This window comes from Aedes aegypti, chromosome 2 (genome assembly GCF_002204515.2).
Source record: "Aedes aegypti strain LVP_AGWG chromosome 2, AaegL5.0 Primary Assembly, whole genome shotgun sequence".
Classification (NCBI taxonomy): Eukaryota; Metazoa; Arthropoda; class Insecta; order Diptera; family Culicidae; genus Aedes; species Aedes aegypti.
In genome coordinates this window covers 393,068,227-393,212,405 of record NC_035108.1, presented here as the reverse complement: position 1 = coordinate 393,212,405, position 144,179 = coordinate 393,068,227, and the positions used below count along the sequence as shown (strand labels likewise).

The following is a 144,179-nucleotide window of genomic DNA, read 5'->3' as shown; positions in this document are numbered from 1 at the left end:
CGTGCATGTGCATGCATGTCATAAGGCCGGTAGTCCTCTACGGGCATGAAATGTGGACAATGCTCGAGGAGGACTTGCAAGCACTTGGAGTCTTCGATCGTTGGGTGCTTAGGACGATCTTTGGCGGTGTGCAGGAAAACGGTGTGATGCGGCGAAGCATGAACCGCGAGCTCGCCCAACTATACGGCGAAAGGATACGATGGGCAGGGCATGTTGCAACAATGCCGGACAGCAACCCTGCAAATATGGTGTTCGCGTCTGATCCGGTTGGTACAAGAAGGCGTGGAGCGCAGCGAGCTAGGGCGGATCAAGTGCGTATCGATTTGGCGAGCGTGGGGCCGAACCGAGGATGGAGAGATGCGGCCACGAACCGAGTATTGTTGCGTGAAATTGTTGATTCAGTGTTATCTGTTTAGATGTTAACTAAATAAATAATAATAAATACAGAAGAGTTATAATAAATCTTCGAGCTGTTTAGTAGAATACCTATAAGTAGATGAAAAACCGAATTAAATGGCATAGTACTAAATTCGGTTTTTCATCTACAGAAGAGTTACTGGACAACATATGAGTCGAATCTGAGTGTTCGAAGATTACCGAATATTCTGAGATAATTCATATAAGTTGTGAATTTACAAAAGCTATTGAAAATTATAAAAACATCTTAGATTATTTTTGAATAGTTTGTGAATACAAGATGTATTTGAGAATATTTTTGTCATATGAGAAATTATTTCTGAACAATTTATGAATACACATAGGATATGGGAGAATATTTATGTTGAACCTAAATGTGTGAAGATTCCTAAAAATCAGCGATTATCTTTAAATTATTTACGAATACAACGAAGTTGTTAGAGAATAGTCGTGACGAATTGGAATGTTTTATGATAATGGAAAATTATGAAACTATTAAAAAAAAAAATAATGCACAGAAATTATGGAGGAATATTTATTTCTAATAGAAATGTTGAAGATTCTAAAAATCAGAAAATATTTCTAAAGAATCAAAGGAGTTAGGGTGCAGAGCTATTTGGTCACTTGCATGATTTGCTTTGGCATGGGTGTCTTTCTCAGCCGAATTGTTTGAAACTACGACGGATATTGTGGCCAAATATAAGCTTAGAACAGGCCTGCCCAACATTTTTGACTCATTTTTTGACATAAATGGTTGGTGCGACCGCAGTAATAGTTCGATCTGAGAATTGTTTACCTCAAATGAAAGTTCTTCTTTTATCTAATACACGAGGAAAAGTAGAAAGTTTATCTTAGGCTACCGATGCGATTTGGTCAAAAATTACGTCTGGGCCGTGGGCCGGACTGATTTTTGATTTTATTTGCCTTGCTAGCAAAATAGTTGATACAAATTTTTTTTTTTGTGCATGGATTAGTTAGATATAGTGTTAAGCTTTCGTTTGCGGTATAAATGTCAATTATTGGACTATTTTGGGAACGCGCCAACCATTTACATAAAAAAAGAGTGAAAAAGGTCGAGTTTTCAGAAAACCCCAATGCCGAAGTGAATCAAAAGCGCCAAAAATAAAATCCGGATCCCTATTGGAAAATATTTGTTTCGAATTTGAATGTTTGGCCTGTATGAAGTGCTCAAGGAAAACTTATTCAGAAGAAATTCCTGGATGAACTTTTTAAGGAATCCCGGAACAAGTTTGATAAATCCTGGAGGAATTTTATTACTTATATATTAAAGGAAAATCTTCTGGTAAATAAGTGGTGTAAATATATCAAAGGGATTTACGGTGTTATTAGTAGCTACTCCAAAAAAATAATTAGACATCAATTTAAGTATTTGACTAAAGATTTCTTCAGATATTATTCCGAAGATTTCTTCAAGAGTTGGTTTAGTGATTGTTCCAAGAACTTTGTGAGGAAATTCCCCAAGAGTTTTGTTCAAGATACCTTCAAGAATTCGACCTGCATTTTTAAGGACTGCCCGAGAAATTCCTCCAAAGATTTTATTCACAAATGTCTCAAGTCCTCAATGAAAACAGCCAGAGATTCTTCTGAAGATTTCGCTATGATTTCGTCCTATAAACGGAGTATTCAGGCCATCTCTAAAAATTCAAGCAGCCGTTTCTGATTTCTCCAATATTGTCGTTCGCGATTTCAATCAGATGTTTTAGGCTGCATGACAACTCATTTGTTAGCACTGAATCAATTTGTTGATCTCTACTTTTGCCAACACCAAGACGGAATGTGCTATTTTCTCCTTTTGAACATATGAGTGAACACTTTTATCTATAACTCATTTTTGCAAACTCTTCATTTTCAAAAATTTGACTATCAAAAGTCGTTTTTAAAAAGTTGTTGCAAATAGGTTAAATTATTCAAAAACACTTTACTTATTTGCTTGGAAATCAATACAGTCAACTCTCCACAACTAGATAAATTTTATAACTCGATGGATTTTTCAAATTTCCATACACCGTTCTTTCCATAAGTCGATATTTCTTCCAATACTCGATGTCTAGTCGATGTCACGTGGGAGTTAAATTTCTTTCCACAACTCGATATCTCGTTAAAAATATTTTTATTCGCGGAAACTTAGAGTAATTCTTGTTTGGAGGTGAATAAATACTTGCAAGTTGTAATGAAAGTTGAAGCACATGGAAATTAAAAAATATTGACTGTCAGTAAAAGTTACATAATTTTTCTAGAAACAAAATTCAAACTAGTATTCGAAATAACATCAAAAAAAATATTCCTTTCTTACAGATAATTCTATAGGTCGAAGATCTTTTGAATATCGAATGGCGAGTCGACTGTAATTAGCGTAAACAATAATTTTAATCTTATTTGTTGATCAGAAGTTGCATAAACTTCAGATAAATGGCAAAGTTTTCAGTACAATAATCAGGTTTTTATGTACTGATCTAGCGATTTTATTTAAACTATTGCATTATACGGCAACAATTCGTTGAAATTATTTATACTCCAGAAACATGTAGTTTCAAGCTAATGAGAAGATTTTGAACTGAGTATGGGTTATAAGCACAACCAGACCCTTAAAATATTCTAGAATGTCAGCCGGAGAAATCTGTGGAAAAATAAATAATTGAAGGAAATCATGGGATAGTCTCTGGATTTTTTTAAAATTAATCCCTGTTCAGATTACAGAAAGTAATAATGTTGGAGTGCTGAAGAATTTCCTCGAGTAAATTTTTGAAAAATTCCTCTACACACCCTTGAAGATTGTTGGAGGTATTGACAATTCGAGTAACAATTAGTAGTTCGGCAGTCAAAACTTCGGCGTCGGCATCCTAATTTAGTGATTCGCCGACGCATAAGGAATGCCTTTGACGGCATAGCACTTCGTTAGAGTGCTGACACCGAACTTCGGCGAACTTTTTTTGGTGATATTTCATTTTCCTTATGAACTTCGGTCTTAAGTTAATCTGAATACACAATATTTCTAGACGAATTCCTGGAAGAATAGATGAAAAAATCTCAACAGATGTACCTGGAGAGAGCTCTGAAGGAGTTTCTGAAAGCACTTCAGAAGAAGCCTCAAGAAATCATCAGCAAACTCTTAAAGCTTCTGCTTTATGGAACTAAGAAGAAGTACCTGAATAAACCTGTGTAATAGTCTCGTAAGAATCTGTGGAGCAGAATTTTTCACTATGATTCGTTCACAAGGCGAAAAAAAAACTTTAGAGGCCTTGCATTGAATTTAAAGATTGAGATTGAAATAGTTACCAAGTGTCAAACGAGACCTGCTATTGCTCTGACCGTCAATCGCATTCCATTTCATATTCATATGGTTTTCGGGTGAAATTAAAGTTCAATAATCTTTCCAGGATTAAGAAGGCATCCAGCTGCCTAAACGTTTCGTGCACTTCGTCGAATTTTCACTTCTTTCCAAAGACAAATTTTGATCATGAGAATGGGAGGTTTAATATTTCTAATCGAAATAATATTTACCTATGTACCGGAAAGAATCAAGTCGCTCCTCTGTGATTTGAACTGCCGCAGCAGTTCGCCCTGGACGCTCTCGAGCAGCCGCTTGCACCCGTCCAGTACAAAACACAAAATGTTTGATCTTGATTTTCGGCTCGCCGCTTTCCTTGGCTCCGTAGTTAAGCGTGTTGGTGATCACGTGCACCAGGACGTCCTTCAGGAAGCCTAGAGACCGCCTAGAGGAAGCCATTCACGAAACGTGCTTATACATCCCTCACGGTAAACAGATCGGATTTCAGCTTGCGGAACTTGGTGACTTCTTGGAGAATGTTGACGGTGATTCTGTTGAGAGCAGTTTGAATCTACATGATGTATATCTCAACCAGCGAATACTTCGAAGATTTCGTGAGTCTGGTTGACCTGCACGTAGAGCTGTTTCTGGCTGTTGAAATTGGGGGACGGTGGCAAGAGATTGCCTTCCTTGAAGGGGTGTAGTTGTTGTGCAGACATGAGGGCAATAGGAAGAATTCCAGGAACTAAGTGAGGGCGATATTCTTTTCGCTGAGTTTCTCGATGATATGCATCGATGTGGAGAATCCGCGGGTGTATTTGTGGTAAATTCCCAGCAAGGATCAGTTGCTGGAATGTCTTCTGCCAGATCCTGCACTATGTTAGCTCGGTTTTATTAAGCAAGCTGGCCAAGGGAAGGTTTGCTGAAATCGATCCGAATTGGGAGCCAAAAAGATGCGAACCTGCAGCTCCCCATTTGCTTTTCCAAATCCTTTGCATGAGCGGCCGGCACGTAATTTTGCACTCCCGATAACTTTTTTTTTGATATTTTCGCGACGAAACTTCGAGAACGCGGACTGCAACAACTTTGTCGACTGAATTAAAATGGCAAAGCATGGTGGCAGTGTTGCGAGGCGTATTATCGCATCAAATAGAGGTGCCAAATAACATTCTAATCTGTGTAATATGACAACGTTCGTCGGATTAGCTTGATTGTAGCGATTTCTGTGTAATATTTCTATATTTTTGATGTTAATATTATACAATGTAATGGGAAATGGTGATCTTGTTTCCGTGTAATCTCAGGGCGATATATGTGTTAAAATATGCTGTAATGCATCTGATTTTTGCTGTTACATCTGATTTTCATTGCATCGGCTAAATTACGTCGATACAAATTACATTTTTTGCTGTGTATATACGTTGTTTATAAACTTTCGACAGATCACTAGTTAAGTTTATAGTTCTGAAGGCCTGGTTCCTATTAAGTCGACAAATTGAATCAAAGAAGAATTGATCATACTGTTCGAAGTATGAATCATGTTCGGAATTTGAAACAAAACGGTATCAAAACTTCCATCAGCAGAAAGAATTTCCGTACGCACGGCACAATATTGCAAACTGTTTCATAATCATTGAACAACTCATAATTACAAACATTCTTCCTCTACCGTAAAGCAAACTGGAATCTGCCTGAATTGGCGTCACCTCCAGGAAAACTTCCAAGGAATGGATCAACTCAAGGATCAGCTTAATGGTTACTACCCACACCGCTACCGTTTGCCACTGAAAAGGCAGTATTCTGTGCGCTGAGTGGCCTCAGAGTGAGCTCAACTATTGTGCCCTGTGGATGGTACCGTGGTTACACGCCGGAAAGTTTCCGTTTGGCATGAAGCACTCTCCGTTTAACCGCAGCTGCCTAGACTTTGCTCGGTGCACTAATGGTGTTTCCAGAATTAGAAAAGTACACGGTTTCGGTGCAGTTCCGTACTCCGGACTCGTTCATGATTGGTTTCGTCACAGAAATTTTACTGCAATGATGCAAAGCGGAACGCGATATAGATTAAAGCTTGTGGTCGCATTGGTTCGGGGTATTGAGACTTGAATGTAGTCGAAGGAAAAGTTGGTATCCACTCGTGGAGGCACAACTTTACTAAATCCACCCCAAAATTTCGGTTTTCGATTGTACACTTCCCGGCACTTATCACCAAATTCTGCCGGTGGTCAAAAAGTGTGCTGGATGAAGCCATGCCGGGATTTTAATATGTTCTGGTGCTATTTTCATGAACGATGTGATTTGCTTTTTTGAAGAACCACCGGAACGTACACTCAAATAAAGACCTTATCAAAAATTCAAAAGTGCTGCTCATATATGTGGGTGGTTCGTACTCAAGTGCATGCAAGTATGTAGCTACGCTTCCACAAAGGGTTCCGCTTCGAGCCCAGGGTGCTTGCAGAACGTATGCATCATCAGAACAAAGTGTTCTGCAACCGACGAGAAACGAGAGAGAGAGTACCACACAAAGCGAAATGAAAAGCTTTTAATTTATATCCAGCCTTTAATTTGCAAGTAGTTTGTATCACAATATGTGCGACTTCTCTATCGGGTGCTGCTGTTGCTGTTGTTTTCCCCTTCGCACGGAGGAATACACATATGAAAGCGCCGGAGTCGGTATGCTACGAGAAAATCTCCACACTCTGGAAGTAAGCGTATTGTTTATGAACATATGCGAAGGGTCCACAAGTCCATTCAGCGTTGACCAGAAGGAATGCTCTTGACGTAATATAATCAGAACAAAAACGAGTATGCTTCACAGCTTACGGGAAAAGTTACATTGAGTTTAGATTTCTGAGTCCGGTTCTAATGGAAAAGATGGAGAGGAATTCATATCAAAATCAGGGGAAAACCTTTTTCCAAATTTTCTATTCTTAATTTATTTTTAGCATTACAATTATAAAAGGAATTAAACGAAAATGTCAGTTGGTTTATTTCAAAAATTTGTAAATTATCAGAACTGTACTACTACTTGGCAAGCAATTCAAAACTGGAGTTATCGTACAATTGTCTAGAACTATTTAGATTTTTTTTCAGAATATTTATCCCGAAGCTTGTTGGATAATATATTTAATATTGAGAAGAACTGTAATTCTGTAATTGCTTTGCTGTAATTCTCCCAAAATGTCTCTGAGATGCCGTTTCAAAAGTTCGTTCCTTAAGCTATAAGTATACGGTACTGAAGTTTATCAAAAACTATACATTTTACATTTTCGTCATTTGAAACTAAAGTTTATGAAACTTTAGATGTTGCAGTTGAAACACAGTCTGAAAAATATACTTTCATAGCTGCCTATTTGCCTTTTCAATGCTCTGGACAGCAAGTAAATTTGTTCCAAACTGACTTGCAAAGATTGACTAGCAATAAGTCAAAATTGTTTGTCATTGGTGACTTTAATGCCAAACATCGGTCATGGAATAGTTCTCAAAGTATTATTCCAACGGCAGAATTTTATTTGATGAGTGCTCTTCAGGATAGTTCTCAATTCGATACCCTGATAGCCCTACATCTTCTTCTTTCTGGCGTTTACGTCCCCACTGGGACAGAGCCTGCTTCTCAGCTTAGTGTTCTTATGAGCACTTCCACAGTTATTAACTGAGAGCTTACTATGCCGATGACCATTTTTGCATGTGTATATCGTGTGGCAGGTACGAAGATACTCTATGCCCTGGGAAGTCGAGAAAATTTCCAACCCGAAAAGATCCTCGACCGGTGGGATTCGAACCCACGACCCTCAGCTTGGTCTTGCTGAATAGCTGCGCGTTTACCGCTACGGCTATCTGGGTCCCAGAAGAGGAAAAACATGTAGGGCTTGATAGCCCTACATGTTTTTCCTCTTTTAGAAACCCATCTACGATTGACTTGGTCTTAACCGACTCTAGTCATCTTTGTAGGCAATTAGTTACTCATGCTGATTTTGATTCTGAGCATGTCCCTGTTACGTTTCAAATATCCTATGAAGCGATTCTCAATCCTATCAGCTCCACTTTCAATTTATGAAACGTATATTGACTCTTATCTTGATGTTAATATTTCTTTACAAACAAAACTTGATATTGACAATGCTCATGAAACTTTAACAAATTCCATTGTTGAAGCCAGGAGCATTGCAATTCCAAAATGTGAAGTAAAATTTGAATCCGTGATTATAGACGATGATCTTAAACTTTTCATCCGTCTTAGAAACGTGACGAGAAGGCAATTTCAACGCACTCGCGATCCTGCTATGAAAATTATATGGCAAAATTTGCAGAAAGAAATCAAAAAACGTTTTCCATAACTAAATTTTGAAAACGTAATTTCTCAATTGGACTCTGGTTCTTAGCCCTTTTGGAAATTATCTAAAATTTTGAAAACAAAGCAAAGGAGCCAATACCGACATTGAAAGGGGAAAACAAATTATAACTAACTAGGTAATTGCGAAAAGCTCAAAAACTTGCTATGCAGTTTAAAAGCACGCAAAATTTTAATTCAGGACTTACTAGTCCAATTGAAAATCAAGTTACTCAGGACTTCGAAAATATTCTCAATCAAGAGAACGTTTTCGAAAATTTCTGGGAGACTGATTTGGAATAAGAGAGAACTATTATTCATAAATTCAAAAATATGAAAGCTCCGGGCGATGATGGAATATTCTACATCCTCATCAAGAAACTTCCAGAAAGTAGCTTATCATTCTTAGTTGATATATTTAACAAATGTTTTCAAGTTGCATATTTTCCTGACAAATGGAAAAATGCTAAGGTTGTTCCAATTTAAAAACCAGACAAAAATCCTGCATAAGCTTCTAGCTATCGTCCAATCAGTTTGCTTTCCTCCATCAGTAAACTTTTTGAAAAGGTTATTTTGAACAGAATGATGGCCCACATCAACGAAAATTCAATTTTTGCCAATGAACATTCCGCCATGGACATTCGACCACTCATCAACTTTTACGTGTAACAAATTTGATCCGTTCACATAAATCTGAAGACTATTATACTGGTCTTGCTCTTCTAGACATAGAAGAAGCATTCGACAGTGTTTGGCATGAAAATTTGACCGTAAATTTAAAAAAAAAACTTTAATTTTCCAACATACATTAGAATATTTCAAAGTTATCTTTCAAATCGTACACTTCAGGTTATTTATCAGAACTCCAGATCTGAAAGACTTCCTCTAAGAGATGGTGTACCTCAAGGCAGCAATTTTGGGACCAATATTATACAATATTTTCACATCTGACTTACCTGAGTTATTTCAGGGATGTCAAAAATCCTTGTTTGTGGATGACACAGACCTCTCCGCCAGAGGACGAAGTCTGCGTGTCATCTGTAGTCGATTGCAAAAAAGTTTGGATATTTTTTCTTCATTCTCTTGCAAAAATGGAAGATTTCTCTTAATGCTTCCAAAACTCAACTAATAATATTCCCACATAAACCAAAAGCTCTTTATTTGAAACATTCAAGTAGACATGTTGTCACGATGAGAGGGGTTCCAATAAATTGGTCAGATGAAGTTAAGTATCTAGTGCGCTAGATAAGAATTTAATTTTCAAAAATCAAATTGAGGGCATTCAAGCCAAATGTAACAAATATGTAAAATGTCTCTATTCCCTCATTAATAGAAAATCAAAACTTTGTCTCAAGAACAAGATTTTGACACTCAAACAAATGTTCAGGCAAGCCATGTTGTATGCTGTACCAATATGGACTAGCTGTTGTAATTCCAGGAAGAAAGCTCTGCAGAGAATTCAAAATAAAATTTTGAAAATGATTCTGAAGCTTCCTCCCTGGTATAGTACCAATGAGTAACATAGAATATCCAATGTTGAAACATTGGAACAAATGTCAAATAAAATAATTAATAATTGAAATCAACTCACCTGTGAAAGATCTGAACTGCTACGGCAAATGAAATGTAATATGTTGTTATCAAAATGTTAATAAAATCTTAAATTTGTTTTACCAAAATAGGATGATAGTGTTGTCCAATAGCACAGAACTCCTAGATATAAGAGATGAATATAATGTATGGAATAATGCTTAAAAATAAATTTAAAAAAAGTCATAAGTATAATCGAAATGAATTATAAAATGCGAAACTCGGCAATTTATGAGTATTTCAAAACTATCTTTTCACGGTGTCAAACATTTGACTGGCATCTGACGGCAGTCTTATCATTTTTGGGCATAAAAATGTCCAATGTGACGCCCAAAAGCTCTGCTCAAGTACAGTCGCAGACAAAGCCTATGCGTGACCAATACCAAATCATGCTTCCCGTTTACGCCAAACACAAACTGGACTGAAATGTACTATCAAACGTTGCACCTAGCTCAATAGATGTCAACGACTAGAAAGTTATCTACCTCAATGAGACAATGCTACATGCAATGTTACGGTTCTCAACCGTAACGCTTTTGATCAATCCACAATCTTCAGATCCCTCGCAATAGCCGTATAGCCTAAGTACAGCAAACGCACCGACTGCGCGGCTGCCGATGTCTTTTTGGATGTTCGCTTGTTGCGTTCAACGGTTCATGAAACGGAAAAATCACTACTGCACGGCGACGCGGCATTTCAAGCTTCACAGCACTAGCACAGTCAGCGAAAGGAAGCAGTAAACCGTGGCATCAAAGATGGTTAAAATTTTCCTTCCATCGCCACGTCACGGAGGTCCAGTTTTTTTGAAGAAGCTGGCGAAACTCAATTTCGCCAACATGGTTTCAAACATTTATCTCTAATATCAAAAAGTAAAGAACACAGTGTTTTATTTAAAAAAAATGTCAATTAAATTGTTTTTCTTCGTGTTTGGACCCAAAAGGTCTTCATCCTGGCGTTACGTCCCAACTGTGATAGAGATCTACAGTTATTAACTGATCCTCAGCTTGGTCTAGATGAATAGCTGCGCGTTTACCGCTATGATAATTTGGGCCCAAAAAAGGGATATACGTTCAAAAACTATTTTTTCTTTCAAAAGTTTACTTTTTCATTTTCACCAAACACCATACATATTTTGGTTTTACCTCTGACAGTGGACCACTGTACACCGCCGACAACGATGAGTATGACCGTCGTCTGCCCCGCTGTTTATGGGTTGTAGAGGTACCTAACTGTCTGCTGTCTAGCGGCTACCATCTACTAATATCGTCGGTGGGGCTGTGGCATCATTGCAGTTCAGAAACTGAAACTCTCTGCAATTCAGAAGCCATTACCTACCATGGAGAAAGAAATCTCCATGCAAAGTGTTACCGAAGATGTCATTTTCGTCGGTGGTCTGAGAAACAACTCGGGAACGTCGTCGATTGATAAGTGAGGTAAGACAGGAAACAGAAGATGCGGTGGCCCAAAGTGGTCTTCATTGCAAACGTCGGTGGAGATGACGGTGAATTTCGCAATTATAATCGCTATTTAGCTTCTTCGACAACCGAAACTAAAATTTCGTCGCGTGTCGTAGATATATTATGAACAACGATGTAAATCCATAATCATCATGTAAGTTTTCATACTTTTATTTTAGCAATAAGTTTAATGACAATTTTTTTTTATAAATATGCTTCAGTAATTAGTTCAGTTCCAAAAATCTGTACTCAATTTCCTAATAAAGACTCGTTAAATAATTGCAACGCAAATTTAATAAAAAAAAATTACTCTTGCAGTGAACAAAATTAATTCCAGAAACATAATAGTAGAATGTAATGAAGTATAAAATTCGAGGAAAAAAAAAATTTCAAATTTCGCTAGACATTATTCTTCAAAGTTTATGGAAGTATCTTGCAAGAATAGTTATTGGAATTTCACCTGGATCCCACTGTGTACATGTTATCATACATTCTTACAAGAGGTTTCTTCCCTCAGGTTTCTTCTCTCGAGTCTTTTCTGAAAAACTTCTACAAGTTTCTAAATGTTTGTATTTCAACTTACGAGCAATTGCGGAATATTCTAAGACATTCTTCCAAAGATTTCACAATGAACTTCAACTAGTTTTTTTTACTGTTCAAAGAATTTTACTATTGACTCCTTCATTATTTTTTTCTCTAAACATTATTCAAAAATTTAACCAGAGATTGAGCCGCAAATTTCTTCTAGAAATACATCCTGGTATTGTGATAGGAATTCTGCCAAAATTTAAGTAAAAGATTATCATTACAATGCATTTAAACAGTCCTACAAATCGTACATAGATACCACACGATATCGTTCACGTTCCTCGGATAATTGTTTGAAAATGTTCATTACATTAGTTTACAGAATTTTTGAACTCGATGAGCTGACTTCCATTTTTTATGTAAAATCGTGCACAGAATCCGAACATATTCGTCGAAAAATTTTCTTGAGATATATTCAAATTTTGAATGCTGTAATTTTTTAAATTAATGCTTCTAGTTAAACGCCAATATCATCGGAACAAGTGCACCGATTTACAATATCTTCTCTCCAAATGAGAACGTATTGAATCTAGCTTGAAATAAAAAAAAAATTTCAAACCAGATTTTATGTGAGAAACAAAATATTAAGATATTTTACTTTTATCTACTCGAAAAGATGTGAGAAAATGAAAGAAATTGATCCTTGGTTCTTGAAAACAGTTAAAATTATATCTTTTAATTTTGTAAATTCTTTGTAATTCGAGATTGACTGATGTTGAAAAATTGAACATTATATGGTCGGTGTACAAACAAACTGAGCTATGTGTTTTAATGGCTTCAGAAAAGCGTACTCCATCCATTCGAAATATTAAAATATTTGAATTATTAGTAGTAATAACGAAATTTATCTATCTGATGATACATCTGTATTTATATAATATCGAAAAAATCAGAATCAATGAAGACCTTAACAAATTTCAGAACGATAAGTCTGAACACCGACCATATAACTAACAAAAAATATGATAACCGTCATACAATAGCCAGTGATGACTGCGAAGTGACCGTTCTTCCAATTGTTGTTCCATGAGGGGTCATCCACAAATTACGTGAGACGATTTTCAAGGATTGTAATTGTTTGTAATTGAACCTGATATTGGGTCAATAATATTTCAACGTATCCATGTAGTATTTGGAGGATCATATTTTAGCAAAATTGTTAAGGACGTTTATGGTCTCAAAATAGTGATCATGGAATTCTGCCGCACAGAAGAGTTATCAGACCAGATTATTAGGCGAAATTGTGAATACATTTTAACTCATAAATTCAATTCCTCAATTTTTCATCCGATTGTTTGAGTTTTCATTGAAAGGAAATAGTTGTACCAGATTTAAGCGTTGGCGCCATTCTTCTTAAAATCTTCCGCGTTTTATGAGAGGTAAATATGTTTCTTTTTTACTTTTTCGCACAAAGCTAATCAAATAGCTCTGGTTTTCGGTCTGGTTTTAAGAAGCGATCCAAATCTTATCAGAAAGGTGCCGGTCAGTGAAAAGATAGCCTCACACATGTTGGGGACTGCTTGGCTTCAATGGTAAACCTGGATCACTGGAAAATCCGCAATATCCATAAAAAATATCAATTTATAAAATCATCCTATCGGGGCTACCCATGAGCCACTACAACTTCCCTTGGAAGATCCGCAAAATTGGTGGTAAAAATCATCCTAGACCACTGTGCATTTTTTTAATACGTAAAAAATCATAATTATAGAACATATAAAATTCGTAATACACGTATAATTTGTATTAAAATTGAAGACCACCTTGATCACCGAAGTTCAATGCAAAATTGATCAAATTCATTATTATGCAACGTAAAGGATGAATGTCAACATAGACGAATGTCATGACAAGACATCTAGAAGATTTGAAAAAAAAACCTAAGTTTTTACGAGATGACCATTTTTTACGGTTGCTGCAGATCCCTTTAAGGGCTTTATAGTGGCCACCTATATCCAAGAACAATCCCAATCATCCGTTATGTTTAGTAATTGATTTCTGATATGTTTGGAAAAAAAACCGCAGTGATCTAGGATGATTTTCACGAAGTGACCATTTTTTCGGATGTTCCGGATCCATGAACAATACATATAATCTATTACATTCTATTATAAGAAATTCTGATGAGTATGCAAAAAAAAAACTGTCTTGGATTGTTTTCATGAATTGACCATTTTTACGGATAAGGTACCCCGGGGCAAGTGAGAATCAGTGATGGAAAGTGGCGAACGCTTCATCTGAACTGGAACAAAAACAAAACCAAACGCTCCCGAGCGTCAGAGCGCTGGCTTACTCGCATCTGTCGACTCCCGAGTAACTGAAGCTAAAAGTGATTCGCGAACGTGTTCGGAGCTGCTCAGAGTCATATTGTGCTTTTGGGAAAAAAGCTGCTTACCCTCCGAGATTTATGGTTTTCAAGGGCTTTTGACTACAAACTTGTAGTTTACTGTCGATATGGTGGTTATACAATTAATTTGTCTGTCAAAACCATAATAAATCACACCTTGCTCGGTTACTCGCGAGTAAACGCTCGCGAGCTTGTTGCTACTTCTTTTGACATGTTCTCCCGAGCAGACGGGTGCGGGCTTACTCACACCTAGCTAGTTCCCGAGTCTGTGATGTTTGTTATGCGTTGGTATACACTCGTGAGCTGCTTCGTGATGCGAACTTTTCCAGCACTGGTGAGAATACGGGGTAAGTGGCGCGTTTCGTCATAGCTCACTTAGGAAAAGTTTTTCATGGGGGTATTCTTCTAGAAAGTTGAAGATACAATGACAAGGAATGTATTTAGTACTAAACATATTACTATTTTATTCCATCTGTAAGCTACAATTTTAAGTATTATTACAAGCTGCTAACGATAAACCAGTATTTTGTTTTAATTTCATATGAAATTTTTGATGGTCTATCTTACCCCAATATATGCTTGTACCCGGGGTAAGTGGGACCTATCAAAATAAAAACCAGAATCAAAACTTTTCGTACACGTTTCATACATTTTCCTTGAGAGTACCACAAAAACATTCGAACAAATGATTTTTATCAAAAAAGAACAATCTCAAATTACGTAATTGCATAAGAGGGAGAAGAAAAGTGTAATTATACTCTATTTTATTTTTAAGTTTTGAAATACGACTTCAAAATTGAACGAACACGGAGATGAAATTTGAAATGCATCATGAGAACGATTATTTTTCTATTTTATTTGAACTTTATTTGTTATTTCTACCAAATTAAGTAGTGATGGAAAACAATTCCACCCCATTAAGTGGTTTTCTGCCATGCATATAAATAATAACAAAACATATTTATAATTTCGTCAATTATTGGTTGTTTATGTGTTACATTTTAATTTACAACTTATAAATGATATATTATGAACATGTTTAATTCCTTTTAACGTTTTCATTGAGGAATTTTCAGTTAATATTAAATGTGAGGTGACATGCTATTAAATAAAGGTTTTCTTCCTAAAACGTTGCGTATTTTATGGTTGATTCCTCATGTACATCAAATATGTACTTAAATTAAAAATCTATGATTTGTCAATCATATTATTGTAATGGTTGACTTACTGATGTGGATTGACGCATGAAACTGGATGTGCCCCACTTGCCCCGTTTAGCAAAGTAATTGCGTCCAATGGCTCGTTCTAAAACTTTCTTCCAAGGTTTTCACAATTTCGAAATTATTCGATCAGTTTCATGCACACACCAGCAAATATGTTGCCAAAATGTGACCGTGTTGTTGGATTTGCAAAATATTGACATTTGAAAATTTTATTGAACAATTTGTTGGAACTATCGTTTTTTTTCGTTCCCACTTGCCCCGCGGTACCTTATTCCGAATTATCCGCCGGAGAACTACATTGTTTACCATCGAAGCCAAGTATTCCACAACATGTAAGGGACTATTCCTGCACTAAACGGCACCTGTCTGATAAGATTTGGGTCACTAGCCAATGAGTTCATTCAAAAACCAGAGTTACCTGATCAGATTTGAGTGAAAAACAGACATACTCACATCTCACAAAACGGGGAGGGTTTTGGCGGGGTGGAACCAACGCTGAAAGCTAGTATAACTATTTCCTTCTACTCAAAAACAAAAATTTCGAATATCAGTTGTAGTATTGCTGAGAACGAGCATTATGAAATTTGTAGTTTCATCCTGAAAATTTCCGGTTAAAACTAACGTAACGCGACACCATAATTTCGCACCTAGTGTAACTTTTCGAAGAATGGTCCGATTTTAAATCTTTTTTTTTATGGAAACACGTATCTTGACGAGTAGGAAGAGAATCCAAAATATAAGAGTTCTATAACAAATGTATGCAATGTAATGCTTTATATAATGCTATTATATAATGCTTTATACAATGCTTATATAATGTTTGCGTAGAATAACACATCCTGCATCATGCAAACTAAATAAAACTGAAATTGTTCTTGTAAACTTTACAAACGCATTAGAATGGCTGTGTGGGGGCCTTCCTAAGCCGAGTGGTTAGTGTCCGCGACTATAAAGCAAAGTCATGCTGAAGGTGTCTGGGTTCGATTCCCGGTCGGTCCAGGATTTTTTTCGTTATGGAAATTTCCTGGACTTCCCTGGGCATAAAGTATCATCGTACCTGCCACACGATATACGAATGCGAAAATGGCAATCTAGGCAAAGAAAGCTCTCAGCTAATAACTGTGGAAGTGCTCATAATAACTCTAAGCTGAAATGCAGGCTCTGTCCCAGTGAGGACGTTAATGCCAAAAAGAAGTAGAATGGCTGTGAATATTATTTCTGGAATAAAAATATTCGATGATGCCAAATTTACAGAAATCGAGCCATTTTCAGATTGTGTCTAGTTGGGTGCGACCACTTGATAATGGTCCATTTGGTACTAAAATACATAATCGAAATGTTTAATATTTAAAATGTTCATTTTAAAATTTTCAAGCTTATTTTTGTATGCTACAAAAATGGTAATGATAACAGGATGACATAAAACCAATATTTTTAGAATTATGAATTCAGTGTTTGGTACGGCGGGATCTACCCCTATAATAAAAAATGGGCCGTAAAACCGTACTTTAAATAAAAATTGTTACTTCGATAGGAAACAAATCCATTCCGTAATGAATGCCTCTCGTCCGGCTGGATCATTGACCTAAGTATGGACGGAGCAAAGTTGGATTGTTCCGCCATTTGAGATTGAATTTTGCATCATCAATTCCGAGCAGGAGGAATAAAATTTGTAATGTAAATGAGCTTTTCTCTTCACACAGCGCAATGAATTCGAGTCGCACAATTTCCCTTTAGAGCTGGGATTCGTTTTGTTTCGAAATTCTTCCCTCCAGCTTGAGCTCGGATCCTTTGTGAAAAACATCAATCAACTTCTCAAACGTAGTACAAAACAAGCCCATTTACCGAGTCGGTAGCCAACCAATTTCCCAATCTGAAGACCGTGCACGCTTTTTTTTTCGGTCTAATGAAGCCATCCGAGTTCGCAGATCTCAAAAAAAAAAATAGAATCCTCCGTCTTTGACATTTATTTAACCCTTTCACTTTTCTGACTGTTTCCTGTTCTCCGTCACTTTAGAACCTGAGGCCGTATCGCGTATCTTGGAGCCTTCTCCACTTCCAGTGCAGCTTTCATCTGCTGGGGGGAGATGTAGGCTTCCGGAGAAGGATGAGCAAACCACGGGTGACTCGAATAATGGTTTATTTTCCTGTTTTTTATTTTGTTCGCCGCTTGATCTCTCAGTTTCGGTCCCGGTCGGTTGGACACCATTGTTTATTCTAATTATCTCGAACGACCTCTGATTACTATTATTATTTTTATTGCGCATAGATCTTCCGTTTCTTTGCGGTTTGGGCAGATTTGAATGGATTTTTTTGATGTTGTGTTTGCAGTTAGGTCGGTTTTGCATAATATTTAATCGAAAGAATAAAAAAGGTTTTTTCAAACATGATTGAATTTCAATGTAAAAGTTTTGACGTTTTGCTCTTAAATATTCGAATTGAATGAATGCGCTAGTTAGAAAATTCATCAGAAGCGTTTATTCCGGTACCTCCGGTTGTCATGAGTTCCTTACTACCGTGAGGATCTCTTTTTTTTTATTTGTTTATTAGTGTCATTCTAAACATTACATTCATTTCTTATGTCTAGGTGTTCTGTGTTATTAGAAAACACTATCATCCTAATTTGTTTAAACAAATTTAAACCGTAAGGATCTTTGATACCTTGATGCCTATAACGTACCGTCACGACCGCCGGGCGTATTGTAGAGCTCCATATTTGTCGGTCTTGGGTGATCTTCTCTAGTTGCCCCAAACCGTATAGCCAGCATATTCGTGGACTTCCACGAAGTCGTCTACCTCTATCTGGTTCCTTGTTGATTGTAATTCTTTCGTCTGACATTCACACTAAGTGACCAGCCCACTAAAATCTGCCGGATTTCATACGATCAATAATATTCGCATCTTAATACACTTGATACAACTAGTGATTCATGTGTATGCGCCGCATCCCATTTTCTAGTTTACAACTGAGTATTGTCCGCAGCACATTACGTTCATAAACACCATAGGTTTTCCTCCTTTACCGTCCACGCTTCGTGCCTGAAGAGAGCCAATGAAAGAAGCCATCCCAAGTAGTGGAATTTGGGGTAAGTGTGCCATAGGGGCAAGTGTGCCACCCCTGATTTTTGTAAAAACTACAAACTATATTTTTTATTTGAGCTTAACAATATGTTCCCTTATAGTCCATAATACAATGGTCAAAATATGACGCAAATTGCTCTATTTTTCACGTATTTACATCGACTTTTGTGAAAACCATAAAATTTCAGTGATTTTTCATAAGATTTCGTTGTTTCTAAATAGCATGGTGAGAAGTAAATTAATAACGAATTTTTCAAACGTACTGTACATTGTGAAGCTATACAAATGTGTAAGTAATTGTCATTGGCGTAGGAACAGGGGGGGCCAGGGGGGCCTGGCCCCCTCCAGAACCATCCAGGCACCCCCCCAGAATTTTTGATGATAATAAAATTAAAAAATTAAAAAACAAACAATCAATTTAACTTGCAGCAAAATCTTCTGAATCAATCTAGGACTCTTGTTATTGACAAAAATTTCTTCAGTAGTTACGTTATTTTATGTTGTAGAACACTATAGCGAGAAAACCGTCTTATACAGCATCAGCGTGATAGTTCTGACTTTGGTGAATCACGCGACAACCGAAAGCTTATCCGTCCGGCTGCCGATCGATTGGTTACTGTTAGAACTAGCTTCATGTTGCATGCGGTAAGCACAATTTTTCTGACATATCCATTACCAAAAATATCGTGGTATGAAAAAGTGGAAGTTTGATCCCAAAAATTAGTTTTTTTTTCTGAACAATCCAATTAATTCTGTTTCAGCAAAGAGCAGCACTGCAGTCTGATTTCTCATGTTTTTGGAGGATACCATGCTCTAGGAGTGTGGTGATGATGATTACCCTTATGAGAATCCACTAAAGAAATCCATTTAACTTCAACTCGTATGATGTCCGAAAAAAATAATTGAAAAAATAGACAAAGTTACTATAGGAATTTCTCAGACAATACTTAGCGGGAATTCTTGTCGAAAAATAAGAATTTTTCAAGGAATTTCGGCATGGTCAAGTTTTCTTCAAATGAATGGTAGAAATTCAACATGGCGTGAAAAAAAATGTAACAAAATCGTTCATAGTGACCTTAGCTCTCTTTGATTTTGATTGAATTGTATAAATAGTTTTGCATGAATAAATTTATTGCTTGAACAATATTTTTTCAATAATGATTATTAATTCCAAAATTATTTGATTAATATTCAACAAATTTGTAGCACAATTTTTCAAAAAGCTTTTCGATATGCATTATAAAATTGTAGTTTAATCAAATACCTCAAGGAATATTTAAGGAGGGCTTCAGAACTTTTGCAAATCTTTTCGAAATAAGTCAAATAATATTGTTGGACTTGTTCATACTTTCAAAGCGAATTCATCCTGGTGGACATCCACTCCTATGTCAAATTTTATTATCAAATTGGTTTCGGAAAATGTTCCCAGATTTACCTTAAAAATGTTACTTTATCTTTCAAAAAGTTTTCGCTCGCAATTCCTCCAAAAGATCATTAATTCTGTTAAATCTAATTCAGAGGTATTTCGCTGAAAGTCCTATTAGAAATTTTTCTTTGAATTGCTTATAATAGTTTTCCCAAAAAATTATTACAAATTCTTCCGCAAATTTCATCAAAAGTCGTTAAGAAAAAATAAAAAAATATTTCACAAATTGCGTCAAAAAGTTTTCTATGTTTTCTTTTTTAGAAATTTTGGTTCAAATCCCCGGATCATTCAAGAATTGTAAAAAAAAATGTTTTCAAAATGTCTCTTACCCTCGAATCTTTAGAGGAAATTTGTTGAAAACCCCCAGGAAAATTTTGCTTTCGAAATAAGCATAGCGGTAGAGGAGTCTGTAGCAAAATAACTGGGAAGGAGAAAATTCATCAAGATATTCATAAAGAAATTTTTATTGATTTTCCTTAAAACACTTCGTTAGAAATTGGTTCTTGGTTTGAATTTTTGTGCGATACGAAAGCGTAATTTCTTGAGGCTTTATGGCAGAAATCTGGAAAACCAGAAATCAAGGAAGGATAGCTTTTAAGGATAAAAAAGATTCTGATGGACCTTGAGAAATTTGTTTTATTTGTTAATTCATTAGAGAATATTTTACTATCCTGTAATTTACCTGTAGAGAAGATATTATAAATTATCTTTCATTGTACCATTGCCCACCTATTGTTCGACTTGCTTCAACATTTTAATGTTTCTTCTTCCTTCGCAAACCGCTTTGAAGAACCTCGTACAAATCTTTCCATACTCCAAAAAGCATCTTTTTAAAGAATCTAAATCTAATTATACAAATTGTGAAAAATTACAGAATTCTTATGCGTATGGTTTCTAATTCATGAAAATCCATCAGGAATTCCTCAACAAAATTTCAAAGTAATGCAGAAGTTTTCACTAAGATTTAACCCTCTCTTTCCCATGGTAGCACAGGTGCCACCGATTTTCAACGAACGGTAGCTAAACCGAATTGGTACGAGTAGCTCAATAATGATTGGAATAAATTTATTCGCTCATTTGTCTTATCAAACATCGAAATAAGTGACCTTAGGGTCAAACTATTGGAAAACAATCAACTAACTATTGAAAAACAATAAAAAATGTGATTTTGAATAATATAGCGTATTTGTAAAAACCTTTTGTTTTTTGAAACGCCATTTTGAGCTGTGGGAAAGAAAGGGTTTAATTAGAATCTTACATTTTCACGTTAAACTTCTACAGTACTACAAAATAGTCGATAATAAAACCTTCAAAAAAGTTTGTTTGGAATTTCTAGAGGTAAGAAAAAATGGGTTCTACATCAATATGTTCACCATAGTATCATGAATTTTCAGAGTTCATACTAAATATTATATAAGACTCTAGTTACAAATACTTTCAGTAAAAATTTCATACGTTTCAACATGGATCATTTTCTATTGTAAAAGACGTCGAAAAAGTTTATGTAGTAAATCCTACAAGAACCACTTAAGCTTTTCTGTGAAGTTCTGTGTTCAGAAATTTTTAAATTTTACGACAGGAATTCAGTGATATTTTCCGAAGTATGTTTAAGCTGCAATTATTCAATAACTTATCAACAAGGTTATTTCAAACCTTTCGTTACTTTAGAAATCTGATATGGAGTGATTCATAGAGGAATTTATAAAGTAATCCCTGAAAAATATTAAGTTTTTCCAGGAGTAGTTTTAGACCCAAAAAATGGAGAGTGTTTAAATTTTTATATGTCTTTTTTTATGGAAGATTCCTCAGATTTATATTCGCAAAAAAATGAGTTATTTCTTGAACCTGAAAGAATACTTGATGGAACTTCTGGAGATTTTTTTTTTAAGATTAAGAATGAATTGCAAGTGTTTAGTGAATCTGGTGAAAAAAATGTTCAATTAAAATCCCAAAAGAATCGTTAGTGCGATTTTATGAAAAAAGCTCTGGAAAATGCTAAGATGAATCTTTGGTAATTTTTCAGAAGAATCTACAAGAAACAATAATATAATTATCTAATAAATCTCTGTACAAATTACTCGGTAATCTTTGATTATTTTCACGGAAGAGATGTTGCACCTTGATTTTAGATGAATCAAAAAAATAATTATCTGTGAAAAAATACAGATTTCTTGCGGAGAGCTTTTCTGAGCAATCATGAATAAAATTTCCCAATTGAATTCTTTTAAATTGCTCAGGAAATTTTTGTGGAATATTGCTAGGAATCCTTAAAGTAATACCTGGAAGAGCCAATTAATATTTTTGCAGGATGTCTGGATAATTTTGCTACGATTTCTTCAAACAATTCTATAGAGAAACCTTAGAAAGAAATTCCCATCCCCGACATAGTCACCTATGACGTAAAAAGTTATAGTGACGACTTCCTTCGGAAGGGAAGTAAAGCCGTTGGTCCCGAGATGAACTAGCCCAGGGCTAAAAATCTCGTTAATAAAGTCAAATCAATCAATCAATCAAAAGCAAAGTTGGAAAAACTGTTGGTGAACTCTCTGAAGAATTCGTGGAACGAATCCTTGCTTGTTGATTGTGAAGTCATTTTTGGTGAGAATCCTATATATTTTTGTTCTATATTTTGGAGAAATCCTTAGAAATCCTAAACAAATTATTTATGAACACAGGGGGATACTTTAAACTAACAATTGGAATTTATATGTAATGTGTACCTAGAGGACCTTCGAGGAGAAAGTATTAAAAGAATTTGTAATGCGGAATTCTTCAAACGATTTTTTAAACAGTTCGATAGAGATTCTTCGAGAAATTTTCTGATGAGATCAAAAAGTCTGAGAATGATTCTCTTGGGGAATCCCAGGACGAACTCAATGAAAACTAGTAAAGGAGTTCTTGAAAAAAGCACTGAAAAGTGCGAACATAATTCATGAATAAATTCCCGTAGGGATTCTCAGAGGAAAATCTTCAAAGCACATGATTCAATTCCTGAAATAATCAAAGGAGAAACACAAAAGACAATATTTATGAGCTTTTTGCTAGAATTCTTTAAATATTTTTGACTGGTTACAACATAAATGAATCTGTTTCATAGCGATGATTGAAATTTACAAATATCACTGATATGCCACGAAATGAGACAAAATTATAAATGAATGAAATCGATACAAATCTGTAAAAACTATAAAATTTGTGAAAATCGTGATTATTGCGACCGACATTACTTCTGTAAAACAAGTATTTGCTAGGCCCCCCCTAGGCCCCCTCCAGAAAAAAATCCTAGCTACGCCAATGGTAATTGTGGCATTTGAACGAAAAAAATATTTAGTTTTACATACAAAATCCATTTTGGTTGAAATCTATACTTTTTGGGGCAAGTGTGCCACCTATTTGGTAAACAAAAATGGTTGGAGTGAAATTCATAAAAATGTAAACATCATCAACAAAATCATGATAATGAACCAAAATGAGGCACCAGTAGTGGTTTTTGAAGTGTAGAAGAGGAATAGCGAACATTTTTGCTCCCACAATGATTTTTTCTCCAAATATTCGATAATAACATGGTTTTAGGCGTTTTAAGAACTATTTTACTTATTTTCATCAATATTTTACCTTTATTTAGTGCTGATCTAGATTGATATTATACAGATATTCTATAATGAACGAGTAATTCATATATCGCATTGAATGGAGACAAAAATAACGATTGTAGTTATTCGAATTGACTAGTAGAGAGTTCCGCATGTGATGAACCTTGTTATAAAGCATCCCCTCATGACGGTAAACCTAAAAATATTTTTAAAATTGTCAATTAGGTTCTGCTTTGTTAGCAATATTAACAGGAAATAATGAAAATTTCATTACAAGTAGAATTACATGAATGTTCATTCGATGGCCTTCTTGCCCCATAAGGGTGGCACACTTGCCCCATAGTGTTGAAAATCAGGGTATTTTGGATGATATTTGAGGAGCTCCAAAACTAATACTTTTTGAAATTATTTTCTTTTTAAATGGCACAGTGCTTATGAAAAGATGTGAAACTAACATCGTGAGGCTGAATTGGCGGGTTTTTTAAGCTTTAGACAAAGTTAGAGAACAATTTGCTTAAGGTGGCACACTTGCCCCAAATCCCGCTAGCACGTGAAACATCTTCCAAGGAGATGCACTCCAAAAATGGTTTTAAGCACGTAAATATGGTCTAGCAACAGTTTGATTGTTTAAAAGGTGGTTCTCATGTGTTGCGTGGAAGTTTTTGCGAAAAGTTAAGATTATTTCAGGCGTGGCCTAAATTCGCCAACTTGTATTCCGAAGGGTGCAGTAAAGTTATAAGCAACAAGCTCTGATTAATGGGCCATGTGGTCGCTTGTGTTGTGCATTGGCAAAGCAATTGTTCGAGTAGTGAGTAGAGGAGAAAATTGGTGAAGTTCGGTGGTCAGAAGTTCAATTCTCGTTCATATTTTTGTTTCCATTTTTTTTCTTTTTAGTATTTTGCAACAAATAAGCAATTTCGATATAACTTAAATAAGTTGCAAACAGACTACACCTCTTGCGCTTTTTGCGTTGCTATTCAGTGTAATTTTAAGTCATATTTTCAACGATTGACAACTCTGATTGAAGAATAATTTTTTTTTTTAATGAATTATTCTAAAAAATAATGAATATTTGTGCGATACGATAAACTTCGAACATTAAGCGTTTTTTTTCTCAATGCCCATATCCATATGTATGCCTTTTTGGGCACCATAGCTTTCAAGTGATTTTCACAAACCGGAAGTTACCATTTTCGATTTTGAAATGGCGTTAGACATCGACTTCTGCCATTCACTCATAGGTCACTTTTTATAAATACTCATATAACATAGGCTACAAATGATATCCACTAAACGAAAGTCGCCATATTGGATTCCAAAATGGCGTCACACATCAATTTCCGTCATCTAGTCATCGGTCTCGTCCCAAGAATACTAAAATTGCATGGGAAATCGCCATCTTGGATTTCAAAATGGCGTCAGACATCGATTCCCGGCATCTCCTCATCTTTCCCATTCCAAAAATAACCATATTTCATGGGTTTAAAGTGAATTTCACAAATCTGAAGTCGCCATCTTGAATTCCAAAATGGCGTCACACATCAATTTCCGGCATATCCACATCCGTCCTGTTCCAGATATCCATATTACATTGGTTCACGTGGGTCGTCATCATGTAGGAGCGTAACTTGAAATTTTTAAAGCGTAAAAAGAGGGAGCGTAAGTTGCAATTTGGAGCGTTTGAAGAATGGGCGTAAAATGAGATTTGGCTGTACCTATGAATTTACCGAAGGTTTACTGCTGTTCGGAACATGCTATAATGGAAGACATTTAACGGTACTGAAAGATTCGTTAGCTGTTGCGAAATCATTTTTATTGCCAAGCGATAAGGTAATAATTGTTTTTTTCTTCGGGTTCTTCGTTCAAAACTAACTCAAAAACCAAATCTATATAAATAAAAATGGAATTGAGTTTGTATGTCACAATAAGACTTGAGAACGGACTATTGGATTTTGATTTTTTTTTTTTTTCAAAATCATGTTCCGACATATTTGTTTACATAGAAAGCACAGAATATTGAACGGAAAAGTCGAAAAAACGGGAGGTAACGAAACTGGCAAGACAAAGTTTGCCGGAGCCAGTAGTTTTCAATACATATTCAGCCTCGGAATTAGTTCAAAAAAATACTTGAAAATGTTGAACTACAAAATGGATTGAAAAGTTCATCCATGTTTGTTTTGACAACCTGTGGTCATTCCTCGACATCCTTTGCAATGGACGGATGCACGAGTCTACTATTTGACGTTTGAGCGGTACCGTAATATTTACGTGGCCATGGCAACCAATGCACGAGTTCATTATTTTGACTTTTGAGCGGTGCCGAATTAACTCGTTTCCATGGTCACGTAGAAAATACGGCACCACTCAAACGTCAAATTAATGAACTCGTGCATTGGTCTATTTGTAAACAATCAGTACACGATAAACAGAGACCACTTCAATTTTTGGTAAAAAGCGAGCTGTCGCTACGTTACCCTCCTTTCAATGAGCGACATTAGAACTTTAGGATTTTTAATTAATTCTCGCAATTTTGACTTGTGAGAAATGTGCTTAGAAAATGTTAAAATTTGACAACTTTTAAAAGATTTTAAAAACCAAATAATGTGACTTCAAAGCACCTACTTTCAAGTATCCTTTGAAACCGATTTCCATAGATAAAAAAAACTGTTTTATTATTGTCATAAAAAAGGTTGTTCTAGCGGCATTCGTTGGCATAAAAGCTTATTTTAAACCATATGCCGCTCACATACCGTCTGACACAGCACTCGATTAATATCTTTTAAATCAGTTCTTTGTTGAAATCACAGTTCTCATCGTAAATACGGAAAGTAATAAGCTAACACCAAATAAAAAAACAGGAAAAATTTATCTTATCAATTATTTTTTCGAAACTTCTTCCCTAAAAATCACGCAAAAAATGACAGATTCAAATGCTGTTTTTTTTCGACGAATTCAGCATTTTTTTTATTAAAAAAAAAACATAATGTTTATTCTTAAAAAAAACATCAATGAATATTGGAGAACACGTAACTTAGTTGCGATGCTCTCATAAGAGCGCTGGACGGCACTGACGTCCATCTTCCGGATACAATTCCAGATCCTCGTGGTTAACTGCTTCGTATTTTTGGCTCACCATTTTTCTTACTCTGGGGCACTGAGGGTGCCGAAAAGATCCTCAATGGCACGGCAAGTGGGTTGGCTTCCTTTCCTTCGGCACGTACGTTAAGGCTAAGTAGCCCGTCATTCGTTTTGGCAGCCTTGATGACTTTGCAACTTGCAATTTCAAAGTGAAGAAACTCAGTCTTGATAGTTTATATTGACTTGAAAAAGTATCACTGTACGCGCTAACATGCATAAAATATGCTGATACTTTTTCAGCTGTGTCAGTGCAAAACCAACAGATTATATTTGATTCGAAATCGTGAGATGAATTAGCAACAATCATCAACAACGCGTACAAATTGCAATGACGGCCTACTTTGCCTTAAAGCCGTAAAATCGTATAAAACGGTCGTGGAGTGCTTGCTGTTTCGACGCCATCTTCGATTAAACTGACATAACCCGAGCGAAAAGAAACATGCCACTCATTTTAGGGAGTCCATTCTTAGTCTTGGAGAGAAAATCAAATTGCGCTCTTGACTTTAGTTACAGGAGAGTATTCTCATAATTTTCATTGTTTACTGAACACCCGTTAAGAATTGCTGTTCGATTCAAATGAATAAGAGATAGGACTTTTCGCGATGAGGGCAGGATCAAACATGTCGCGCATCGGTCGAGTAAAGTAAAATAAGTGCCGCATTCGATTAGTTCTTTTCGATCTTTCGACGTTGACGCTTGCTCCTGGGCAGTGCGTCAAGAAAGCCCGAGCAGTCGTCAGTTGTTTTCCCTCTCGGATCGCGCGCCTATTTTCTCTGAGTGCTTTTATATAGCCGAGCAAACGAGCGAAGCTGAAAGTGGATTGTTGCTGCTCAAGGATGACGGATCAATTGGTGAGCTCGTTTCATGCTACTATTTCTAATCTATAAAATATGACTGCAGCTTTAATCGTTACAACGGTGAGACGTAAATATGATTTTTCAACAAACTATGGAAAGTTCTTTACTGTGAGTGTCGACATAAACTCTGATTCAGAAATTATTTATGTTTAAATTTTTTTTTCAAAACACCTTTTTCCTTTTACTTTTATTTTTGTAATTAAAAAAAAAAAAAAACTTTGAATGGTTCGACACTACGAGTGTAGACTTGCGAAAGGGTTCACTTTATTCAACAAACTTTGAAAGGTTCGTCACGTCAAGTGTCGGCATAATTTTTCTCTACATAGATATTGTTCATATCAAATGAAAATATTATATTTACATATAAGCATGTTTATATCTCACCAATAATTATTTATCATGGTCTAATCGCTTATCAATGTGAATCCTGTGACCCAACGATCATCCCTATTAACAAACATCCCTCCAAGTAACCTTTGTGGAGATGCAGAGGGAAACACGGTCTCCAAATAACAAAGGTTACACACTAACATTCCTTCCCCCAATCCCACCTGACTGCAAGGACGTGGCCGGCGTCGTTATTGACCATGTATAAATGGAGGCACTGAATTATGCACATTGAAGAAGATTATGGCCAATCCCAGCCGATCTTCTAGTTGATTCTTTGTGCATTTTCACTGACTTCGGTCAATCACGGAATAGCAACCATTGATATGTGGTGTCCGGCCATTTGGCCGAACGCCGTTTGGCCGAATGCCGTTTGGCCGAACGCCATTTGGCCGAATGCCATTTGGCCGAACGGGTCATTTGGCCGAATGCCGTTTGGCCGAATAACGAACAAAAATATCTCTTTTTTTTCAACACTGATGTGTACACGCAAAAAAATTGTGCGGTAAAAACTACCATTTTAGGGGGTTAACTTAAGCGCTCGCACCGGCAATTTTCAGCAGACCAGATATGCGCTTGATTTTACCATGTCTGTAGTCGGAATCAGATTGTTGTAAATTATTTCTGTCAAATGTACCAGTAATGCGGTGAGGTGTACCGTAAACATAGTAAATTGGTCTGAATTTCCATGGTAATTTCAAGAATGGGCGTAGTCAGCTAAAATAGTTATTTTTACCACAGAATTTTGTTCCGTGTAGCATTATCATAAGTGTGGCCCAATAATTGAGCAACTAATTAATTTGTTGATCTTAACGATGAGGCGGGATATCATGTTTGTCGATATATAAGTGCTCTAAGAGCATAATCAATACGATCCGTTCATTCCGGACGAAGTTGTGAGCTCGCGTCAAGACTCTAAGCTGTAGATTACCAACGGTGTGCTAGGGTTTGAATTTTTTTTTTATATTTTCATCAGAATTTTTTCCTTCTTTCAAACATAGGCTTTTCTTTCGATTTGTACTGGTTTCATTATTATTGGAAATAATTTAGCTTATATTTTCAAAGGGAATTTTACCTTCTTTAAATCATCGGCAGTTCTTTGTAGTTATACTGATATAACAATTATTTGCGTTACACTTGCTTAAAATTTATTAGAGATTTTTCCTTCTTTTGATCATATGCTGTTCTTTCATATTTGAATATTTTTCATAGTTATTGGAATTCAGTCTGAGTAAAGAGTTTTATTAAAAACATATAATTTTTAACACAAGGGATGATGTGATGTCATTCTCGACCAAGATTAATATTACAAAGTGTTAACTGAACTCTGCACCGTTGATTGCGTATATCAGTAAACCCGACGAGTTGGAAAATACTAACATCAAATAAGCTCAATGTTTCACGGTTGTGGAGAAGAAACCAAACTTGTGGTTGCTAAAAATTAATTAATTTACTAAGTACGATCAGAATGATTGAAGCAAACTGATGCTACAGAAGGACGAATAAGTCGTATATCGTTTTAGTAACCGTCAAAAGCTGACTGACTACAAATGCAATGCGAAAACCTATGCTGGCAGCTATGAACCTTGATCCAATCATGAACAAGAATACCAATAGCATGAATATCGCTATTGCCGGCCACGCCCATCTTAACCGTAAAGAGGAAAGAGGAAGGAAATGTGGATGTAGCACTTACTTAATGAGAGGCCACCGACTCAGCAACGCCCTCATAAATGCTACGGAGTTGCGGTTTGGGTGGGGTATAATGTCAGCATTCGCCTGAAAAGCTGGCAATAGAACCAGGGCATTTATTGTTAAGGTGCTTGAATGCCGGCATTCAAAAGAGAAGATATTTGAGTATTAACTGTGTGAATAATTATGTTTCGCGTATTACTGATAGATCAACCGTTGTTTTCTGCTCAATCATATAAAAAAACAGAACCTATCCCTCTTTGTTTGATACATTTGAATAACCATAACATTAATGACATTTGGTTTTAATAGAACTAGAAATATTCATTGGCGTAGCTAAAAACATTTTTTCTGGAGGGGGCCCAGCCAATTATTGTTTTACAAAGCAACGTTTGTTGCAATAATCACAATTTTCCGAAATTTCGTCGTTTGCATAAATTTTGTATTGAATTTATTTCTTTGTAATTTCATATCACTGATGTTTATGAATTTCAATTTTCACTTCGGAAAATATACATTATTTGTCTAATTAGGTAGGAAAGTCCTTGAAGGATTCTTTCAAACAATTCACGAGGAAAATCCTTTGTGACTCTTCCTCGGACCTTTCAGGTATTCAACTATGTACATTTAATATATTCCTCTGAGAACTTCAACGAGGAATTCTTCATGATTTATTTCCGTACTTACTTTAGTGATTTCTGCTAGAACTCCTTTACCAGTTACCGTAAAATCGGGTGTAATTGATCATCGTATCACACGATTTTATTTATTCGTAATGGAGCACAAATATCTATGTAAGCTGCAGTAAATGAACGTTGCTTGTGGTAACTATTGTCGAATTGTGTGTTGTGAAGTTTTTTTTGCGTAAAAGAATGTTTATTACTATGAAAATAACGTAAAATTTCAAAATCATGCACGGTGCAGTATTGACAAACAGCTATGAACTTCTATTTATAAGCAAGGATTTGAACATGGTATAAACCTGAAATTTTGTGAGGATGCTTGAGATATATCCCTAAACCAGATTTCATCACCAAAACTCGTACCAATTAGCTCATATGGTTGAAATAATTGAATTTCTGTTTGGTATCATTGATTTCCTTAGGAAATTGCATACATTTAGGCGTTTTCCGCGTAATTCTTGAAATTTAACTATTTATATAAATATTGCATTGTTAAGAATTTTACAAGCATATTCGGATTCAGGGAGCTCAAATTTATCATATAGAGTTGTTCTGGAAACTAACAATAATGGAATTGACAAGTGATCAATTTCACCCCGAAATGAGATCCTCTGATTTTTTATTTTAGAGGTATTTGTTAACACTAAAATGACATTTGTTAGAAAATTTCGGTACATAAGTCGATGAGGCTCACCTTCGTACTTGTTTTCCTGCATTTAGTTGTTTGGCATTGTTAATATTATAGAAAACAGACTAGAAAAACCGTGAAAAATGATCAATTTCACCCGAAATTACGGTATCATTGAGTTTCTCCTGGGATTCCCGCAAAAATCATTCCCGGCATTAGTAATTGTAATTGTAATATTATTGTTAATTGTTAGTAGTTATTATTGAACAGATTTTTCCTTGAGTTAATGAATAATGATCTTTATCTAGTATTATGATCAGTTAATTCTGTTTGATCCTTCGACCTTGACGCGGGCGATGAGGGCAGGATCAAACATGTCGCGCGTCATTCGCGTAGCACGGTGGAATAGTATCGGATCGCGTTAGTAGTGTTTGATCCTTTGATCTTGTTTTCTAAAGAAACTTGTTGAATAATTTCAGCTGAAATTGAATTCCAAAAAAATGGTCAAATTCCTGTAGAAAATTCTAAGAATTCGCTATAGAATTCTTATACTTTCTGTCGACATTCCTGAATCATGACGATATAGGGTGCAGATTTTCTTGGACACTTCCATGTTTGACATGGGCGGTGTTGAGTAGCAAGCTAGATTATAATTAAATCTGCAAAAAAAAATCATAACTACCGATATCCCACTCTCGGAAAATCTGATAATTTGTTCCACCCTATTATGGACCAGGTTGATCAGGTTTGTACAGCTTTATATACCTATACTGAGCCAGGGCTCGGACAATAGATCTTTGTTTTAGATCCACAACAGCACCGGCTTTACCGGCTGGTGTCTAGACAGCCAAGATAAGTAGCAGTAGAAATAGTTGGCAATAGTTCAGTTTATCTCCACCCGTTCACCGATCTGGACGTACCGAACGTCGCTATCGGTCGAATTAAAGATTCTCTCAAATTCTTAAAAAGTCGAATAGGGGGTTTTTCTCGGCCGAATTGTCTGAACCATTGCAATAAGAAGCACTTCCATACGACGCATGTTGTGACCAAAAATGAGCTCTGTAGCTTTTCAAAAACCTCACTGCCAAAGCGAATCAGAAGTGCCACGAATCGGATTCGGCTCCCTATCTAACAGAAATGTTTAAGTGTGTTTTCTGAGAGATAATTATTGGCATTAGAACGGATATTTTTTTTTACTGAATAGTTCCAAAAATTTTGCTTCATTTCTGTTGGATATTAGTCAGATAGCTTTAGAAATTAAGCAGACATTTAAAACGAAAAACATATTTATAGAAAAATGTAGTTTAGAGCTTAAACAGAAGTAGCCATCACGAATTGTACGATCATCAATGCTTATGCTTTTGCTAAAAAAATAAGGTAAAATGCGAAAAAATTTGTACAATTTGTCTATTCTATATATTTGCTATTTTATTACATATCTAATTTTGTATATCTATTTTATGTAATGTCATAATTTCCTTGTTCAAAGATTTTCTTAAAACAAATTTTCAGGCTGTCCATGTTGTATCGAGAAACAAGTAACGAATGTTATATTTGAACTTAAAATCATAACGAACTTGTTTATTTTAAAAAAAAATGCCAACTCTTAGGCGCATAAAGCGGATTTTCAAAGATTATTTTAGCAAGTGGTAGGAATTGTAACAGCTTCGACACTTTTTTTTAGATTCGTGGGACCGACACTTAACACTTCAGTAGTCGCGCTGTTGTATTTTGTACGACACTGCTGAGAAAACCTCGCTTTTCATTCACAACTGCAGCGGTAACAAACCGCGCGACCATTGAATGGTTAATGAATAAAGTAATTATGTTATGTTTGCACATGTTGTTTTTATAAAGTGATCAATTTCTCTCCGAAATATGAATTCCAATTTAAGAATTGATAAAACTCAATGCATTCATTTACGTTGGAATAAAGCTTAGCAATGTATTTCAAGGCGTTATAATTATGTGAGATTTGATTCTTTTGCAATTGCGAATTGTGTTGACTTAAATTTAGGTAGATTACTTTAGTTGTGTTCACCTCTTCACTCTTATTCTTTCTGATGGAACTCGAATTCATCGGCAATCGCGCCTAAAAGTATACTCTGAATACTGTTGCCATATGTTCGCGATCGTGATACATCGACAATGTCGACTTACCTTCGCCGTCGATATCTTCTTTGCTTCAACTTGTGCTACTTTTCGGTTTGTTTTGATCTGCTTGTTCCGTCCAAACAGGTTTGCGGTTAATGATCTCATAATGCTTAGTTCCACTTACCGCTGTGATCATTCATGTTTACGACCATTTGTTGTTTGAATTGACAAATGAGACATAAATCTGGCCGTTTAGCTGCTGCCGTTAATCCATTTAGCCCATCAATGCGTAGTTTCGGTTCTAGGGCAGATTAGAAAAATCCAACCTACTCAAATGATGGATATCGTTTTACGCCGTCATATTTTGACGGCTTAGTTGTCCAATATCAAACGCTAGTCACCGCGTCGCCACTTCACTCGCCGTACAAACAAACTCTTATCGCAATCCTGGTATTGCTCCAGTTCTCGTTTCACACACACCCCGTCTTCAATCGGGCAGCGAGTCGTCCATCCACCAGATCCATTACGGAATGTGTTTACCTGTCGTTGTTGTCTAAGAAGTGCCACTTATTGGAAATGGCATAATCCGGAACAATATCGTATTACGGGAAAACAGTTTGTAATTCACTTTCCACGAGGCAAACGCTGCACACAATGTTGTCCTGGTTCGATGTCCGACTAGAGTGCGGCCTCCATCTCTGTTGTCTGCCTCCCCTTTGCCAATAGGCCTAGGGTTACCAGATATACTCTTTCTAGAGTATGTCAGAGGTACCTTTCAAAAGGATCTACCAAAAATTTAGATACTATTTTTGTTTACTTTCTCTTCAAAACAATTCCGTCTTCCGATCTATAATGAAAAACTTCCCAAAAGCTTCAATATTGCACTATTATAATTGAAAAAGAGCGAGAGAGAATAGGCTTTTATTAAAGATCAGCGAGACATGTACTATTTTGCCCTAAAAATGTGTACTACCCTTTTTCTCACTTAATAGTGTACTAATTTTTAGATAGTTCATAAGATTATTTATAATTTGTTGATGACATGAGGTTTGATTTTGACATAAAGTTTCGAACCGAAATTGAACCTTTTTTTGTTATTGGAGTGCTTTAGTTTGCTTGTTTTCTTGGTGAATGCTTGAAGTTGGTTATATTAGTCTATTTTTATGAATCAAAATTGTTTACTCAAATTGATTGGCGTTTATTCAAATCATAATAAATGTGAAGAATAATCATTATCAAAAACAAAAACGGTTGCGTAAATAGATTCTTCTAGATTAAATTTTTTTTCTGAGAAACATGATTTATCGATCTTTTGATTTGGTAGTCTGGGCAACTATAGTAACCCTACCCAGGGCTTTTCTTCGGTTGACAAACACAGCAGACCGTAAACATAAGCAGCGATCGATGGGTATTGATTACCGAGACTGCCTTAGGTTAGGATTCATTGTTTTTTATTTACAAAGATATGCAATTCGATACCCATCAGGGTCGCTGTTTTCTTTCTCGGTCGACCGAAATGACGTCGCCACAAGATGAGTAACGATGCGTGGCGGAAGCTTCGGAAAGAGAGGACGCTAACAAAACGGTCGGTTTATGGGAAATCACGTTTGTGGTAGCAAAATGAAGGTCGACAAATCATAGGAAGTGGCGAGAAGGGCGTAGCAGAACTGCACGCAAGAAATGATAGAGTTTTACAGTTCATATGTAAGATATAACGTACTGTCGACGCAGGTTTGTGTCATTGATCCGAAGATATGTTGCTATTTTGTCAGACAAAACTCATTAACGGGTTTGAAGCTTCTGGGTTTGTCAAAAATTCAGAAGAAACATTTTTTCAATTCCCTCAGGATTTATAGTTGGTTAATAACATTTACATATTTCGGAAAAAAATAAAGAATTCATGCTTATTTGATGGCAAGATTTGTGTTGCTCAGATCTCCTGTTCTTAGGCAGATTGTGAGTGACCCTTAGGTTTATCGATGACCAATTTAAATTGGGAGAAGTCAGTCTGGATTGAGCGTCGAACGGGTCGGTCGTTGTACCGTGATTTTAATTTGTTAATTTTAAGACAATATGTGTTAGTGATAAGTAATAAATTGTGTGTATAAAGATTGTGTTTCCCTCCAACCGCGCGTGTGTTTTGTGTTCAGAGTGAGAAGATATACCAACCCCAGAAATCACCGGATTATCAGGATCTTCAGGACACTGGGATTGGTATCCAATCCGTCCTATTCCACGATACTGAGCCACCAGGCCGTCAACTCAGTCGCCCATCACTCGCACCATTCCTCCAGGCGATACATCGTGTTGAAGTTGGTCACCAAGAGCTATCGACCAAAGGGTGAGGACCAACTACGCAACAATTTGGTTTAGTTGTATTTCGGAATTTAGAAGTTTTAATGGACATTTATTACATATGGAATCATTTAAAATATTTGTTTCAATTTATCTTACAAATCGATCTTGGTTTTTGTTACAGATAACTTTATTTTCTCTTCCCCAATTTCATGGATTTTCTAAAATTGATAGCTAAGCCGAATTTGTACGATTAACTCAATAATGATGGGAATACATTTGTCTCATAAGACATCAAAATAAGTAACCTTAGGGGCAGTGGTTAGAGTCCACGGCTACACAGCAAAGCCATGCTGAAGGTGTCTGGGTTCGATTCCCGGTCGGTCCAGGATCTTTCGTAATGGAAATTTCCTAGACTTCCCTGGGCATAGAGTATCATCGTACTTGCCACACGATATACAAATGCGGAAATAGCAACTTTGGCAAAGAAATTCTGGACCGAAAAGGTTTTGCTTTGTAGCCGCAGACTCCACTCGGCTAAGGAAGGTCCCATTTAATGAATATACTGTTTGCAAATCAGACATTATTTTAGAAGAGAAAAGGTCACGTTCAACAAAGTACGATAACCGGGGTAAAACTGATATTTTTGAAATCGAAAATACTCATTCGTAGACAATTTGGTTTAAAGTTTTTAAATTGACATATTTTGCAAAACTGTATTACTGTATAGCGCTTTTATTGCTCAAATTGTTTCAGATTGAAACAACACTGAATTTAGCTTAAAATCGAAGTAAATGTCACCGGTAGTGTAGGTCATGGTCACTCAATTACCTAATACCGTCGGCAGTCAACCTCAGTACCAATGTACGTTTCATCACTGTAGTGTCTCGCTGTCATAGGGTTGAATGGAATGAATCGTTAAAATTTTATCGATTTGCCACCGGACAAACGAAGAACGTTCAATAGATTTGTTTGAGGAGATATAGTGCCCACTTGCGTTGGTTTGTTGCTTCAGCTTGTCCTCAGTTTGGGAGTTTAACATGTACCTATTGCATCATATGGCTGCAACCTTAAAAGACGTCAGGAACCTTAACCTGCTTTCGGATTCACGATGAAAAGCAATTCCGCTGAAACTACATGTTAAGGCTTTTCTAAACGATGTCTATTAAACTTCATCCAGACAACAAACTTTCACATGCTGAAAAACACACTAAAACACATACACACATTAATGGTTGCTACTCCATGATTGATCGAAACTGGTAACAATTGCACAACGATCCAAATCAACAAGGGATGGGAGTTTCCACTTACTCTCGGGGTGCAATTTTAGCAGATCTCATGTTATTGATCAATAACGGCGCCAGCCAAGCCCTTACAGGCAGTTGGGATGAGGAAGGAATGTTAGTGTGTAATGATTGTTGCTTCTAGAGGCCGAGAACACCTCTGCATCTCCACAATCACCACGGAGAGGGTGTTTATTAGTAAGGAAGTAGACAGATCTTAAAGTCACCTTTGGTCGGTGTTGCGATCCACGGATAAGAATGAAAAATATAATTTATACTCAAAGCTAATTTTAATTTTTTTTCCTCGAGATGTTTTTGGTGGCTTTAGGACATTTCGTCGAATGACATTTTGTCGAATGACGTTTGGTCGAATGACATTTGGTCGAAAGTACATTTGGTCGAAAGGACATTTGGTCGAATTGCTTTGGAACTTTTTTTGCTGGAATGACGTTTAGTTGAACGGAAATTTGGTTGAAAGCTTATTTTTAAATGGTTGGTGGAATTATTTGTTGTTTTCTTAGTTTTGAAAAGTTGGTGAGATAATGTATTTTTTTGAGTAATCTGAATCATTACCTGTTGTTGAATAAAAAATGGGACATTTTATGTAGTCTTATTTTCAAATTCCATACATCTTTTGATTTTATGAATTTTTTTAAATATTTTTTTAAAATAGATTTAGACATCGACTGAAATATTTAGCATCATCAATTTCTTATTCTTTGAAAATATCATCATTCTTTGAAAAACTGCTCAACAAGTTTTTATTTTATTACTCAACGCTGTGAACATAATACTTGCATTATTTATTATTCTTTTGAAAAGTCATCGTTCTTTGTAATGAACTGCTGATCTTCATCTGATGAAAGAATTTGGAGAGAGTTTTTGGGATCTTTCTTTGAATTCTGGGTCTTGCAGCTTACGGTAATGGGTAAGATTTTTGAATGCGGAAATCATAATTAAAACGGCAGGAATAAATTGCTTTAGGGAAAACCTTTATGGCGAAGAGAATGTTAGGTGTCCGTAACTCTGCTTATGGCCAATTGGCTCATGTTACTTCCAGCTTAATAAAATTCCTCAAGCAAATATATGGCTTTGATGACCTCGGGTGAATAACATAGTTTGCAGTAGAAGCTTTGAATTATTAAAAATGAAAATTGTGCTGATTCTATATATCGGGTAAGGGAAGACGAGTTGACTGAAGAGACAAAAGTTAGCTTGCTTCCATTCAAGATCAACTTATCTCGAATTACAGAACATGTCTGAACGAAAAAGCAGCATAAAACATTGAAAACGCGAGGTTGAGCTATATGTTGGGAGAGCGTCTATCAAATTGAATAACAAAATTTTACTAATCGTATCTAATAATCTAGCTTATTAGTAAAATGGCTGATACTTATTCAATTATTCAATTTCTCTTGTATTAGCGACAAAATGCTATCTCGACTATAGTCAGACTAAACGTAAAACTATGTTTCCATACGATTTAGATTCGGCTTTAGGACATTTCGTCGAATGACATTTGGTCGAATGACATTTGGTCGAAAGTACATTTGGTCGAAAGGACATTTGGTCGAATGGACATTTGGTCGAAAACTTATTTTGGAATGGTTCATTGAAAGATCATTTGGTAAAATTGATTGTTGTTCTCTAAGTTTTGCAAATTTGGTAAGATAACGTATTCTTTTGAATAATTTGAATTATTACCTGTTGTTGAATGAAAATACGGGATATTTACTTGTAGTCATATTTTCAATTCCATACATCTATGTATTCTTTAGTGAGTTATAACCCGATATCTAGGATTTCGATGATTATAGTGATGATCTTTTTGGAATTAGTTTTTTTGTACATTGACTGCAATATTTAGATCTAGTGAATTTATTATTCTTTTAAAATATCATCATTCTTTGTCAAACTGCTCAACGATGTGAACATCTTCTTCTTCTATCTGGCGTTACGTCCCCACTGGGACAAAGCTTGCTTCTCAGCTTAGTGATCTTATGAGCACTCCCACAGTTATTAACTGAGAGCTTACTTGGCCAATGACCATTTTTGCATGTGTATATCGTGTGGCAGGTACGAAGATACTGTATGCCCTGGGAAGTCGAGAAAATCTCCAACCCAAAAAGATCCTCGACTAGCGGGATTCGAACCCACGACCCTCAGCTTGGTCATGCTGAATAGCTGCTCGTTTACCGCTACGGCTATCTGGGCCCATATGTGAACATGATGATTTGTTAAATTAATTATTCTTTTAAAACGTCATCGTTCTTCGTTATAAACTACTGATAATAAACTTCATCTGATGTACCAAATTTCGGGTTTTGCAGTTTACGGACGTGGGTATAATTTTTTGATGCGTAAATCGGACTTTAAACGGCAGAAAAAAATTGCTTCAAGGAAAATCTTTATGGAAAAGAGTGTTATATATCAGTTACTCGCCTACGACCAATTGGCTTATTGTGACTTCCAGCTTAATAACATTCCTCAAGCAAATATATGATTTTGCTGACGGTGTTGATTACATTGGGTGCATTACAGGGTTTACAGTAGGAGCTTTGAATAACTGAATAAGAAAATTGTGTTTATTCTATATATATCGGGTAAGGAAAGACGAGTTGGCTGAGGTAACAAAAGTTGGCATGTCTTCATTTAAGATCAGCTTATCCCAACTTGCAGATTATGCCTAAATGGAAAAGCAGCAGTAAAATGGCTGATACTTGTTTCAATTATTCAATAACTCTGCATATTAGCGAAAAAATGCTACTCTCGACGATAATAAGACTAAACGTAAAAATTTGCTTCCATACTGTTTAGATTCGAACACATGTTCTTTCCCCGAAATGTCGGTTCGATCAAATGTCTTATGGTTTCTGTTACAATTAAACCTTTTCGACCAAATGTCCATTCGACGAAATGTCCTTTCGACCAAACGTCATTCGACTAAATGTCATTCGACCAAATGTCATAGATTCGTTTTTGGTAGAATGTTTAAAAAATTCCTTAACCTCCATAACGTCGAACAATTCAAAAGATGTATTTAGTAATGGTGAAAAGAATAAAATATATTTACATATTTTATATCATATGAAACTGGAATAATGCGGACACTTGTAGTAACAAACCATACATAGTTTGTTTGAAATTTACATAAAAGTAACAGTTATGACAAAACAGCTGTAACAAGTAATTTTTTCGTTATTTCTAGTAAAAAACAGAGTGTTATTAAAATGTTGGGTTTCTACGCTACTTGAATAGTATAGTCCCAACAACATTTTCATCATGGATAAAACAGGTCTATTTTTCAAATGTGTGCTGTTGTTGTTGTTACGAACATGGATGGATCTGAAAAATTATTGCTTATAATAGGCAAGAGCGCTAAGCCTATATGCTTAAAAAATGTTAAAAATCTACCTGTGACTTACAGAAGTAACTCGAAATCTTGGATAGTGAGTTCAATTTTTGAGGAGTGGGCATTAGCATTGGACTCAAAAATGAGAAATGAAAATCGTGAGATAATTTTGTTTGTCGACAATTGCCCAAGTCATCCAAAAATGCAAACTGAATTAAGAAACATTGATTTTTTCCTCCTAATATGACCTCGGTACTCCAACCCCTCGATCTTGGTATAATCAAATTCCTCACGGTGCATTACCGTAATAAATTAGATAAAAAAAAACAACTTGATGCCATGGAAAAACAAGAAGACTATCAAGTAAACTTATTGCAATGCATCAATATGCTAAGCGATGTATGGCACAACAATGTAAAGCAGTCTACTATAGTCAACTGCTTTGTCAAAGCTAGTATTACAAAACCCTATGATTATTCACATAGACGAGAATGATCTCAATGACGAACATATAGATGGTCATAGCAGCTTTGAACTGTAGGAGTCTGGACTCGAATCTTTTGATGGTATGGTAATTTTAATAATCAAATAATAATAATAATAATAATCTAAACATTTAATTTAAACATAAAATATTATATTTACAGACTTCGTTACTTTCGATGACGATATATGTTCACGTGAACTATTGTCAGATGATGACATAATTCAAATAGTTCGTGGGGAATCATCAACAAGTTTCGCAAACAGCACAGACGAGGTAGCAGGAAGGAGCAACATTGAGTTAACCACTCCATCTGATGCCGACTTATCAGAAGCATTCGAAGTTATTTATTCAGGACTGATGACCAAGGAAGGCATTGAAAAAAAATAGCTTCAAAAGATTTGTTGACTTGAAGAAACAACTGTTGATAAATGAATGAGTGAAACAAATTGGCATTTGAAATCCATTATGTAGTATTGTTATTATTTTTGTAACAACGAACTTATGTAATTCTGAGTAAAATACTATGAAATTGAACAATGGTATTCAAATTTCTACCATTGCTCTTAATAACGACATCGATGTTCTTTACAACGACACATGTTTATAGCGACATCTCCCTATAACGACGGTCCCTTGCGATGTCGTTATAACAAGCTTCAACTGTACCTGTAAAAGATTTAAAAAATAAAAGTTACCATAAAACGGGGTAACTTTGATAATGCGGGTAACTTTGATAGTGCAAACCCACAACATATTAAACGAAATAACATAATTTCTGTTAATCAGTTAAGCAAAACGAATGCAAAAGTAAGGAGTATTAGTATGGCACTTCATGTCAAAGCTATTTTCATTGGAATCAAGTGCATTTGAGGCTTTTTATACGAATATTGAAAATTGACACAATTTTAGCATTTTCGAAACGTTTACAAACAATCTGTTCTAAGGTCACTATTTGATGTAGTTTTGAATAGTTGGCCACTTATCTTTGACAGCCTGGTTATCATAGAACTTGAATACGGTCTCAAATCTCTTAGCGAATAGCATTTTCACAAACTGGGACCATTTTTGTAATCTAAGTCAGAAATTTCCATATAACGTTAAACGCCTTGAGGTATGCAATGCCCTACAAATGTTCGTTATTCATTCAATTTTGTTCGATTCATATTCCATTTTTAAAGCTACCCCAAAACAGAAAACCAACTTTCGATTATATGAAAAATTATATATCCATTCATAATAAATCTTTTGCAAATCTATCGACTGTAATCGATAGCTAGGATGCCAGTACTTGTTTTAAAAATATAAAAATATAAGTTTGTTTCATAGGCATACAGGTTTGAAATATTGGATTTTAGTAAAGCGAACATTGGCTTTAATCTAAGAATTTGTTTATTATTCCAAACTTGTTCATTACATTTGCAAAACTATCAACAAATATCATGCAATACTTGGAATGGCGTTGCATTGTTGAATTTGGGCAAAAAGCGTACCAGATAAAACTAGGAAGTGCTTTTAGCTCAATAACTTTATAACTTATTCTGTCTATTTTGAGTTTGCGTTGATTTTTAATAGGTTTGGTTTCATTGCTGGAGGAATTATAAAAGTTAGAAATTGATTTTTTTTAATCGAATAAACGATCAATGTTTGAATTAGCAGGTAATAATAGCAGATTTCTTAGTTGTTTTTAGACGTTGAAAATTTGAGCTCAATTAAAAATGTCTATTTTATCTTTAACAAGTTCACAAGATGTCTACTAGAAATTGATGCTGAGAAAACTATATTTTGTCGATGCCAGTTCTGATTTATAGTCTAACAAGTTCCAGGCTTTTGTATTTTTTTAAGTAAAAGAAGTTCTAAATGTGTTCCATATTTTCTCTTTCTGGTTAAACATAAGTACTAGTCTTGTACAATCAAATTTATATCGTAAAACTATATCGCTTTGAAACTCGTTTGAAAGGCACGAAATTAAAACAAATAAGTTTATTCGTAATTTTTCAATAAAATAAATTTTAAGTGCAATCAAGAATTACTATTTCTGCCCAAATATATTTACCTTATTTCAACAAAAGAGTTCATGCAACAAAAACTACATGTCATTGCTTTGAACATTGCTCTACAGGCGAACGGGGTGAATTTTTTTCTCGGTTTCTCGTAGGTTTTTCAGTACAAGAAAGTTTGAGTTTAATCCAAAATTTCAATTCCTGCTCAAACATGTTTACTGAACACGTACAATTCAGTTTATGCTGAAAAAACTACATGTCATTGCTATGAATTTTGATTTGTTGGTAAACAGGTTTAAAAGAAGGATTGATGGTTGTTTCTGTTTTCTGGATTACTGCGATCTAAAAATCTACATATTATTGCTTTGACATTCGGTTTCAAACAAACAGTTAAGAAAAAAGGCAAGTAACATAAATGTTGAGTGTTATAAAATGTATATTCCTGCTCAAACATGTTCAATGCACTTATACAAGCAAATTCATATCGATAAAATGTCAAAAATATCTCATTGATCAAGATTGCAGAAATAAGCTTTGAACTAGGACGTTCATAATAGAAAATTTAACAGATCTAGATTAGTTACAAAAATATAGATAAGAGAAAAACAAAATGTAGTGCAACTAATTCCAAAATACATTGTCAAAGACACCAAACCTCTAGCATCCATATCCAAAGAAAAAGGGGTTTTCACAGACGAATTCAGCGACCTACATAAATTTGCCTCGTTAGGGGTACTCAAAATATTTGTATTCAAATACAATTATTATGTATCTGATTACAGGTCGGACTCGATTATCCGGAGTCTCGATTATCCGGGGACTCGATTATCTATGATTCGATTATCCGGAATTTTAGACTCGATTATCCGGAATTTGTTTTTTGTTTTGCAATTTTGATGCTTAAATCTGAGATAATTTGGTATTGCAATAAACAATATGAATGGTTTTGCAGTTTAGCATGTATTTAAGAAAAGGAGGGGTTTGGAAAAGTGTTTTTTTTTTGTGTATGCCGGTCAAATTTGTCATTGTAAGAGATAGAACGTTTCCGTCTTTGACAAAGTTTCATGAAATTATGTCACCTACAATGTTTTTTTAGACAGTTTTCAATTTTGGCAATAAATAAACAAGTTTATTTTTTTCTCAGTGTATTAAATTTTTTTCAGTGTCCAAATGAAGCACTCAAAAATAATGAATCTTTGTAAAAAATGTCGAAATGCTAAACCCGATAGCTTCAGCACAAACACACATGTCCCACTTTTTATATTCCGTCCTAGTAGTTATTTCGGATTGTCTTGGGGTTCTAGTTCAAATCTTGGGCCATAACACATATTATTAAAATTTGAATTGCAATATTCAAAAATAAAAATTAGGAAGATCGAAACCCAAAATTCATAAATTGGCAAATATAGCTGAATAAATAACAAAAAATGATACTCAGATCTAAAATAAAAATTTGGGCGCTAGAGAAGAGAAAAAAAACATTAGCGTAACTTGAACTCAAATCTAGAGGGGGCTTGACTCTTCTGATCGAAAAAATCCCTTAAGTAAGGTGTAAACTTAGCATGAGAGTCAAAATTTTCTAGGGGGGGCTTGAACTTTTCTAGGGGGGTCTAAGCTCCCCCTAGCCCCCCCGTATTTACGCCAATGAAAAAAACATCAGAGTTAATATATAACTTCAATCATACAAAGCCATTTTCATGTATTAATCAATGATAAAACCTACAAACACATCTGTTATATCCAACATTGTTACCAAAATCCTTAGTATTGAACGCAAAACGTCTTCTCTCAAAGAATGTTGCACGCAAAACGGATTGGTTTACATGATTTTCACGCTGAATATTATGTCAAAAATAATGCACATGGATGAATCGACGGCTTGTCAATTCATATGCATTATTTATGATTGAATTTTCAGCGTGGAAATCATGTAAACCAATCCGTTTTGCATGCAACATTCTTTGAGAGAAGACGTTTTGCGTTCAATACTAAGGATTTTGGTAACAATTTTGGATATAATAGATGTGTTTGTAGGTTTTATCATTGAATAATACATGAAAAATGGCTTTGTATGATTGAAGCTAAAATTACGTTACGTGTAAATCTAAGATTTTTTTGGTGTGTAGAGTTTGTATCCTTTGACAGATACGCGTATTTCGACCTCAAATGTAAGGCCGTCTTCAGTGTTGTATACTAGTCGAGTCTAGTACACGACATTGAAGACGGCCTTACAGTTGAGGTCGAAATACGCGTATCTATCAAAGGATACAAACTCTAGTGGAATTAAATGGTATAGTACTAAATTTTGTTTTTTTTTCTCTATTTATGGGTATTCTTCTAAACAGCTCGAAGATTTATTAACCCCTGGTCTAAGATACCAGGCTCATCAAGGTCTCAATATACAGTAGATTGAAGAAAATTGTGCTACTAGAACCACCTAATTATTGATTCTGTTTTTTTCAAAATGATGTTTCACTGCCAAATCGCCCTTAATCTGTTGAAAAACTTTGCCGAAGACAGCTGCCTTCTAGATTATCTGAATCTCGACATATCAAAAAGTTAATGAAAAATTGATACTATCTAGCGGATGAATTTTATAAAATGTCAATTTGTTACTGCCGAATAATATATTATTATATGCTGGGGCCTTCCTTAGCCGTGTGGTTAGAGTCTGCAGCTACAAAACAAAGCCATGCTGAAGGCGTCTGGGTTCGATTCCTGGTCGATCCAGGATCTTTTCGTTATGGAAATTTCCTTGACTTCCCTGGGCAAAGAGTATCATCATACCTGCCATGATATACGTATGGCAAAGAAAGCTCTCAGTTAATAACTGTGGAAGTGCTCATAAGAACTCTAAGATGAGAAGCAAGCTAGTGAGGATGTAATGCCAAGAAGAAGAAGAAGAAGATATGCTGAATAGCTTTGTCGAAAACACTAATATTCTAGCTTTTCAGGATCTTAGATACTGAAGATCGAGGAAAATTTGTTAAAAGTGGGACAGAGCCTGCTTCTCAGCTTAGTGTTCTTATGAGCACTTCTACAGTTATTAACTGAGAGCTTACTATGCCATGACCATTTTTGCATGCGTATATCGTGTGGCAGATACGAAGATACTCTATGCCCTGGGAATTCGAGAAAATTTCCAACCCGAAAAGATCCTCGACCGGTGGGATTCGAACCCACGACCCTCAGCTTGGTCTTGCTCAATAGCTGCGCGTTTACCGCTACGGCTATCTGGGCCCCTATCATGAGAGCCTGTTTGTCGTATAGTGCTACAGCTCTGATTAGACCGGGAAACATGGATTTTATAATCGTTCTCTATTTGGGGCCCTCGTTCGTTGCTGTTTTTTATCAAGCTTGTTACAACTTTCGAAATATTGCCGATCATGGAGCGATACAGATGGGATGTTTTTCTTTACTTGCTTTCAAGGATGGAAATCTAGTGATCATGATAAAACAAATGATGCATCGTGGTTGTTCTTAATCATGCAATCTTAGCAACAACGATAAACCCTTAGTCGTCAAGCCATCACAACAATCTCCGCTCCGGGAAAAAAGAATCGCTCAGCCTGTGAGCTGGCGATCAACTGTTCGCGAGTCAAAGTCATAATTATGAAGGATTTTCCTGATTGCACTTAACGATTCGTCTCCTACCTTGTCGTTTTTAATCAGAAAGTCAATCGTGCATGGTATGTGAGAAAGTTTATCCATGAATTTTGAATTGATTCGCATTGATCGCAACATGTTACAATATCCGACAAATCCTTTGTCCTACGACAAACAGTTCACCGGATGCTTCATATATCTATGATTAGCGCGCGTGGTGAGGTGTTGAAATCATGTTGCTGCAAGAGCGACGGCCCTCTTGGACCATTCAAATACCGTGTTGTTTGTCGTTAGAGCTGACTTTTTTCCATCCATCGCTTGCTTTGATCGCGCTTTTAAACCAAATGGGAATTAATTCTTCAATGTCTATGGCTGACTATTGCGGGATCTGTATATACAATTCAAAGCTTCAATAGTCATGTTTCTATTTTGTTACATTATAAAGTAGTATTCATACATCTATTCATTCAAATAAAAGATTTTTTTTATCCTAACTCTGTATTTTCGCTAATTCATAAATATATTTAAAAACATGAACAAATTTTACCAATAAATAATGAAAACTGAGTGGTTATCGGTTATCGGAACACATGCCAAAAATGCGTTGAAAAATAAGAAACAGAATGATCGTAGTGGAATATCCTCAGAAAAATGCATTGGATTTGTGGAAAATCTAACAACAAGGCACCGAAAATGAAGGGTATACTGAATTCAACAAATTAATTTCTTATTTAACGAATAGAGGTATCAGATGGAGAACACTTGTCTATTTACATTTACATTGTCAGAATAAGATGCAAGAGAAGATGAAATCGGCAAATTATTAATTTTCTTTTTAGATACGTCCAATATCACACAAACTCACAGTATCGTGTAGTGTCATCCATATGGAGGATGCAGAGTTTCAATGTTCAAACATTGTGTGACATTGAAAGTAAACATATATATGTTTTTGGTGTGTCGCAGTAATAGGAATGCCCTACCGCTATACTTGGACAAAGAGAGAGTTTCATATTTATGTTAAAAATGTTAGTTTAGTTCAAAATTAACTTTCTTACTTCACTATAATCCAGATATACCATGCCCACACAGTTACGGATCACCCACAGTGACGGATCACTTTGACGTTCAACAACGGATAACTCGCTCAAAACATAAAATTTGACGTAAAGCATATTTTTCCCATGTTATACTATTTGTCTTCTAGCATTTGTAAAGTTAAGCACAACATTCAACCGCTTAATAACGGTGTATTTGACAAATGTTTAGTTGGTACCACACAGCTATCATTATATGGTCGTTTTCTGTAAGAAGTGCCGTCAGCATTAATAAGCGCCCACAAGTGGTAAAATTCATATGTTATAGCATAAAACATGCTCGTTCGCTTCAATTTAGTGTGAATTCATCTTTAGAAAACAGTTTTCTTGATTGTTGATTCTAAATACCGAATATTAGCACTTCTAACTAGTGATCCATAATATGGACCAAGAAATGATTGTTTACCACGGTTATGAATCACTACCAAAGAATGTAGATTTCTACCATTTTAAGCATTGGAGTCGACATTTTCAGACAATAGCACTAAGGATAAAACTAATACAACATCAAGATTGGTAAATTTCATTGTTTAGCAGACAAAAATGGTGGAATACTTGGTGTGGATCGAAAAAAGTTCATGCCTCAGTTACTACAATGCAGTATATCACAAAAAAGGACATTTTACCCTTGTTTCCAGCTCTAACAATGCTATTTTTGGCAGTAATATGTGACACATTGTTAACTTTCACCAAATCATGCAATACAGATGCATTGAGTTTAAAATCTCTTGATTTTGCGCACTGATCCGTAATATGTCACAATTTGATCCATAATATGAAAATTGATCCATAATATGGTTTTCAGAAACCGATGCAATTTTTAATTTTTATGCAATCCTATGTAAATATTACACTCAAAACAGTTTATTAACCGAAGTTCCAATTCGAAACGATTCAAGTCGTGCTTTTCAATTATAATTTTACTTTTTCCATGTCGTTTTATTGAATTTCATAGGTTGGACTCCACACTATTTGATCCATAACTGTGGGGTCATGGTAGGACAGTTTCAACACTTAGCATTGCAAAATTCGAAACTGTCATAGGTTTTTGATCCAATCGAAATTTCGACGGATACCCTACTAACATTTTTATGTGCGGGAAGGCATAATTTTCTAAACATATTTGTATCGACTTTAATAGGAAAGCTATAAAACAGGCTAATAAATCAACCTAAACAGATTCGATACACTTTAGAGGCATATAATAACCCGCGCGACGACATCACCAGCAGCTCAGTTTGCATATAAAATCTGCAAGAGGTGTTAACGACTCGATAATCTCTATAATTATCGCCAATGGTAATAAAAATCGTCTGAAGACTTTATAGTTTATGCTGATAACGATGGCAGTTATTGTTTTCATCAATGATGCCGGTGATTTATCGATTCACAACTTTGGTCTAAACAAACAAGCTACTAATCACATGGAGGAAATGTTTGTCTCTCCATCGACCATTTTTTTTATCAATGATTCCAAGATTTACACATCTCTCCATGGAAGTGCAGACGCTCTCGGTGTCTAGATATATGTTTCTTAGCATTCAACATGGAAACAAAAACTCATAAACGATTGAAAATTGAGTTTGTTTGATCCAAGCTTACCGTCAGACCTTGACGTGGGGAGGATTGCATTTTGGTCAAACAATTTGTGCGAAATACGCGTTTTGTGAGTTTTGTGGTGGTTATTATTTATTTAATTCATTTTTCGTCAGTTTACTACGAAACAACATCATGCGACAAATGGTAAAGGAAACGCAATTTGGCTATTGCCGCTGTCGTGTCATACAAACTTTGCTTTCGCAATTATCACCAGCAACACAAGGTCTACGATAGACCAGGGCTGACTACCCCTCCATTCACGCAATCAACCCCACGCGCTGGAAGTGTGATGCTAATATTTTAGTAAACATAAGTATATTTGGGCGTTTTCCTTTACATTGGCATCTCGTCCATTTGACCTTGATTCCACCGAGCTGCAGCTTCACCCGAGCAAGTGAAAATTAAAAACTTATACCAATACTTGACGTTAAATTAGAATACTAGTATACTATCATACTGCCGTTAGACGCATAACTGTCCCATGTTACTTTTTGATTTTTTTTTTTTAGTTTTTGCAGCCAAAAAGACTCTTTTAACCCACTAATTGTACGAAACGCTCTTTTTATTAAGGTGAAAATGAATCGAAGCCAAACCTCAAATTTTCAAGAGCACGAATCTGGAGAACAAAACATCCGTTTAAGCTGAAAACTTAATGGATTGGTCTCTAGCTAGTGGTGACCAATCGATTAAGTTTTCAGCTAAAATGGGTGTTTGCTTCTCCAGATTTGTGCTCTTGAAAATGTGATGTTTGGCTTTAAGTTTTGGGTTTTAAGTTACTTCATGTCCAATTGGAATGATAGCAGATTATGATTTTCATCAGATCTCCATACTTATTCATATCAAAACAAAAAGTAGCAATTAGCATTTGCCACATGCCTATTATTTTCTTCTGATCAGGCAGCTGTGGCTAGTTTGTGTAGATTAATATAATTGAATTTCGTTCGTTGCTCCATCTGAAAAAGGGCAACGAATTGATCGAGTACTTAATCATCCTACCGAGTCCACCTTAAGCAGAAAAATATGCAGCCCTTCGAAGTCAAACATGTTTTTTGGAGAAGTTGAAACCTGCTAGCTTACCCTTCGTGGTGATGTCTCGAAGGGAATCCAATCTGGGTGATGGAGACTAGCGCTCTCAACTGCTGCTAATCCACAATGTTGCCATTGGTTGAGAGGCAGAGCACCCTGCGCGGAAGGGAACGTTTGAAATCTGTTGTCTAGCTCAAGGCTAGGCCCTACGGTGAGATCGCTTGGACAAAACTCGATTGTCGATTGGGACTAACTGCTGTTAACTACTATTTGTATGTTCTCGAAAGGCAGTGTGGCTGCTCGAATGTTTTTGAAGTTGTTCAGTATGCTTTTTGATAGAATACCTATAGGTTAACCCGTATGACCCAATAACTCAGAACTCCATTTCGTGTATATAGACGCGCGCAAAGCGAGTGCGATTTATTCAGTGTTGAAACTCTTGAAACATCGGTTCCACAATAACTATGTTAAAGATGTGTATAGATTGCGGAAGACTATCAACATGTATTTCGCATTCAAATGGCGACATGGTAACTACAGAGAGGCAATGCGCACTTATAAGATTTTCAGAGTTTTTTAAGGACAAGTTTCACCATACTTTCGAAGATCCTGCAAAACGCGCTATTACACATTTTTTTGAGAACCTTCAACTGACAGTTACTGTAAACTAACTCGGGAAATATCCGATTAACTCAAAAAATTTCTTATTTTGTGTGACAAATTAGAGCATAATAATTGAACAAATCCACATTACGCGATTCAGATACCAAGAGGAGAAAGAATCTTCTCTGATCGAAGGGCCCAGTACGAATTCGATCCTGCTGTAGACGGTTATGGTAAAGTACACATATCTGTCGAAGGATTCTATTTTTAAGTAATAATTTAACTGTACAGTACTCAATTTTGTGTCTCATTCAAAAAGAATGTTAACGCCAGTTTCTGCTAGATGAGTTCCCAACTGAACTATCAAACAGGAAAGATCTAAAAATATCAATACTCAGTAGGTTCTCCTTCTTCTTCCTGGCTCAACGCCCAACATGGACAGAGCCTGTTTCTCAGTTATTAACTGAGAGCTTTCTGCCAATTGACCATTTTAACATGTGTGTATCGCGTGGCGAGGATGTTCTTCTTTGCCTTGTAATGTTTGGAAAATTTCCAGCCTGAAAAGATTCTTAACCAGTGCGATTTGAACCCATACCCTCAACTTGGTTTTGCTGAATAGCTGCGCGTTCACCGTTACAGTTATTTGGGTATTTATGTACTATAAATATGTTTGCCTACGTTTACAATATCATTGGGGCTCTTAAAAGGCCAGTTTTTTTTTTTTTTTTCAATTTGAAGCACGAAAATCGTTTGGATATAAATTGGATGGTACTTGCGTACTCATAAAACAGTTTCTATGCAATGTCAAAAATAGAATGTTAAAAAAGTGAGAAAACTCAATACGAAATTTTCATAACAGTCCATAATTATTCATATTCTTAGCCGGTACTGTAGTTTATTTCATTAATTTAGCAAAACATTTTTTCAGGAAACAATTAACTTAAATATAACATCCTGTTTGGTGGAATAATATAAGTTATATAATTATATAAAATCATGAAAGAAGAGCTGTCACACGGTGTACTTAGGATCGAAAACAAAAACGTTTCCTACTACAGAATTCGATGGAAACCCTTAGGAGTTTCTGGATATGTCCAACATATCAATGACAATTTTCATACGACAGGTGACCTACATATTTGAAGAGAGCTGTAGCATTATGCTATTTTGAATACAAAGGAATTGACCCCCACCACATGATTCGGCGGTATACACCAGGGGTTCCGAGAGTGATGAAAATGGCCATGTAAAGAGTAGCTCACTTGTGAGAAATCATACAGATATTGCTGGAAAACTGCATTTTAGAGCAAAACCGGGATTGTCCCCTACTACAGGTTCCGCCGGGGTACCCCAGGGGTTCCAGAAGTGGCCAAAGTGGCCAATAACTGTTTTTATGCCGATTGATAGCCTATGCAAGAGAAATCATGAAAAATGAGCAGTCGCATGATGCACTTTTGAGCAAAACCGGGATTGTCCACTACTACAGGTTCCGCCGGGGTACCCCAGGGGTTTCAGAAGCGGCCAAAGTGGCCAATGACCATTTTTCAGTAACAGGGCATTTGGTTTTGAAAAATCATAAAGAATGAGCTGTCACACGATGTGGTTTGGAATAAAATTGACAATGTCCTCTATGACGGGTTCGTTCCGCTGGGGCACCCCGGATGTTCCGGAAGTGGCCAAACTGGTCCAAGACCCTTTTAGCAGTAACGGGACATCTAGTTATGAGAAATCATGAAGAATGAGCTGTCGCAAGGCATGTCTCTAGGTAAAAATGCAAGTGTCCATATTTCTGGTTCCCCCGGGGCACTCCAGAGGTCCTCGGAACATCCGGAGGTTCTCTAGAAATTCAGAATATTCTCTGTTAGAATCACTATTGATAACGCTTCGATTTATAATAATGGTTCCATGTGATTCCATAGAGAAAAAAATAGTTTTGATTGAAATACCCCAAATGGCTTAAGCTAGGTACCCCAAGGGAATCTGGAATAAATCCGGAACCATCCGCATTTCGGTCCATACCATCCGTTTGATCAAAACTAGAATAAAAACTGGACCTTGTCTCCAATTTTCATAAAGATCGGTTGAAATTCACCTGAGTTATGAATTTTTCAATTTGAAAATTTGGTACCGAAATTACCTTGGCCTTTTGGGTGTTAAAGTTTTTCGTTTTTTTTTTTCATTTGAATAGACAAAGCGGAAGCAAATGGGGAAAAAACTTTCCATCCCCGCACAGCCGCAGGTCAACACGTCGGCAACTCACAGAATAGGCCAGGAGAAGTGGATGAACTTGTCATTCATTTTTCTGTCAATTCTCATACAAAATCTACTTTTTCTTTGACATAAATTCACTCTAGGTGAACCACTTCCCCTGGCCTATGAGTGCGACCTACGCAGAATTTTCATTCAGTCAGCCAGTTCTGCATTGGTTGTCTCATTCTATGAAATTTTAACACATGCGCTGCGTGGAGCTGGCTTAGCGTGAAGTGTTTGCTTGACTTTATGAGAAGAAGCAACCTTGCAATGAATCACGAGAATGAACAGCGCGTGGATAAATGAATCCTACGAGTGGAAAGGCTTCACGAACCACTTATCGGTGTGTTCATTTTGCTTCTTCAGCGTTGCATCCGTTCGCTTTTTGCGATACTCTTCATGACGCAAAAATGAAAAATGAAGCTTGGTGAATGTTGGATCGCGAAGATGCGTCGATCATTGTTCACGAAGAAGATCCATCGCAACACTGGATATAACTCCGTCAAACGTCAAACATCTATTTTCAAATGTCAGTTTTGTTTATTTTTCAACAATATTGGTGATAAAAAGTCGCGCATTTGTGCGATCTTGTGTTTTATCTATTTTTAATGCAGTTTGCCGCTGTTTGAATCATCTAGAAATGGTCTTCAACCTCATCCGTTGCGCCAGGAAATTAGCATTATCATTAGCATTAAACAATTCGCACAAATTCGTAGGTGGTACAGTCCTAGACCACTGTATGAGGGTTGCCCCTATCCCGTCCGATACCATAACCAGAGATTTGGGATTAATCTCAGGCTCTTAGACGAGATTGGCGCATCCTCCAACTGTCGAGAGCTACCCTACGTACTAGCGAATGCTGAGGGATGGTTAGGGATGGTTTGTTGAACACCTACTTATGAAAGATGCAGAGAACTCTACGACCTCTCGTAGGTAGTTCTTCTTATGATCCCGTGTTTGCTATAGCTGTTTGAATGTCAGCTTGTAGCATTTTTTCCAGGTCTTCACAGTCGAAACTATTATTGTTGCGTCTTTATTTGTATGTTAACGCACAGCAACCTAATTCAGAACTCAATATTCCGATCTAATTTACCTGCAAAATCATAAGTATAGCATTCAATTGGCACGTAAAAGATGATAATCCAAAACATATACATTCTTAGAGTGTAAAAAACTGTCTTGAACCTGCAGACGTTAGGGATTTTATGAAGACATTTTTATAATAAGCAGTCATCATGATTGTCATTAATTTATTACGATTCATTTTTGTTTTGAAATAAGTTATTTTTGAATCTTGTATAAATTTCATGTTCAAAACATTATTATAACATGAATTTTATACACATCAATGAATAAATTGTGAGTTTTAATAAAGATATATTTACGTTTGTAGAGCAATAAATTAACTAAGACACTTTCACTTTCCAATTATTTTTTTAATCGTTATATGTTTTTTAAAGCCATTTTGCAACTTTAATAATACAAGAGATGTTACGAAATTCTCGTATAATACATTTATATGAAAAGATTTGAAACATGCTATTTAAAAAGATGTTTTCGGTATTACTTGGGATGCAATATAGATTGAAGATGGGAACGGATCCGACCCAAATATCTCATTTTAGTGAACCAGACCTTCCGAACGGTTCAGTGGCTCAGCGGTTCAGCGGCTCTCCAAGAACAAGCGAACTGAACCGAGCGAACGGAAAAAAGCGGTCCACTCTTGTTGCGCAACATGCGTCAAACACTTCGTATCTTTCGCTCTTTCATTCTTCCCCAGAAACTCACGATACACTCCGCCGATTTCCCCTACCCGAACCAAAGAGAAGAATTGAAATATGATTTGCTATTCAAGTGTGCACTTTTTCTCTCTATCTTTCATCTGCCATCTATCATGCAAACTGTCTTCGTATCTGTGCCGTGGCGCGCAAAGCAAGGCACGTGTCAAGCTTTATAATAGAGTCGAATATTCGGCAAAGTTGCCGCATGAATTAAGAACTTTCAAAAAAGGCCGTTCAAGTTTTCTAATTTCTGATATCGAATTTCTTCGTGATTGTTACCCAAAGAATCAGGGATTGAATCCTGAGAAAATTGAGAGAATCTCTCACGTATCGCTCTCTGTAACTATCATAACATGCTGCACATTATGAGAGACTGTTTATCGTATACTGCTACAAGTTTGATCAGATTTGGGGGATAGTAGTGCATGATAAAACCCCTCTAAACATGCTCCAAGCCTGGGGGACACTGTTGTTATTGGAAGTTCGTGGATTGTTTACCGTGCCAGTAAAGAAAAACACCTATCCCCAACGGTAAACAAACGAGAAAAATGGATTTTATCATCGCTCTCTCGTTGGGGCTCTCGCTCGCTGCTTCCATTTATCAGACTTGTTACACCTTGCGATACAATGACGATCGTGGACCGCAACAGATGGGATGTTTTTCTTTGCTTGCTTTGATCGTGCTTCATTCTCAAATGAGAGCGAATTCTGCAACGCCTGCAAAGAATAAATTATATGGGGGTGTTCTATGCAGATACCATTATATTTAAAGATAACTATATTCGATGTTCCCCAAAGATAAGGGAAGTGTTGTATGCAATACATTCTGCCGAAGCACAAACGTTTGTGTAGCTGGCAACACTGTTCAAAAAGAATTAAATAAATTACAAAATCACAAAATTTCAGTTGGCTAGAAATATAGAATATTCAGGTAGGATGGAATAAATTTCCACTGTAATCCAATATTTGTTGTAGGGTCCATTATTCTCTAATAGGTTTAACTGCTTTAATAGCAACACTGCTGTTAAATCGATAAAAATCAAAATACCAAACTTTCTTCAGGTTATTTAAATCTAATCTTAAGCAAACTTGAAATATGCATTCTGAGGCATTCATTGCGTTCTAAATGGTGAAAAACAATCATTTATAACACTTGCAACGATGGAAATATGAAACAAATAAGCTAAATACAGTCAAATTTCATTTAAAACACATTGTCCCTAAGAGGGAAGTAAGAGGGAGTATGGAGAAGAAAGCAATGAATACTAGATGAATAGGTATCGTAAGGGAACGACGAGAGAAATTGGATTAAATGTTGAAGAGGGCATTCCATATAAAACAGTATTACTTGAAACGTCTTTCTTCCTGGCTAACGTTCGCTATGGAAACGGCTTGGCGTGCTGTTCGAATAACACTACCAAGACAGCTTTCTCCATGCTCCCTCTTAGTTCGAGCAAAATAGACCGATATGTTGGTAAACAAATTAAACATAATTATCACGATCCATACCTTTGCATATAAGAGTTAACGATAACACTTTAATTTGAGAACTTGTCCGGTAGGGTCACTTCTAACGCTTTTCAAGCTAAGATTATGTAAAGCTTGTGCAATTTGCAAGCAACCTTTATAACGTATATCCTGATGATTTAGAAAGTTGGCGTCTTCGGAAAATTTGTTCAGTAGCTTAAATGCCAGTAGGTTTGAAATCTTGCCACCAGATGACGCTAGTAAGCATCAAACTCTTAATTTGCAGATATGTCAGGATCTTGACCACTAATAACGATGGCGTCATAGGTAACGTTGTTCAGTAGGTTGAGGTCTGTCATTTTGCCAAGCCAATAGATTTAAAAAATTGTCACCAATCAGCACTAGTGAGCATAAGGCTCTTGTTTGCACATATAAATTGTCAAGTTCAAGGCAAATCCAGCCTAAATAATTTTGCTGTTGTAAGGTTTTGAAGTTCACGTGTTCACGATGAACACATGTCAAATATAAAAATTGAAAATGAAACTGCGAAAAGACACCGCGTGCTCCGGTGTAGATCGAACACTCGACTCCCTATTGACTGTTCAACGACAAACTTGCGACGATCGACGCGCCACCATATTTCATATAACGGAGGTTATTAGAACTAACTTGGAGGTGATGATTTGGAAGTTATTTGGCAATTTGGAGGTTAAAATCCCCTCCAAACACTAGCGATTTTGCGGTGGGATGTTGACGTTTGATGACGAATTGGCTAAATAAACGCTTTAACCTACAGGCTGCGGAATCCCTTGAGAGACCCTGACGCTCGGAGGCGAGTTGAATTCAATTACCCTAATGCGCATGGTATCATTGTTTGGTAGTCTTAACCTCCTTCGGATGTATGAGATGTACATTTGACTCTTACATCGTTGTGTACACGTAGACATCAAAGCGAGAGAGATGTTATTTTTAGATACCAACATCGTGACAACGCTACCTAGCGATCACTTACCGGTCAGGGAATTCAGTGCGTGGTCGACGTCCGACGAGCATGGGTCATGGGATTGGAAATTGTACCATCAAATGGAGCTAGACAGAATATAATTTCCCGGAAATTGGTGATGTTTTCTTCGACAAAATTTTTCAGTAGGGGAAATCCTGTGATTACTTAATCCAGTAGATATGAAATTTTGTATCCAGCTGGCGCCAGTGACCATGAAAATTTCAATTTGCGTCTAGTTCTAACCATGGTCCGCCATTATTTTGTTCAGTTGTTTTGAAATTTTGCCACCTGGTGACGAAATTCTGAATCTCATTTCTCAAATATGTATAGCTCTTGGCCTATTAAACATCTTCGCTGAAGACGCTCTCCAAAAAGTCATTATCCTGAGATACTAAAATAAACAAAAGTTCCGTGCTCACCTGGTAACCAAATTCCAAATCTCTAAACTCAAACAATAATAGCTTTGGAGCTACTGAGCAACTTTGACGAAGACGCCATCTCTCTGAGTGATCGAGATTCGGAGATATCTGCAAAACAAAAGTTTCATGCTTACTAGTGCCACCGGTGGTGGTAGGTCATTTGGCATAAAGTCGTTTGGCATAAAGACGTTTGGCATAAAGTCGTTTAGCATAATGGTCATTAGGCATAAAGTCGTTTGGCATAATAGTCGTTTGGCATAATGAGTCTGAAACCAAGAATTTCTCAATTTTCGTTTTTATGTTTCTATTGAATCTTTCGGATGACACAAGGCTTGTTTTGGAGTCAATTGATACAAAATGGCACTCTATTTAACAATCATTCGCTCTTGAATAAATTTAAGCATATTAGGAAAGTTATTGCCAATAGTATTTTATTATTTATCCAGAAATTAGCCTTCTTTCATATATTAATTCTTCTTTTGAGTTTCGCTATTGGAACAAATTTTTGCACTGAAGATTTTTATATACAGTCGACTCTCCACATCTCGATGTTCTACATCTCGATATCTCTCCCTATGTCGATGGTTTCATAAGTCCCTCTAGTCTGCATACATTTTCACTCTCCATATCTCGATATCCTCCTTATCTCGATATCTCCATATCTCGATGTGTTTCTGTTGATTTTTCGTTCTCAATTTTCTCTCCGTATGTCGATATGACCATTATCGAAGGTTACTAGACCAAAGTTTTGGGATTCCAAACAAATTAGGAGCGCAAAATGACGTTTGTTTGTGTATTACTTTCTTGGCAACGGAGTGTTTTTCAATCTAGTATTCATCAAAAATTGTTTCTTTGTCTCGATCTCTCCCTATCTCGATGGTCCCTTCGATATCGAGATGTGGAGAGGCGACTGTATTTAGCACAAATTTACCCTTCTATTAATTGTTCTATTTTTTTTTCCTAAATATGATGTAACCATTATTATAGGTATGAAAACTGTTGATTTTAAATTTCAATAAATTTCTCCTTCTTTTATGCATAGGCTGTTCTTTGGAGCTATATATTTTAAGAATTTTTGTATACAACTGACAAAAGGGTGGCAATCGATAACATTACTTTGATGGGTTGTGCTACTTTTCCCCGAAAGTCGTTTCCCCGAATGTCATTTCCCGAATATCCCGTTTCCTCGACTAGCCCACTCCCCCGGAAAAATTTTAGCACCCATAATTGTCGTAGCTATATACATATCAGGGGGGTGAACGAACAGACCATCTAATATGCACCCTTCTTTATTTAATAGGCGGTTCTTTCGAGTTTTACCGTCTTCAGCATTTTTGTCAACATGTGTATAGCCGAGAATAACAGAATACTTCCTTCTTTTGACTGTTTATCGTTCTTTCTCGTCACCACTTTTCGGGGGAACCAGTCATTACCGCAATAGTTTTTGGCGTCAATTCTTGTATTGGTTTAATTTTAAATTTTGCCTTCTTTTAAAAATAGGCTGTTCTTTATGTTTATACTGTTATAAATTTTATTGTATAGTAAAGCTAATTGTGAACCATTTTTTTTTGTTTTTTGTTGTTAGAATTAAAATTATTTCAGAACCTGCTTATATTCAATATATACTTTTTTGGGACAAACGCGTGATCTCCTTACGAGATATGCTGGAAAATATATTATTTCAATCGCAAATTTTCCCTTCTCTCGATAATAGACGGTGTTTTTGATGTACACTTCCAAAATTAGAATTTATATTGAACCGTTGAAAAGTTTTGCCACAAATATTTTCTTTTAAAGATGTGTTGTTCATTTGAGCTGTGCTGTGAACAGATTTTTTTTGCGTTGAAGTCTGAAACATTTTAAACGAAAAATAATCTGCTCTCGTATAAAGGCTATTTTTGCATTAAGTCGCATTAATAGATCTTTTGATTGAAGCTTTTGAAATTTTGCAAAAAAAAATCATTCTTTTATCAAGTAATTTTCAGCGAGTGTTACGTCCAAACTGGGACAGAGCTTGATATGCAGCGAAATATTCTATGAGCGTTCCCTTGATGAATAACTGCGAAATTTCCTTGCCAATTTACTGTTTTCAAATATGTATATCGCAACAAGCACAAGGGTACTCTATGTTCTGAGATGTAGAGACCCGTCACGAGTTTTATTTAGTAATGCTCTATAATGTCACAACAATTTTTGAAATTCTTAGCTCGGATAATCTCTGAACGAACACCACGCTTGTTTAGAACCTACCAAAATTTTTTGCTGTGGGCTCAGTAGTGTTGATCTCGGTAAAAGCTTAAAAAATGCCGATATTTATTTCAACTCAATCATTATGCCAAACGGCCATTATGCCAAACGACCATTATGCCAAACGACTTTATGCCAAACGGCTTTATGCCAAACGACCTTATGCCAAACGACTTTATGCCAATCGGGGTACAATCAGTGCCACCTGGTGGTGAGCCACTGAACAACTGAAAAGCCGTTCAAAATTGTTAAAGATTTGACAAGGATTTATGTTAGATTCTGTTTCAGTTGATTTGATGGTCTTAAGAGTTTATATAAAAGACAAGACACAATTATTCCAACCGACCCACAATTGAAAAACAATTATATTGAATGCCTTTAGCGCTTAGTGTCAAGGTTCTTTGACAATTCATCAACGAGACAAAAACACCATTTTTTGCGACATATTCCATAAAGCTACAAATGAGCAGAGAAAATAATAATAGAAATATCCACCAAATAAACGAGCTTGGACGTTGTATGCTATTCCTCTGACCCTGGCCTAGTGCTTCGCTTGGGTTTTACAGCTAACTCAAAGAAAAAGAGTAATGTTTGCATGCCATCAAGGAGCGACTACAGCGGGCGTAAAGCGATGAACCCGATCAGTTCCGACTCGTTGCATTCAGCGACATACGCTTTGACCTTGCCGAAGATGAGTGAAACGCAATTTGGCTATTACCGCTGGCTGACTTGTTAGAAATTTGCATTCACAATTGCCACTTGTGGCTCACAATGGACCAGTCGTATCTACGGAACGGGTATGAATATCTGCAAATAATTCCTACATACATTTTTGCTGCGTTGTTGGTACTTGTGTAAACATACATATTTGGACGAGTATCGTTTACGCTTTACATTTCGTTCGTTTAGCTTTGATTAAGAACCAAAGACGGTTGGTGCACACCGTAAAAGGAGGTTTCTTAGCTCCGGTACTATTCACCTGACGCGAAGCAATAATGTTGTACAAAGCCTATTTTTAATCATAGGTAAACCATAGTTTACCATAAATAGTTCTGTGCAGACTTTCAGTTCAAATTTATAGAACTCCAATTTGAATTGATGGAAAGGTCAACTTGACATTAGTTAACGGTAGTGTGCTCCGCCCAACAACGTGTTTGTCTAGAAAAAATAGGACTTCGATTGTTTTTGTACTGCTTCATACCGGTATCCGTGTGAGCCGACGATGACTTTCACGTTTGAACTGTATGTACCGTCAACCCTGTGTTTGCATTGTAACGACTCAAAAATAGGTGTATAGAATGTTTGATGGAAAGTTTTTTCTATATTTCCATATAAAAAACTATTATAACTAAGAGGGTTGATTAAACATAGTTTCAGTTTAGTCTACACTTAAAAAAATGTTCAAAACGAAATATCAAGCTGAAGTTAAAATATTTGGCTGAACCAGGATTGCGCGTGCTGAATATGATTGAGGATTATATTTGAACCGACGAACAGACAAAGGGTTGAGAATTTATCTGAAGAGCACAAATTGTCTCGATGAGTTCTTATTGAGACCACTTGACAGTTAAGAACACTTGATACCCTAGAGCAGTACAAGTAGCCTCATCGATTTTTGTCTTTCTTTTGCTGCTTCATTTGTCCGTTACTTTTTACATCTAATGTAAGCGTTGTGTTTTGACCAAAAAAGTAATTTACTGCTTATCAGACTTAAAATATATATATATATATGAGATAACATTCCAGTGATTTGTGTCCCATTATGTAAATGTAATAGAATCCTAAAGATTGTACTCGAATTACCGTAGGCATAGAAATATACCTGTTAGTTTTGACTGTGTGCGGCTGAAGTTAATTGAAACTTTAGGCAATTTATATTTCGCTTATGGTGATGATGCATCGAAGCCAAACCTCACATTTTCAAGATTACAAATCTAGAGACCCAGACATCGGTTTGATCTGGTTCTACCCCATTTGGGATGAAGCCAATCGGCATAATTCCGGTTGGCATAATGTCATTGGGCCATTTTGAATCATATCCATTTGATATAACGGCCATTTTCCATATTTTTAAAAAGATCAAAGTTCTGGATAAACATTGGAAAAGGGCTCAAGAGGGTCCTTTTGGCAAATGTTCAATAGGTCTGGATAGGATGAGGATAGGGGCCTTCCTTCGCCGAGTGGTTAGAGTGCGCGGCTACAAAGCAAAGACATGCTGAAAGTGTCTGGGTCCGATTCCCTGTCGGTCCAGGAACTTTTCGTAATGGAAGTGCTCGTAAGAACACTAAGCTGAGAAGCAGGCTCTGTCCCAGTGAGGACGTTAATACCAAGAAGAAGAAAACAGATCACTAATTGTCACATCCTTGGATGAAAATATTGCTGGAAACATGCTATCGAAGCCTTTTGACGATTTACAGTGCTGTTAATGCAGCTAAGCCTTAATGTTGGAGGTTGACTGGTATCGTGTAGATGGAAAACCCGTATTATTGGGAATAACATAAATTTCAATACAACTTTTCAGTTGAAGTGTGGTGAAACACAAACACTGAACTGGATAGTTGCACACAATTTGAATAAAATAAATAATATGCCTAAATTCCATATGCTGCGGATTTGCATGAACGCCTTTCGACTGTGTACATAATTGATATTTACGTAGACTAACGTATACGTTATACAGTGTTGGACAAAACATTTGCAACATTTGCACGATTTTCTATACAAAATTACCAACTGTGATAAGCTAGATCTAAGTTATTTATGGACCGATTCGAATGAAATTTTCACAGAACATAAGACAATTTTAACGTATATTTTTGAACAATTTTTCCAACCATGAGTTTAAATGTGATAACGATTTAACTAATGTGACATTTTCGATGAAAAAATGCAAAACTAAAAATCGGATAGCCCTACACAAAAACTGTCTTCAGCAAACTTATTTATCTCGTCAAAATCTACAACTTTGCGGAAGATACCATGTTTCTTCAATGTGCTTAGTTATGTAAATTATAAAAAATCGTCAAAATATTGACATTAGTCTATATTGTATGGTCATTTTTTATTGAAAATAAAAAAATGGCATATGTTTTGTCCAATACTTTATATCCATAGTAGCAGAAATAAGTCTCCGGTATCCAACATATCCAAAAATATCCAAAAATCAAAATTTGCCTTGTAATATTCGGGTTCAGTAGGGCAATCAAAGTGTTTTGGACAGACCGTTACGCGTATATAATTTGGCCATATACGGCAAAATAAAATGGGAGAGGCCAAATTATATACGCGTAACGCTCTGTCCAAAATACATAAAACACCCTATGTGATTCAGTTTAATAAATTTCAACTTCTTTTTGGCATGAGCATTTATTTGAGTTTTTAGTTAAGTGAATAATAACGTCTATACAAAGGCAGTCCGATGTAAATGGACATCGATCTTAGCGGCCTTTAATACACTGCACTAGAAACTCAAAAGAGCAGCTTATGTTCGCAAAAATGCTAAATTATTATCCGCGTGTGAATTGATTATTGCAACATTTAAAGCAAAACTTTCCCCTTGGAATTTTCCTTCTTTTGAACATAGGCCTTTTTTTTTCTTAGAATATGAGTTTTCTTTCCTCATCTTTGAGTGCGCAGATATTAACCTCAATGTTTAGGAATGAAAAACTCAGATTTTAAGTAAATTAAAAAAAAAAACGAAAGTCATGGGTTTGAGTCCAAACCTGAGTACGTGGATTTTGTTTTTTCATGATTTCTCTTATATTTACCACGCGTAATAAGTTAATTGATTTCAAAGCCATGTGGATTTGATTACCGAACAACTCAATATATTTGTCAATATGCATTTTGAAGCTGGATTATTTCATTCACGGCCATCTTGGATTTTGACGCATTTTAAGTAGTAGAATGAGTTTTCCACCTTATTAGCACTCAACATGTTGAATTATGAGGCTATCACTAAAACAGGTTACGTATTCTCTTCTTCTTGTTTTTTTTCTTTTCCTGGTATTACGTCCTTACTAGAACCGAGCCTGCTAGTCAGTTCAATCCCTATACCGGCAACTTATTTTTTCCAACTCAAAAAATATTTAAATATTATATATTATATAAATAATTATTTTCTCACAAGTTCTCAAAAAACTCTTCTTTTTTAGAATCTGTAGGTATACATTTTAATCGTTGGGTATCTGGATCCGGTGATATTCCAAACTTCTTTGGGAAACCGATGCATAGCCATTCATTTAGTAAGTTAACATCTTAACAGATAACACTGAATCATCAATTTCACGCCATAATTCTCGGTTCGTGGTCGCATCTCTCCATCCTCGGTTCTGCCCCACGCTCGCCAAGTCGATACGCACTTGATTCGCCCACCTAGGTCGCTGCGCTCCACGCCTTCTTGTACCAACCGGATCCGAAGCGAACACAATCTTTGCAGGGTTGCTGCCCGGCATTCTTACAACATGTTCTGCCCATCGTAGCCTTCCAGCATTGGCCACCTTCTGGATACTGGGTTCGCCGTAGAGTTGGGCGAGCTCATGGTTCATCCTTCGCCAAAAAGTTGTTTAATTTCAGAAGTCACCCAAATTTGCAGAACACACCAACTTCCCACGACCTACCGTTTTTGAATTAAATTAAAAAGTCTCTCGGTTACTTACTTTTGTCTTTGAACAACCCTCTGAAACTCTATGTAAAATGATTGCAATGTAATAATTCCCTTACAGGCAAAATTTCAAGTTATTTGTAGTTCGTCATTCGAATTTCAGCCAACTCGGACTACCAGAAGCTGAGATACAGCACCCTTTCTAATATGATAGGATTTTTTGGCAATGTGTATTAAATCTAAAATGACTAAACACCTTCTTCTTTTGATTGCTTATCGTTCTTTCTAGCTCATCACCCAGTTTCTGGAGACTATTAATGCAACAGCATCACCTTTCAGGGAACTGGCGTTCGGGGAAACGACATTCGGGGAAATGTAGCACTATATTCAAAATACATTACGTTTAACTATGTGTAACTGCCATTCTACACCTATTTGTCCCATGTTCTATGTAGAGCTTATGGAACGCGGGACGAATATGTGTAGAAGGGTAGTGCATGTGTATAAGTTTTTTTTTTAATTTCACAATTTAAATAAGAAAATATTACAAAATTACTATTCAAATTCCATTCAAACCATCCATTCAAATCATAAAACATACTGTATGTAACAAACAGTATGTTTTATGAATTAAATGGATGGTTTGAATGGAATTTGAATAGTAATTTTGTAATATTTTCCAATAATCTGTAATCTGTAATCTTTTCAAGATTGTGTACCACTATTTTGACTCAAATTTCGAACTTGTCTCAGAGATTCCAAATATAAATATAATACCGTTTTGATTCATATTACGGACACTTAAGGCCTCAGTGAAGTGTAACTCATCAAAAACCATGTAAATAAATCATTCCGTATGATTCCTTCACGTTATCGAACCTTCAAACCCCTTAACTTTCAAATGCTGAGCAAAGATTTCGATTATGAAACATGACTAATTGTTAATAAATAGAAATGTATGGATTTTTCATGATTCTTAATCCGGACGCTTCCTTACTTTTGCCTCATATTTCGGACACTTCGATTCGAATTCCGGACAGGTCAAATAAATCAATAATAAAAAAGTCAAATCATCAAGTGCAATCGTCCAACAACTAGAGAGATGTCTAGGGTAGTTGAGCATTATCAATTTCCATAGATATGTATGGAAAATGTTTTTTTAAACGTGCCTCGAAGATGAGAACTTTTGAACGCTAAAATTGGAAACATTTCGTGTGAAATGTTTCCCATACAAAGTGGAGAGTCCGGAATTTGAAGCTGTCTGTAATATGAATCAAAACGGTATTCCTCGATGGCTCGTTGGATCGCAGTTGCACTGGTTTTGTGTTCTGTAACTCGATACCTCCCCTACTTGATAGTCCCTTCAATAGAGAGATCATCATTCAAAAAGTACGGTATTCTAGACAACACTGTATATTGTAAGATTTTTTGTTTTGATTCTCATAGCAAGCGGCATAAGAAAATTCGAACAAAAGAAGAAAAAGAATATATTTTTCTTAAGGAAATATTACAGACAATCCCAATATATCGACGATAAGCACAACATATCACTCTGGTCGATAGCTCTTCATATGCGGCATGGCTTCGAGGTGCTTCGTACTTATCCGCCCTCATTAGCACCTCGCTGTTCAGAGAGCAATGCGAGAGATTTCGGTTGCTTGAGATGGATTTGTAGTGGCAAAAAAACGACCCGCATGATCGACAGCTACAGTTTGTGACAGAAAAAAAGGCAATAACATCTCATATTTTGAAGGTCAGCATGAAGACAGAACAAAATGTTTAGTTTGGTGTGTTCGCTGGAAAAAAAATCGTGATTTCCTTTTTCATTGCACAGATTTTTTTTCACAGCACACTGTACTCATTGATACTTATCAATTTTTGGAGGCAACTGATTCGAAGATAGACGAGGCTAACACTCGCCTCCACTCAATATATAACATAATCTCCAACCGGATGGACCTTTGAGTTTGCAATTGTTCGCGGTCGGTGTGTGGCAAAATGTTGGCCAAGCAGATTCCAGGATGCTTTGTGCTGTTAGTGCTAGTGGCGATGGCCAGAGTCAGTGATGGCGCTAGGATACTGGCAATATTTCCTGCCCCGGCTAAAAGCCATCAGATAGTGTTTCAAGCATTGGTGAGAGGACTGCTTGAGAGGGGCCATTCAATTTTGATGATGACACCGGATCCTTTCGAAACGGATAATCCCAACATAACGCAAATCAACTGGAACTACGCGCACAAGATAATGGAAGAAATGTTTGATGTGGCAAAGTTAAGACAACAGAATTGCAATTCCTTTGACGTTGCAAAGGGTCTTTTAGATGTGACAAAAGTATTCATCGAGGCGGAACTAGCTCATCCGGAAGTGCAAGCATTGATCCGGAATGCCAACGATGAACGTTTTGATGTGTTGATAGTAGAATACTTCCAAATGACCCCGTTCTTTGCATTCGCCGAATTGTTCAATGTGCCTATGATTGGGGTCACTTCAATCGATTCTATTACGCTGGCCCATCAAGTTATCGGAAACGTTATGAATGTAGTTGCCCATCCGGAAATGAACCACAAGTTCTCATTGAATCCAAACTTTTTCCAACGAATTGAAGCAGTTGTGACTAGGTTGATTACTGATTATTACTTAATGCCTCGAGAGTTTGAAAAGTATGATAGAATAATAGAGCGGAATTTCGGCAGCAACATGTCCAAGTCGATGGAGTTGATGCATCGAATAGACTTCTTGATGACCAACGTTGATCCAACAATGGGATTCATTCGACCAATCGTACCACAAGCAATTCAACTGGGATTTCTGCACGTGAAACCACCGAAACCGTTACCGAATGAGCTGCAGCAATACATGGATAAATCCCGCCATGGAGTGATTTACTTCAGTCTTGGCACGCTGATTCGTAGTGATTCAATAAATCAGAAGAATTTAAAGATTTTCGTCGACACATTCAAATCGCTGAAATATGACATTCTGTGGAAGTGCGACAGTGAAGTGGATTTGAACGGAACAATTAACATAAGAATTTCGAAGTGGTTCCCGCAACAGGATGTGCTCGGTAAGATAATTTGTTCGTTTACTCATCAAATAGCAGGTTGTCTAGGCGGTGGTGATTTGTTCAACGAATTTATTTAAACAAGTGATTTACACTTTGCCGCTTGGATTTTAGAAAATATCACTCGTGCAACGGATGACGTTGAGAATTGGTTGACTCGTTACCGAAGCTATCGATAGTTTAAATACTTGAATTTGTATTATAATGTTCATACCTTAAAATTATGGCGCTGTTCTGAATGTTAAGAAATCTGCACTTATTCGTCTGACCAAATAAAGGCATTTTTCCTTACTTCGCTGTTTGATGATAGAATTTAATAATGAACATTAAGGTAAAACAGTTTGGAATCAACTTCTAAGATTGCACTTAAACTTCAAAGGCACAAATCTTGCGAATAACAACATTCAACAACAGTCTACTTTTTATTTTAGCTTTGTTCACTAGCAGAAAGCTAAAAATAAGAAGATCAGAAACGTTGCCAACGTTGCGATTTAGTACCTTTAAAAACATGACTAGGGGCACAAGTCGGCCATTGTGGTGGCCATCTTTGGATTCCGAGATGTTTCACCTTAGGTGACATGTTATTCCGTGATCAAGCGAGGTGCGTCCTTCCCTCAAAAGCATTAATGTGGTAATGGTAAAACAAGTAAAACATCAACTGGAAGAATATGGCTAAAATATAGTTAAAGATTAGAAATGCTGGCTTCCAATAAATCATATTCATTGGAATAAATAAACCTACATATTATTAAAACTTAAGATCAAAGTTCACGCAATACATTGCGTAGAATCAGATAACATCATTCACTTAAAATCACAGTGTTTCAAGATGTCTAAAAAGTACAATGCAATGATAGGTTTGCTTGAACATTGCTTCAAAATAAACTACATTTTTGCGTAGAGGGTTCAAACCTCTGAGCACAACAAAGAGAATAAAAAAAGGAGGGGAACTGGGTGTAAAATGCGCCGTTGGGGTAAAACGCGCCACCCTTGTTTTGAACGAACGGCGTGCTTTGGGACGCTGTTTTTTACCCGAAATAATGGAAAATGTATTAAAATGCTTCTCTATATATATTTTTAAGTGTATCCTGGCAAAAATCGTGAAAAACTCGAAAAAACGTTTTTCGCTGTTTTCATTGTAATTTTGTATTATTTTCTAGGTCATTTTTCAGGCCGATAAACAACAAAGCTCTTGAAACTATTACCGAGAATCGACTTGTGCACTCCCATAGTTCGTATCCCATGCGAAAACAATGTTGAATTTATCCTTAAAAAGCGTATTGAGGGACTTAAACTTTAATCAACTCCTGGGGCAAAATGGCCACTCCTATTTCATATCACCAAAACAGCCGTTTGAATTCAAATTCCAGCAAACGTAATGCCAAGCTGTAGTTACGTGCCAATTTGAACCTTACAAATGCACATTTTTCGAATCAGCATGTATACTATAATCGAACAATGACATCTGATCAAACGCCCTTATGTATGCAACGTATTTGCAAACATGATTGCGCATGCGTGCGCGCGAACGACTAACGCCGAGATCAGGTGGCGCGTTTTACCCCGCAAAAAGTGTTTGAAAAAAGATATTTTGAAAGTTCAGTGACTCCACTATTGTTGAATATGCTGGAAATATACATTTATCGGTGCGTTAAAAGACTGTCCGGGATTACGAGCCAGTGTTTTCAAATCCGGACATCGTCTTAACAACCCTCGTTTGACTAGTGTAAGTGAGCTTTCTGAAAGAAAACATAAATGAAAACTTGAAAAACAACTGTGGATAGCGTAGTGAGTTATCAGAATTCAATTGATTGATCAATAAATAGTCTATGTCTTCAATAATAACAGTTCAAGCCGCATCTGATGTAGTGTAAGCCACATATTCATCAGCTCAGGTAGGTAATCAAACTAATATTAACTAACCAATACAAATATGCTATTATTTTTGCCATTGTAGGGCAAACGCAGATATAAAGTTTATTAGTGATTATTATTCATTTGCGTGTCTATATTATTTCCTTTCGAATCAAACGGATATTGCAGCTGTAACACAATTGTCCGGATTTCGTACCAAAAGTGTCCGGATTTAAAGACATTATTTGCATGAGGTGTCCGGATTTAAAGACAAGACATGCTTCAATATTTGACTGATTTTTATGTTAAAATCACGGTTTTTACTAGAAAGTTAATCATTATCGTGAAGATCTGTCTTGAGGCAATCTTTGCAACAATATTTAATTGAGGACTTCCTAACAAAGCACACTCATATTAGTTGACGGGGTTGGTGGTCTGATGGCTACCGCTTCTGCTTCATATGTAGAAGGTCATGGGTTCAATCCCAGGCCCGTCCCTTTCCTCGTACTTTGTAGTTGTATATCTCTCACTTGCTCCTATCTTCCATTCTAAATATTTCACCATTTTTGCATGCGTATATCGTGTGGCAGGTACGATGATACTCTATGCCCTGGGAAGTCGAGAAAATTTCCAACCCAAAAAGATCCTCGACCGGTGGGATTCGAACCCACGACCCTCAACTTGATCTTGCTGAATAGCTGCGCGTTTAACTACGGCTATCTGGGCCCCGAATTCCAACTTACGCTCACCCAATTATGGGCGTAAAAAGAGGTTTGGCTGTACACGTATTTCGACTACCACTTTTAGTCTTTTTCGGTATCGTTGGATGCGAGTAATTGACACTGAAGAAGCCCACAAGTGGTAGTCTTAATACGCGTACTGTCGAAAGATAAGTAATTAGGGTAGAATCGAAGAATGCAATACTCAAATCTATTTTTTTGATTCTCCTTAAAGTAACTGGTTTTGAACATTTGTAAAACGATGCGAGTTAATTTCCTCTGAATGTCATTGTCTCAAATACGAAACACCCTTTTTGTTCAGTGACCGGAAGTTTATGGGAAAGAACGATGACATTCCTTGTTATTGTTATTTTGTTAGTTGGGCTCAGTCAGTAATGTAAAATACAGGTTTAGAGTTTTTTTTTATCCCTGTACTCATTTGAAGAGACATATGATTACGTCCAACATTTCCGCATATCACCTACGTTGCAATTACGTTTGGCTCAATGATATGTTTTAACCGTTCTCTCAACAAGTTTAAGTCACAAGTGACACATTACACTGCAGATCAATTGTTTTTTGTTTGGTTTTTATAGCCCTCACGCATGTGATTACATTCTTAATGGGGTACTCTAACGACTAACATTCTGTGTCAGACATAAAAGGCAAAAAATAAATTTCTCCATTGAAAATAATATAAACGTTTGATAGTTACCTATATCTTTTATTTGTTCTTATTTGAACTCCGGGCACTCGAATTTGTAAGAGAAACATATCCCTCGAAATATTACAATATTTTCTGGTCAAAAGCTAGCTGTTTAGAAGGGTTGTAGGACAAAAGGTCGAAGGACAGAAGGTCGAATGACAAAAGGTCGAAGGACAAAATGTCGAATGGACAAAAGGTCGAAGGGACAAAAGGTCGAATGGACAAAAGGTCGAATGGACAAAAGGTCGAATGGGCAAAAGGTCGACTGGACAAAAGGTCGAATGGACGAAAGGTCCAAATTGTACCGTTGAAAGGATTATCGTACACTCAGTTGCTAAAATTTTAATCACAAATTCCTCCCTTCTCATGTGAAGTTTTTCCTTCTTTTAAATGAGAGCTGTTCTTCAGAACTATCGTTTGAAGCAATAATTTGAATCAATGCTATTATTTCCAAACAAAAGATTCATTTTCTAAATGTCGGTTGTTATTATTTTGATACTCCAAAGCATAAAGTAATTATGATTAGCTTTTTATTTTAAACATTTTCAACAGAGATTTGTCCTTCTTTGAAACATTGGCTGTTCTTTTGGAGTTATACATTATAGTGATTTTTTACTGTTTTAGACACTTGTATCGACGATTATTCCTTCTTTTATACATCGACTGTTCTTCATAGATTTCACTTTTACATCTTGCCTGTTTTTTTCAAATGAAATGTTGCCTTCTTATAAATATCGGCTGTTCTTCATGCTTTACAGTGTTTATGAGCATTTCAATTGCATTTCTAACAAAGGGGTTTCCTTCTTTTGAAGTTTTGCTGTTTTAGGGCTATGCATTAGAGTTTTATCTGACTGTTGGTTTCGACTGATTTAAATTAGCATCAGGGAAAAATAATCATCCTTTTTCTGGAATTAGGTCCCAACTAGGGTAGAGTTTGCTTCTCAGCTACACTAGCATTTACTGAGAGCTTTTCTGATAATTTGATCTGCAACCCGAATCGTTAGAAGATACCGTTTTGTCTCAAATTCCGAACAGACTCATATTCCGAACACTTCGTTTTTGTATGGCGATTTGGTTGAAATGTTTCGCTGAAATATGTCATCAAATAACAAGGAAATGGCAGTCAATTGCAATTCAATTTTAACGTCTCTAATATAATTCATACCGTGGGAGTAGTGATGATTCTCTAGTTTGAGACCAGTAGAACAAGCTCACATTTATTTATTTGCCAAATTATTCATTTGAATACGATTTATTCCTGCTGTTCGGAATTTGAATCAAGGTGTTCGGAATATGAGACAGAATGAACAAGGTGTTCGGCATTTGAGTCAAAATGTTGTTCCATACTTTTACGTAAAAACGATACTAAAACTAATAAAATCAACATTATTATTGGTACACCCAACAGGTAACCGTTAGACTTTGCGAAGGAATTAAAATTTACACAAATATCAGCCAATTTATACCAATCAGATCCATTTGAAGTCTCTGTTGACCTTAAGTGTTCGGAATATGAGTCAAAACGGTAATTCAAGGAATGCAGGTGTGATGTCGTACCACCGACGATCTGAAATCTACACATGCTCCGAATGGAGGTTTAACAAAAAAAAACACATTCCTCTTGGACTCTATTTCAGAGGGCACTTTACCATATGCAGCAGAAAAAGCCTAGCCAAACTGCTTCTCCTAGCCGCCTTGAACAATGTTACAGGGAACCAGCCTCCGCAGAGCGAACCCTCTGCTCTACAGTCAACTCATGGCGGCACGCCATAGATGCTATAATTCCAGTATAATCTGAATGACAGACGCAGTGCATTCCAGCACTCGGCATCCTATGTGCACATAGAGTAATTACCAGGAGAACATAATTGAACTAACGAGTCTCCAACCAAACCGCTTTTCAACGCATCAAAATCGTAGTGTGCTGCGCTAGGTTCACAAACATTCTGGAAGCGCGCGCTAGGGGAGATTCAACACATGCGCTGCTCGGTGCTACGCTCGCCATCAGTATCCAAGTTGTAAAACAACTGCTCAGTAACGAAGAGTCTCTACAGCTATTTTTACCTTATTATGCAGGTGTCTAGATGGTCTACATGATACGGTCGAAGACGCGCGATCCGGAAGCTTCAATCTCGATTCTCGTTTCAAAATTTTGTCTTCACATCTATTGTGTTTTTGAACAACGCGAGTGACGGTGCGCATGAGACGCATTGAGAAATTACCCTAAAAAAAGCGAGGAACACCAACATAGGTCTCAAAATGTACAGTGCACGAGTGAGCATGAAAGGAATGTGGCTCTTGCACATGAGGCTACAGCACGTACACAGTAACTCTGGATGCACTACGCCCTGAAAAGTCTAACACAATTTGATCCCGAAAAGATCGTTGACCAGCTGAAATTGAACCTCCCTCAGTATGGTCTTTCTGAAAATATGCTAGTTTTCTTCGCGTCTATTTTAGCTGTAGCGCTTGTGATAACTTGCTTCTTTTATCTAAAGAGTATAGCTTTATAGGTTCTTCCTAAATTGTTGTCTATTCGACCTTTTGTCCATTTGACCTTTTTTGTCATTCGACCTTTTGTCCATTCGACCTTTTGTCCATTCGACGTTTTGTCCATTCGACCTTTTGCCCATTCGACCTTCTGTCATTCGACCTTTTGTCATTCGACCTTTTGTCCTTCGACCTTTTGTCATAGATTCGTTTAGAAGCTCGTTTGAATAATAAAATATCCTACACTCAGGCAAATTAATTAACGAATTTCATAAATTTTCCCTTATGAAGCATTGAAAAATCTTTAAAAACCTATTTCAGAAGGCTAATATGGATTTCATATCGTTAAAATGGTAATCATAATTGAGAAAATAGTTAAATATAATGAACATTTACAAATTTCATTGCACGCTTTATGATTTCCATTGCCGTCATTAGTCATTTCCTCAATGATACCATCTTTCATAAGGCTATTATGGATTTCATATTAGTTCGATGAAAAGCATAATTACGAAGCATGATGACCTCATTAAAGAGTATCAATTTCATTAGGCCACCTTATGATTCACATAGCTGTGACTAGTGTGAAAAACTCATAAGGATGTTATTATGAAAAATTGCAATTGGAAGCATTGTATTGGACGCTGATTGCGGATTTATGTACGGCAGCACCATCAATTTGTTCGGATGTTTTCAAAGTTAATAAGTTGTCTAGTTACGGGGGAAGGAAGTACGGCAATGAACAAAGGTGGAAATTGTCTTGGAAATTGTAAAAAAAACATAGAAAAAGGATATTTTAATAAAATCTGATCTGGGATCTGATGTATTGCATATTTCATTATTATCTGTTTTGCTTTAGAAAATGGCTGTAAAAACGTGTATAAATTTAATTCTTATCCTTCGTCGCGAGGCAGATCAATATGCATTAGTACTTTACTACATATTTTTGTAAATCGAGTAGCAACACGACAAAGTAGGTGGAAATTCGATTTCCACACATTAGAAAATCAGTTACCTAATATTAAGTAAATGAACACACAGGAAATTCTGTAAATATTCAGAATGAAATGTATTGTCCACGAGGTATAAAAAACAAACTGTGGAATAATAATTAGTGTCATAAAAACTAATGTGATTTGTACTGCTAATAGAAGAAATTCTTAAATTATTATTTCAATTTTCATAATGCTGTTTTATGAAAAAAGCAAGACACCCCATTGGCATGATTCAGATCAATTCATAAGGTGTATCAATGAAATACATACCGATTTCTTGTGGCAAATAAACATAAGGGAAAATAATGGATATTCATAGTATTTTTGCCTGAGTGTATGGATAAATACATTCGACTCTCCACATCTCGATATCAAAGGAATCTCGATGAGGGAGATAGAGACAAAGAACAAAATTTTAATGAATACTAGATTGGAAATCATTTTATTACCAGAAAAATTAAAAACAAACAGACGTCATTTCGTCTTCGCAAATTGTATTGAATCCCTAAAATCTTGTCTAGTAACCTTTGATATTGGGCACATCAACATACAGAGACAAAATCAGGAATGAAAATCACATCGAGATAAGGAGGATATCGGGATATGGATTTTGAAAATGTATGCAGAATGATGAGACCGAAGAAATCATCAACAAAGGGAGAGATGTCGAAATGTAGAATGTAGAAATTAAGAATACCCAACCGCCTTATTGTCTTCTCAATTTTAAATTGTAAATCTGTTCGAAATTTGAATCAATGTTTCCGGAATATGAGGAAAAAATGTGGAAACGTTCGAAATAAGAATCATTAGGAGACCTAACTTCTTCTTCTTCTTCTTGGCATTAACGTCCCCACTGGGACAGAGCCTGCTCCTCAGCTTAGTATTCTTATGAGCACTTCCACAGTTATTAACTGAGAGCTTTCATTGCCAAACTTGCCATTTTCACATTCGTATATCGTGTGGCAGGTACGATGATACTCTATGCCCAGGAAGGTCAAGGAAATTTCCATTACGAAAAGATCCTGGACCGACTGGGAATCGAATCCAGACACCTCCAGCATGGCTTTGCTTCGTAGCCGTGGACTCTAACCACTCGGCTAAGGAAGGCCCCAAGGAGACCTAACATTTACATTATTTTTTTTACAAACAGACGCCTGAGAAGATAACTCAGGGAGTTTGGGGATGCAGCACCAACGACAACCCACTGAAACCAGCCCATGAATAGTACTAGCCACGTCTATCGCCACTGGCAAGTAGATTTGTGGGAAGTTATCAAGCCGGTTTTGTGGACGAGCGATCGACGACAGACCAAATCTTTATGTTGCGGCAGATCCTCCAAAATTGTCGCGAATAGCAAGTCCCTACGCACCAGCCATCGATTTCAAAGCGGCCTAGCTCAAAGCTCAAAGCTAGCTATGGAAAATTATGGACGAGAATGGTTTTCCCGGGAAACTGACTAGATTGATCAAGGCAACGATGGATACCCGAGGAGGAAAGAATAACTCGCAATAACTTATGCATACCATATTTTAGTATCATACCATAATTAGGTATTATTCAGTTGTCAATAACTCATTTTGGTATTATAATGGTATTTAAAAATAAGGGTTAAAACAATTAAAAATACTTCATTTTGGTGTTCGATAGCTATTGAGGACTGCTGGAGGTATTGAAAAATTTCACTTTTATATGAAAATCCTTCAAGTGTTATTTAGGTATTACAATACCTGATCTAGTTATCAGCTTGGTATTTGTAGAATATGCCTAAGGTATTATTTGAGGTATTTTACCTCTTATGCAGGCGTTCTGCTTGCACGACTGTTACCACCCGCATACAAATTCTGAACGGGTTTTTTTCTTTTTGTTTTTTCGTTTTTTCTTTTTTTCTCTTTTTTCAGAAATAACCGATGACCCTAGAGAGATCGGTTCTGCTTTGTATGTTATTGAACAGAAAACTTATTATCACTACAGTTAATTAAGCACTGTTTTCTCTTTTGGTTGCCGGCTTTCAAAAGATTAAATTAAAAAAAAAAACATAAACAACAAATGCTCTGGGTCATCGCCAGCTTTTCAGGCGAACCATGACCTAATACCTTTCCCAACCTCCTCCTCCATAGCAAATATGAGGGCGTCGCTGAGTCGGTGACCTCTCATTAAGTAAGTGCTACATCAACATTTCCTTCCCCTATCCCAAGTTACGGTAAAGATGGGCGTGGCCAGGAATAGCAATGTTCATGAGTTTGGTAATATTGTCCAAGATTGGGTCAAGGCTTTTTCCCCAGCCTTGTCTCTGAAAGCGGTCTGGATGAAATTATCAAACGAAACATTACTGTTGCTAGTATCCAATCTACGAAGTATACCGTAACTACGCTAACGCTGACGCTAACGCTATTTTACCTCTTATGCAGGGCTCATTCAGGTTGTAAGTATTGGAAATTATCTGGTATGGAATACCTCAATTTGGTATTCAGCAGTTATTTTCTTCTGCTCGGGTAGTGTACAGTGCTGTGTGAAGATATCGGATGCATTACACTGCGGAACACGTTTTTGTCTCAAGCATCAAAATACCGTTTTCTACTTAATTAAGGGTTGCTGAATCCATTGCCGTTTTCAAGAATACCACAGCACGTCTAGTTTTTGAGATATTGGCAGTTTAAAATGCAAAAATTGACTATTTCAGTCAACTTGCATGCAAGTTTGCCAGCTTGTAAGGAAATTTATTCGCTTAATTTGCCACAGAATTCAAACTTTATGTGTATAACATAATACTATCGATGCTCAAAAGTTGTTTTAGAAAAGTATTGCATTTTGCCATATAAGAGAAACAAAGAGTTTTGTATGGAGACTGCAAGCATGTTGAAAAAATCGATTTAAACTTAATTTTATCGTGCAATTTCAACCAAATTATATCTAAAATAAAAGTTGAAGTCCTATTTTGCATGTTTACTGTTTTGGATCACAAACAAGTTTGAATAATCATACTTTAAATTTCATGTAAACATCACTTAAACTAGTGTTTTATACTACTTTGGCGACCTCTAGCTAAAAATTGTGACGTGCTGGAACATTTCTGAGAACGACAACAGATTCAGCGGCCCCAAATCTACTAGAGACACATAATTTGGTTCTTGAGACACGCAAAAATGTCATTTTTGTTACGCTGTGTTATCTGACCCGTATGAAACACGCAAAGGACTTCAACAAGGCGTTGGTCTTTCCTGCCTCCTGTTTAATATTACGCTAGAAGGTGTTATGAAACGGGCGGGCTTCAACATGCGGGGCACGATCTTCAATAAATCCAGCCAGTTCATCTGTTTTGCTGACGACGTGGTTATTGTCGGTAGAACGTTCCAGGTGGTTTCTGAACTGTATACCAGGCAGAAACGTGAAGCAGAACAGGTTGGATTGAAGGTAAATACGTCGAAGACGAAATATCTGCTAGCTGGAGGAACCGAGCGCGAAAGAGCTCGCATTGGCAGACGCGTGGTGATTGACGGGGATGAGTTCGGGACAGTCTTTCCATGAACCGAACCGATGTGCAACTTTGGTTTGAACATTGCAACTTGTGTTGAACCACAAACGCGCTTCGTCTCTGTACCAGTGTATCAAACCGAGCCCGGTACATGTGTACTTCGGTTCAAACTTGGGTTCAAATAATGGCACAAAGCAGGCAGACAGAGAACGGATGAAATCCACGCGGATACATTTCTACGATCATATATGGAATTTCGTGGTTCAAATCGCAAGACCCTTGAGGCTTGAACAAATATTTCATTTAAGCAGATCAATTGAGATCTATACTTTGAGTAACATTCAGTGATAACTTTATGAAAAAACCAACGATTTTACTATATCAAACAACAAGACACGATAAGTAGAAATTGATAAATGTGGATACCAACAATTTTCTGTCTCTCCGTTTGTGTCATCATTCTGAAGCATGAATGCAACCAAAGATTTACACCAAAATTTGAACCACGGTTGCAATCGAGGTACAAATGGACCGGTTTTCGAACCGGCGTTTACACCGATGTTCACTTTACACATGTTTGGGTTTAGGTTCAGTTTCGAGCGTTTCGGTTTGCACACGAAAACAGAGTACAAAGAGAGTACCGAAACCGCCCGAACCAACGTGTTTGGTGTTCGTTTGGGAAGACTGGTTCGAGGTGGTGGACGAATTTGTCTACCTCGGATCATTGATAACGTCGGATAACAACTGCAGCAGAGAAATTCGAAGACGTATCATTGCCGGAAGTCGTGCTTACTACGGACTCCACAAGACCATGCAATCCGTACTAAGTGTACCATGTACAAGACGCTGATAAGACCGGTAGTCCTCTACGGGCATGAGACGTGGACAATGCTCGGAGAGGACCTGCAAGCGCTAGGAGTTTTTGAACGACGTGTGCTTAGGACGATCTTTGGCGGAGTATGTGAGTACGGCATATGAAGGAGAAAAAATAAATAACGAACTTGCGCAACTCTACGGTGAACCCAGTATCCAGAAAGTCGCCAAAGCTGGAAGGGTACGATGAACGGGACACGTTGTGAGAATTCCGGACAATCCCGCAAAAATGGTGTTCACCTCGAATCCGGCCAGTACAAGACGAAGAGGAGCGCAACGAGCTAGGTGGTTTGACCAACTAGAGCAGGATCCCGGAAGTGGATCGAGAAACTGGAGGTTAGCAGCCATGAATTGAAGGATGTAGCGCCATCAAAAGTAAAGTAAGTAATTGTACTAGCAGTTCTTGTTGAATTGCCCAAGTGGTGTTTAGAGTGCAACGACATTACTCTTGGCCTTAGACTCTTATCTTTCCGGATCCACCTTATGGTATTCCTTCGGGGAGGAGTTAATCCATATAACACTTAACACATGTAGCAGAAGTAGCCTAGGTAAACTGCTTCTCCTAGGCAACCTCAGCAATGGTTACAGGGGACCAGCCTCGGCAGGGCTAATCCTCCGCAGTCAACTCTTGGTCAGCGCGCCATAAGCGCTGTAATTCTAACATAATGTGAGTGACAGCCGTAATTACCGCATTTCAATTCTGAATATCTGCACACATTATCTGGATTATATTGTCAGGAGACGTGTTCCCTCCGCAAGTACCGCTATAGCCCTTTTACAGGCATATTCAACGTGGCTAGCGAAGCTGAGCTTGTCATCGATCATTACCCCAAAATGCCTAAAGGATCGCTTGGACTCTATGGTGCAATCACCTACCGAGATAAGCGCCCGTTGCTCGGATTTGCGACCACCACCACCTCAGTCTTGTGACGGACCAGTTCTAGTTTCCTAGACTTCATCCATTCCTCAACTATGGAAATAGAGTGCGCTGCTGTCAACTTTACTTCCTCCATCGTTTCACTATAGACCACTAGGATGATATCGTTGGCGAAACCAACAATCTTAACACCCGTCGGAAGGGGCAGCCTCAGTACGTCATCGTACATCGCATTCCATAACAGCGGGCCCTGGATTGAAACTTGAGGTACTCCCGCGGTAATTCGAACGCTTTTCTGCTCCTCCTCTGTATCATACAGTAGAATCCTACCATCAAAATAACTTTCTAGAAGCTTACACAACTGCACCGGTACCTTGTGGGCTATCGTTTTCCAGCTTGCGCTGTTGAATGCGTTCTTAACATCCAGAGTGACAGCCGCGCAGTAACGAATGCCTCTCCTTTTATGCTCGATTGCCACCTCAGCTGTCTGAACGACCGACTGGGTAGCGTCCTTTCCTGCATCCAAAACGGTTATTGGACAGGCCATCCGCACTTTCCGTACACGCTACTAACGTGTTAGTACAACTTTTCAACAACTTGCCCGTCGTATCTAGTAGACAAATTGGTCTATACGTCACCTGGTGGTTTCCACGCCTTTGGTAGTAGCACAAATTTCTTTCGCTACCATACATCCGGAAAGATTCCATCATCAATTCAGCGTTGCATCGCAGCTCTAAACATGTCCGTATCCGCATTGACTGCTGATTTTAGGGCAACATTCAGGATACCATCGGTTCCGGGGGCCTTCTTTTTATTTATTTAGTTAACATCTTATCAGATAACACTGAATCAACCATTTCACGCTTCTATACTCGGTTCGTGTCCCCATCTCTCCATCCTCGGTTCTGCCCCACGCTCGCTAAATCGATACGCACTTGATCCGCCCACCTAGCTCGCTGCGCTATACGCCTTCTTGTACCAACCGAATCCAAAGCGAACACCATCTTGACAGGGTTACTGACCGGTATTCTTGCAACATGCCCTGCCCATCGTATCCTTCCAGCTTTGGCCAGCTTCTGGATACCGGGTTCGCCGTAAAGTTGGGCGAGCTCGTGGTTCATCCTTCGTCGCCACACACCGCTTTCCTGCACACAGCCAAAGATCGTCCTAAGCACCCGACTTTAGAAGTCTCCTAGCGCTTGGAAGTCCTCCTCGAGTATCGTTCACGTTTCATACCCGTAGAGGACTACCGGCTTTATGAGCGTTTTGTACATGGTACATTTGGTACGGGTGTGAATCTTTTTTGACCGCAGCTTCTTATGAAGGCCATAGTAGGCCCAAATTCCACTGATGATGCACCTCCGTATTTCACGGCTAACGTTATTGTCAGCTGTCAGCAAGGATCCAAGGTAGACGAACTCGTCGATCACTTCGAATGTATCCCCGTCGATCGTAACACTGCCAACTAGGCGAGTCCTGTCCCGCTTGGTCCCACCAGCTAGCATGTACTTTGCCTTGGTCGCATTCACCACCAGTCCAACTTTAGCTGCCTCGCGTTCCAGGCGTGTGTACAGGTCTGCCACCATTTCAAATGTTCGACCGACAATGTCCATATCATCCGCGAAGCAAACAAATTGACTGGATCTCGTAAAAACCGTACCCCGACTATTAAGCCCGGCTCTCCGCATATCACATTCTAGCAACAGGCACGAAAGTCCATCACTTTGTCGAAGTCCCCGGCGGGATCCAAATAAACTGGAATGTTCGCCTGAACCCTTCACACAATTTAGCACACTTTCCATCGTCGCTCTTATTAGTCTCGTGAGCTTTACGATGTCTTATTGGGCGCGAATGATTTCACCGCTTCTTCCAGCTCTTCGTTCATCACTCTCGCCACTTCTTCTCCTTCATCTGCTGCATACGGCGCTGGGGGCCATGGGCTTGTGGGATGGTTCGGGAAGGGTACATCGATTATCGATCGCAGCAACTCGGGCGACTTCTCTTGGGTCGCTATGGCACCTTTGGTCTTAGCCATTACCACTCTGTAGGCGTCACCCAATGAACTCGAATTGGCACTCTCGCATAGACTATCAAAGCATGCCTGTTTTCGACTCTTGATTTCCTTTTGAGAGCCAAATTTGCCTCTCTGAATGCTGCACCACGTTCTTCTCTTTGTGCTTCTGTGCGTGCGCGTTGCATTTCCGTCTTGCCCGAAGGCAGATTGCTCGAAGAATTGCCATTGATTCACACCACCATTACACCGACAATACCTTGTATTAGGCGCCTCATATGGTCGTCATAGCGTTACGTAGAGTATTTTCTAAGGCAATTTCATTTTATAATGGTCATCACAAATTATTATTGGATACCTAAATTCTTGGTTGTCGGCTATCTCAGTCTTAAAAATGATTGACCATTTTTCCCTTGAAAAAGGCCACAACATATGGCCGAAATGTCGGGCAAAATAAATTAAAACGTTCGCTGATTAAGACTGAGATAGCCGACAACCATGAATTTAGGTATCCAATAATAATTTGTGATGACCATTATAAAATGAAATTGCCTGAGTTGGTGGTCTGTAGGGATTTGAATTCTAAACTTGTAATCAACTCAGTTATTGGTTCACCAAGTGGCTCGGTAGCTTAGTTGGTAAAGCACTCGTCTAGCATACAAGAGTCCTGGGTTCAAATACCAGCTGAGCACGTGGATTTTTTTCATAATTTCACCCATAATTTGTCCATCTTTACCACGCGTAATGAGTTAATTAATTCAAGAATTTACGTTTTCAACTTCCAGTCCCCCCCAATAAATTATTGGATACCTTCTATAGAAAAGGGTACATTGAACCCATTGTAGTTCCATAAATGTCTCAAAGAGAAGCGGTATGTATGATAAAGATATTTCCTGCTAAATTACTCCTTGCTTCAATGCATTTTAAATAAGCCTGCTTTTCTGTAAAATTCTATCAAAATTGTTTCAATACATTTCTTAAATCGGAGATGTATGTAGACCACAAAATGATCCAACACTAGTAAAAAAGGTGTATAATCTTACAATGTGTAAAATAAAATGATACTGCATTGCCCGGATTCAGAAACTTTTGCAGTTCAAATTACATTTTTTGCTAACTTTTCGAGTTTCTAACAGAATCAGAAGTTAAGAAATCCGCACCCTACCAAAATTTACCAGTCACCGTTAGCGTTGCGTGCGATGTAAAGTTTATTGCTTCAACCGACTGCCTAATTAGTTGCGTGCGAACTAATATGGACTGTTTGAAAAATTGAGAAAAACTGTAACACTCAAACGGGTCAAGGTTCGCTCGAATAGTGTTTGATCAGTTCAGTTCACACTATCTCGTGGTGGAGTCTTAGTGTTAATCATCAACATAGATAGGATCGCTTTGGGGCCCAGATAGCCGTAGCGGTAAACGCGCAGCTATTCAGCATGACCATGCTGAGGGTCGTGGGTTCGAATCCCGCTGGTCGAGGATCTTTTCGCAAAGGAAATTTTCTCGATTCCCAGGGCATAGAGTATCTTCGTACCTGCCACACGATATACACATGCAAAAATGGTCAATCGGCAAAGAAAGCTCTCAGTTAATAACTGTGGAAGTGCTCATAAGAACACTAATCTGAGAAGCAGGCTTTGTCCCAGTTGGGACGTAATGCCAGAAAGAAGAAGAAGAAGAAGGATCGCTTTATTCGGGTCATCTTTTATATACAATCCACGTATAAAACGTGACTTTGAATTTTTCGGAAGCAAGTCAGTGAAGTTATTCTTCGATTGTTAGGTGTTCCAATTACATAACCATCCGTACAGTTTTTTGTAAATACAGCTATCTAAAACATGAAGTATATGTTTGATTAAGCATGTAGTAAGTTTTTTTAAGGCTCGGACACGTTAATGCTTCCAGTGGACGGCTATGTCCTTTGAAGGAAGCACCACACTAGACAATGGACTAGCATGCAACGCCCAGTGGCACAGTGGAAATACGCTCCTGACGAAAAGTTTTTTTTGTCTATCTTTATTAACGAGATTTTTAGCCCTGGGCTAGTTCATCTCGGGACCAACGGCTTTACTTCCCTTCCGAAGGAAGTCGTCACTGAAATTTGGGTGACTATCTTGGGGATGGGATTCGATCCCAGGTCCTCGGCGTGAGAGGCGAGTGTTCTAACCACTACACCAGGTCCATCCTCTTTGACGAAAAGTTTTCCGGACTGAAGCGGGACTCGAACCCACACTCCTTGTCTCGCTAAATGCTTGGTAACACTAACCGCACGGCCACGAAGCCCGTGAATTTTAAGACATTGTTTGAAGTGTTTTATATTGATGTACACAGGTTACATATACAGAAATGATAGAGAAACAGATAGAGGAAGCTTTTTCTTCATGGTGGCATTATTGAATAACGTGTAAATCCATTGGTTTGCTCAGCAACAACAAGTTTCACACCTAGATAACAATGACTTTTATGATTAGATAAGAAATTAAGCGAGATTTGAAAGTAATCCATAGTTCGACATTTATTCTTTATAATGGCTCAATCGAATGGAACAATTTCTCTTAATCGTTGCTCTTTTTGTAATTTTGCAGAAAGCTGATTCACTTTGGCGTAGCCAAGATTTTTTCTGTAGGGGACCTAGCAAATTCTTGTTTTACAAAATTAATATCGATCGCACTAAGCATGATTTCCAAAATTGCATAATTTCCAAGATGGCATATATTTGATTTTGTCGCATATCGCTGCATATCGGTGATATTTGTAAATTTAAGTTTTCACTCGAAATATATTCATTCCTGTCTAATCCAGTAAAACAATCATTCAAGAATTCTTCCAAAGAACTCACGAGAAATCTTCTTCTTCTTCTTGGCATTACGTCCCCACTAGGCCCGACAGAGCCTGCTTCTCAGCTTAGTGTTCTTATGAGCACTTCCACAGTTGTTAACTGAGAGCTTTCTTTGCCAAAGTTGCCATTTTCGCATTCATATATCGTATGGCAGATACGGTGATGAGTCGTGAGGCCTTCCTTAGCCGAGTGGTTAGAGTCCACGGCTACGAAGCAAAGACATGCTGAAGGGGTCTGGGTTTGATTCCTGGTCGGTCCTGGAACTTTTCGTAATGGAAACGTCCCTGACTTCCCTGGGCCCACTCGGCTTAGGAAGGCCCCCACGACTCACGAGAAATATCCCTTGTGATTCTTCCACTAAACTTTCTGGTATTCAACCATGTGCTTTTAACAGAATTCTCTCTACTTTCCGTACTTTTTCAATGCTTACACTCATGAGCTCCTCTACCAGTGTTTGCAGAATTCCTTCTGGAATTCCCACGGAAAATAACTCGTGTGTTAAGTAATTATTATTAAACAGATTTTTTTCCTGGCTTTCTGTTCTTATCATAAAATTTCTCGAAGAATCTCTTTTTAATTAATTAAATTCTCTTGGATAAATCCGTCTGAGAATGGTTCAGAAATTCTTTTTAACATTTCTACAGGAAAATCCTCTAGGCAATTGTTACATAATAATTTGAAAAGCATTTTCTGCGGTAACTCCAAGCAATAGTACAAGAAATTCTGGGAGTCTTTACAAAATTGTCTTCAAGATCACCAAGCAAGGCTTCTCCTTTTCACAAATTCTTTAAAGAGTTCACCAACAATGTTTCCAACTTTTTCTTTGAGGTTCCTTCTAAAGTTTCTCTCACGAAATGTCATCAAGGATTTCTTGAAAGTCTCACAGTAAAAATTATCCAGATTTTCTTGCACATAAACATTAAATAATTCTTCCAGGTGTTGCTCTAAGAATATCTCCTGAGGTGCTACAAGACTATCATAAGCAGATAAACAGGATTCATTTAGGAAAATGTTCTTAGCGATTTCTCAGAGAAGTTCTCCACAGATCTCTTTGGATTTTTTCACACAAAATTTTCTTAGCGTTTCTTTAGATTTCTCTTAAAAATCAGTTCAATGTTGTTCCGCGTACTTCTTCAAAACTCACTAGAAAAAAATATTTTATTTTTTTTTCAAAATGACTACCTAAGAAAATTTTTAAAAATTCAAGCGTTCCTGAAGGAACAGTAGTCTGTAGTGGCAAACAATCAATGTGAGTATGGTCAATATTAAGGATCACTAATTGGAAGTGCTAATATTCAGTATTTAGAAAAATGTTGTTCAATGACGAATTCGTACTTAATCAAAGCGAATGAAAATTTTTTAACATGATACCATGCCCACACAGTTACGGATCACCCACAGTGACGGATCACTTTGGCGTTCAACATCGGATAACTCGCTCAAAACATAAACGTTGACGTAAAACATATTTTTCCCATGTTATACTATTTGTCTTCTACCATTTGCAATGTTAAGCACAAAATTCAACCGCTAAATAACGGTGTTTTTGACAAATGTTTAGTTGGTACCACACAGCTATCATTATATGGTTGTTTTCTGTAAGAAGTGCCGTCAGCATTCATAAGCTCCCACAGGTGGTAAAATTCAAATGTTATAGCATGTTTTATACTCGTTCGCTTCGATTTAGTATGAATTCATCTTTGGAAAACATTTTACAAGAATTTTTATTCAAAACACCGAATATTAGCACTTCTAACTAGTGATCCATAATATGGACCAGGAAATGATTGTTTACCACGGTTATGGATCACTTCCAAAGAATGTAGATTACTGCTATTTTATGCATTGGATTCGACATTTTCAGACAATAGCACTAAGGATAAAACTAATAAAACTTCAAGGTTTGTAAATTTCATATTTTAGCAGACAAAAATGGGTGGAAAACTTGGTGTGGAGCGGAAACAGTTCATGTCTCACTTACTACAATGCAGTATCACAATAAAAAGGGCATTTTACCCTTGTTTCCAGCTCTAACACTGCTATTTTTTGCAGTAATATATGTCACATTGTTAACTTTCGCCATACCATGCAATAAAGATGCATTGAGTTGAAAATCTCTTGATTTTGCGCACTGATCCGTAATATGTCACAATTTGATCCATAATATGAAAATTGATCCATAATATGGTTTTCAGGAACCGACACAATTTTTAATTTTTATGCAATCCTATGTAAATATTACACTCAAAACAGTTTACTAACCGAAGCTCCAATTTGAAACGATTCGATTCGTGCTTTTAAATTACAATTTAACGTTTTCCATGTCGTTTTATTGAATTTTATATGTTGAACTCCACACTATTTGATCCATAACTGTGGGGTCATGGTATACTATTTTGATTCATATTACAGACAGGCCATAGGGAGATTTAACTCCTTCGAGAGCATATAAAATAACTTTGAAAACACTTATCTTTCGAATGGTGGGTGAAGATTTAGCTTCAACAACATGAATAATCTATCTATACAAATAAAAATGAAATGAAGTTTGTATGTCACGAGTTGGCTTGATAAAGGGTCAACAGATTTGAATGAATATTTATCTGTTCCTTTGGAGTATCGGCTTTAAGTTTTATCGATTGCGATGACTAGCTTTAGATCATCGATGACGATAATCCAAAATTAGTCAACGCAATTAATAAGTCTGAAAGCTTAAACTCCGACGAAATCTACCATCTATCCACTGCCCATAACTGCATATTTGTAACATTTGACAAAAGTAGGCATTGAGTAAATAGAATACCAAGTGTGCATTTTATGGCAGCATGGGAGGAAACTAAAATTTCTAAAAATTACCAGGAATTCAAAAGTGCTTATTTGAGGTTGATATTTTGTACAACTCATATCGCATACTAGGTGAATAGTCAGAAAACAATTTTGATAAAAATTTCATTGCTATTACATTGCGAGGCTCATAATCTCAATGTGACTGTTATGCGATTATAATTACCAATGTGACAAAATAACTTGGTATTTTTTTTCGAATTTTCTAGAACAATCTCACAGATTTTAACAAGTTGGACGAAAGTATTTATCATTTGATGACTCTCCATGGTATTAACTCCAATTTGACAAAAATGTCGAATTTGACTGTTATGCAGTTATGGGCACTACGATTTTCTCTGCTGCGATTTTCAAAGCCGTCACTTTGTATGAGATTGTTCAATAAACAATGTTCATAGCATTATAATACGGCCTACTGAGTGGCAATACAACGTTTGCAGGTCAACTTTATTTTTTGACACTTCGATTCGAATTTCGGACATCTCATGAAAATCCTAATTAGAAAACTCAATTCATTGAAAGACATCTCCCACCAATTAGAGAGGCGTGTAAGACAGTTGAACATCAATCACCAGTACCGCAGCACCATTTTAAGAACCCACATTTGAAGAGCTTTGACCATCGAACAAAAACTCAACTCAAGAACAGTTGCACCTATCACCAGCAGCAGAGGGTACGGTTTTAGAGTACTCGGTACTCTTTGCGACTGACCTCGGGTCAATAGTCGTGAACACCAAATCCACTACAGCGCAGCTCCAAATCGCGCAGTTCATTCATAAATCACTTGGTCATATATGGGAGAAGAGATGAGTGGCTCTATCCGAAGACCACACGGTCCATACCAGTTTTAAAACTGGTGTATGGTTAAAAGACCACGAGGAGGAGGAGAGTGGTCTGAGAATCCAAAAAATGACCACTTGTTTTGTAGACAGCCGGTTAGGGCTCAGTAGGGCGCCCCCAAGCACTTCCACGGGTACCTTTCACGCTTAGTTGTTATTTAGCCCTCTGACCGTGTCTAACAGTCTTAGACACGGTAACGCATACAGTTGCATTGCACCTTGGTTTGGGGGTCACCGTGTGATAGATTTTTTTTCCATCTGAAGAGGCAGCCCGAAGAATCATTCTTAGGCAGATGAATTGATTGCTACCGGTTGTACATAATAGAGTATGCGAGCCAACAAATTTCATACTGATTTCTAATTCCTTGAGTATTGATTAGTATACTTGAAGTGCACAGTAAGTCATAAATTAACCCAAGATCGGTGGCGTGCGTGTACTGAGTAAACACACCTTGAAAAAAGCTCGCTTTTCATACAAAGATCGAACGAGGCGGTAGTGGCGATGGCTGAATACGCGACCGATCTTGAGTTCATAACAATTATGATGCAATTATGAATTCTTTTCGGTGTTTAAACACTTGTTCATCATTCGATAATCACCCACAATCAATATGATCCATTAATGTATAGCATCTTCAGAAGATGTCATTAGCGTCATTTTACCTACAGTCATGACTGACTTCTGTCAAGCTTCCCGTGCCGTCAACATATAACAAAGTGTTCTAAAGACAATATACATATAACACTGGAAGTTCGGAAGCCTTCTCGGGTTCTGTATAAGTCGATTCAGATATTACTGAAGATATTCTGGAGAAGGTTTAGTAAAAACTTCTAAAGATATTAATTTTATTTTTATTTTTATATTGATGCTCATCTTCGAATAAATTTCTGATAGACTTTATGGAGGTATGATTGAGAGAAATAATTCTTTCAAGGATTCGATAAGAAGTGTAACTAAGAAAACCCTAACCGGTCGTGGATTATTTTGATTATTCGACCTTTTTATATCCTTTATGGATACAGTAGCATTCAACAGTTTACCCAGTATTTGACCAAGAATTTTGCAAAACATGTTTTAAACATGCAAACCAAACAATTCTTTAGTAATAAAATGAGGATTCAGGTGTGAAAAACAATGACATTTGGTCGAGCCTTCCTGTGCTAATGTAGCAACTGGATAAAGACGAACGGAAGAATCGCTAGTTCAGTATTGCATATTTTAAGTTGCATTAGAAAGCAATAGCGTCGAGAAACACATACGGGAAGCGTTCAAGGTTCTTTGTATGAACATTCCTAAGGTCGATAAACATATCGATGCCTGATTCAAATTGATACGAGCAAATGATTACACCAATATATGTTAACGATATGTATGTTTTATTCAGTTTTCCAGGTCAAAATCAGCCGATCAGTCTTACTTTCTATGTTACGAGATATCGAATATGTAGAAAAAAACACCATAAATTGAGCAATACAATCTCGAAATTGTGCCCCTGGTTATGTATAAGAAAACTTCACCCAAAATCTAATGCTCTCAACTCTTGACTCTATGCTTTCGATGGCATCGAAAATTATGCTCGATTAGCACCCCACTCATGTTGGCTGCTACAGGTAGGGGGCGCACTGCAACATAGTTTCGCGGTGCGTTTTGTCTAGCGATTCTTACTCACACACTGTGGTTCGCATCTCGGTGTCGAAGGTGTAAAGGTATGCGATATGTTTTTCTGTCGATACGACACTGGAAATAACGAAACGACACATTGAAAAAGTTCGTGTGGCTTGATGCGAAATAGGTTATGACACGGACATTTACGTAACATAACAAAATTAAGAATTTATTCCGCCGAATATAACTTTTGTTACTTCAGTTTCATCACCGCTTTTGAGATTTTGTAGATGTTTTCATCGGCTTTTTTCGGTGAAATTAAAGTTAAAATTTAGCATTTACCGAACGTTTCGACCTACTTATGGATTCGGTCATCCTCAGCGGTTCCTTAAATATTTATTTATTTAGCAAATTATAAAATAATCGTTTTAAAAAACTTACATGCTATAGAGCAAATCCTACACCACCATCTACCTGTTTACTTCTGTTTTTATCAATCATTCGTTTTGTGCTGTGAGTATGCTGGTGTTTTGTACATTTTGTTTTCCTACTTTCAACTTATCTATCAGACCATTGTATGCGGACCTGAACTTGACTAATTTACAAAGAGAAATTAACAGTATTCCCTTCTCCTTTAATTTTAATGTAGAATGTTTCCGCTATTAATCGTGTGTCTGTTCTCGGTATTTCGTTTAGTATTTTGGTCCTATCAAAATTGAAGCAATGTCCTTCGTTAATTGTATGTTGAACCAATCCAGTGCTTCCTATTTTTTTAGTTTTTACATCATTTTTGTGTTGTTCTAATCGTTTACTTAAAAATTGACTTGTTTGACCAATATATGTTTTGTATTCACACACTCCACAAGGGATTTCATATACTACATTTGTTCGTTTTTGTTTATCAATTTTGTCTTTTAGTTTGGTAAATACATGGTCTTTAATTTTATCTATAGGTTTAAAAGCAAGTGTAATGTTAAATTGTCTTAAATATTTAGCTATTTTTTCTCCTAGTCCTGGTACATAAGGTGTTGATATGAATTTGTATTCTAGAGTTACGTCTACTTTCTGCAATGAGTTGTACATATTATGAGTTCTCTCTTTAATTGTCCTTTCAACTAATGCTTTTGGGTAGTTATTGTTATTTAAAATTTGTCTAACCGTATCAAGGGAGTCAGGTCTGTATAGTGAGTCACTAAGTTTAATAGCCCTATCTACTAGTGCAATAACAGTGTTCTTTTTGTGCGTGAAAGGACTCACTGATTTAAAATCAAGGTATCTTCCATTTATGTCTTTAGGAGTCCATTCTAATGTTAGTCCTTCTTCGGTCCTTCGTACAATTGTGTCCAAAAATTTCAAGCGGCCATTTTCTTCAATGTCCACTGTAAATTGAAGTCGAGGATGGTAGCTGTTGAACACTTCGACAACTCTATCGATGTCTTGACGTCGTATACCCAATAGACAGTCGTCCACGTATCTTTTGAAAAAAATCGGTGATATGTTTTCGTGTGTAAACCGCATTAGAGCGTTGGTTTCGATTCGTTCTAACGTGATGTTTGCTACCACTGGTGAAAGCGGTGATCCCATCGGTACTCCGAACTTTTGGTTGAAGAACTGGTTTTGAAATTGAAAGAACGTTGACGACAGCAATAACACTAACATTCGTTCGAAATGTTCCTTCGGAATATTCGTAAATTCCTGAACTTCTTCCCATCTTAGCATGACACTTTCCACGGCAAAGTCAACAGGAATGTTTGTGAAGAGAGATACAACATCCAGTGATACTAAAATAGATTCGCTTGTCATTGATACTTTTCGCATTTCTGTCACAAAGTCGAAGCTATTGACGATGTGACACGCAGATTTCCCAACAATGTTGTTCAAGATTGACGAGACATATTTCACACAGTTGTATGTAACCGTGCCAATCGTGGAACAAATTATTCGAAGCGGTCTATCTTCCTTGTGGGTTTTCGGAAGTCCATATATGCGTGGAGGGTTGCAATGGTAAACTTTGAGTCGGCGTTTAGTTGCTACATCGATCCAATCTTCTCTGCTCCACTCATCCAACATTTTGTTGGTTTTTCTTAGCGTTTTCATCGTTGGGTCCCTATTGATCTTCTCGTACGTATCCTCATCATTGACTAGTTCATTCATCTTTCGGTTGTATTCCTCTCTTGTGATAACGACGACTTGTTTCCCCTTATCGGCTCTCGTTACTACCAAATCCGTGCGTTCATTCAGAAACATTTTTCTCATCTCCATCTCTTTCCTTATCCATGCGTTCTCATCACTAAACGGCTGTTTGGTATAGTTTATATGGTTTATGAACGCGTTACACAACCCGTTTCGAATCGTTTCTGCTTGTGGGTCCCATTGGATACAGTTCTCGATTTCAGACAGCATCCGTACGTATGGTGCGTTTCTTCGGTCCGGAATGTTGAAGTTCCCTCCTAGTTGCAGAGTGCGAATCAGGAAATCTGGAAGCTCCAAATTCGAGAAGTTAACGAGTGATTCCTGTTTTCGAAGATTGCGGATTGTTGTTGTTTTTAAGCGTTCCAATTTCGTTATTCCTTTTGCGCTGCATCGTTGGTACATCGATTCCTCTTTTCGTTTTATACAGCTATCGACAAACACATTATCTTCCTGCGTGAGCGTGTGGTCAATTCGTGCCCGTAACGAGAGTGATGCTGTTTTAATCTTCTGTAGACTACGTTGGCAATCGGCTATCAGCACACTGAACACTTTTAGTTTAAACTTTTTAACGATTTTTTCTAGTTTCTCACTTGATTCATGGTTTTCTACATCCAATGACAACTCGAAATTTAAGCAATTCGGAACGAGTTTAGATTAATAGCGGAAACATTCTACATTAAAATTAAAGGAGAAGGGAATACTGTTAATTTCTCTTTGTAAATTAGTCAAGTTCAGGTCCGCATACAATGGTCTGATAGATAAGTTGAAAGTAGGAAAACAAAATGTACAAAACACCAGCATACTCACAGCACAAAGCGAATGATTGATAAAAACAGAAGTAAACAGGTAGATGGTGGTGTAGGATTTGCTCTATAGCATGTAAGTTTTCTAAAACGATTATTTTATAATTTGCTAAATAAATAAATATTTAAGGAACCGCTGAGGATGACCGAATCCATAAGTAGGTCGAAACGTTCGGTAAATGCTAAATCTTAACTTTAATTTCACCGAAAAAAGTCGATGAAAACATCTACAAAAAAACGAATATAACTTTTCCTAATATTGGGTATAACAGTTTTGAAACATGTTTTTTTCTTTTAACTACTGTATAGTCTATTAAGCTGACAAAATTTTTCTTACGGTTCAACGTGAATCATGTCGGACATCATTGTACACACACACATTCAACTATTTTTGGCTTAAGGTTTGTTCATAAACCAACCGAGCTTCAAAAGGATGAAGGAAATGATCTGACCGAAAATTAAAAACTTTACGTGAACAGTACTGTAGTAAGGTATGGTAGGGTAAGTGAATACAGAAAAAATCAGTAATTAACGTTATCTTTATATTCAGCTAACGTTAATAATGTAATTCAATTTTTTTGTTCTGTGGACAACAGATGAGAGTCTAATATACTTCAAATCGTCATTTGTTTGGATCTCATAACAAATAAGATGTAGCTATTTATTACATAAATGACATTGCTCTCATTTTTGTTACATATTTCGAAGGAAAAATATTGATATTGAATATGTTTATCCATTAGCTCAAACTTGGATTCCAACAAAAAAATCATTGTTACTAGAATATAACATAAATATTGTTATTGAAGTTTTTGAAAGTCACTCGTGGTTTAAAATATCAATTACATTTACTTTCGTGTAACAAAATGAAATCTTTTTATTCAATCGTTCATTGTATTGATGTCATATGTTAAAACAATCGATATGGCTAAATAACGGACTAAAATATGCTTTCAATTGGAGAATTTGTATATATTAATCTTTTGCAATCCAGCTTAGATTAATCATCAAAAATTTTGATTGAATTTTGGAATATTTTATTTTTATTTTTATACCAAAGATACTGTAAAAAAATAAGGTGGAATTATTAAAATTTTAACTAGACAGGTTGTCAAATTTTATATCGGAACGGACAAAAGTTAAATGAAAACAACATCGCAGGATATAATTACTTATTTAAATGCCTGTAAGCAGCAGAAAAAAATTAAAACTCTGGAATTTGTTTTTTTTACATGCAAAAATATCAAAAAATTGTAGTTTCTTAGGAAATTGTTATATATTTTCATATTTATTAGAGTTCTATATCTTTTGAAAAATTTAAATCTTGTTCCATAAAACAAGATTGGTGATTGGTTGAGCTGTTCAAAAGTTATGATTTTTTTTAAATAAAAAATCGAATGCGCTGAGACCTACAGTGTGTGCCGATGGAAAATTACTGATTTTTTATCTTCAAAAAAATATATCTCAAAAACTAAAAAACATACATCGCTGAAAATTTGACAGTGAACGTAAATTTTTTCGAACTTTTAAGAAAAAATGAGAACAGCAATAGCCCCTTTTGTCCCCAGGCCTTCAAGACACAAAAAACGGAAATTTTGATTTATTTTTCATGTGAAAAAACAATTTTTGTGAAATTTTACGTTATTATTGAAAAGTCAAAATCTTTAGCTTTCATTTCGTCCAAGAAAATTGAATATCGATTAGCGGATCAAAAGTTTTAATTTCTTTTTTAAAATTAAAATTTTGTAAAATCGCGATCTTTCTGGTCACTCTTTTTCGGAAATGGTCACTCTTATTAAAAAATCCAAAAACCCGTGTATCCTTTTTCAGATAAGAAACTAGATCGGGTTTTCATGGAATGGCTGGTGATAATATTACCTGATCCACTTACCCCATCCCATTAAAAAGTACGGGGAAGTGTACCATGTCCAATATATCTGTATTTGTTTACGAAAATCACTTTTCTCATTGTGATGCATTTGAACAGAACTGACATGTTCACCATCTATTGAAAAAAAATAGTATTCGATTTTGGGTAGAGATGCAATGGATTTTTAATAACAGAAAACAATTTTCAAATTAATTGATTTTTGCAGTTAACACATTTGCTTGTTTTCCAGTAATAACGTGAGAATATAACTTAATACGAAGCAATGGTGCGAAAACATTGAAAATAAAGATTAATACTTGATACGTACAAACGATCCTCTTACCCCACTTGTACGTTTTCCCCCACTGTACCTTATATTCAGAAAAGGACAAGGTCTAAGATATCTGACATTTATTCTCTTTGGTTCACAAAGGTAGAAGAATATTCAAGGTGATCTCGTTGATTTCATATGGAAAATAAAATCTCGTAATTTTCTATTTCAGACTAAATAGGGTTTAGATTTTTTTCTATCTTTATTAACGAGATTTATAGCCTTGGGCTAGTTCATCTCGGGACCAACGGCTTTACTTCCCTTCCGAAGGAAGTCGTCACTGAAATGTTTAGTGACTATGTCGGGGATGGGATGCGATTCCAGGTCCTCGGCGTGAGAGGCGAGTGTTCTAACCACTACACCAGGTCCGTCCCCGAAAAAATTTGGGGTGGGTAATGTCTATTACATTACCGCGGGGTTGACGTAGAACTACGATGATTGATAATTTGATTTGTCAAGTGTATGAATTTGTAAGTGTACTAGTTTTGTGTTGTTATTGATCGGATGAAGTTTTCAGAAGTTAACTCTTTTTGGACTTATTTTGGTAGTCCTGAAAAGAACCATTTGTCGTTCTGTGGTTCCGAGAACCAGTGTTTGGTGTTCCAGGAATAATGCCAGATGATTGAATTTGTTTGTTTGGTCGTTGCTTCCTTGTGTTGCTTGGTTGGGTGATTAGTTTCTGGCCGGTTTCGCCAAACTCCTCCAGTAGATTAGATGTTTGATAGCTCGGGTGCTTCGATCGTGATAATCGATAGAATCGGTCCAGTGCTTTGGTCTGTAGCAATATCCATTGCATGAGCATTTAGGCTCTGTACATTGATACTCATCAATATGCAGGCTTGGCCGCTATGATCCAGTATTTCACGCAGTTCGTCTCAAAGCGTCACTAATCGATGATTGCCTAAGCGCTGCAGCTCATTCCTCAAGTCAACCCTCTTGGTAGAATTGCTGCCTTTGGCGTGATTGAACTTAAAAAGTAAGAGGTTGTTTCCGAGATACGACCGCCAAAGTGACGTTGGATAACATTAGCATCTTCTATTTCCTGGCTTGAGACCGTCACGAACTTATGAAAGATTTCTGAGAGAACAGCACCAATTTTCGACCCAACACTAACTTTCGACCGATTTTCGATACGGTTTTGGCCAACTTTGTATGAAAATCCGAAAATTGGCACAGAATTCTTGTAGGTCGAAAATAAGTGCTCTTCTAATCAATTTTCACACTATTTGTTGCATGTCAATTCTGACATATTATGAACATTTTGTGTTATTATTTGGTTGGTTCGATTAACACTTCAACCGGTCGATGGAAGAAGAAGCATGAGCGATAACTTTTGCTCAACAAACAAATATTCCGCTTGAAGGTCCACGCATGATCCACTAAGATTGATTGCTTAAGTGGGTTCCGAAGCCTTTCGATAATCGTCGTATCCGTGGCGAACGTGCTGAAATTGCATTGAAGCACAATTTCAAACAACTGCCCTTTTCAGGGCCACAATTGATTCAATAATTTATTTAGTTATCAATTATAGTTTCGGATGATTAGTTTTCAACGGAGATAAATGGCAAACAAAGTTTAACATAGATTCCCATCGTTCGGGTCGGGAGGCGGTAGCAGTCTTTTCTGTGTGCGTATTTCCATTCGTTCGACAATGTCTTACCAAATCGAAACGTCAACAAAGCGGTTGCTTATTAGTTTTAGCTCTGTGTTCGACGAGTTGATACTGATCGCTCTAGTATCATTTAGGTAGCGACGGCGACAACGGCATTATGCGATCATCTCTAAATGCGAAACAAACCGGGAGGAATTCTTCATTCAAGTGCCGTTCGCAATTTATCCGACTCATGCACACACTGTCGAGGATCGCCCCGCGCGCGCACAATGGGAAATTTATTTCCCATTTATGGTTGCGTGCAAATGACTGACCAAAATCTGAATCAATCACATTCAATCATCAGTAATGTCGCTCTTCACGGTGGAAAATTCTCACAACTCTTTTAAAATGAAATTGTCGTCCTGAAAAGGACGGTTGGTGGTAGTCACCGTCGATCAAACTGGGTTTTCATTCCATTGTTAGACAGAAACACACCAAAAGATCACCGAAAACGATTAAATTAAAATGCGGTCGGTAATTTTGTGCTTTCTTGTCAATCCTTGTATTCGATGGTTTGCTCACTCCTCCGACGGTAATTATCAAGGTTTCTGGACGCATTCTCCACGAATTCGATGGGCTAGCTGGATGCCAATGGCCATGATGAGCGATTCCACGGAACCCACAGCTTTTAGCTTGGGAATAAACAGCAGCAGCAGCGACGAACGTGTAAATTTTATTCCGATATGAGTCCTTCTCCGGTTGCTGGTCAACGATTGACTGATGCGCGCGTGAAGTCGAGTTTGGTTGGCTTCGACTGAACACGAGATGATAAAGAGAAGTAAGAAGAAGACCGAAAGGGGCGTTTCCCTTTGAATGACGAAAGTGGCTAAGATATCGCGCAATGATGTCTGTGTCAGGAATACACAAGAAAAATGTGCTTTTCTATAAAAAATAAGACATGCTTCGATATTTCCCAATTTTTCAATAGTTTAGTCATGATAATCAATAGTTTTCATTGTTGGAGTAGATTCGAAAGATTTCCAATCGATTGGTGCAAGAATCTTGAAAATCTATCCGGGCGTTAGTAAGTTATTAACAGTCAAAATCTAACAACTTTTCGTGACGCGAGCGATTTTTCGTTTTTCGAAATTGTACCCCAGTATGTTGCCGTAAGACGTTATTCAACGTCAAAAAATTGGAAGAGTTTGTCAAAAATAGCCCTTGCAGTGAAGTGACCCGCGGCAAACCAACATATACCAATTGCTGATCCTGGCTTTTGTCATAGTCGTACACGACCTCGGGGAAAGTTCCACCTTGCGACTTATGAACAGTAAAAGCACAGGCGCAAACCATCGGGAACTGAATGCGTTTGCATTTGATTATGCCGCACAGTTTGAAAGTAAAATAAAAATTCTCTATACAGGAGTGAAATTGGAGTTTCAAAACCAAGAGCCTTACGTTGGCATTAAATATTTTGAACTCTTATAACTGTTTTCTGGTTTAACGAAATTCCTTGAATGGCACCTCAATTGAAAGACAAAACATCAAAGGGTCATGTCGTTTACTTACTGAATCCCACATAACTGTCTAAATAGTTTAATAACTGTTTTAGAAGAGAACGTTGATTTCAAGCAAATCTATAAATAGGGGTGGCTAGAGAAAATTTGACGTCATTTGCTTTCCATTCTCCGATTGGATCGCATCTCAGCAGGCAACAGATCGTCTTGCTCTGACCGGGCGTGCTTCTCAGGCACAGACTTCGATAGCGAAGGACCAAAGACAAATTAAAGACCTCCATGTCCCTTGCAGTTACCCAAAATTTTATGACACATAAGGTAATCTAGAATGCCGTTCAACGTGTACTGCGATCTGTCAAACTTGGGTATCTTTTCACTACCGAGGGACCAAATGCAGTACTAGAAGTGGTACCCAATCTGAGCCCGAGTGGGACGGACCTGGAAGGACTTCCCCGTTTGTCTTGCTTCGCTCAAATCAAACTGTCGAGCGAGCGAGAGAAGATGCCGTCCGAAGCCAAAGTCATCACCGCTGCCGCCGCCAAGAAGAAGAAGAAGAAGAGGAAGCAGTCCACAGGAAAATTTGCGGTCGAACTGTGAACACGGTCGGGCAAGTCATTCTGGCTTTGTGCTTCACCGCTTGTTTGCGTTCACCCAGCCATCGTCATCGCCGCCATCATCAGATTTCAACTTAAGCCCGGTGATCCACTACCTGTTACTGTTGTGCGTCATCCACGCCACGAATCTTTCGGTTCGTCGTATAAGCAAATAACTTGCTCAAATTTATACATTTGAGTTGAGGATTCCCCGTTTGACCATGGCAATCAACTGATAACATCCCGCAGTGTTATTTATCTGTAAGATCATCAAAGCTAACAAAGCCATCGGCCCTTTTCAGGGCCATCAAATTGGTGGAAAAGAGTTAAAAGAGAAATATTTCCGACTTTATATATGACTTCTTATATTCCTAAATCAATTTCACAGCTTCATACAAAATTTCATTTGTCATGAATAATTTATGACTAAACATTTTGAGACTGTAATCGCGGACGCTGCTGCAGTGCCGTCGGGGTGAGTGCTCAACATTCCACAACAATTGTAAAATAGAGTGGCATTTCCAACAGCGTCTTTGATGTTCCATATTTTGTGGGAACACTTTGATTAGCAAAATTATCACATGTAACAAAATTGCGACATTTTAAGAATGCATTCGAATAGACATTCTCATTGAACAATTGTAATAATTTTGGCACACATGGATCAGAAATTTACCGTCATAATAAGGAAACTATTGAATATCATGCGTGATTTTAATTTATTGTAAGCTATTAAAATAATGTTGATATTTTTATTGTCCATACGAACGCGCATGTGAATTTTCCAAGATATGTAAATCCCTAACCAAGACATCAACTTCATGTACCTTATCCTAGATTGGTCAATCAGAAGAAGGCGAAGAATACGAAAGGGAGGAGCATCGTCTGCAATTCAAATTATGTAAAACATACTATCTTTGACAGATTCGGTTCATTTAAGGGACGAATGACCTTCGGATTAAAATCCCTCTGTAACAACAACAGGATTCGGTTCATTTCATTTACACTTTCGAGCTAGTAAGAACTTCTCGTGATAATATAGCTAGTAATATTTCTTAATGTGCTTACCAAAAACTTGCTATAATCTCTTAATTCATCTCGTAGCATCATACAATATCTGATTTATCACTAATAATCGACAATACGACAATTTGAGGATGGTCCAAGAACGCTGCTGCAGTGCCGTCGGGATGCAATAACAGCATAATGCTTATCTTGTACATCCCTTGCCAAGAAATCAATTTCATATAGCCTTTTTCTCAGATTAACGTAATAGACAACATGTAGAAAAATCAATTCAGATCAATAGTTGCTCATTACAATTGGTCAAGAAACAATTTATTGATTTTAATGTCGCAATTTTAATACATTTTCCAATTTCCGTACTCGAGAATTTTGTAAGCGGGGGCCGTGATGCTCTGGATGGATTGTCCTCCATGACTGGTCCTGGCTGGATATATTCGTGGGGAGAAACTCGACCATTTACTGCAGGAATTTCATTAACAACTCTTTGGTAAAGCAGAAATTTTCCGAGGAAAATTCTGATAAAAGTGAACTTTTTCAAAACAACTCTTATTGATTGGAATATTTATCAACAACTCTTTGTTAAGTAAAATCATCCTTAATAACTCTTTGCTTCATCGCCAAACCAAACCATTTCATTGAATTCATCATGTACAAGAATATGAATGGTAAGGAGAGGCAGATGGTGTATATTTCGCTGGCGTTACTTTCCAACAGGTCGCCGGTTCGCGCTGACTACTAATCCGTCCACTGAATGATTTTCAGTTGTGCTTTCGCTTCGTTGCTCTCTGGTTCCGTTCGCTACTCGCACACTGCTGTGGCTTTCACGCGCTCTTCTTTGTTGCTCCGCTGCTTGATCCGTTCGTTATGCCGTTCGAGTTGTGAATGAGCTGGGAGCAGAACAACCAGTGGTTTTATTTGCTCGAGCTCCGTTCACCGATGGCGAGTGGTGGGGTTCTCGCTTGGTTGTTTCGTCACTCCGTTTGTTACTCGCACGCGATTGGTTATTGCTTTCGCGCTATTTTCGTTGATGGTGTAATTCTTCGCTGAGAAAAAAAAAGGCAACTCTATTGATTTTTCATGCAAAATGACCGACTTTGATAAACTATATCTCAGTTATTTATGGACCGATTTGAATGAAATTTTCACAGAATATCAGACATAACTTAAATTTTAACATATGTTTTTGAGTGATTTTTCCAATCACACCTTGAAAAGCAGTTACGGTTTGACTAAAGTGAATATTTTGACGATTTTTTATGATTGACATAACTAAACATATTGAAGGAATAGCTTCATGGTATCTTCAGCAAAGTTGTAGACTTTGACGAAATTAATAAGTTTGCTGAAGACAGTTTTTGTGTAAGGCTATCAGATTTTAAGATAAAAAGTTTTGATTTTTTCGTCGAAAATTACAGTTTAGTCAAACCGTTATTACTTATAAACTTGTGATTGGAAAAATTATTCGAAAATATATGTTAAAATTCAAGTTACATCTGATGTTTGGTGAAAGTTTCATTCAAAAATATTTCCATAATAACTGAGATCTAACTTACCAAAGTTGGTCATTTTGTATGGAAAATCGAAAAAGTTGCAAATGCATGCGAATAAGTTGGGGCCTTCCTTAGCCGAGTGGTTAGTGTCCGCGGCTACAAAGCAAAGCCATGCTGAAGGTGTCTTGGTTCGATTCCCGGTCGGTCCAGGATCTTTTCGGAATGGAAATTTTCTTGACTTCCCTTAGCATAGAGTATAATCGTACCTGTCACACGATATACGAATGCAAAAATGGAAACTTTGGCAAAGGAAGCTCTCAGTTAATAACTGTGGAAGTGTCATAAGAATACTAAGCTGAGAAGCAGGCTCTGTCCCAGTGAGGACGTTATGCCAAGAAGAAGAAGATGTGAATAAGTTCTCTGTTTATTCAACAAACCAGCTGAATAGTTCATGGGTGCACAACGGAAACAGGGTAGCGGATCACAGGGATTTAGTTGAAATCTGGAAACGTAGCTCAATCTTGAAATCTTGAGCGATTTCACAAACCAGATTCTGGATTAACAGCTCAGCAAGCTTCTAGCAGCGAGGTACTTCTCGCTAAGCAAGTTCGGAGGAGCTCTTACCAGCTCGAAAGCGGAAATGGAATGAAACTGAATCCAACGAAGGCAGCATGTTTTATAACCTTGGAATAGCAGATGATGCTCCTCCCTTTTGTGCTCTTCGCTTTCTAAACGACCAATCTGGGAAATGGGTATGTGCCAATAATGTGTTGGGCTTGGAATTACTTGAAAATTGCGGAGAATACTATTACGTGAGAAATTGGTCGAACATGAATTGTTGGAATGATTGGCATTTCCCTAAATATTCAATACGAGCTATTGATAATCAATAGTTTTCTTTATTATGACGGTAAATTTCGGATCCATGGGTGCCAAAATTATTACAATTGTTCAATGACAATGTCTTTTCAAAAGCATTCTAAATATGTCGCAATTTTGTCACATGGGATAATTTTCCTAATCAAAGTGTTCCCATAAAATATGGAACATAAAAGGCGTTGTTGGAAAAGCCACTCTATTTTGCAATCGTTGTGAAATGTTGAGCACTCACCCCGACGGCACTGCAGCAGCGTCCGCGAGTACAATCTCAAATGGTTGAGTCATAAATTATTCGTGACAAATGAAATTTTGTTTGAAGCTGTGAAATTGATTTAGGAATATTAGAAGTTATAAATAAAATCGGAAATATTTCTCTTTTAACTCTTTTCCACAAATTTGATGGCTCTGAAAAGAACCGATGGCTTTGTAAGCTTCGATGTTGTTACGGATAACTAACACTGCTCGGACCAGCAAAACTCAGGGGGCTTCTGGTATTTGCTCCTAACGGGATTGCTTCTTGACCACCAATGATGATTTCATCACGAGTCGAAATTTTGAAGCGCGGGTCAACAGCTTCTCGGCCGATGAAATTTGCGGCGGCGATGACGATGGCTGGGTGAACGCAAACAAGCGGTGAACCACAAAGCGAGAATGACTCGCCCGACCGTGTTCACAGTTCGACCGCAATTTCTCCTGTGGACTGCTTCCTCTTCTTCTTCTAGGCGGCGGCAGCGGTGATGGCTTTAGCTTCGGACGGCATCTTCTCTCGCTCGCTCGACAGTTTGATTTGAGCGAAGCAAGACAAACGGGGGCGTCCTTCGCTATCGATGTCTGTGCCTGAAAAGCACGCCTGGTCAGAGCAAGCCGATCTGTCGCCTGCTGAGATGCGAGCCAATCGGAGAGTGAAAAGCAAATGACGTCAAAATTTCTCTAGCCACCCCTATTTATAGATTTGCTTGAAATCAACGTTCTCTTTTAAAACAGTTATTAAACTATTTAGACAGGTATGTGGGATTCAGTAAGTAAATGACATGAAGCTTTGATGTCTTGGCTTTCGATTGAGGTGCTAATCAAGAAATTCCGTTGAGCCAGTGCAAAGTTATAAACGTTTAAAATATTTCATGCCAACGTAACGCTCCTGGTTTTGAAATTCCAATTTCACTCCTGTATAGAGAAGAAAGACGTACTTCTACGTCAAAAGGGTTTAGAGCTACTTATGCACTTCTATGATTCACTTTGGCAGGAGGGGTGTATTTCTCAGCCGAATTGTCTGAAACTTTGCATTAAAAAGCACATCAATACGACGCATATTCTGACCAAATATGTGCTCAGTAGCTTTCAAAAAATCCACTGAATCAAAAATACCAATAGGATCCGGCTCCCGTGTTTCATCGGAACACGAGATTGTGTTCATTCCAAAATCTGTTTTCATATTTGAACTCTCTGACACACAGAAATGTTTTTTTTCCGCGATGAGCAATATATTTTGTTTATTTTTATAATAATAATTTTCAGAAAAGGCAAAGAAATAATACTACGGTTGAATTTTTATAATAAGGCATGAGCTTAGCTTAGCTTAGCTTAGACTGACTACACATATCAATGGTTGCTATTCCGTGATTGACCGAAGTCAGTGAAAATGCACAAAGAATCAACTAGAAGTTCGGCTGGGATTGGCCATAATCTAATTCAGTGTGCATAATTCAGTGCCTCTATTTATACAGGGTCAATAATGGCGCCGGGCACGTCCTTGCAGACAGGTGGGAATGGGGGAAGGAATGTTAGTGTGTAACCTTTGCTATTTGGAGACCGTGATTGCCTCTGCATCTCCACAAAGATTACTGGAAGGGATGTTTGTTAATGGGGAGGATCGTTGGGTCACAGGATTTACTTTGATAAGCGATTAGACCATGATAAATAATTATTTGAAAGATATAAACATGCTTAGGGTAGGTGTACCAGTTATGGCCATAGTGGTTCCCTATTTCGCCATACTTGATATCTTGAATGCCTTCACATTTTGAAAAATCTTTTGTGTTTTAGCAGTACAATAAAGGATAAATCTTGATGTTAAAACATTTAAAAGGATTAAAAATGTAAAAGTTATCCAAATTTTGCATATGGCCAAATAGGGAACCACTATGGCCATAACTGGTATACTTTCCCTAAATGCAAAAAAAATATTTTCATATGATATGAACAATTTCTATGTGGAGGAAAATTATGCCAACACTTGAGGTGACGGGGGATAGGGGGTGACTGATTGAATTCCAGACATTTCGATTTACGTGAAATGATATAGTTTGATCTGTTAGGTCGAAAGTGACACACATAGGGGAAGGGGTGGTAAAATGAAAACCTTTAGGAAATCATCTTGTTTCTGATAGAAAAACGAGGAATTTGTATATTTCTATCGCACAGCATCAAAAATAGGGCTGTAATTTATAGCAGCGACATGTATTCAGACTAAAATAGCTGAATTTTCACATATTTTCATCGCTATCAAAAAGCGATGCAAATGTTCATTTTACCTGCACTATGTGGGTAAAATGAACAGCGGTTGGTGGTAAAATGAACACCATGCAAAAAACGTGAGCAAAACAAATATTTCTGAAAATTTTCATTGTTCCACCGAAAATACGTCCATTAATGATTGTAACCCATTCAAAAAAAATTCTAAAGGTATCAGATTTGACATCATATCATAACCATATTCACCTCACTGAAAACCCTCAAGTCTTCCTAGCCAAAAGTTACGTCAGTTCTAATTTTTAAACGTGGTTTTCTAAAATCTTAGTTTTCATTGATATTTTTACTTCAATTGACCTACGTATCAACTCGAACACTCAGATTCATGCTCTAAATAGTCCGTGCGTGATAAAAAATCATAGAAATTTGTTTTTTCTCGGTAAGAGGCACGGTGTTCATTTTACCACCCCTGTTCATTTTACCACCACTTCCCCTACTGTGAAAGCCTATTACGAAAAATTAAAGAAACAAACAAAACCGTAACGTTTCAATGGCATTCAATTGACATCTTTCTTTCCGACATTTGTTTGATCGCTCGTGTCGTGAATGTTTAAGGGAAGCGCTGCCGAATATCAGTGAAAACGTGTCGAATACCGTGATTGCTTGCAACACTGGTCATGATACTTATCCTACGTTGAAAAGCATCAGATGTACATTCAACTTCGATAATTTGACACCATTCAACTTCGATATTTTGACACCATGCAACTAACGAAACGAAAAGTTTTGTATTTGAGATGTTTGAACCCCTTTATCAAAGATCTTTCATTTAATGTTTATAGTTTCAGTCCTGCACTACTCAATTTATGCGCAAGGAAGGATGTGCAAATTTTGTAAACATGTTTAAGATATGAAAATCAGTCAAATCTACAAAAATGTTTGTCAGATCATTCTTAGGCTGTGAACTATTTCACCGATTCGTTGAACAGCAAAAGAAACAAGACTAATTGGCATGCGTCTCCATCGTATTGCAGAGAATATCCACTTCAGCCGTGTAAACTATAGTGATGCAAGTTGTGAAATTTAATTTTGGCTTCCCTATGCTTAAACGACCTTTGTTATGGTAAATAGCATCCTCCCAAAGTTTGAAGTAATTTCGAAGAAATTTTACTGTGCACATGCCACTTGAAGTTAATATGGAGATTACTATGGACAACGCTAACTTTTTGTGTTCAGCCCTCTATCTCTTCATCATAATATTTAATGGAAAAGCGAACAAACTCTTCTCATGTGAAATCCTTTCAGCTACAAGTTTGTTGAAGACTACATTTTTATTGGACGTCAGGATAAATTGCTGTTCATAATCATGAAGTGGGTTTGCAGTTTGCATGCTGAACCAACTGCTCCTGGCGAGTTGAATAGATCAAAGTAATCCTGGCAGCTATGTTCTGCAGAAAAAAAGCAGTGATGCTCTGAAAGTAATTGAATGATCATCTCAGCATGATTTAGACTTTGTTATCAATAATAACAAATAATCATTACGTCCTATCAAAATGTGGTCTTCGGCAATGTTGTAGCTGGGAAGATTTCACATAAGAAGAGTTTGTTCACTTTTATAGTTAGAGGACTGAACACAAAAGGTTTGCCTTTTCTATAGTCATTTCCTTATAAACTACAAAATTTCAAATTACAAATCATTTAAAATTTTGGGAGAATGCTTTTCATCATAATTGACGCCATTTAACCCCTCTACCGGCAGCTTCATTTTTTACCGCAAAATTCAAATTCAAATCGTTATACCTTTTTTGTTTTTCAATATTTTTGCACCATTTTTCCACAAGTTCTCAAAAAACTCTTCTAGTTTCGAAATCCGTGTCGATATTAATTAATGGTCATCTGGTTTTAAAGATATTTCGATGTTCCTTGGGGGACCGACATTTTCCATACAAAATGTCTCTGGCGGCCATTTTGTTTTTGATCAATTTATCAAAAAAATAAAATGTGAGCTATATAATGCCAGGTGATGAGGAGCTTCTCTGAAAAAATCATACAAATCGGTTCAGTATTCTTGGAGATATCTGAAAATTACGATATGATGTTTTTTGAAGTTTTTAAGATCTTTCTTTGGCCAGCGTGGTTCCAGAAACCTAAATGGCCATTACTTAAAGACGGCTGCACCAAATTGCTTCATTTTTTCACAACATACTCTCATTAATGTATTGTTCCGAAGAGTGAATATCCGATTACGATTAAAATTCTGTATCCTGAGAAATTAACGGGGGGTTCTAGTTACGGGTCGGTCCCCCAAGGAATTTTAGAATATCTACAAACCAGATGACCAATGATCAATATCGACACAGATCCTAAAACTAGAAGAGTTTTTTTAGAGCTTGTGAAAAAATGGTGCAAAAATATTGAAAAACAAAAAAGTTATAACGATTTGAATTTGAATTTTGCGGTAAAAAATGAAGCTGCCGGTAGAGGGGTTAAGCATAGGAAAGCGAAATCTGCAAAATTTGCATCAGTCTAGTGTACACTCTCTTGTTCACGAAAATACCGTTTATGAACACAGCAGCAATGTACATATGTATTGGCATTCCTAGACCTAAAATGGCGTTGTGTAGGTAAAATCTGGTGCACTCCACTTTATGCATCCGATAGGAAATTGCCCATACGGCGCGTTTTGCGAGAATTGAGAAAGCGCGCGCAACTGCCATGCGTATAAATATGTTGCATAAAGCTGTCGGGTGTCGTGTGATACTAGGCACGATATTGATTGAAATCTATATGAAAAAAATATTACTGGCTGGCCACCGAACAGGGAAAATCAGGGAAAACGGTAATTTGAAACTGGAAACTTGTATCAGCAAAATTGATTATTCTTTATCTTGTTGAATTGAAATGGTGTTGAATTGATTTACAAACTAGGTGTTAATACAGTTTTTTTGCGTGAATCGACGGACCGACAATATAAAAACATTGAGACACCTCAAGATAGCGTCCAGTATTGGAAATAACATTTTAAGATGAATAAATGGATAATTAAAAGTAACTCTTTCTGCACTCTCCGCATCAATATAGCGGCTCCATCATATACGTGATTTATTATTGTGACAGCGTAGCTGTTCTATGCTTTTTATAGCGGCCATTTTGGCTAATATTATGACCCAGTTGGAACCGAAATGCATTTTTGATTAATTGAAAAATTCATATTGCACATGTACTCAAATCTCACTTAAGTAGCAGTGTTACGATAGACGGGGATACGTTCGAGGTGGTCGACGAGTTCGTCTACCTTGGATCCTTGCTGATGGCTGACAATAACGTTAGCCGTGAAATACGGAGGCGCATCATCAGTGGAAGTCTCTACAAAAAAAAAGATTCACACCCGCATCAAAGTACCATGTACAAAACGCTCATAAGATCCATAGTCCTCTACGTGCATGAAACGTGGACGATTCTTGAGGAGGACTTGCAAGCACTTGGATTCTTCGAACGTCGGGTGCTTAGTACGATCTTTGACGGTATGAAGGAAAACGGTGTTTGGCAGCGAATGAACCACGAGCTCGCCCAACTCTACGGTGAACCCTGTATCCAAAAGGTGACTAAAGCTGGAAGGATACAAGGGCAGGGCATGTTTCAAGAATGCTGGACAGCAACCCTGCAAAGATGGTGTTTGCTTCAGATTCAATTGGTACAAGAAGGCGTGGAGCGCAGTGAGGGCGGATCAAGTGCGCATCGATTTGGCGAGCCCCACGCACGCAGAACTGAGGATGGAGAGATGCAGCCACAGCCACGAACCGAGTATTGTGGCGTGAAATTGTTGATTCAGTGTTCTCTGTTTAGATGTTAACTAAATAAATGAAATTGATGTAAACAAATTCTTCACGCAATGCCTCTGCTCTTTGTAACTACATTAAACTACAATGGACAAATAATCAATATTATCATAGAAACTCACAAAAATCGAAAAAAAATTTTCGCATATTAAGGCTAAGGGTGAATGTAATAGTCCATAATATAAGTCATCGCTTCAAATGCAGAGAGATTTGATTGTTTTCGAAAATTCAGCTCAATACTTCACATAATTTAGTTTTATTTAATCTGTTCGATAGAATTCCGTCTGAAATTTTGCAATTTATGGAAATAAAACGAAATAAATAAAAATCACCTCATTGGATTCTGTGGTATTCCGTTTCCGAGGTATTATACAGAATCATTCGAAGTATCGTATACCCTTACGTAGGAGTCCGATGCGAGAGATTTTTGGTGTTTGGTGCGATGCCACTCGAATGTCCAATCTTCCGAATGACAGGCGTTAGTGCTGCCGAGTAGATAGATAGATACATCGAAACATAACACTTTGGCGCGAAGTCACACTGAGGTACTGAAGGCGCACCACGCTGACGAGGCTCCGTTTCGTTACATTGCAATATATAACAAAACTCGACCCGCACGCATCTTTTAGTCTAGATTTGGTCGCCGCGCGCGTACTTCAACAAAATGTTGACCAAACAGATGTTCGGTTCCGTGATATTGCTAGTACTAGTGACGGTGGCCAGTGTCAGCGATGGCGCAAGGATACTGGCAATATTTCCTGCCCCGGCTAAAAGCCATCAGATAGTGTTTCAAGCGCTGGTGAGAGGACTTCTCGAGAGGGGACATTCTATCGTTATGATGACGCCGGATCCTTTCGAGACGGATAATCCAAACATAACGCAAATCAACTGGAACTATGCGCACAAGATAGTGGAAGAAACGTTTGATGTGGCCAAAATGAGACAACAGAACTGCAATTCTTTCGATATCGCTATGGGACTGTTGGAAGTGACAAAACTGTTTATCGAGGCGGAACTAGCTCATCCGGAAGTGCAAGCATTGATCCGAAATGCCAACGACGAACATTTTGATGTGCTGATAGTGGAATACTTCCAGTTTACACCGTTCTTTGCATTCGCCGAGTTGTTCAATGTGCCTATGATTGGTGTTACTTCAATCGATTCTATTACGATGGCCCACCAAGTTGTAGGGAATGTTATGAATGTAGTTGCCCATCCGGAAATGAACCTCAAGTTTTCAACGAATCTGAACTTTTTCGAGAGAATTGAATCTTTTGCGACCAAACTGTTCCTCGATTACTATCTAATTCCACGAGAATTTTCAAAATACGATCGAATAATAGAGCAAAATTTTGGTGGCAATATGTCCAAATCCGTAGAGTTGATGCATCGAATAGACTTCTTGATGACCAACGTTGATCCAACCATGGGATTCATTCGTCCAATCGTACCACAAGCGATTCAACTGGGATTTCTGCACGTGAAACCACCAAAACCGTTACCAACTGAGCTGCAGCAATACATGGATCGATCCCGCCATGGAGTGATTTACTTCAGTCTTGGCACGTTGATTCGAAGTGATTCAATAAATGAGAAGAATTTGAAGATTTTCGTCGACACATTCAAATCGCTGAAATATGACATTCTGTGGAAGTGCGACAGTGAAGTGGATTTGAACGGAACCAGTAACATAAGAATTTCGAAGTGGTTCCCGCAGCAGGATGTGCTCGGTAGGTCAAGCAGATTGCGAACGAAGGAAAAAATCTGGTTACTTCCCTAACGAGTATCGCCAACCGGATTGGAGAGACCTATTTATGAAAATGTGAATTATTGATTCACACCGTTCTGATAACTTTTTAGCACTTAGCACCTGTACGGTTCATGGAATTGGGAAAAAAGTTTACTCGGTGGTGGAACTGTCAACACCGTTGATGGTTTCGGTTTGCTTAGTGTTCGACGGGGTTAAAATTCGCTAGAAATTTACCCAGTTGTCGCCATTCACAGACGAGAAGGGGAAGAGTAGTTCGGCGTATCTGGCGATTCACAAAGAAGTTTGACTGTGACGTGTTTGGCTTTCAAATTAGTGAAAAATAAAAACAATTCTCCCTAAATATCAAACTAATGAATTCGAGGTAGTCTTCATGCGAGTTATTCTTAACTCTGAGACGAAAATGAAAGTAATGTGAGAAGAAAAAACGTTATTAAACGTTAAATGAGACAAAATACTAGATTGTACAAACATGAAAATAAGATGATCATTACAATTCCCAGTATCTGAAATAGTTTTAAAGGCATTTAAATTGAATTGCAATAAACTGCCATTTGCCGGTAACTTGAAGACATATTTCAGTGAAATACTTCAATACAATCGTCAAATTAAACATGAGCTTGCGGAATATGAGTCTGTTTGAAATTCAAGACAAAACGATACTGCACAATTTCTAAGGTCACATGTAATTGAAAAGGTGTCAAGTTTCTGATGTAGAATAACCGGTTTTTGTTTAATCAAGCTCTTTTGCTCATCTTCCATACCTCACAATATATGTAACTTTCATAAGCTTTATACTTCGCCTTTACGAATAACACTTCTCTCTAGAAGCCAGTTTTAAATCATGTAGTGAATCATCAAGGGGCCTTCCTTAGCCGAGAGGTTATAGTCCGCGGCTACAAAGTAATGCCTTGATGAAGTGTCTATGTTCGATTATCGGTCGGTCCAGAATCGTTTCGTAATAGAAATTTCCTTGACTTCCCTTGGCATAGAGTATCATCGTACCTGCCACACGATAAACGAATGCGAAAATGGAAACTTTGGCAAAGAAAGCTCTCAGCTAATAACTGGGGAAGTACTCATAAGAACACTAAGCTTAGAAGCAGGCTCTGTCCCAGTGAGGACGTAATGTCAAGAAGAAGAAGTGAATCATCAAATATCTTAACTACGTTCAAGTACTATGGTGTCCTCAGGGGATAGTTATTCCGTTTAACATTCAAGCATTAGTTTCGGATACACGCCTTGTTACAGACTGATAACAGTCCGGGATGGTTGAAAGACCTTGAAACAAAATCAAAAATAAATAAACAGGCGCTTGAGGATCAGCGGCACCGAACAATTCTCGTATAACTTATGATCTCACCCAAAAAGCCATTGGAGTCAACTGTGTAGCTTGTTGTTTCTGAGCGAACGAATTAATTTTCACGTTGTTCAAAAATACTACGACCATCTACCTTTCAGTGGTGATAGGGCAAGATCATAAGTGATGCGAGAATTGATTCCCGTTTATTCCCGACTCTAGTTATCCACAGTAGCATTTTGTGAAACAGGATTGGGAGAGTTTGTTTATTGTTTATTTCGACTCGGTCAATTACAACCGGAAGCATTTTGGAAACATGCGATATTTACAATTAGTTGTGCCTTATGATGAAGGGTTAGAATCGACAGTAAAATGATTAGTATGACACAAAATCAGCGTGAGTAATCAGTTGACTGGAAAGGCGACTCGAGTCGGTTAAAAGCAAATCAATTGTAGAAGGGTTTCTAGATGAGGAAAAACATGTAGAGTTATCAGGATATTGAAGTGAGAAATATTCGGAAGAGCACTCACAAAATAAAATTCTGCAGTTGGAATTGCTTAGCGAAGTATCTCATGAGCGTTATTTGCCACCAATGACAAAGAAATAAAATGAATAAATAAATAAATAAATGTCATACAGTCAACCCTCCATGAGTCGATATTGAAGGGACCATCGACTCATGCAAATATCGAGTCATGGAACAGCTATGCTATGGAAAGCCGTTTGAGGGGACCATCATAGTAACCATGAAATTTGATTTTTAATATGGTTCCATGAGTCGATATCGAGGAATGGAACATCGACCAATGGAGGTTTAACTGTAGATTCCTTTTGGTGCGCCTCATTTTTCTTGAGATGTGTCTCAATGCGGTCTTATGCGCTCCGTCACATGTGCTGTTTAAAATTGAACGCAATAATTGAAGTGATGACAAAAGTTTTCAACAAGGATCGAAATTGTAACTCTAGGATCGCGAGTCTTCGACCAAATCGTGTAGACCATCTAGACACCTGCATAATGAGGCGAAAATAGTTGTAGAGGCTTTTCGTTACTAAGCAGTTGTTTCACAACTTCGATACCGCTGGTGAGCCGTAGCACCGAGCAGCGCATGAGACGAGTCTCCCCGGGAGCTCAGCACCTAGCGCGCGCTTTCAGAATTTTCGTGAGACACTGTCTAGCGCAGCACACTAGGATTCCGATGAGCTGAGAGACGGTTTGGTTGGAGACTCGTCAGTACATTTATGTGCTCCTGAGAAATATGTAACTCCAATTGCGAGTCAATTTACACACGTCAGTTTGAAGCAAATTAACTTGCTGCCCAGAGCATTGAAAGGGTAAATAACCAGCTAAGAAAGTATATTTATCAAGCTGTGTTTCGACAGAAATTCCCATAGTTTCAAAAACGCGCCCTAACTAGAGATTAGGGAGTCGTGTGTTCGATTCTCACCGAGAAGACGTGTAACTTTTTCGCAAAACTTCACATCAATTTGTCCATTTAATCCAATTGCAAAGTATATGTAATGTTTAGATTTTCGGTAGTTGTCATTTTTATTAGTTTTCAAATAATTGACAACAAATATGATTTTTATATGCGTTGCAAAGTGTACATCAAAACATGAATGTTGCGATGAAAAACATGTTGGTTGAAAAATTCATAAGTGACAGTTATTTTTTGTGGACAGCGCAGCAGGTGAGTAGAATCTATAGTGATAGATTTTCATGAAGATTACTTAAACATTATGGTTAAAGGCCTCGAAATTTATACGAGAACGATGGTGATCATAAAGAGTGATTATGTTTCAAAAAGTTGAATTTTGATCTGTCATTGTGTTTACAAATTCCATCTATCTATCTGCGCAAGCAAAACCACAATTGTGTAATAATTTATGTGACCCAAATAAAAGAGCAAGACAATACTTTTAGCCAAAATTTTTTAGCCAAAATTCCAATCATAACATATTTGATCACTTTGTCAATATATTCATTACATTCCAAATTTATTTCCCTTAGCCTAGTGAATTATCTTGTTTAAGTAGATATAGGGTCATAAGTACTGCCATGCGGGATTACATTGGGCCTAGGAGTGATTTTCACCACCCTTTACGATGTATCTCATGGCTAGTATGAACGTCGTAAAGCTAATCTATGACCACCTAGTGACTAGTTTTAACGTATTCTTGAGGCTTGTCACACTGATTTCATTATTTTGGTTTTGGTTTGCTGTAAAAATAGTGACCCAAAGTCACCCTCCAAGTAACCAGTAAGCACGATAATGCGGCACGGTAACAGCATTATATGCGCATATAGGGTAATCATTTGATGCATGTCAGTTTTATATAAGCATATAATGCTATTATAATGCTAGAAAAGGCGAAATAGCGTGCCATTATAGTGCCAAGATATAACCGTGCTTCTCTGCACCGCTAATGCTGATATAAGACCACGTGAGAAACGTCAGTTGTTTTCGCCATGTTTTTAGGGCGAATATTTTGTGCTTTCACGTACGCAGCCAGAGAGCTTTTGCGTATGCGGCCAAGCAACTGGTACACGAGGAAAATAAATGAATGAATGAAAACGGTAACCTCTAATAGTATGCAAAAATATGTAATAAAATGATACAGATAGTACTTCTCCGTATCAGACATATTCGTTTTGGTAGTTTTCATCCTTTTGAGGACATGCAATTGCCACATTTTGATCCTCGTTTTATGATGATGAAATTCCTCATTTTGCGTCTCGAACCTGCTACACCCGTATTGTTGAGTTGTTGTTCTGCTCCTTTGCTCCTACGGCCACATAAGATGAATAGTATTGGAAAGAAAAGTGACCAATTTAAACCATCACTTTTCCCCGTCATAAAACCTGCAATTGTAGTAGTGAGAAGATTTATGTTTGACTCCCTTTTACCACTATATGCAAAAACAAAGCACGTGGTATATCTGTCAAAACACAGGATGGCATTTAAACATGCCCTGTATTCGAATATAAAGCCAATATAGTGCTTATTTAATGCCTGTATGCATCAGGCTTAGAAGCATGAATGATGCTGTAATAGGGTTTCTATGCAGCAGAAGTGCTGTTATAAGGTGTGTAAGCATTTGTGGTGCTATTATAATGCATGTACGCATCTATGATGCTGATTAAGGGCTTATTATTAGTGCTTATGGTTACTTGGGCCTTGTCGCCCTATGTCATACCGCACGACGGTATTATAAAAAGACAGCAGCAGTAACAGATTTAAAGTCCGATAATAAATGAGAACAGATTAAATTCCTCATGTTGAATTAAGCTTAGAAATCATAATATCGATGAAAGAAGGTCTTCCACTTCAATTGCGCCCCATATGATAATAAATCCGACAATTTAAAAATTCATCTCTTATATTGCAAACACATTAAACACTTTTTTTTTTGCGAATTTGGGCAGCTGTACGGATTTTGAATCACAGATGTATGGATTTTGATTCAACCTCATCAGGGTACGATTCGAAATCCGTACGAGTCACGATAATTGATTTTCAAATTCATTATTTATGATTTTCGCTCTATTTAAGGCTCATTATGTGATTAATTATAACTCAAAAGATGTTGAAATTAAAATAAGCTGATTGGTTGTCTATATTATATGCGCAGATGCATGGATTTCGGTCCCACATGGCATTTATGATTGAACAGAAAACGACGGTTGTTCTATCAGTGATAAGCGAAACATAATGGTTCACACAGTAAATGAACAAATATCTTCTCTTTTGAATGCCGGCATCAAGCGATTAAATTACAGCACCTTAACAACAAATGCCTTGAGTCTATCGCCAGATTTTCAGGTGAATTCTGACCTTATACTCCACCCAAACCCCAACTCCGTAGCACTGATTCGGTGGCCTCTCATTAAGTAAGTGCTACATCAACATTTCCTTCCCCTATCCCACGGAAAAGACGGGCGTGGCCGGGAATAGTGATGTTCATGCTATCGGTATTCTTGTGGATTGGATCAAGGTTCACTTCCCAGCCTTATTCTTCTAAGATATATGGTTGAGATTATCAAAGAGAAACATGAATGTCGCTAGTATCCATAAGTAAGACATACACGCAAAAAAATCCGTTCCCTTATTCGTGAACAAACAGTCATGGTAAACGGAACGCACTGCTTTTTCTGTTTCATGATTTAGTTCCCAAAAGCGTGAGTCTTTGCGTTCCTTTTCCATGAACGTAACCACTAATCCTAGAACACAGTTCATGCCTGTTCCACTGGCACGCTTGCTTAGTAACGCTTTCAATACCATGACTCTGAAATCACGATATCTAGAATCCATAACATCATATTCGCGATGTAATTCCTGATAACGTGAACTCTGTTCATGCGCGCTGTCAAAAATGGTAACGCATGCGCAAAACCAAACATACGGTAGTCAACAAAGAAGCCAATGTGAGCCAGTAATGTTCGCTTTCCAATGGATGTTTAATTGGCATGTGATACCTTTTTTTGTGATTATAATCATTTTTCAGTTATTTATGTTGCTGTAAATGTGGTGCCAATTATTTGAGAGCTGTTTGCTGCTGGATGTTTACATTCCCCCATCACCCAGAGCATAGCTTACAGCGGGACTGATTTCTGCTGCATTCGATGTGCTGTCTTTTTCGTATTCCGCTGCAACTAAACAGACTAAATATGCAGGGTGCTAAATATACGCAGCCCAGATATTTAGGGTTGAAAGTTGAAATTCTCTTTAGAAAAGGAGCAATAATGATGGATCTTATAACAATTATTTTTGATAAAAATCAAGGTTTTCGAAACACCATTATAAACGCGTTCCTGTTTCCGAGAACAGTGTTCTAGATAACCAGAACTAAAATCACGGATCGCAAGCGTTACAAATGTTTTGTGGAACATAGTTCCTGAATCCATGATTTTTATTCATGGTGTATATTCGTAAAGCGAAAAACAGCTTGTTCTGGGTTTCGTGACTGAATGTTCTCTTTTTTCGGAACGGTTTATTTTGCGTGTAGGGTTGCCACCGCAATTTGCACATACAAACTTTTTGGTACCGTGAAACGGGGTAACTTTGATAGTTTTTTCGAAGAAAACTTGAATATTTATGCATGCTGTTTCAAAGAATAATATTTTGTATTTTTAAAACAAGTACTGGCATCCTAGCTATCGATTACAGTCGATAGATGTCCAAAAGGTTTATTACGAATGGATTTATAATTTTTCATATAATCGAAAGTCGGTTTTCTGTTTTGGGGTACCGTAAATTCGGGTGAAATTGATCAGTAGGGTGAAATTGATCACCGTGTCACTCGATTTTATTTCTTCCTAATGGAGCACAAATATCAATGTAACCTGCAGTGAATAAATGTTGTTTGTCGTAATTATTGTTGAATTGTGTGTTGTTAAGTGTTTTGCGTTAAAGAATGTTTATTTCTATGAAAATAATGTAAAATTTCAATATCATGTGCGGTGCAATATTGACGAACATCCATAAACTTCTAGTTCTAAACAAGGATTTGAACATGGTATAAACCTGAAAGTTTGTGATGATGCTTGAGATATATCCCCAAACCAGATTTCATAACCAAAACTCGTACCAATTTGGTCATTCGGTGGAAACAATTGAATTTCTGTTAGATATCGAGATATTCCATAGGAAATTGCATACATTTAGGCGTTTTACGAGTAATTCTTGAAATTTAACTATTCAATTTTTTTATGATTATTGTATTGTTAAGAATTTAGCAAGCATATTCGGATTCAGGGACCTCAAATTTATTATATAGAGTTGGTTTGAAAACTAACAATAATCGCATTGACAAGTGATCAATTTCACCCCGAAATAAGATTTCCAGATTATTTATTTTAGAGATATTTCTTAGCACTAAAATGATATTTGTTAGAAAATTTCGGTACATGAGCGAATGAGACTCACCTTCGTACTTGTTTTCCTGCATTCAATTGTTTGGCATTGTCAACATTATAGTAAACGGACAAGAAAAACCGTGAAAAATGATCAATTTCACCCGAAATTACGGTAACTTTGATAATGGAGTATGAATCGAACAAAATTGAATGAATAACGAACATTTGTAGGGCATTGCATACCTCTAGGCGTTTAACGTTAAATGGAAATTTCTGACTCAGATTACAAAAATGATCCCAGTTTGTGAAAATGCTATTCGCTAAGAGATTTGAGACCGTATTGAAGTTCTATGATAACTAGGCTGTCAAAGATAAGTGGCCAACTATTCAAAACTATATCAAATAGTGATCGTACAACAGATTGTTTGTAAGCGTTTCGAAAATGCTAAAATTGTGTCAATTTTTAATATTCGTATAAAAAGCCTCAAATGCACTTGATTCCAGTGAAAATAGCTTTGACATGAAGTATCATACTAATACTCTTTACTTTTGCATTCGTTTTGCTTAACTGATTAACAGAAACTTCGTTATTTCGTTTAATATGTTGTGGGTCTCGCACTATCAAAGTTACCCGCATTATCAAAGTTACCCCGTTTTACGGTGTCTTCTTTGACCGGGCAGACGTCCTTATCGTCAGAAGAACCTCCACAAATCATGCATTTAGCATCCATGCGTCAATTTTTTGTTCCATGACCCCACTTTTGGCACCGTCGATACTGAGTGGGGTACTGGAAATTTCCTCGAGGTTTCTGGAAATGTTGGGTTCTCTTTTCCATAATGATTACTTGGACTGCGGAAAATCCAAGTAAATCATTCAAAGGGCGAACACGAAATTATTGCGACTCCGAAAATGTCATACCAAAATTTTAGGGTAGTTTTATACATACATCTACTTAAAAATTCAAAAGAAAAGTTAATCGACAGTACCTTGAGAGTAAAATTTAAGGCATTTTCGCTTGATGCCCTCCATCAAAGTCTTTACAGTGTCATCCGGTACCAGTTCCTCAGTTTTTTTTCCATTTTTTTAACATGTCCTTCTCGTCTTTGACTGTCTTCTTGCTCTCCCGAAGTTCCCGCTTCATTATTGCCCAGTACTGTTCCACCGGGCGCAGCTCCAGACAGTTTGGCGGATTCGTGTCCTTTTAAAAAAAAGGACTGGGGGGGACGGACCTGGTGTAGTGGTTAGAACACACACCTCTCACGCCGAGGACCTGGGATAGAATCCCATCCCCGAGAGATAGTCACTAAAAATTTCAGTGACGACTTCCTTCGGAAGGGAAGTAAAGCCGTTGGTCCCGAGATGAACTAGCCCAAGGCTAAAAATCTCGTTAATAAAGATAGAAAAAAAAAGGACTGAATTTGCCTCATACCACTCCAGGACATTTCAAAAATAGTGACAAAATAGCGGAGCTTCATCGTGCTGCTGCAAGAACGGCAGAAGGCGCTTCTCGAGGCACTCAAATTTGTAGATCTCGCCATTTACTGTGCCCTTTGTCAAGAAAGGCTCACTCCTCAGTCCGCAAGAGCAGATGGCCTGCCAAATGAGATATTTGGAGGCAAACTTCGTCATTTTCTCATTCTTAAATTTGTCGTCCACATCTAACTTGCTCTTGCCGGTGAAAAACTCCAACCCTGGAATTTGCTTAAAATCGGCTTTTATATACGTTTCGCATCACAGCAGCCATATTTTGTCAGCATCTTCTCGTAGAGCTTCCGTGCCTAAGTTTTAGCCGTCGATTGTTGCCGCTCATCGCGGTTTGGGAAGTTATGGACCTTGTATGTATGTAGGCTAGCTCTTTTCTTTGCATTCTGGACGTAGCTCTGCGACGTGCCGATCTTTTAAGCCAAATCACGGCTTGAGACGTTGGGATTTGCTTTAATCATCCGCTTCACCTTTCCCTCCGTCTTTTTGTTCTCCGTTCCCGGTTTTCTTCCAGCTCCTTTGCCATGGTCCAACGTCAACCGCTCCTGGAACCGCTTCAACACTCTGGAGACGGTTGAATGGTGAATAAACAACATTTTTCCCAACTGCCGGTACGACAGGTCAGGAAATTCCAGGTGTTTGGGAAGAATTTGTTTTCTCGACTCGCTTTGGTTCACCTCCATTTTCTTTGAATCGAAAAACACGACTTCGAGTTTGACTGCATGTGAACAATACACATCAATTAGAAAGTGTGTAAAATTTGGTTGATTTTTACCCAATGGTAGAAAAGTTATGCCCTGTTGTTTGGATCGCAATAAATTCGTGATCACCCTTTATTTCATTTTTTATCTCTTATAGTGACTTATAAATACTTGAGAAACCTTTCAAGACAACTTTGAAGAAATGTTCAGTTTTGTCGCCATAAGTACAAAAATTGTGCATCTTCTCTTTTAGATGTTTGCGAATAAGTTCGCGATCTTTAAGAGTTTCCGGCAAAACGTGACTGTCTCCTCTCTTGGAATTTGGAAGGAAACCTTGATGCCCCTGATGGAATTCAAGATCTCCTGCCTAAATCCCCCAAATTCGGAACAACTGGCCACGATAGGCGGCACCTTCTGCCTTCTCACTTTAATCGAAGAGCCTGGGCTTCGATTAGGTGTTTCAAAAATTTGTCTAAAGCATCGAACTGATTGCTTATTTCAGTGGAATCATCAACATTATTCATTTCACCCTTGGAGGAAAGTGCGCATTCCGGAGAAACGTCCTTTCTTCCATTGTTACCACGTTAAGTGACAGTTTTAAAACCTACATATTTGGAAGGAAGTTATGAATTCAGAGATTGATCCATCCTTTCGTTCGTGATTGCAAACATGTTTAGTGAACACGGAAGAAGCGGGTCTAACGCAAAATCGAAGGCACGGGTTTTGACAAGAATCGTTAACGATCAACGCTCCGTCATCGTAATCATCGTCATCATCGAAACTTCAAAAGCAGTTTTTCTGTTCAAAACTAAAAATTATTCGATGAAAATGTGTTCACTGTGTTTCGGTTGGAGAATAGAATACAGTGAACACATTTGCCTGTAATTTATTTTGATTCTGAACGAAAAAACTGCTTTTAAAAATTCCGAAATCAATGACGGATCCTGCCCTCTTAAGGAATCAATTGGTAGATAAATATCCGTGCAGTATTTTAGTGCTTGCCACATGATATACACATGTAAAAATGGTCAATTGACAAAGAAATCTCTCGGTTAACACTAAACTGAAAAGCAGGCTCTCTCCCAGTTGGGAGTTTAAATGGATCGTTCATACTATTCCATATTCTTCATTTCAAAAAAGCTTCAGTCAAACTACTGTCCACAATACGTGCCAAACAACAAGCGTGAAATTTCCAGCCTATGATGTGTTTGTTTAGATTAAGTTTCCAATGTGTCTCAAACGATGTGTCCATTCGAGCGCCACCGCTTCCTTTTTCAACACTTCGCTACGCTCTCAAGGTGCCAAAGCAGTAAAAAGCATCTAGGGCTGCTTTTATGGTGCATTTACCAGCATTTCTCTCACTAGTGTTAGGAAAGTACTGTTATCAGTAGGTGGTACATGTCTTATTGTTCGTGGATCGAATTTGGATAGTTTCATCCTACTTTTTTAACTTCTTACTCAATTATATTAACTAAAACGTGAAATCAAAATATTTTTTTTTCGTTTTGATAAGCCAAGTAATAAATCCTATTCAAGAAAAGGTTGGTACAATTCGAAAAACACAGTTTAAAAATCATCTTAGATTTTGTATTTTAAGAGTACTGATTTCGTTATACACCACAGAGCTTTTTGCTTAAATACTTAGAAACACTGAGTGGCGTTTCTATTATAAAGGTAATGCCTTAAGGTTAGTTTCTAGCTGAAAAACAAATGTTGTTGCTTAAGTAACTACGAATGATAAAAAGCATCACAAAACACTATGACCGCTAGATAAATTAATTAAAGATTTTTTTCTGTAATGAACTGATGTGGATGTTACAGGGGTTAATATCCTGTGTTAAAATGCAATGTACTGGGATAAATCGGTAAAAAAGGGTTTCGCAGTGATAATGTCGTCACCAAGTTGACACTTAAAAGGTACCCGTGCTAGACACCTCATACCCACAAATGCAGTGACTGGCACTTGACCTTAGAGCCCGTTTTATTACATGCCGGCGTACGCACTTAACTGACTATCGTTCAACTGTATTTTTTTTCCTATACGCATCTGACCTCATCAGACGTTTGGACGTTTCGACTTCAAATCTGATGAGTTAATTCCACCGGACAGTTGATCTGATATTGCAAGACGTTTGAGTTTTTCGCACATTGCGATTGACAAGGCAGAGCCTTTCCCACCTCGTTACCTCACACAGCTCATTTCCGAATTCAACAGACTGGTGATAATGAATTTTCGTGGTTTTCCTCCTCTGCTTTTCATTCATGCTGAAGTACATGCACCGCTGAGCATAGTGCCTTAGAGCGCCAGACCCGTCGATTTCGTCATCTAAGCTACAGGGTGGGTGATAATCATAGGCGATTTCTTTCTAATAAATGGTCATATGACTAATAATTACTACGTGTTGTAAAACTGTATAGCCAAATGTGTGACATTTTCGTAGATTTGGAGATTTACAATTTTGGTTATATAACAGTTAAATACTATAAAGCACGACTGTTCAGCTAGACCATGCTGGAGATTAGAGTGATGCAAATTATGAAATTTTTGCTCCCCTATGCTAAAACGATTTATATTATGGTAAATAGCATCCTCCCAAAGTTTGAAATGATTCGGAAGAAATTTGACTGTGCACAAGCCATTTGAAGTTTATATGGAGATTACTATGAAAAACGCCAACTTTTGTGTCCAGGCCTCTATCTCTTCGACATCATATTTTATGGAAAAGTGAACAACCTCTGCTCATGTGAAATCCTTTCAGCTAAAACTTTGCTGAAGACCACATTTTGATAGGACTTAAGGATAAAATGATATTCTTAATCATAAACTGCATTTTGCATGCTTAACCAATTGCTCGGCAGGTAACAGTGGTGCTCCTGGCGGGTAGAATAGATCAAAGTAATCCAGGCTACTATATTCTACAGCAAAACAGCAGTGTTGCTCTGATAGTAATTAAATGATCATCTCAGCATGATTTAGACTTTATTATCACTAATAACAAATTATTCTTACGTCCCATCAAAATGTGTTCTTCGGCAAAGTTGTAGCTGAGAAGATTTCAAATGACTGTTTTTTAATGAATTTTGCCCGTTGCCTGTTTTTTAATGAATTTTGAAGAACATACCAACGATGGGGCCTTTCTTAGCCGAGTGGTTAGAGTCCGCGGCTACAAAGCAAAGCCGTGCTGAAGGTGTCTGGGTTCGATTCCCGGTCGGTCCAGGGTCTTTTCGTAATGTAAATTTCCTAGACTTCCCTGGGCATAGAGTATAATCGATATACGAATGCGAAAATGGCAAATTTGGCAAAGAAAGCTCTGTTCCCCTTCATGAAAGACCCCTTTATGTTTTGAATGAATTGATTCCAATCCATTTCAATCCAAGCAAATAAAATAAAAAAGTCGAATATTTTTGCCTCACCCTGTAGAATGTTAGGTCAGTTCCAAATTAGTGAGTCAAGCAGCTTCAACTTATTATTTTAGCGGAAAAATCTTTTTGACGCACGACAATCGTACGGATCACAAAAATTGTCTTTGAATGTGCCTATATCGCAGCTCACTATCAAAGGTCACGACATTGAATTCGAGCCATCACCAGCATAATTTGACATAGCACACCAAGTAGCGGACACATTCCGCTAAACATAGTTACGCTCCGATGAGAACCGATTGCTCGGTATGACATAAATGAATTTTCCAAAATGCGTGGCGCTTTGTCTATCTGCCGATTTCCCCCTTCAGAATAGTTGTGTGAACCAATCAAGTTAACCCAATATTTATCATTTATCTCTTCTTGACACAGCCCATCCGAACGTAAAATTGTTCGTGACCCAGGGAGGACAGCAATCGATGGAGGAAGCCGTGGACCGACAGGTGCCGATGGTGGTGATACCGTTCAACTTCGACCAATTTGGCAACGGGGACAAAGTGGTCGAACGGGGAATCGGCAAGTCAATCTGGATGGAAAATCTTACCAAGGAGAATCTTCTGTCAGCGATCCAGGAGGTGATAGGAAACAAGAAGTAAGTGTGATTTTCCTTCCGATAATTCCGATGCAGTAGTGGTCGACATCCGTTTAGCCGAGGTTCTAAAATGGATCACAAATTCTAAGAGAATGATTCAGCTGGAGTAATTTTTGGTTGTGGTTATATTATAACTATTAAACTGGCACAGCTCAGTATGGGAGGAAAATAAAGTTGTATTATTCCACAGGGCACCCCTCACGATTATTCCTTAGGGTTAGAGAGAGACATCCTGAAAATTTCTGCTCGTTTGGTCGTTCCATGAGCTGGAGCAATTAAATTTTAATTGATATAGGATTTTCAGCTCATACATATAGGAAACAGCACATCATCTCCTGTTTGAGTCAGGAAAATTGTTGATCGCCTTCAATTGAACCCAGAATGTCAAAATAACTACTTGATAACATAGTGAACAATATTGTAGAAGGTTGCATGACGATTAAAATTGAGAAAGTTGGTGTTTTAACTATCTGAAGTAGATTTGCAATACTGCTTAGTGTTTCTTCAACATAGCTGGGTGGTACCCAATAAGTGCATCATAGCCACCTATGACGCTGGGCGAGCTGCGGTACAAGGTACATGCATATATGTGATTGTACAGGAGTGGTAAACTAAGCCTAACTTTCAACAACTGAAAGTTAAATGAAAATGAGCTTAAATGCAGATACAACCTTCTGCAACTATGTTCATTAGGGTATCAACTAGTGAATTTGTCATTCTGAGGTCAATTGAACGAGATTTACTAGTATACGGAACGAAACAGTGACATAGGGTCAATTTTCAATATATTTGAAACGAATATCCCAAACAAACTTTGAATTGAATGCGCCAGCTGGGGGAGCAACCAAATGAGTTGAAATTTTGAGAGAGCTTTTTTCTTACCCTAAGGCACATATCTAAGGGGTGCCCTGTTGAGTTTTACAACTTTTTTGTTTAAGGTCCAGTCTAATAACTATGTTATACTCTTTCCTGCGTGAGTAATGAAGCACACTTACCCATATACTGAGAAAAAAGAGGAACAAAATACAGTAAATGTCTTTTTAAGTTTACAATAAATTAAAATTGAGTCAATCAGTATTTTATTTTCTGGAAGGTAAAATTTTTGGGGTATTTGCATGGTCAAATCCACCTTTTTAAACCCCTTATAGCTCTGTAATCATATGCAAAAATCCTCAACAAAATTTACTTGAAAAGTATTTGTTCCTTCAGCAGCATCCTTCATTGAGGTTGGAAGAATAAGATTTCACTATGAGGTGATACAATACTACCGTGTTTGTAAACCTTCATTGTCTATGGGCCACCTACAAATCGCCAGCGAAAAAACTGAAAATTCCACAGAACTCTGTTTTAAAAGTAAAAATGGTAAGGTAGATATGGGAGGTTGGATTTTTAAACATTTCTAAATTTTGAGCGCCTTAAGGCAGCGTCCATTCATTAAGTAACGCTAAAATTGTCAATTTTCGACCTCTTTCCACCACCGTAACGCCTTTTGTATGGAAAATTTAAAATTTTTGTATGAATCGTAACACTTTGGATTACTCCCCCCTTCCCCCTAGATCGTTACGTATTTTGTAGACGGCGACTAATAAACAACCAGGGCAAACAATCGTCTCCATCAAATAGAAAAAGTCAACGACAAAACTGAAAGAAGAATCATCATCGTCACTCAACCAGCACTGGATGACTATTTGCTTCAATGATCCGTTCCATAGGTTTGGCGTCATGAGCAGGCATTGAAAATGCTCAGCTCATGAGCAAAATGCAGCCCATTTTAGGGTAACTTGATGCTCATCGAATGGGTAGGCCATGATTTGTCAAGCTCGTAGAGCGTTGACGATCATTGATCAACCCTCAGCTTGGTCAGCGCAGATCAGCAATAGAAATCAAATGAGCAAGGAATATGATTGGTCAAATTAAAGTTTTTTTTTTTTTTAATTCTTTATTAGTATCATTCCAAACATTACATTCATTTCTTATATCTAGGTGTTCTGTGTTATTAGACAACACTATCATCCTAATTTGGTAAAACAAATTTAAGATTTAATTAACATTTTGTTAACAACATATTCCATTTCATTTGCCGTAGCAGTTCAGTTTTTTTTACAGGTGAGTTGATTTCACCTGCTTATAAAAGAAAAAAAATGTTTTTAATATACTTAACCTAACTTAACCTAAACATATAACGCATTAATCGTGGCAATAGAAGATTGTAACGATTTTTTGCCTGAAATAATTTATTATTTTATTTGACATTTGTTCCAATGTTTCAACATTGGATATTCTATGTAACTCATTGGTACTATACCAGGGAGGAAGCCTCAGAATCATTTTCAAAATTTTATTTTGAATTCTCTGCAGAGCTTTCTTCCTGGTATTGAGTGATTCCAAGCAACAGCACCAAAATTTGGTAAATTTTTCAATTCATTTTTTTCTATTGAGCTGAAACTTTGCACAGTTTTCCAGTTCCATCTAAATCGTCATTTTCCGATATCAAATCTTCAAGTTGAGTCACGACTAACTTTTCAAAAGGGTGTATGTGAAAATGGTTCAAAAATATTCAAAAAGCTGCACAGCAAAAACGGTTCGTTCGATTGTTAGACAACTGAAGAAACAAAGTTAGACAACTAAATAAAGATTCAAAAAAAAAAATACACACAGTAAAAAAAAATTTTTTTTGCATTAAAAAACATCATTTTTGTCACAAAAACTCAAATATCTCAAAACCCTATCGGAATACCAACGTAATTTTTTTGGAAAACGGTCCATTATATTAGCTATCTACTATAAAAATTAGGTGATGGTAAACCAATAAACAAAAAAGTTATGACATTTCAAACATGTCACAATTTTCATATTTAGAAGAAAAAAAAAATTTTTTTTGGTGTAAATTATTACGGGAACCGCAGTTTGTTGTTGATTTTATTGTTAAGGGCCTTGCGTGAATTAAACAAGTCGTTTTCATGTATTCATTAGTATTATGTATATTATATGTATAAATATTATGTATATGTATAAATATTATATGTTTATGTATATATGTATAAATTAAAATGAATTAACAGATTACACGAAAATAAATTTTTTTTTTACCAGGATATTTTTTTTAGAGTATGATCGATGAGTTTCTTAATGTTATATATAAACTTTAAAAGTTTTGGATTTGGGTATGCGTTATGAGATCATGAAAACATTTTATTAATACTTATTTATTTATTTATTTATTGTTATTCAATTTTTTTACAATATCGAACACTTTTGCATCATTATCAGTACAGTTCGAGTATAGTTTTGCTTTAATTTTATTTTCTGACAATGGAATGAAACAGTGAAATTTTTGGGTTCCTTGGATCGTTTTCGCGTTATTATATTGCTCGCTGAGCTCTGATGCCGTTAATTCGTACTCTTCAGTAGTAGTAAAACAAAATGATAATGTTGTTAAATCTTCTTCTTTTCTGCGATTCGCCCAATCAAATAGTTCTTTTGCAGTTTTAATTGGATGCTCACGTTCTTTGGCTAAACTTGCTCTTGTGACCATGCGCTTTATGGTTCCTCCAATAGCATCACAAGGACCTTTGCCATGTGACGTAGCAAAGAAATGCCATTCTGCATCAATTCCGTACTTTGATTTAAATTGACATAGGCTAGAAAAATTCTTACGGTTTTTGTACTGCGATGCTGCTCCATCAGACATGAAATATATCTTTCTGATTTCTTTATCCTTATCAACGCGTAAAAAGTTAATCATTTTGGCAATGAACAAATTTATAGATACTGAGTCGTGTCTTAAATCTTCGGAAATTACAATAAAACTAAAATGTTCAATTTGCGTACTTCCATTGAAATAAATAACGAATGGATGAATTGTAGCTTGTTGTACGTTCCAATGATGGGACTGCACTTCATCTTGCAATACAAAGCTATAGTTTTCAGAAAAATCACAAATGACTAAAAATTCACCATCTTGTAATGTATTTTTCGTATTTTTTAAAAAGCGGGATTGCTCTGTTTTAATAAAGTCGTGAGGAATTAAACTTTCTAATTTCAAGCAAAAAAGTGACACAAACTCATCTAAAGGTTTTACAATAGTTTCTAGGTCACACCTATCCGTGGTCACCCATTGCTCAAATGATAACTGATCAATATAATTTTCTTCAAACTCAGCGAATAAAGTATTTTCCAATGATGAAGAATCTGGACAATCCGAACAAGATCGTAGATAGCAATTTGATGTTGTATTTTCACACAAAAGACTACCAGTTAACATTTTAATATCCTTTGATAAATTGATTCTTTTCAAACTATGTAAGATTAGGTTAATATTTTTGTGTGTTGTGCACACACAAACATTATGTGTTCCTGAATTGGATAGAAGCTTGCATTGCCTTGGACAAAGGCTTGCAAATGAGGAAAAACCTACCTTAATATTTTCGTTAATTTCCTTGAAGCGTGTATACGCTTCTTTCAAAGTAGTCATCATTAATCGTTTTTGGATTGCTTGACGCTTTCCATCTTTTTTTACAGATACATAATCTTTTTGGCCAGGCATAGCTCTACTTACTTCATCGTCTTCAAAATATTGAATTATTTTTTCTTTTGTCTCATCTGTTAATGAAGTACTCGACCTAGCATTTTTGGTTGCAAGACAGTTATTTTTGAATTGTTTTGCCTCTTTTGCTGTATTTCTATTGGTTTTGAACTCATCAATGGCGTCTTGAATAGACGCCTCGGGATAATTGACGTAACCCATCTTCGTCCATTTAATCGGAGTCACTTTTATTCCAGCTATCCCTTCGTTGAAGCGTTCGATGTTGACCTTCTGGATGCACTCATCTTCTGATTGATTTGTTGAAACAGATGTCGCTGATGGTACCGTGGCAAGATTATCTGCACTTGGTACTTCTGGTAACTCCTCAGTTGTTGTCGGTGCATCTAGTAGTTCCTCAGTTGTTGTTGTTTTCGAACTTCAGATTGCCCGTTTGTCAACGTTTAAACGGCAGGACGTACAAATGCGTAAATTTGTATTCAATGTAGACATTGGAGCATAACCAGCCGCTTTCAGTTTATCTATGGTGCTTTCGGTGAGATTTCGTAGCTCTTTCGAACACTTTTTTTCTGCAAACGGCTTGCAACAGTTGAGAAAGCGACTACTCATGTTGCTCGTTAGATTTCAATAAACAAAATCACTTTTAAGTTTTTACTGACTAGTTTGGTGCCGTTTGCATGACTGAAGAAAAATTTTACAATTAAATCTTTTATAACCATAGTGGTAGTATATTTTTAGCTTTTTCGTGAGTATGTTCATGGTATGTACCTATCATGTTTTTGATGTCGTTGAAGTTACTCGCTTTCTCCCAAATATGATTAACAAAGTCTATTCTCTACCAAGGCGGGTCTATACCCAGGTGTAATCAGATTTTAACTTTGTGGAGAAAACCAGCGCCGAGAAAACCGTATACTAGATCACCTGGGTATAGACCCGCCTTGTTCTCTACGAGGTAAACTTTTTGCAGGTAAACTAGTCGTATACCTGTATAGACAACTTTTTTTGTAGCTTTTGTCTTCAATATTAGATTTCTTATAGGTTTCTTTTATCAAAAGGTTTCAACACTATTGAGAGAATTTTTCTTCAGTTACGTACAATAAAAAATATGACACTATCAAGACTTTAGATCACAACACTGGATCGCGTCTAACTTTCTAATAGATGCTATAATAGTTATGAATAATTAAATAAAATATCATGAAAACAACTTGTTAACCTCATGTGGTTCCCCTAACAAAAAATTCAGCAACAAACTGCGGTCCTAAAAAAAATTAACAATGAAAAAAAAAAAAAATTTCACTAAGTGTCAAATTTGTGAAATATTTGAAATGTCATAACTTTTTTGTTTATTGGCTTACCATCACCAAATTTTTATGGTAGATAGCTAATATAATGGACCGTTTTCCCTCAAAAAATTATGTTGGTATTCCGATAGGGTTTTTGAGTTTTTATGACAAAAATGATGTTTTTTAATGCAAAAAAATTTTTTTTTTACTGTGTGTATTTTTTTTGGAATCTTTATTTAGTTGTCTAACTTTGTTTCTTTAGTTGTCTAACAATCGAACGAACCGTTTTTGCTGTGCAGCTTTTTGAATATTTTTGAACCATTTTCACATACACCCTTTTGAAAAGTTAGTCGTGACTCAGCTTGAAGATTTGATATCGGAAAATGACGATTTAGATGGAACTGAAAAACTGTGCAAAGTTTCAGATATTTTTGAAATGGTCGATCAGAATCGACTTGCATGCCTCCGTGGAATCCCTCTATTACAACAGCTAGTCCATATTGGTACAGCATACAACATGGCTGGCCTGAAAATTCGTTTGAATATCAAAAGCTTGTTCTTAAGACAAAGTTTTGATTTTCTATTAATAAGGGGATAGAGACATTTTACATTGTTATTACATTTGGCTTGAATGCCCTCAATGTGATTTCTGAAAGTTAAATTCTTATCTAGCATGAGCCCTAGATACTTAACTTCATCTGATCAATTTATTGGAATCCCTCTCAACGTGACAACATGTCTACTTGAAGGTTTCAAATAAAGAGCTTTTGGTTTATGTGGGAATATTATTAGTTGAGTTTTGGAAGCATTAGGAGAAATCTTCTATTTTTGCAAGTATGAAGAAAAAATATCCAAACTTTTTTGCAATCGACTACAGATGACACGCAGGCTTCGTCCTTCGGCGGAGAGGCCTGTGTCATCCGCAAACAAAGATTTTTGACATCCCTGATGTAACTCAGGTAAGTCAGATGTGAAAATATTGTATAATATTGGTCCCAAATGCTGCCTTGAGGAACATCAGCTCTTACAGGAAGTCTTTCAGATCTGGAGTTCTGATAATTAACCTGAAGTGTACGATTTGACAGATAACTTTGAATTATTCTAACAATGTAAGGACTGTTCATTTTATAAAGTGGACACTAGACTGATGCAAATTTTGAAGTTTTTCCTCCCCTATGCTTAAACGGTGTCAATTATGATGGAAATCCCTCTCCCAAAATTTGAAGTGATTTGGAAGAAATTTGGTTGTGCACACGCCATTTGAAGTTTATATGAGAATCACTATGGAAAAGCCAAACCTTTTGTGTTCAGTCCTCTAACTGCTCGTCATAATAATAAATGAAAAAGCGAATACACTCTTTCGATATAAAATCTTCCCAGCTACAACTTTGCCGAAGACCACATTTTGATGGGACGTAAAGATAATTTGTTATTCTTGATTCCAAAGTTTAAACCATGTTGATATGATCATTCAATTACTTTCAGAGCAACACTGCTTTTTTGCTGTAGAACATAGTAGCCTGGATTACTTTGATCTATTCTTCCCGCCAGGAGCACCACTGTTGCCTGCCGAACAGTTGGTGAAGCATGTTAAATGCAAAGCAACTTTATGATGATGAATAACAATTTTTCCTGACGTCCAATCAAAATGTGGTCTTCGGCAAAGTTGTAGCTGGAAGAATTTCACATGAGAAGAGTGTGTTCACTTTTCCATAAAATATTATGACGAAGAGATAGAGGGCTGAACACAAAAAGTTGGCGTTTTCCATAGTAATCTACATATAAACTTCAAATTGCGTGTGCACAGTCAAATTTCTTACAAATCATTTCAAATTTTGGGAGGATGCGTTTTACCATAATTTTAATCGTTTAAGCATAGGGGAGCAAAAATTTCGAAATTTGCATCACTCTAGTGGACACTTTGGACATGCAACATCTTTTTAATTTATCAATGAAATCGAAATCGGTTTTCTTTACATCGTTCGACTAATATTGTACAATGCTGTGGTAATAAAAAAGTTACCAAAATAATATGATTTCACACTAATAAGGCACAACGTTTAGAACGGTCGATTTTTAGAGGTTATCAAAATCAAGGATTATTAAAAATCGGCAGGAAAATTCGACAATTTATATTTTTTATTTTCAAAAAATGGTTGTACTAAGCATCATCAATTAGAAGATTGCTAAAAAATATCAAGTTATTTTTGGAGAAGCAATTTTGCAGATATCATAAAATCATTTTTTATCATTTTTTTTTTAAAGAAAAATATCTTAAATTTAAATGGAACTGATATGAGTAGAATTTTAAGGTTTAAAGTACGTCCAGACGGAAGTAATAATATAGTATTTATAATAAAAATAACTTACGCCTTCATAGTGTTGCTGATTTAGTTCCCACGTCATATTTTAAGCACAATAGAAAAACAAATAATTTATTTTCAGAAGACCACTCAAAGCACAATGACAATCATCAAGATTGGGAACACTGCTTGAATTGAATCAAATTTATTTTGCATGTTTTATTTTCAGAATGTGTTATTCTGAGACTACCTATCAAAATATTTTGAGAAAAATGCTTACAGGTTGCTCTAGATCGATAAACATGCGTATATAATTTTAAAAGTATGGGATTTTTCAATAAAACGACCATAAAGAGTAAATTTGGTACCGTAATCCGGGGGCAAATTGATCACTGGGGTGAATTTGATCAGGTCGGTACCAAATTGCATTTCCTTTCAAGGATGCTTAATACTCCGTTGCCATCACAGACATTCCATGTTTTCTAGTTTATAGATGTCTAATGATGGTTTTAAACTATTTCATTTTTATTTAGGTCAGTTTTGCATAGAAATATTCACAGTTTTGGAAGGTGTTAGCAATACTGTTGGAAATATTGGCACTAAACAATCCGCTGATGCTATGCATGCATGTAAACTTTAAGTGTTAAAAATGTTGTGTTAGCTTCAGTGTGAACTGCTGAACTCATAACAAGAATAGTTTTTTGCTCGTAAAACCGCTTTTTGTTGAATAAAGTGCTTATTTCCAGGGAAAAATGCATACATTTAGGCGTATTATGCAGATATACAAAGTTTAATTTTGCAATTAAATGATGATATACACAAGTTGTAAGAATTTTGACATCATTTTCAGATTCAGGAGACCCAAATTTAGTAGATAGGGAAATTTTACTTTCTAAAATATGCTCTATCTAGTGATCAATTTCGCCCCAATGTGTCATTTTCAATTTTTCGATTTAAAACTAATTTTATGAAATGTTAAATTTTATTTCATGAAAAATCAATTACATTAACTGATAGAGATCAATGAAGTACTGATTTTACCAAAATAAATTTGACAATTTTTTAATTCCAAAGGAAATCATAACGAAAAGTTGTGAAAAAGTGATCAATTTGCCCCCGGATTACGGTACCCAAGAATGCGGTTAAAACTCAAGATTTTGCTTTTTTTATACATATATAGTTTCTTTAGTAATCAAAACCAGTTTTGAACACGCTTATTACTTTACTTTTTTGCTGGTAGTAAAAAGATGGTGTATCAGCAAATTTGACCATAAGGAATAGATCACTAAAGTGACTCAGCGTCAGAAACTGATGGAATATTATTTATGTTTTTAAAGCTCTACCTTAAGTTGAATAGTAAAGGATACCAACATACAATTTGTTCATTAAATTTAGGATTTTTTTTTTCATGCGAAAAACAATGCTTAAACTTGACGAACAGTTTTTCTTAGGAGTTTTTGCAAAAACTATTTAGTTCTTCAACCGAAAGCATTTTGTAAGTTTCTGTATTTTCATAACATTGTAGAATAATAGTTGAACGATACACAGAAAACCGTTTACGATTTCATCAATAAATAAAAAAGATATAGCATAAACAAGGTGTCCACTTTATAAAATGAACAGTCCTTATGTTGGAAAATTAAAGTTTTTTAATTTTACAATCAAACCTTCATGCCAAACACTGTCGAATGCTTTTTCTATGTCTAGAAGAGCAAGGCCAGTAGAATAGCCTACAGATTTGTTGGAACGGATCAAATTTGTTACACGTAAAAGTTGATGAGTGGTCGAATGTCCATGGCGGAATGTTCATTGGCAAAAATTGAATTTTCGTTGATGTGGGCCATCATTCTGTTCAAAATAACCTTTTCAAAAAGTTTAGGGGGAGATCCCCCAGTACCGGACACTTAAGCCACTAAATTCATAATTCGAAAAATATTGGTTTTATGTGCTCGTGTTACCCATTTCTGATAAATATTATCATTTTTATAGTGTACAAAAATAAATTTGAAAATATAAGTATGAATTTTGACATTGCATTTTGATGATGTATTTTAGTACCAAATTGATCGATCTTGAAAGGTGGCACCCAATACCGGACACAATCTGGAAATGCCTTGAATTCTGTAAATTTGAACATCATTGAATGTGTTTACTTTAGGAATAGTATATAATTACCAATTCAATGCATTTGCAACATTTACAAAAACAATTTGAGTATATCGTAGTTTGCAAGATGTCCATCAAAAACCTCTTTCTTATATGATGAAAAATAGCACATTTTACAATGTTGTTCTGAATGTTCATTTTTCCTAATTTTATTGCATGTTTGATACCATGATCGACGGAATCCATGAAAAATGAATGTATTTTGAGACACTCGTGCAATAATTACAAAGATATCATATAACAAATAAGGCTGTCCGAAACTGGGGGACAGGAGGTGCTTAAACAAAATTGTAATTTGTCCATATTTAGTCCAATTATGGTACAAAATACATTCATACTATCAAATTAGGATCATGTTCGAATATGCTTGCGTGATCCAAAGTATTTTTTCATATTCAAAATAATTACTAAATAGGCTCAAAATTAAGGCAATACGTCAAATTTTTTGAAATTTTCAATCTTTTGTACTTTTTTAAAAAGGCATGCATATTTCAAGGATGTGTTATTCTACGCAAACATTAGTCTCCATAATAGCTTCCTTTACTACTAATACACCATCTTGATTGGACGATGATTTCTCAATGTTTTGACTTTGTCCGGTATTGGGTGCTGTCCGGTACTGGGGGATCTCCCCCTACTGATGGAGGAAAGCAAACTGATTGGACGATAGCTAGAAGCTTCTGCAGGATTTTTGTCTGGTTTTAAAATTGGAACAACCTTAGCATTTTTCCATTTGTCAGGAAAATATGCTAATTGAAAACATTTGTTAAATATATCAACTAGAAATGATAACGTATTTGTATTTATTTGTTTAATTCAACTGACATTACAGTCTTATTGAATATCTTAATCCTATTTCAACAATCAAAGCAAATGAAACGCTACAAAACATTACAAAAAATTTCTTGACAATACTTAGTCCATTCAAACATATCAAATACAACCACTAATCAACAGTATCAAACTCAAATTCACTTTGACAAAATACACATTTTAAACGAAGGATAACAAACACATCCACAGAATGAATTCAACATTTGAAAAATTACATTTACACCGGAGGTCGCCAAGTATCATTGTGCTTACAAACAAATTCCCTAAATTTAACATTAACAGGCCACGTTGAAGGATTAAGCGCTCGACTTTTCCATTTACTTCTTAAAACAACTTTGAATGAAACAAAATCTATTATCCTATGATTGCTATTTCTCGTCAGCTTAACAACATCCATGCGATCGGGTTCAAGAGTGCCTAGTGCACGAGCTACCATTCGATGAACGTCCCACTCAGTTGCACTTGGATCGATGTTCGAGAGGAACAAAGCAAAGCAATCGTCATCTGTCGTACGCTCATCTCTTGGTCGATACACCTTTTCTTCGTTGCCTGCGATAGCCTCGTTTCCATTTGTCCCATCGAAAAGCGTATATGATGAAACAGGAGTTGACTGTGAAATATTCGGTGCGATCGACGAGGCAGCAGGCACAATGTTCGAAAGAGTATCCAAAATGCCTTTCACTGCAATCTTCAACTCATTCACATCTTTTTCAATCGTTTTTCTTTCGGTGTCATCAGCAGATGTTGAGTTACGATAAGATGGGATACCGTCTCTCAATCTTCGGAACGCACCCATGCATACATCACACATCCATAGGATGTTTTGCGATCGCGAGAGTAAGTTGAAATCTCCTTCTTTTAGATTCACACAGTCGGCATGGAAAAATCCCGCACAATCACCTTCACAAACAGTGTATAGATCAACATGACTGTTAATACACACAGAACATTTCTTGCAGCTCATGTCTTTCTCCATTGCAAGATGATAAAATCGGTGATTGCGTCGAAATCAAAACCAATTTTGAAGGATTTAATCGGTACTGGTTTTATGTATACCGCACGCACATTAACGAGAACGATTAATATTAAACGTTAAGGAATAGCTGTTCACTTTTACGATTGAATAACAGAGGATAACACGATAAACGGTCAGAGCATCATCAACGACGGGTACACGTAGCACGATAAGCTACTTTCTGGAAGTTTCTTGATGAGGATGTAGAAAATTCCATCATCGCTAGGAGCTTTCATGTTTTTGAATTTTTTAATAATAGTTCTCACTTCTTCCAAATCAGTCTCCCAGGCATTTTCGAAAACGTTCTCCTGATTGAGAATATTTTCGAACTCCTGAGTAACTTCATTTTCAATTGGACTAGTAAGTCCTAAATTGAAATTGTGCGCACTGTCAAACTGCATAGCAAGTTTTTGAGCTTTTTCGCAATTAGTTAGTAATAACTTGTTTTCCTCTTTCAATGCCGGTATAGGCTTCTGAGGTTTTTTCAAGATTTTAGATAATTTCCAAAAGGGCTTAGAGCCAGGGTCCAATTGAGAAATTTTATTTTCAAAATTTTTGTTTCTTAATTGAGCAAAACGCTTTTTGATTTCTTTCTGCAAATCCTGCCATATAATTTTCATAGCAGGATCGCGAGTGCGCACTCACGTTGCCTTCTCCTCACGTTTTTAAGACGGATCAAGAGTTTTAGATCATCGTCTATAATCACGGATTCAAATTTTACTTCACATTTTGGAATTGCAATGCTCCTGGCTTCAACAATGGAATTTGTTAAAGTTTCAAGAGCATTGTCAATATCAAGTTTAGTTTCTAAAGAAATGTTAACATCAAGATTAGAGTCAACATACGTTTTATATATATTCCAGTCGGCTCGTAAATAATTGAAAGTGGAGCTGATAGGATTTAGAATCGCTTCTTGGGATATTTGAAATGTAACAGGGACATGATCAGAATCAAAATCAGCATGAGTAATCAGTTGGCTACAAAGATGACTAGAGTCGTCTAAGACCAAATCAATTGTAGATGGATTTCTAGAAGAGGAAAAACATGTAGGGCTATCAGGGTATTGAATTGAGAAATATCCTGAAGAGCACTCATCAAATAAAATTCTGCCATTGGAATTACTTTGAGAATTATTCCATGACCGATGTTTGGCATTAAAGTCACCAATGACAAAAAAATTTGACTTATTGCGAGTCAATTTTCGCAAGTCAGTTTGGTGCAAATTAACTTGCTGTCCAGAGCATTGAAAAGGCAAATAGGCAGCTATGAAAGTATATTTACCAAACTGTGTTTCAACAGAAACACCTAAAGTTTCAAATGATGAAAACAGTTGATGTTTTATACGCCTATGAATGATGATTGCAACTCCCCCACATGCCCCATCAAGTCGATCATTACGATAAACAAAAAAGTTAGGATCTCTTTTGAGTTTAGATCCAGGTTTTAAATACGTTTCGGTAATAACTGCTATATGCACGTTATTAACCGTAAGAAAATTAAACAGCTCGTCCTCTTTACCATTCAGAGAACGAGCATTCCAATTTAAAATATTTAAATTATTATTTGGATCCATTAGAAAAACGTAATCCAATAACAATTTGATTTGTAAATTTTTTCACCTACTTGGACTGCTTCAGTCATAGTGGTGGCTTTGAACATTGCATCAATAATTAGATTCAATTGTTCAGTTAGAAAATTAAAATCAGAGGCAGACATGTCATGTGATTTCCCATTGGAATTTCCGGTAGACGAAGAAGCGGAATTACCTGTGGCGCTAGGGTTTTTTTCCATTTGATTTGAAACAAGTAGAATGGGTACCCATGAATCGAACAGGGGAGGAGTTCAAATTTCCTGCTACAATATCGGCAAAGGATTTACCGTGGGTAGATACATTCGAAATTGAAAGATTCGAACGGCTACCCGACGGATTTAAATTTGTTTGTGAATGAGCGTGATTATAATCTTCCTGATGGGTATGATTCATGATCAAGCGATCGTTAACTGAAAAATGAGCATTGTTCGATACTCTACCAGGCAAATTGCGGAAACGACCGTTATCGTAACGGATATTATCTTTCATCTGCCTGGCACGAGCCTCAATGACCCTTTTGCGTGAAGGACAATTCCAAAAGTTAGCTTTGTGAGGGCCCTTGCAATTGGCGCATTCAAACTTTCTGGTATCTTCTTTCACAGGACAGACGTCCTTAGCGTGAGAAGAACCTCCGCAAATCATGCATTTAGCATCCATGCGACAATTTTTTGTACCATGACCCCACTTTTGGCACCGACGGCACTGAGTGGGGTTCTAGTAATTTCCTCCAGGTTTCTGGAAATGTTCCCATGTCACACGGACATCGAACATAAGTTTTGCTTTTTCTAAAGCTTTAATATTATTTAGTTCTTGTTTGTTAAAGTGAACTAAATAGTATTCTTGAGAAAGCCCTTTCCGAACAATGCCAGATTGGGTTCTCTTTTTCATAATGATTACTTGGACTGGGGAAAATCCAAGTAAATCATTTATTCCATTTTTGATCTCTTCAGGTGATTTATAGTCACTTGAGAGACCTTTCAAGACAACTTTGAACAAACGTTCAGTTTTGTCGTCATAAGTAAAAAATTTGTGCTTCTTCTCTTCAAGATGTTTGAGAAGAAGTTCACGATCTTTAAGAGTTTCCGGCAAAACGCGACAGTCTCCTTTCTTTGCGATTTGGAAGGAAACCTGGATTCCCCTAATGGAGTTCAAGATCTCCTGCCTAAATCCCCCAAATTCGGAACAACTGACCACGATAGGCGGCACTCTTTGCTTCCTCGCTTGAATCAAAGAGCCTAGGCTAGAGGCTGCTTCGATATGGTGTTCGGAAAATTTGTCTAGAGCATCGAACTGATTGCTCATTTCGATACAATTATTCATTTCACCCTTAGAAGACGTGACCTCCTGAGAGGTTTTTTCCCAAGACGGAGTCCAAGAAGGATTACCACCGCTAGCTTTCGCCAACGGGTCCAACGAAAAATCGAAGGCACGGGTCCAAACAAGGATCGTAAAGGGATCAATAGTAGAAAAAATAGTACTGAAAAGTACTGTTTTAGTAGCACTGAAAAGTACCGTTTTGAATTTTAGCACTGAAAAGTACTTATTTATTGCTTTAGGTAGTTCTTAAGAAAACTTCCAAGAGCAGAGAGAATTGGTGTACGCACAGCACGAAGGTACGATGCGCACTGGCTCAAATTGAAGTTTTTTATAACAATGTTGGAGTATGTAAGGCATATAGGGCAATATAGGATTAAGATGACAAGTTTACGAGTTTGCGGTTTTCCAATATTAGAAAACGGATCTTCGCGATATAGATTATAGATATTTGTTGTATTGATTTAAGTAGAATGTTAGCCGCCGCACGAATTTCGTTACCAGAAGTACCCAATTTTAATGCATTGGAATTTCAACCCAGACTCCTCTGCCAAAATGTCTTAGTTATAAGGATTATTTGGCTTCAGCGTGGGTGGTAAATGACTGGACAATGCTTACTATTGGTACTTCGCGTACCTGCAGGTATAAAATAGACTTTGTGGTCCCCAGCCTCTTGTCCAGTTACTCCTATCCCTACCTCCCCGTGGTGCCGCCTGGGGTACGAGTTACCGTAGGGAAGATCGGGTAACCGACTCTGGTGGGACCTTGGTCGTATACTGACAGGGAAGGGGGGCTCCTCTCTTCTGAGGATGTAGCTTATCAGAGCGTCTGTTATCCATGTTTGGAGCGGCTGATCAGGGTCCTAGTGCCAGCGTGGGACTCTAAGCAGTGCTGTGCACGATGATCCTCCGGCGAGACAGGGGGTTGGTGCAGCCCTTACAAGCCAGCCGTAAAAATCATCAGTACAGGAAGCATACAATGTAAATTCGCACCGGAGCAATCGGCATAGACCCAGGCATCGAAAACGAATTTCTTGGAAAGTACCCGCATTCTTTCCAAATTATTGAGGGTCCGCAGTTCGACATCGTAGCGCTGTAGGAGGTTTGCTGGAAAAGGTCGACGGTACATACGTATAGGGATGGTTATACCATCTACCACAGCTGCGGCAACAGACATGAGCTGGGCACAGCTTTTATCGTGATGGGCGAAATGCAGAGGTGGTTAATCGACAACAGAATGTGCAAGTTGAGGATCAAAGGCCGTTTTTTCAATATCAGCATAATCAACGTGCACAGCCCTCACCTAGCAAGTGACGATAACAATAAGGACGCTTTCTACGCGCAGCTGGAACGTGAATACGACGGCTGCCCAAGCCATGATGTCGAAATCGTTATGGGAGATCTCAACGCTCAGGTTGGCCAGGAGGAGGAATTTAGACCGATTATAGGTAAGTTCAGCGCTCAAAAGCTTACGAACGAAAACGGCCTTAGACTTATTGATTTCGCCGCCTCCAAAAACATGGCCATACGTAGTACCTACTTCCAGCACAGCTTCCCGTATCGGTACACCTGGAGATCACCCCAACAGACTGAATCGCAAATCAACCACGTTTTGATTGATAGAAGGCACTTCTCGGACATTATCGACGTCAGAACCTATCGCGGCGCAAGCATCGATTCGGACCACTACCTTGTGACGGTTAAAGTGCGCCAACGACTCTCCGTTGTGAACAACATTCGGTACCGACGCCCGCCACGGAGCGACTCAAGCAACCCGAAGTCGCAACTGAATATGCGCAAAGCCTTGAGGCAGCGTTTCCGGAAGAGGGAGAGCTCACCGAAGCCCCTCTTAAGGACTGCTGGAGTAGTCTCAAAGCAGCCATTAACAACGCAGCGGAAAGTGCCATTGGGTTCGTGGAAGGAAATCGACGGAACGGTTGGTTCGACGAGGAGTGTCAGACTGTTTTGGACGAGAAAAATGCAGCGCGGGCGATGATACTGCAGCAAGGCACCCGTCAAAACGTGGAACGATACAAACAGAAGCGAAGACAGCAAACCCATCTATTCCTGGATAAAAACGCCGTCTGAAAGAGTTGGAGTGCGAAGAGATGGAGCAGCTGTATCGTTCTCAAGAAACACGTAAGTTCTACAAGCAAGTCAATTTAAGTTAGAATGTGCGAACCATCGAGCGATCACCATTCTTTACGAAGCCTATAAAGTGCATTCCCAGATCATCTTCCACCATCTATCGCCACTGGCAAGCAGATTTGTGGGAAGTTATCAAGCCAGTTTTGTGGACGGGCGATCGACAATAGACCAAATCTTTATGTTGCGACAGATCCTCCAAAAATGTCGCGAATATCAAGTCCCTACGCACCACCTATTCATCGATTTCAAAGCGGCCTATGATACCATCGACCGCGAAGAGCTATGGAAGATTATGGACGAGAATGGTTTTCCCGGGAAACTGACTAGACTGATCAAAGCAACGATGGATAGTGTACAGTGCTGTGTGAAGATATCGGGTGCATTATCGGACCCGTTTGAAACATGCAAAGGACTTCGACAAGGCGATGGTCTTTCCTGCCTCCTGTTTAAAATTGCGCTAGAAAGTGTTATGAAACGGGCGGGCTTCAACATGCGGGGCACGATCTTCAATAAGTCCAGCCAGTTCATTTGCTTTGCTGATGACGTGGACATTGTCGGAAGAACGTTCCAGGTGGTTTCTGAACAGTAAACTAGGCTGAAACGTGAAGCAGATCGGGTTGGATTGAAGGTAAATACAGTATTAGACAAAACATTTGCAACTTTTTCGATTTTTAATGCAAAATGACCAACTTTGATAAGCTATATCTCAGTTATTTATGAACCGATTTGAATGAAATTTCGGCAGAATATCAGACATAACTTAAATTTTAACATATATTTTAGAGTGATTTTTCCAATCACAAGGTCAAAAGCAGTAACGGTTTGACTAAAGTGAATTTTTTGACGATTTTTTATAAGTGATATAACTAAACATTTTGAAGGAATAGCTTCATGGTATCTTCAGCAATGTTATAGATGTTAACGAGATAAACAAGTTTGCTGAAGACAGTTTTTGTGTAGGCCTATCAGATTTTGAGATAAATAGTTTTGAATTTTTCGTCGAAAATTACACTTTAGTTAAACCGTTATAACTTATAAACTCGTGATTGGAAAAATTATTCAAAATATATGTTAAAATGCAAGTTATATCTGATGTTCTCTAAAAATTTTATTCAAATCGGTCCATAAATAACTGAGATCTAGTTTACCAAAGTAGGTCATCTTGTATGGAAAATCGAAAAAGTTGCAAATGTTTTGTCCAATACTGTACGTCGAAGACGAAATATCTGCTGGCTGGAGGAACCGAGCGCGATAGAGCTCGCATTGGCAGACGCGTGATGATCGATGGGGATGAGTTCGAGGTGGTGGACGAATATGTCTACCTCGGATCATTGATAACGTCAGATAACAACTGCCGCAGAGAAATTCGAAGACGTATCATTGCCGGAAGTCGGGCTTCCTACGGACTCCACAAGACCTTGCGGTCTGGTAAACTTCACTTCCGTACTAAGTGTACCATGTACAAGACGCTCATAAGACCGGTAGTCCTCTACGGGCATGAGACGTGGACAATGCTCGAAGAGGACCTGCAAGCGCCAGGAGTTTTTGAACGACGTGTGCTTAGGACGATCTTCGGCGGAGTATGTGAGAACGGCGTATGGAGGAGAAGAATGAACCACGTGCTTGCGCAACTATACGGTGAACCCAGTATCCAGAAAGTCGCCAAAGCTGGAAGGGTACGATGGGCGGGACACGTTGTGAGAATGCCGGACAACAATCCCGCAAAACCACACTGGACGAAAGAAATGTAACAATTGAGTCCCTGAGGAAGGTCCCAAACGGACCAAAACGTTGGACAAAATAATATAACAGTTTTTAATATTGTCAAGACTAAAAAGCCAATCTATCATCAATAAGGAACTACAGTCGTAACTACCATAAATAAATTGGTACAAAGACAACGCTTCTAGCAACCAATTTTTAGGAGCATGAATAGAGCACTAGGGTAGGTTTTTTGAGGATTGCTTCTACTCTTTTTATTCGTAGATTTTTGCTTCGTGTCGATCTCGCACATGCTGTCCATAAACCACGTGGCCATCTATGTGGGAGGAACGGGAAGGGGTTTCTCTGGCCAAAGATTGAGGAGGGGTCCAAAAGTAAAAATAAATATCCTGTGGGTTATGGACAGCCCACAAGCTTGTGCGGCTGGTTGACACAAGGATAAAAAGACAATCGGTGCCATCGGTACATATTGTGAGTGCAACATTATGATAATACAGGGTATCAATTACTACAGTAATTCAATACAACCATGATACATTTATAGCTGAGCAAAAAAAAAGTCACAGTCGCACGTGACTTTTATTTTCAGTATCGCATGAAAATTTTTGTTGCATGAAGGTAGTGGTAGTCAATGCTAAGGGTATGCGATATGGATTTTTTCCATGTCGATACGAAACGAAACGATACGCGGAATATTTTGCGCTGATAATGACGAAACGAAACGAAATTTAAAAATGTTTCGTGTAACTCGATACGAAATCAATATCTCACGGAATTTTTCGAAACGAAACGAAATTTTTGATTTAGTTTCGCGGAATAAACGTTTAAGTTTTTTTTCTTGTCAAAAGCTGGAAATTTGACAATAGGCATAATAAACGTCTTGTTAAATCCTCTATCATATGGAAACCTAAGCGTTGCTCAGCGGAATCCTTACATGTTTTGGTAAGACTTTTCTCTGTTTGTTTGAAATCTTCTCAATAACTTTATAAGGTTTCATTTCAATATATCTGACACTCACACAAGGTAATGAGTGGGTTTAATTTAAATGTTACAACTAAGAAGTGGGTTGAAAAGCACTTACAAACATTTAAAACAATCTCAAAAATTTTGAGAGGAGCCCAAAATTTATTTGATTTTTAGAAATGCCCTACAATTTTTTTAGTCATGTGGATGTGATGTTATGCTAATATATACCGTTTTGATTTATATTACGGACAGCTTCAAATTCCGGACACTCTACTTTGTATGGGAAACATTTCACACGAAATGTTTCAATTTTAGCCGTTCAAAAGTTCTCACTTTAGAGGCTCATTTTAATAAGCATTTTCCATAGATATCTATGAAAATTTATAATGTCCAACTACCTGAGGTGTCTCTCTAGTGGTTTGACGATTTCAACAAATGATTTGACTTTTCTATTTACCGTTTTGATTCATATTACGGACAGCTTCAAATTCCGGACACTCTTGTTTGTATGGGAAACATTTCACACGAAATGTTTCAATTTTCGCCGTCCAAAAGTTTTCATTTTTGAGATTTGTTTTATTAGGTATTTTCCATAAATATCATTGCAAATTTATAATGCCCAACTACCTTAGACGTCTCTTAAGTGGTTAAACGATTTCAATTGATGATTTGACTGTTCCATTAATGATTATCATGAGCTGTCCGTAATTCGAATCAAAGCGTCCGGAATAAGAATCATGAAAAGGCCACACGTTTTGATTTATTTAAAATTATCCAAGTTGCGGTCGCGTATTCTTTACCCACCATCGGAAAGTTAAGGGCTTCCGACGCTCGATAACGCTAAAAAATCATACAGAATGATTTATTTTGTATGGTCCAAGCTGGGTTATACTTCACTGAGGCCTTAAGTGTCCGTAATATGAATCAAAACGGTATGATTTGTTTGACCTGTCCGAAATTCGAATCAAAGTGTCCGGAATATGAGGCAAAACTGAGGAAGCGTCCGGAATAAGAATCGTGATAAGTCCAGCCATTTCCATTTATTTAAAATTTTCCATGTTGCGGAATGGAAATCTTCACTCACCATTCCAAAGTTAAGTGTTTTGATGTTTCGATAACGCAGAGGAATCATATGGAATGGTTTAATTTACATGCTTTTTGTTGAGTTAAACTTCAATGAGGCCTTAAGTGTCCGTAATATGAATCAAAACGGTACCGTAAAACGGGGTAACTTTGATAGTTTTTTCGAAGAAAATTTGAACATTTTTGCATGCTGTTTCAAAGATTTATATTTTTAAAACAAGTACTGGCATCCTAGCTATCGATTACAGTCGATAAATTGGCAAATGATTTATTTTGAATGGATATATAATTTTTCATATAATCGAAAGTTGGTTTTCTGTTTTGGGGTAACTTTGATAATGGAGTATGATTCGAACAAAATT

At 37.1% G+C, this 144,179-nt stretch overlaps 1 protein-coding gene across 2 annotated transcripts; it reads left to right on the top strand.

The window, feature by feature from the left end:
- The first annotated feature begins 65,870 nt into the window (after positions 1–65,870).
- Positions 65,871–123,090, top strand: LOC5570357 (UDP-glucuronosyltransferase 3A1). Of its 2 annotated transcripts, none has more exons than XM_021847016.1 (2): positions 65,871–67,002; positions 122,628–123,090. In XM_021847016.1, exons 1-2 carry the CDS (start codon positions 65,937–65,939, stop codon positions 122,849–122,851), a joined length of 1,290 nt encoding a protein of 429 aa, XP_021702708.1. In that variant the 5' UTR covers positions 65,871–65,936; the 3' UTR covers positions 122,852–123,090. The 2 variants fall into 2 exon arrangements, with proteins under 2 accessions (XP_021702708.1, XP_021702706.1); XM_021847014.1 differs by lacking the exon at positions 65,871–67,002 and adding an exon at positions 108,355–109,455 and having other exon boundaries at positions 122,628–123,087.
- Positions 123,091–144,179: the final 21,089 nt, after the last annotated feature.

Excerpts from the sequence above, each read along its gene's own strand:
- LOC5570357 (XM_021847016.1), top strand. The coding sequence starts at position 65,937 with ATGTTGGCCAAGCAGATTCCAGGATGCTTTGTGCTGTTAGTGCTAGTG. Across the intron at positions 67,003-122,627 it reads CCCGCAACAGGATGTGCTCG|CCCATCCGAACGTAAAATTG; the intron begins GTAAGATAATTT and ends TTCTTGACACAG.